At 44.6% G+C, this 140,945-nt stretch overlaps 6 protein-coding genes across 26 annotated transcripts; 3 read left to right on the top strand and 3 right to left on the bottom strand.

Moving 5' to 3' along the window:
• Window positions 1–16,381: 16,381 nt before the first annotated feature.
• Window positions 16,382–40,411, bottom strand: CELF1 (CUGBP Elav-like family member 1; the record flags this gene model as incomplete). 17 transcript variants are annotated; one of them, XM_079709120.1, is made up of 13 exons in its annotated part: window positions 16,382–16,509; window positions 16,953–17,096; window positions 19,895–20,080; window positions 20,812–20,925; window positions 21,613–21,741; window positions 23,204–23,279; window positions 25,724–25,885; window positions 26,209–26,288; window positions 26,834–26,968; window positions 29,457–29,505; window positions 29,875–29,957; window positions 31,676–31,863; window positions 40,326–40,411. In XM_079709120.1, the coding sequence occupies 13 exons, from the start codon at window positions 40,394–40,396 to the stop codon at window positions 16,382–16,384; spliced, it is 1,545 nt and encodes a 514-aa protein (XP_079565246.1). The 17 variants fall into 17 exon arrangements, with proteins under 17 accessions (XP_079565246.1, XP_079565255.1, XP_079565258.1 ...); XM_079709129.1 differs by having other exon boundaries at window positions 20,812–20,922; window positions 40,326–40,396; XM_079709132.1 differs by having other exon boundaries at window positions 23,204–23,267; window positions 40,326–40,396.
• Window positions 40,412–88,788: 48,377 nt separating this feature from the next.
• Window positions 88,789–92,990, top strand: PTPMT1 (protein tyrosine phosphatase mitochondrial 1). Of its 2 annotated transcripts, none has more exons than XM_079709309.1 (4): window positions 88,789–89,082; window positions 89,184–89,264; window positions 91,211–91,349; window positions 92,705–92,990. In XM_079709309.1, the coding sequence occupies exons 1-4, from the start codon at window positions 88,909–88,911 to the stop codon at window positions 92,875–92,877; spliced, it is 567 nt and encodes a 188-aa protein (XP_079565435.1). In that variant the 5' UTR covers window positions 88,789–88,908; the 3' UTR covers window positions 92,878–92,990. The 2 variants fall into 2 exon arrangements, with proteins under 2 accessions (XP_079565435.1, XP_079565434.1); XM_079709308.1 differs by having other exon boundaries at window positions 88,790–89,082; window positions 91,211–91,402.
• Window positions 92,991–93,404: 414 nt separating this feature from the next.
• On the bottom strand, window positions 93,405–98,373 carry KBTBD4 (kelch repeat and BTB domain containing 4; the record flags this gene model as incomplete). Of its 2 annotated transcripts, none has more annotated exons than XM_079707488.1 (4): window positions 93,405–95,009; window positions 95,457–95,563; window positions 96,800–97,420; window positions 98,319–98,373. In XM_079707488.1, the coding sequence occupies 4 exons, from the start codon at window positions 98,356–98,358 to the stop codon at window positions 94,149–94,151; spliced, it is 1,629 nt and encodes a 542-aa protein (XP_079563614.1). In that variant the 3' UTR covers window positions 93,405–94,148. The 2 variants fall into 2 exon arrangements, with proteins under 2 accessions (XP_079563614.1, XP_079563613.1); XM_079707487.1 differs by having other exon boundaries at window positions 98,340–98,358.
• Window positions 98,374–98,498: 125 nt separating this feature from the next.
• On the top strand, window positions 98,499–103,272 carry NDUFS3 (NADH:ubiquinone oxidoreductase core subunit S3). Its single transcript, XM_079707486.1, has 7 exons — window positions 98,499–98,592; window positions 98,701–98,766; window positions 99,912–100,009; window positions 100,339–100,488; window positions 101,387–101,512; window positions 101,645–101,764; window positions 103,021–103,272. The coding sequence occupies exons 1-7, from the start codon at window positions 98,520–98,522 to the stop codon at window positions 103,186–103,188; spliced, it is 801 nt and encodes a 266-aa protein (XP_079563612.1). The 5' UTR covers window positions 98,499–98,519; the 3' UTR covers window positions 103,189–103,272.
• Window positions 103,273–106,285: 3,013 nt separating this feature from the next.
• On the top strand, window positions 106,286–106,651 carry FAM180B (family with sequence similarity 180 member B; the record flags this gene model as incomplete). The annotated part of the gene is made up of 1 exon (XM_079708149.1): window positions 106,286–106,651. The coding sequence occupies one exon, from the start codon at window positions 106,286–106,288 to the stop codon at window positions 106,649–106,651; it is 366 nt and encodes a 121-aa protein (XP_079564275.1).
• Window positions 106,652–107,843: 1,192 nt separating this feature from the next.
• Window positions 107,844–138,335, bottom strand: C1QTNF4 (C1q and TNF related 4). 3 transcript variants are annotated; one of them, XM_079708176.1, is made up of 5 exons: window positions 138,325–138,335; window positions 135,838–135,885; window positions 134,852–134,919; window positions 132,834–132,909; window positions 107,844–108,952 (listed from the first exon to the last, which is right to left on the bottom strand). In XM_079708176.1, exons 4-5 carry the CDS (start codon window positions 132,895–132,897, stop codon window positions 107,973–107,975), a joined length of 1,044 nt encoding a protein of 347 aa, XP_079564302.1. In that variant the 5' UTR covers window positions 132,898–132,909; window positions 134,852–134,919; window positions 135,838–135,885; window positions 138,325–138,335; the 3' UTR covers window positions 107,844–107,972. The 3 variants fall into 3 exon arrangements, with proteins under 3 accessions (XP_079564302.1, XP_079564303.1, XP_079564304.1); XM_079708177.1 differs by lacking the exon at window positions 138,325–138,335 and adding an exon at window positions 136,799–136,853; XM_079708178.1 differs by lacking the exon at window positions 138,325–138,335 and adding an exon at window positions 136,178–136,260.
• Between the last annotated feature and the right edge of the window lie 2,610 nt (window positions 138,336–140,945).

Below are 140,945 nucleotides of genomic sequence, written 5' to 3'. Positions count from 1 at the left end.
TGTCATAAGAAGAGATCAGGACATAGACACACACAGGAGGAAAAAGAGGGTCATCAACAAGCCAAGGAGAGAGGCCTCAGAATGAAACCAACCCTTTTAACACCTTGATCTCTGACTTCTGGCCTCCAGAACTGTGAGAAAATAAATTTCTATTGTTTAAGCCCTCCAGTCTGTTGCACAGTGTTATGGTAGCCTGAACAAACGAATACACCCTGCAACCACAATCTACTTTCTATGGACTTGTCTATTCTGGACATTTCATATAAATGGAATCGTACAACATATGGCCTTTTGTGACTGGCTTCTTTCACTCAGCATAATGTTTTTAAGGTTCAATACTATTCATTGAATAGTATTCAATACACCATTTTGTTATCCATTCATTAGTCAATGGACATTTGGTTTGTTTCCCTTTTTGGTTATTATGAATAAGGATGCTATAAACATTCATGTACAAGTTTTCATGTGGACATATGTTTTCATATCTCTTGGGTATATACCTAGGAGTAGAATTGCTGGGTCATAGGTAACTCTGTGTTCAACTTGTGAGGAACTGCCAACCTGTTTGTCCCAGGGCCTTTGCCCCTCGTGGTCCCTACCCTGACATTCTGCCCAGTTAAGTCCTAGTTGGGGTGGATCAGCTTATTATTACACTCATAGAGAATTACATTCCATTCTGATACAAGATTTATCATATTCATTAATGAGGTTATTGGCTTAGTGTCTGTTTCCCCCACTCAGATGTGTGGGCAGGGACTTCATCTCATTCATCACTATGTCTCCAGAGCAAGACCTGGCACACAGTGGCCACTCAATAAATATGTTAAATTAATGGGGAGAAAAAGGGGAGAAGTGAAAGTTTAATTTTGAAATTTAAAGCAACCGCTCCAGGCTTACAGCCGATCTGCCCTGTCCGCCTCGTCCTGAGTAGAGGCAGAGATGACTCCTGTTTACTGTGAGCAAAATGGGTCCAGAGTGGGGCAATCTGGGAGTGGGGCGGGGGTGCATGCTCAGCATAGGTCGAGGGGATGGAGGAGGGGCCCTTGGGACTGGACAAGGATACCGGGATGCCCCAGGGGAAGTGCTCTTGAACCGGAACCACAGGAAGATGGGAAAGCGAGGGAGAGTCAGGGAGCCACTTGCACAGGAGAGTTGGCTGGGATCTTCCTCTCAGCTGGGAAGGTGGGTCCTGGGTTGAAGTTAACCTCCAGAGGGGAAGGAAGCTGGGCACACAGGGCAAGTGCTGAAGAGCCAGCAGATTCTCTCCCATTTGTTGACCAGATATAGTCCAGCCACGTGTTCGAGTCGAGTCTTTGACAGGAGGGAAGGGAGGTGGGCAGTTTGCCTCAGCATCCCAAAGGAATCTGGAACCACAGCCTTACGGGTACCTGGGAACGCGAATGATTGCAAAACTCAAAAACTTGACAGTTTCCTCTGCCCCAGAGTCAGCAATTTGCTGACCACCGCACACAGTTAGGTCGAGGTCATGTTCCTTTAGGGCAACGGTGTGGTCTTTGTACCACCAGCACCTGCACAGCCCCTGGCAAAGTGAGAGGAGACCAACAGAAGTGTAACAACTAACATTTCCTAAGCTGAGCATTTCTTCCAGTTTACAGATAACTGGGAGGCGCGCAGAGGTAAAGTGACCTGCCCAAGAGCACACTGCGACCTAGAGACAGAGCAGAGACTGAACCCAAGCAGTGTGACTCTAGTGGTCCTACTCTTAACCATGACACTGTCCCGGAAAAGAGGAGAAGGAGAAAAGTGAAGGGGAACTGGACAGCCGTCTTCAGGAATCACAGTGATTTTTATTTTTTTATTTTTTTATTTTTTTGCGGTTTGTGGGCCTCTCACTGTTGTGGCCTCTCCCGTTGCGGAGCACAGGCTCCGGACGCACAGGCCCAGCGGCCATGGCTCCCGGGCCCAGCCGCTCCGCGGCATGTGGGATCCTCCCAGACCGGGGCACGAACCCGTGTCCCCTGCATCGGCAGGCGGACTCTCAACCACTGCGCCACCAGGGAAGCCCAGGAATCACAGTGATTTTCATCGGACACACCCAAGCCCACGGGGAATGCTGTCCAAGGCTCTGGCCTGGGTGAGCAGGAGAAATGTATACAAAGAAGGCTAAGGAAAAGGTGAACAAAATCAAGCCCTGCTCACCAAAGCCCAGCAATGAAGGCTGACAAAAGGCCCCCGGAACCGGGAGGGCGAGTCACAAAATGAGTCTCTTCTGGGCCACTTAACCTCACAGGGTAATGGGACAGCAGGAGCCTGGGGGCTTGTTCCAAGTGACCGCTGTGTCAGGTACCAGCTACGCGGCCTGGTACACTTTAGATTCCCGTTTTAAAATCGAAAGTAGAAAATGAAGTTTGGGCCTGAAGCAGGGCTCACAATCCGGCGTGCAAGGGCTGATGATTTCCAAGTTGGTTGGCTACACTTGTTATCTGGGAGATTTCATATAAGAATCGGCATTTCCTGCTTCTGTTGAAGACTGGAAGCTCAAGCAATCCCCGGGCCCATGAGTCTGCATGTCAAAAAGTTAAATGGTTGGTGTCTGGCCTCAAGAGACCAAGAATGTCTCTCATTCGTCCACATTCCCCACCTCTTGCTATTCTTGCCTTGACACTGAGCCAATTGTCACTTGTCATCTTAGATTGGTCTCCTTTCGCAGGCTTGCATCACCTGCCTGGCCCCTGCAGGCCCCTGCATTTATAGCCCCTGCACAACAAATGTAACTGAAGGGGACAGTCCCAGGCCCCTTCTGTCACGATTAGCGGGATCCTTGGGACATCTGTCCCTCTCGACAAATTCGTTTTCCTAGTTGTAAATGGAGCTTTACCTTTCTGATAGTTTCTGTGAAAACCAAATGAGACGATAAAATAAGAACTTGCTTTGAAAACAAGATGTTGCACTAATGCCCCTCTAATGGAACTCCTGAACCTTTTTTTTTTTTTTTTTTTTTTTGCGGTACGCGGGCCTCTCACTGTTGTGGCCTCTCCCGTTGCGGAGCACAGGCTCTGGACGCGCAGGCCCAGCGGCCATGGCTCACGGGCCCAGCCGCTCCGCGGCATGCGGGATCTTCCCGGACCGGGGCACGAACCTGTGTCCCCTGCATCGGCAGGCGGACTCTCAACCACTGCGCTACCAGGGAAGTCCCCGAACCTTCCTTGAATTGGCTCTTACAGTTTATAATAGTGAAAAATCTAGAAATAACCTGTGTCCAATAGGACAGTCGAGAAACCATGAAATGCTATGTAGTCTCTAAAAGTGAAAATGGTAGATTCCAGTGTACATGTCCAGATGGAAGGGTGCCCGTGACAAAGTAACTGAAAAAAAATGCAAACATTCTGTACATTAAGGCATGATCTCATTTTTATTAGCAAACATCATTATATGTGTACATATTTTTGTATATAGAGAGAAATTCTGGAAGCGTACTCCCCCACCTGTTTGACAGTTATCAACGGGCTACGGGATGGGGAAACGCTCACTGCTAACTCTGATGTACTTAGGGCTGTTAGCGACTTGAATGAGCATGTCTGCCAAGGGTGGCAGTGTGCTAAACGCTGGAGACACTCTCTCACCTTCCCAGCCCTGCTGGGTGGGTGTTTTCATTTCCATTTGGCAGGTGAGGAATCTGAGGCTGAATCAGGTCACCTGCCCAAGGTCACACAGCTGGTATTATAATCAGATTAAGAGACTCCTAAACACAAGCTTTTCCCACCACACACTAAGTCCTCGTCTATAACATTATGCTTTGGGGAAAAAAAAAACCCTCAAACCTTAACTTGAAAAAAAAAAGTCATTGTGTCATGTAAGCCCCAGGCTCTGGGCACTGTCCACTTCAGGAATGACCAGGTTGGTGGCACTCTCAGGGCTGGAGTACCACACGTAGGTGCCCCTCCACCAATTTCCTCACGGGGCAGGAAGCTGTATTAGCAGAATTCTTGTAAAGTGGCTCTAACGGACTTGGCCATCATTTGTTTCACAGCCACGGAGGGCCTATAGAGAATTTGGGTACTGGCTGGTAGCTAGTAATCTATAAACAGGCGTGAAAATAAGTTATTCCCTTTCTTTCTGGAGTGGATGGAAATTTCTAAATAAAACTCGAATGTCATGTAGTTGGGGGAAAAAGCATGTCCGGAAGCTCTTGGACAAAAGCAACTGTCATCTTTTGATATTTATTTGTTCATTTACTCACTCATTAAATGTCTCCTTGATGCTTATTATCTACCAGCCCCTAAGGCTCCTGTGAAGAACAATACGTACATGGTTCCCGCCTTCATGAAGCTCCACTCTAAAGGTGGAATTTAAACCAGGGCCCCCAAGGTCCACCATTCACTCCCAGAGGAATATGCTCTGCAGGAGTCAGGGTGACCTGGGTTAAAATCCAACTCTCCTAGTATAGCTGTGACAGAGAAGAACTGCAGTGTCTCTGTCTCAGTCTCCATCTCCCTATGCTGCCAGTTGCTGGGTGCACTAGTACAGGGGCTACAACTCATAAATGGTAGCTGTTCTGTTTTCTTAAAAGGAAAGTAACTCTCCAGAGCAGTCCCAACCACCATAACCGACTGTGATGATGGAAATGTTCTTTGTCCTGCAGTCCAACATGATAGCCACTAGTCACATGTGGCTTCATGGTGAAACTGAGATGAAGTTTTTAATTTTAATTAGTAGCTACAGTGGCTAATGGGTAATCGTACTGGACAATGCAGGTAGGTCTAGAAGACTGCCAGACTCAGGGAGAGGCAGATGACACAGCAGGTAACAGGAGGGGCTGGGAGAAGTAGAAGGGACAGGGCGCTGCAGAAACACGGCTGGACTGCAAGGAGACGAGCTCAAAAGGGCTAGAAACGGCAGGAGCAGGTGGTCCGAGGCTACTGCTGTGAGCAGTTTTCAAGCATGGGGAGAAAAGAAGAAAATGCCTCAGGAGGTAAGGCTAAGTGAAGGCCAAACACAAAAGGCATGTACTGTATGACTGCATTTATATGACAAATCCAGAACAGGCAAAGCTACAGAGCAGAAGGATTAGTAGTTGCCAGGGGCTGGGAATGGGGATGAGGGGGGAAGGGGAGTGACTGCTAATGAGTATGGGGTTTCTTTCTAGGACGATGAAAATGATCTAAAATTAGGTTGTGGTGATGGTTGCACAACACTCAAAACCAGACCTGGATGCTTTAAGTAGGCAAATTGTATAGTGTGTGAATTATACCTCAATCAGACAGTATAAGAACACCCCAAACCTCAGGAGGCCTCAGGTCACTGGGACCCTGCATGGGGGGATGGGGTCACTGGGACCCTGCATGGGGGGATGGGGGTGTGGGGAGGGAAGCAGGGTCAAGGTCCTACAGACTTGGCTGCAGGAGTGTTGGGACAGCCGTTCCCGGCTGAAATGTGTTCATTTCCCCATCCCAAGATCTGACTTTGATTGAAAAGAACAACAGTCCTCTCAACAGCTGGAGCCTTTACCAGTAAAGAGAAAGCCAATGTATGCAAAAAAAAATTAAACACCAGATGGTGGCAGAGGGGGTTGGAAAGGACTCCCCAGAGAGAAGGAAAGAGCTTGAAAAAGGCAGAAGGTGCAAGAAAAAGCCGTCTATGGGGCTTCCCTGGTGGCACAGTGGTTGAGAGTCCACCTGCCGATGCAGGGGACACGGGTTCGTGCCCCGGTCCGGGAAGATCCCACATGCCGCGGAGCGGCTGGGCCCGTGAGCCATGGCCGCTGAGCCTGCGCGTCCGGAGCCTGTGCTCCGCAACGGGAGAGGCCACAACAGTGAGAGGCCTGCATACTGCAAAAAAAAAAAAAAAAAAAAAAAGCCATCTATGATCCCTCCTGGAAGGACAATGTTATCAGACATTAGTTTGACATTCCCAGAGGTGAAGGAACAAACCTGCTCTTTCATTTCCTTCCTGATGGCTTTTCTTCATCAGGGACTGAGATGCTCAGGTGAGCACAGCATGTAAAGTACCTGGGAGAGTTAGGGAGGCTGACTGAGAAAGCCAGTAAGCCGGGAACCAGGAGTGCGGCAATTAGGTGCCTAAGGAATCTATTCAAAAATAAAAGGTGACTGCATGTGGGTTTTTAGAAGAAATAGTTTAATTAAGACACAGATATATGATTATAAAGATGCATAAGTCTAAATTTTTTTTGAGGTTAAAAATAGTACCTTTGGGCTTCCCTGGTGGCGCAGTGGTTGAGAGTCTGCCTGCTAATGCAGGGGACGCAGGTTCGAGCCCTGGTCTGGGAGGATCCCACATGCCGCGGAGCAACTAGGCCAGTGAGCCACAACTACTGAGCCTGCGCATCTGGAGCCTGTGCTCCGCAACAGGAGAGGCCGTGACAGTGAGAGGCCCGCGCACCGCGATGAAGAGTGGCCCCCGCTTGCCGCAACTAGAGAAAGCCCTCGCACAGAAACGAAGACCCAACACAGCAAAAATAAATAAATTAATTAAAACGCCTACCCCCAACATTAAAAAAAAAAAAAGATTAAAAAAAAAAAAATAGTACCTTTGGCATAGTCCCTTTTTTGGGGTAAATTTTAAAGAGAAACAACGGCCTTTAAGTATGATGTTAAACTGGAAGATATTCAAATTGTACTTAACATTTTTTTTTTCTGGCCGCACCACACAGCATGTGGGATTTTAGCTCCCTGACCAGGGATCGAGCCTGTGTCGCCGGCACTGGAAGTGCACAGTCTTAACCGCTGGACCCCCAGGGAAGTCCTCATTCTATTTTTATATCAAGTTCTATCTCAGGAATACAGGAGTCCTAAGACGAAGATCTACCACCTCAATCGTGAGTTACAGAACATCTGTGCTAAGTGGGAGACAATCTCTGGTTCAACCACCCTCTACTCATAGAGGAAACAGGTACAGGAAGGGAGTCCATGGAGAAGCCCCTGACTCTCCACCCTGACCCAATTCCCCAAAGTGTGAAACAGATCTGAGAAGCCACCCCATGGAAATTTTATACATACTGATGGTCATGCAGCTTAATGTGTATTTTATTTTATTTTGGCTGCACCACTCAGTCTGCGGGATCTTAGTTCCCCAACCAGGGATCGAACCCGTGCCCCCTGCAGTGGAAGTGTGGAGTCTTAGCCACTGGACCATCAGGGAAGTCCTTTAATGTGTATTTTATTTTACATTTTTTAAATGTTTATTTATTTATCTTTGGCTGCGTTGGGTCTTCGTTGCTGTGCACAGGATTTCTCTAGGTGCAGTGAGCGGGGTCTACTCTTCGTTGTGGTGCGTGGGCTTCTCATTGCAGTGGCTTCTCTTGTTGCAGAACACGGGCTCTAGGCGTGTGGGCTTCACTAGTTGTGGCACGCGGGCTCAGTAGTTGTGGCACACGGGCCCAGTTGCTCCACGGCATGTGGGATCTTCCCAGACCAGGGCTTGAACCCGTGTACCCCTGCATTGGCAGGCGGATTCTTAACCACTGTGCCACCAGGGAAGCCCCAATGTGTATTTAAAAATAATGTGTATTTTACAATTAGGACACCAAACTTGTAACTTCACAAATACTAATGGTCAGAATGAGGTGAAATTTAAAAAGGTGGATTTCAAGTTGATTTAAAACATTAGGTGGTGATGGTTGTACAACACTGAATGTACTAAATGTCACTGAACTGTTTACTTAAAAATGGTTAAAATAGAAAATTGCTATATGTATTTTTACCACAATGCAAAAAAAAAAAAATTAAAATAAACACGAGGTAAAGAACAGCTTCGGTGGCAACAGATCTAGGAAAGAACTGTGTGGCAGGAGTGACGTTTAAGAAGCACTCCAGTCCTCACGGGAAGTGGCACCTTGCAGGAGCACCATGACACCAACAACTGGGAGCACTGAGCTACCCCTTTAGCACCGAGACAGTCACTCTGAGGGCAAAGCTGAAACGATGCACCACCGAGGGAGCCACAGAGTTGTAAGCTCCCTCAAAGGTCCCTTCCCTAGAGCCTAGAGGACAGCACGTAAACCGTGTGCGATGAGACTGTGTAGGTTAACTAAAGCACACTGATTTGCTTTTACAGAGTTACTTCTCCTTGGGAGTAAGTACTTAAGAGAAAGGGCTTGGAAGTCAGGCAGACCTGCTTTCACTCTCAGTGCACACCACTTTCCAGGAGCAACCCAATTTCTTCTTTTTAGTTTGATCCCAGTCTTATTTTTAAAATGTGTGTAGGAAAAAGACTTAATGAAATCTAATAGTAACTTTGGACACGGAAACAAGGTCGTGAGGGAAGGAGGTCTTGGTGTGCTGCCGCCATTTCTTCTGCCTTCAGTCTCCGCGCCTGGGATACAGCATCTGGAGGTTCACAACCTCTGTGGTCCATAGGAGCCACTAGGAGGAGAGTCCAGGGAAGAATTTGCCATTTTCAGTGGAAGACAAGTGGCGGTTACTGGCTATGATGACTTTGTACTTTGGATCTCGATTTACTGCACCTTTCTTTTTTTTTTTTGCGGTACGCGGGCCTCTCCCTTTGAGGAGCACAGGCTCCAGACGCGCAGGCTCAGTGGCCATGGCTCACGGGCCCAGCTGCCCTGCGGCATGTGGGATCTTCCCGGGCCGGGGCACGAACCCGTGTCCCCTGCATCGGCAGGTGGACTCTCAACCACTGCGCCACCAGGGAAGCCCTGCACCCTTATAGTAAGACACCAACTGCTTAAAAAATAATCCATGAGGGAATTCCCTGGCGGTCCAGTGGTTAGGACTCCGCGCTTTCACTGCCGAGGGCCTGGGGCTCAATCCCTGGTCCAGGGGCTAAGATCCCACAAGCCCTTGGGTGGGGGGGTGGGGATGGGGGGCGGGGAATCCATGAGACAGATATGAAGAGGAGCATTTTAAGAGGTGCACTCTCTTTGAAAAAAGGATCAAACTGTTGAACTCAATATACTAGATACGTTTGTAAATAAACTTACGGCATAAAAAAATAGTAACTTTGGCTATTTTTTTGGGGGGAGGTTGGGATTAATGTTTTTTAAACAACCCGTTTTTTTTTCAAATAAAGTATTTTTATTATTTTTTTTTATTTATTTGGCCATGCCATGCGGCATGCAGGTTATCTCAGCTCCCCGACCAGAGGGATCAAACCGTGCCCCCTGCAGTGGAAGCACGGAGTCTTAACCACTGGACCACCACGGGATTCCACAACCCAATTTCTTTTAACCTCAGCTTGCTCATCTGCTCAATGGGGATGAAAACCGTAGCTCCCTCCCAGGGGCGTTATAAAGACTAGAGCATATAATGTGTATCGAGTGTTTCCCACAGCACTAGGATGGTGGTGAACAGTCAATGAACATTAGCTAGGACAATTACTGCATAAACATTTCATGGGCTAGTACCCAGTACAACCCCCACTGGGAAACGCTACCCCAGACACACCCCACACAAGAGCGACTCTGATGAGAAGGTTGAGGCCTGGCCCACCCACAGGCCATTGCTGGTTGCATGCCCTTAGACAGGCACCAGCTTCACAAAGACTGGCCTCCCGGAGGACGAGGATGGCAGTGGCGGGTAAGGAGCAGACAAACTTATAATTCAGCCAGAGGGCCTGGGACTCCTGGCCCAGGGGCTGACTGAATCTGCAGTTCAGAGAGGTTTGAGGAGGCCCAAGTATGGGCCTCACTCAATGAGAGTGACCTAGAATTACTGAGTTGTAAACCCAAGAAATCTTAGAAATGCCCTTCTGTGACCCTGTTCTGAGGTCCAAATGAGGGGAGAGGAGCTGCAGCACTTTGGTCTGGAGCGCTGAAAACCTAGAGAGGAAGAGCCCCACGCTCTGGGCCTCAGTGCTGGCTGGCTGCCTCCCCAGGTGCAGGAACTCCACAGCAGGAAGGGACGTGCACTCACAGCCCTGGGCCAGCAGAAGAAATTCTGCTCTTTCGGGAGCCTGGGGTGGCCCCACTGCATGTTAACGGGTAATTCCGGGGCGCTCACCCCTTCTTCAGGAGTGCCGCCGACCCCTCCAGCCCCGGGCTGCCACCTACCCCAACAATCAGTAACTCTGAAGACAACGTCAGTTCTTCTCAAACAGTTTAATAGCAAATAAACAAAGGAAGGTACCACACTTGGCAGATACAAAATGACTTTTTGTCCGTGTGTCTGTGCAATTAAAACAGATTTAGGTTCCCCATTGGGACAAAAGGAAAAACACACAGAAAAGGAAGGAGATTCCTTTTAGACACATACTCCCTTGCTCGAAACTGGTAACAATTTTTTTTCTTTTTTAATCCACTACACAAACTCTGTGATCAGGTCAGAAAAGCGACAAGGGCTCTTCTTGCCTTTTTTTTTTTTAAAACCATTAAAGTAAAACTCATAATTTTCTACATAGTACAACACAAGTTCACACAAAAAAGACATTTTCTTTTGCAAATCAAAACAGGAAAGAAAGGAAAAGCTCAAACAAGGTAAAGAAAAAGCATTTCTACGGCTGAATCACGACTTTGAGTTGATTGAATCCCATTGTTGCTGCAGAACAGACTGTGCGTTTGGTCATAGTGGCAATTTTTTTCTCTTCACATTGTGAAATCACTTTACATTGTTTTCTAGTAGAAAAGGCAAAAAACTGTACAAAACCCCTAGTGTTAAATACAACGTTTGTACCAATAAAAAACTCACACAGGTTTGTCTCCAAAATGTAAAGTTTCTTTTTTTTTTTCTTTTTAAATTATTCACAAAAAGCAGCTGGAAATCAGAAAGGCAGCTGCCGCTCCAGGGTCTCAAATCCATTAAAACCACCACAGAACAATTAAAACAATCAGAGAGAGAAAAGGAAAAGGAAACAACGTCCAACGTTTGGCATTTGGTTTTATCCACAGGTTTTCCCAGAGCTCCTCTTGGAATTGAAAGCAAAATATATTGGCAAACATGGGTTCTGAATACACGGGAAGGGGAGCCTCAGCGCCTTCTGCCAACAGAGGCAGCTCTGTGCAGTCAGACTGTGGGGTGCACGGCAGTCTCGCTCAGGCTGGGGTTCCTGGCCTCTTTCCATCCAATCACCCCTTCGAAGAAATTAAGCAGCCTACCATACACTGGGTCTCCACCTGGCCGCCCTTTCCTTCTAGTAAGAGTGGCTTCAAGCATAATACTAGGCAACCCGCCAGGTCCCAGAGCAGAAACTCTGCCGAGATCCCTTCCTTTATCAACTCCAGCATGGATGATGCTAACAGTGCTTCTACCTTCCCACCCCCCTCCCCCCAGTCCCTCGGCTACCCCTCTCCATCCTTCCCTGGAAATCCTACTTCGCAGCTCTCTCACCCACCAGCAGCTTAGGCCTGGGTGGGATCTATCCCAAACTCCTCCCTCTGCAACCTCTTACCTCCACAGATCCATCGTGTGACCTCTCATCTCCTCTGACCTCTCCCTCTGCCCTTCACATTCTTACTCAAGTCCCTAAGACCCTGAGGCTGGATGGTGCCACAAGAGAGGAGGGCAAGTTCCCCTCAGGGAACCAAGGAACTGGCTTGCCTGGCACCCAGGGACAGTAGCTATTTGGCTCTTCACCCAATTAAAAAACAAAACAAAACAAAAACAAAAAAACAAAACCAAACCTGCCCTAACCCCCACCCCACTAGCTGAGCCAAGAGCCGAGCTGCAGTGAGGAGCCAGTGTGGGGTGGCTGGTGCCCAGGGCTGTAAACAGTGTGAAGACTGTAGTATTGTGCTTGTCACCTAGGAGAAGCGCTGCAGATGTACTGCCACTTCGGGCGCAGACGGCCTCCTGCGAGTGGCTAAGAGCGCCCTCCTTCTTCGGCGCTGAGGGTGCTCACTAGCCTCTCGCCCACCCACAGCCGCCTTCTGAGTTCTACCTCTGCCCCTGTGCCTCTCTGGACCCCCTTCCCACCCGCCTCTGAGCAGAGCAACCGGCCTCCTGAAGACCCCGCCGAGACCCGGAGGCCGTATGAGGTGACAGTCTAAGTGCACAGGCAAACGCTCTAAGGGCAATAGAGGAGAAAGTTGCCACTTCAAAATAAAAATAATACAATCTTGGAAAAAAAAAATTACCCCACATCAATTTAAAACAGCTTCTTTGAAACCCTTTTAAATCGGTCAGTTTCTGCACAAGCTATAGAAAACAGAGAGGTGAAGGTGATATATACGAAGGTGTGAAGAAACAGCAGGAAACATGCAAAACTTGTTTTTTCTGGGCATAATCTTAGTAGGAAAGGAAAAAATTCAAAACAAAAACACAAAAACAATACAAAAACAAAAAAATCAAAGCATCACATTTTGCTGTGGAGACTGCAGGAAGAAGCATGGAGGTGGGCACAGCAGGGCTGAGGGGAAGGGGCCAAAGGGATCTGCAGACTCCCGGCAGGGTTGCTCCAGGGAAGAACCACAAAAGAAAAAGGGCTGGCTGGGGCCCAAACTGCAGCCGGTGGTCAAAAAGGGTTCAGGTGTTTTCTGCAGTTGAGAACTCAGAAAAACAAAAATAGGAACACATGCGGTCTCCTCAAGCCCCACAAACTATATCAGCAAAATGTGCTCAGGAGCCTCAAAGGTTTTAGTGACATCTTTTATTTCATTGTTTACTTCAAAGTTGTCTTTAAAACTAAGCACACAGAGAAACAAAGCCTAGAAACAGACTGGCTGTGTGTTCACAGAAATACAAACACCACGCGGTATGTGCTAGTAGGGCTGCTCTGAAGACAATTACAAAGAATTGGAATCACAAAATCAAGTGGTTATCTTATGAAGTTCTAGAAAAATAGATTTTTTTATATTCAAATGCAAGTTTAAATATTTCCCCTTCAGCAGTCGTTCTAGCAAAACCAATTTGGCAGCACAAAAGAAAAAAAAAAGGAAAGAAAAAAGAAAAAACAAAGAAAGAAACAAACATAATAAAAATACACGTCAGCATCAAAGGTCAACACAAGGTCAAAGGTGAGAGTTCAAGCATCAGAGAAGCTGAAGAGACAGGGATTTGGACGATGTACTTGACGCCACATCGACATGCTTTAGGCACAACGATGAACAAACGGCAGGAATCTAGAAAAAAAAACAAACCAGAAAGAGGGAGACCCACTGAGTTACACAGAGCAATACATCCAAACAAAGAGAGAGAGAACAGGAACACTCACTGTTGTACAGCCCTGAAATGAGGAGGCGGGCGGGGTAGGGGCTGGGTAATGACAGGGAACTTTTGCACATGCTAACAATGGACACAGGGAAAAGTCAAAAAAGGACATGGAGGACACCAAGAAAACATCCAACTGCCAGAGACAGAGGGAACCTAAGGCTTGGATTTCCCCAGAAGCGCCCAAACACATCCGAAAAGGTCTCTCTGGTGGAGCAGAGCCTCAGCCTCTCCCTCAACTCCTGGTCAAGACTCAGGGAGAAAGTCAAAGCTGCAGGCTGGGCTGGGGAGAATTCTTTAGGGAAGAGGGCCAGGATTTCTCCTCAGTCCTATGGGGATGGCCCTTTGTTCCCAGAAATCCAAGCTCTTAACTTCCACGCAGGCCCTGGCCGCTCATGTTGGACCCAGGAGACAGTGTCTGGCTGCATTCAAGGCAAATCACTTTCATGATGAAACCCAAGTAAGAAACAGAACTACAGCAGAAAACACACTTATACGCGTGAGACCCCCACACAACAGAAAAGGGCTGCTTAAGACTTGACTGCGAGTCTCCACTCTCCGAGCTGACGCTTTCACACCATGAAACTTGTAGGGAAGCAGCTTCTTCACAAAACCATCTTTGGCCTAGGGAGAGAACTGTGCTCAAGGGCAGCACTGCTGTGGGAATTCGCTGGGCGGGGGACAAGAGAACAGAGGGAAGTGGCTGGGCTCACCAGCTGGCCGCTGTGGCAGCCCAGGGCCCTGCTGAGGTGCACGCTCCTTTTAGAAACAAGAACCCACAAGCAGGTATGAAACCTCAAAGTGTGGTATCAAAGTGGGCTAATTACACCTTTACCTTTCATGTCAATAGGGAAGGGGTTTCATAAGGTCCCGGAGCCCAGGGCAAATCCGTGTACAAATAATAGTGAACTGGGGGAGGGGAGAGAGAAAGGGAAGAAAGTGGGAAGAAGAGTGGAGTTCTGGGCTTTGGAAAACCCCACAGTGGCCAAGGAGGAAGACAGAACAGGTTAGCGATCACAGCACCGGCAGCACCCTGGGGAGCACAGCTCTCTCCTCCGCCAATTCACAGCATTAACTCCTTCCCCCTCTGGCAGATTAGCTGGGCTGCAAACGGCCACAGAAAGTCAGTAGTTTCAATCATACACAGCACCCTGTGTGTACAACAATCACATTCTGGATTCTACAAAATCCTGGCCTTTTCCAGAGATATAATTTAGGTAATAAATATTCTCCACCCCGGAGCTGTATAAAACTTCTATAAAAATAGAAACGACATTCTTGGTTCCAGCTGGTTGGGATTCAGAACAGCGCCTCCCCAACCTAGCATTTTTTTCTTTTTTTGTTGTCTTTTTTCTTTTTTATTTTTATTTTTTGCATTTATTTAAAAAATCCCATCATGACCCTGGAAGCCTTTGGAACAGTTTTATCCTTGAAACACAGGACACATTTCTCCCAATGCGTGGAATTCAAGTTTACGTGGTTCAGCTTAAGAAGTATGTTTCATCATGTTTCTTAGAGGACAACAGACCCAAGTTATCACTATGAGAAGGGAACAGCTGTCCCAGCTTCAATGGGATAATCCAATACCACCAACTACCTGCACAACAGCAAGACAGTCAATCCCTGTCTGTGGCCCAAATGGACAGCATGACAAGGAGAGAGCCCCCATCTGACTTAATAGCAAACCAACCCCTTTAATCTCACCTCTGCTGCTAGGGGTCAGGACTGATGTCTGTGAGGTTTAAGATCCCAGGGACCTGGCCCCTGGCCTTGGCTAAGATCGTATATTAACAGGGCCACCTCTGCCCAGGTACACATTCCCAACAGCTTGTCCCTTCTGGCTCTCCACTCCCGCAGCATTTCTGGGAGCAGAGGCAGAGTCCAGAGGCTGTGTGGGTCACAGGCAAGGGCTGCAGTGAGACCTGTGGGAGGCAGCAGGGAGCTAACTGTAAGCACAAGGACAAAAACGAACAAGGTGATGCTGAGGTAAATGAACACTAAATCCATATGGAGGTTGTAAACGTCCTGTTGTCTCCTCTGTCGACAAGAGCAGAAGGTGGGGCTGGAGCGGGCAGAAGAGGGGCCTGCCTCCGTTTTGACACTACATCTGGGACATCTCAACCAAGGAGGCAAACATGGATTTCTTAATCCTTTTAAGTACTGAGTGCTGGCCACTGGTAAACGCAGCACTGGCTTAAAGGGACCTTAGGATTCAGGTACACCAAGAAGCAGGCTCCTCCTCCCCCAGCTTGATGGCTTTTGATCACTCTGCTCAGGAGAGGTGCTCCCTTCAACTAGATGCTGTAAACCCTTCTTGGATCTACCCTCGTGAGAAACCTGTGGCCGGGGATGGAAGAGACATTCCTTGCTGTGGTCAACTATAAAGAAGAGACCAGACAGTGTCTTCCCCAGAGGGCTTCTTTAAAGGGACCTGGTAGAAATGGGCCACGGTCTAATAGTTTGGTGTTGAAATAAACTAAAAACGACCTCTTTGACCGGCTGCTGCTTCCTAACAGCCACCAGCCAGGAGGGCAGGGCCAATCCAACACCAACAGCTGGCTGGGAAAGCTGATAATGGGTGATATATCCCTGCTTTTTGCATATGTCAGGCTAATTTAACAGGTGCTTTATTTCCAGAGAATTGTTAGTCCCTTCTTAGGAAAGAGGGGCAGAAATCCCAGACAAGAATCTAAAAAATGGGTGGCAAGAACTCAGTATTTCCACAGAAGGCAGCTATGGAGGAGTTTTAGCCTCCAGCTCCCGGGGCTGCTGGGTGTCAAGTCACTGTCACTCTCCAAAGCCAACCCCACCTCCTCCACCCCCCAAAAGCTCTTGGATGTCAGTTCTCATTTCACCCACTCTCGTGCTCAGGAAGATTCTGGGGGTCAATTTTTTGTTTCGCTCAGTCCTCTCTCTTTGGGTAGTTTGGGGCAAATTCCGACCTTCTTCTTTAATGCTTCTCCACTCCCCCTCCCCTGCCCCAGGGCAGTTTGATGTTGGTCCTTCTCAACACACTGGTTACAAACACAGCAAACTTTTAAATAAAGAAAAAAAACTCAGGATATGGCACCTAAACTCCAAAGTAAAACACTGGAAACCAAAGCACAAACTTGTCCTCTGTACGAAGCGAAATTCCCACAGAAGGCAGTAGCCGAGTCTTCAGGGCAAGCTGTGCCTGCGAGAGTGGCAGGGATCAGGGTCCAGGGCTGTCAACACACAGCCTTAGGGCTTCGAATCATTAAGGGTGCTCCTCCCCCACTTACCAGAAGACCCTCTCACTCCAGTCTCAGAGGGGAGCACGCTCAGTAGGGCTTGCTGTCATTCTTCGAACGTTTGAGCTGCACTTTAAGCCGCTTCATGCCAATCTGAAAGCCGTTCATGGACTGGATGGCAGCTTGAGCCGAAACAGGATTGTCGTAACTTACAAAACCTGTGTGTCCAAGCAGAAGCCTAGGTGAGGGGCATAACGAGGCAGGAAGATTCTCAATCTTCCTTATGCAAGAGATACCTTATGAGCTTAGTCTCAAATCCCAATTTTTCTCAGCAGGGACAAGAATTCTTGAAATTATATCACATGAAATAAATCAGGTTCCTAACAGTGGCAGTTGACATCTACACAGTACCTTAAAGTTTTTTTGGCCAAGCCATTTTCCATACATTATTTTTACCTCTGGAGTGACAGTGTGGGTAGAAATCATCATTCCCACTACAGAAATGAAAAAACTGAGGCTCAAAACGAGGTAATGTAACCTGCCAAAGGCTAAGTTAAACTATAAACTCAAACTCAGCTCTTTCTGCTATCAGCCCCTTCTCTTTCTTTCTAGCTGGTAAAAATACTTAACCCTCCCGACACCAGAAGAAACACCAACATACCAAAACACTTGCTCAGGTTTGTCTGCTTGTCTATGAAAACCTTGGCAGACACGACATTCCCAAAGGGCATAAACATCTGCAGCAGGTCCTGGTCTCCGAACTCCTGGGGCAGGTGGTAGATGAACAGATTGGCTCCTTCTGGACCTTCAAAATCCCCATTGATTGAACAGGTCAGTGTCAAGCACACTCATCCCCTGCACCGACTCTCATTTCCACCTATGTTAAAACTCTCAGCATCCCAACAAACAGAAATTCACCTGGAGAACTAAACAGATTCTCTAAATACAAAGCAGGGAGCTGAAGGGCGATCACTGAAACAGGTTCCTGCCCTCTTTCCCGTTCACCATTCTCACGCTCTGTCTCATTGACAAAGGTCAGAATTCGACCTTGTGGGAGGATGGCGTGCTGGGACAGTAAGTAGGCAGATCTGCGTGTGGTGCAATAAAACCAGAGACTACAGGGTTGTAGAGGAACAATAGAAAAGGAGGTAGAGATTCTAAATAAAACAGGTTTCAAAATTGTGCCTAGAAACTATAGGGACAGCAAAGAGATTGGTAATTGCCAGAGGCAGGTGGCGCAGGGACCTACTACAAAGAGACATGAGGGAATTTCTAGGGGTGATAGAAATGTTCTACATCTGTGGTGGCAGTTACGTGCCACCATTTACCATTTACCATTGTGCCTCAGTAAAAACATATTTTTTAAATGTGCCTATGATAAACAACTAAGCTCAAAACTAGAATATGCTTTCCTCTTCAACCATTTACACTCAGTGATTTCCTGACCAAAGAAGAGGCCTTTTTTAAAAAAAAATTTTATTGCAGTATAGTTGATTTACAATGTTGTGTTAGTTTCTGCTGTATAGCAAAGTGAATCAGTTATATATATATATATATATATATATACACACACACACATATATCCACTCTTTTTTAGATTCTTTTCCCATATAGGTCATTACAGAGTACTGAGTAGAGTTCCCTGTGCTGTACAGTAGGTCCTTATTAGTTATCAATTTTATATATAGTCTGTATATGTCAATCACAATCTCCCAAATTATCCCTCCCCACCCCCTTTCCCCCTGGTAACCATAAAGTTTGTTTTCTACATCTATGACTCTTTCTGTTTTGTAAATAAGTTCATTTGTACCATTTTATTAGATTCCACGTATAAGTGATATCACATGATACTTGTCTTTCTCTGCCTCACTTACTTCACTTAGTATGATAATCTCTAGGTCCATCCATGTTGCTACAAATGGCATTATTTCATTCTTTTTTTATGGCTGAGTAATATCCCATTGTATATATGTAGCACATCTTCAAAAAAGTTTTATTACAATCGCAGTCCAGGCAGTCTCCAGCCACCCTGGCCTCCCTGCTGTTGTCAAACACATACAGAACACTGCTGCCTCAGGGTCTCTGCATTTGCTGTTCCTCTGCCCCATTACTCTTCTTCCTCTAGATACATGCATGGCTTGCTTCCTTCCTTCCTTCCTTCAGGTCTTTACTTAAACGTCAACTTAGAGAGACCTCCTTCTCTATATAAAATGCTATCTTTCTGGCACTTTCTGTTCCTCCTTCCTGCTCATCATTCTCCAGAGCACCATTTGGAACACCTCATGCTTCTGTTTACTGTCTATCTCCAGAGTTCCATCAGTTCCCCCACTACCACATCCTAGGGCACATAAATGTCCAATTCAGAGCCGGTAAGGATGCACTGCACCAAGGCTCCTTGCTGCTAAAGCAAGAGAGGATACTTGTCTTTTTCCTACATTAGTGCTTAAATCTTGCCAGCTCCTGGTTAAGAAAACCCAGTCATATATGAGCACAGAGATGTTGGCAGCACCTTCTATTCATACAAACCACTTTCAGGCCTCTTTCTGCTTAAAAAGCCTCTCCTGAATTAATACCATTTATGTCAAAGCACACACTTCCCACTCCATCAACCCCTGGGCCATAACTCTTCCTGTCTCATCACCCTTCAGTTTGTCCTCAGTTAGGAAAAGCATAGATCAGAAAGTGAGGAAAATGCCAAATGACAGAGCTAAAAGGGACACCTAGACAGAAGATATCCTCTGACAGATTTATAATCCACAGAGAAGACTTCCTAACAAAAACAGACTGCCAGTGCTCGCTTTGGCAATACATATACTAAAACTGGAATGATACAGACAAGATTAGCATGGCCCCTGGGCAAGGATGGCACGCAAATTCGTGAAGTGTTCCACATTTTTGTGAAGTAAGCCGGAAAGAGAGAAACAAATATCGTATATCAACACATATATGTGGAATCTAGAAAAATGGTACAGATGAACCTATCTGCAAAGCAGAAATAGAGACAAAATGTAGAGAACAAATGTGAGGACACGGTTGGGGGGGGGCGGGGCAGGGATGTGGCATGAAATGGGAGATTTGGATTGACATATGTACGCCGCTTGGTATGAAACAGATAACTAGTGAGGACCTGCTGTACAGCACGGGGAACTCTACTTGGTGCTCTGTGGTGACCTGGATGGGAGGGAAATCCACAAGGGAGGGGATATGTGTTTACATATGGCTGGTTCACTTCGCTGTGCAGCAGGAACTAGCACAACATTGTAAAGCAACTACACCCCAGTAAAAAACAAAAACAAACAAAAAAATAGACTGCAGACTGCCAAATGGTGTCAGACACAATAAAGCCAGTATGTTTCTTCATCTAAGAACTGCAGCCCCATCTCAGGAGAGAATACAGAGGTTCTGACCTGAGCCGCATCCAGAAAGCAGACCACAGTTTCTCACTCTACCCTTGACACTGCCAAAGAGAAGTGTTTAAAACAAAAAGAGAGAAGTGTTGGCCTGACCACCTACAGGGCTCTCCGGGGCTTTGCCCTGCTTTTCAGAGCTGGTCAGATGGAGCACCCACCCATGTCCCTGACTCCAGTTTCCCTTGGCACTCACCTTCTTTCTGGCTTCCAGCAGCACCAATACTCTGCTGTGTCAACAAGTTCTGGTTGTACAGAGTGGGGAGCGCCGCTGCAGCATATTGCTGGATTCCCGAGTAGGCCTGCGTGAGGGCCTCCATGGTGCTCCCAGTGCCATTAGAAAGGCCACTGCTGCCCAGCCCACCATTTAAAGCAGCCATCCCTTGGGGTGAGGGTGGGGGGAAGAGCAGGATTAACAGATTGGGAAGACTCAAGTGATGCCAAAGACAAATGCCAAAGTACACCCTTTCATCTCCTTAGCTTCTCCCTGAGGAGGAATATTCCTCTGACTGGTCAGATTTTAGGACACTCACCAGGCCTTGTGGCTAATGGGGACATTTAAAAATGCCACACCCAGGTGCGGCTCTCCCCAATATCTTCTTCCAAACTGCGAGAAGTGATACCACTTATACAACTTGCCCCATTTTTTTCTTTGGCTTTGCTGCCATTTTCTCACAAAGAGCTGGAATGTGGTAAAATAAGAGTCCCAGGACTGGAGACTAAAAGGGATACATATAGTCTATGACAAGATGTGGGCAAATCCTATCATCAAAATAGCTGCTAACATTTATTGAGCATGTACTAGTTGCCAGACACTGTACTAAGTAATGTGCTCAGCACTTTACCTATGTTCTCATTTAACTTAATAACGCTCAAAGTATTCTATTCCCACTTCATAGATGAGAAAATGACCTTAGAAAGGTGGTCTTAAGTTACAGGTAGTTAAGGGGCAGAGATGGGATTTAACTCGGGTCTGACTCAAACTCCCATGATCATTTCTAACTTCACTGGGCCACCCCAATCATTCATTCTAACGGCACCCCTACCGGAGTTGTTTAAAATGTGCTATCTGCACAAAGAATGGCTCCATGACATCCAGGGACTGGCCCTCACCTGCCAAAGAGCTGACGTTGAGGCCTGCTGTTGCTCCAGCTAGTGTCTGCAGGGCTCCAAGGGAGGCGATGGGATTGACAGAGCTGCTGCTGCTGGAGCTGGGTGAGGACCCTGCTGTCAGACATCCACGAGTTAAACTCAGACCAACACTTACCTTCTCAGGTCAACAGGAACCAAAGCACAAGTTATGTTACTCAAGTATTCTCTTTATAAAGAGGTTTTTCAGTTACTGATATTTCCCCCCAGCTACTGATTTTGATAACTGTCCCTGCACGACATAGAAGCAAGTGATGATTACAACAAACTAAAAACTACTAGATTTCTCTTAAGTCAGAAGATGATATTTGAGGGCTTCCCTAGTGGCGCAGCGGTTAAGAATCCGCCTGCCAGTTCAGAGGACATGGGTTTGAGCCCTGGTCCGGGAAGATCCCACATGCCACAGAGCAACTAAGCCCGTGCGCCACAACTACTGAGCCTGTGCTCTAGAGCCCGTGAGCCACAACTACTGAGCCCGCGTGCCACAACAAGAGAAGCCACCTTAATGAGAGGCCTATGCACCACAATGAAGAGTAGCCCCCGCTCACCGCAACTGGAGAAAGCTGGAGTGCAGCAACAAAGACCCAACATAGCCAAAAATTAATTAATTAATTAAAAAAAAAAAAAAGACATTTGAAAATTTACTGTTCATGATCTGACCCCTTTGGAAATGGGCGTTAACTACTCTCCAGAATGACATACTCCTCTCTTGGGATTCTGCCCAAGGCACACAAGGGCACACTGGCCCCTATTATACATGCTTACCTGAACTGGTGAGTACGCTGAGGGGACTGCTGGATGTAGTGAGAGCATTGGTACCACTTGGTGTGTTCTGAGCTGCACTAGCTGCAGCAGCTAGTGCAGCCAAATTCTGTAACTGCATTGCATTTAACCCTGCAACATCCAAAGCAAGAGATCAGCCAGCAGATAAGGGTGCCTCATATCCACTCCAGCAATGACCGTGCACACTGGCAGAAGGCTGGTCCCAAAGAGGAACTGTCCTAGATACAGGCAATACTACAAAGCTCCAAAAAGATTCAGATCTAACTCAACTCATTCAGAAACTGAACATTTCCTCAGATAACAGATGTCTAATCCAACAGCATGCCAGCCCAAGTGGATGGGCAATTAGGAAACCAGAAAAGAGGGGTGGATTCTGTGTTCTACCATGGAGCCCGGTATCTAAGAGAGCAATGCCAAACCCTGTGGCAGAGAACGAGTCTGCATCTGAGCCCCTCGCTCACACTTTACAGGGGATCTGTTCTCTGCAATGGAGGTGAAAACGCAGAAACGGTAGTAGAGATCCAGAAGGCAATGGAGGAGATGACAGGGGGATACACGTGAAAACAGCAATAGTAGAGAGAACAAAGAAAAAACCACCACCTGAATAGTCGATTAATTATCAGAAAAAGAAGAGAGAAAAAACACTGAGGAAAAGACTTCCAAGTAGAACCTAGGCAACACAGATAGAAGGAGAGCAAGAAATCTGAACTGCACTGACAATGTGTGGCAAGCTTTTTACTAGATAATGGAAAGGCAGATGGGTGAGGGTGGAGAATTAATGAGAATAAAAAGGCTACAACACAGATTTACAACCTAGCAACTTTTTGAAAACACAGCAAACTTTAAGTCCCTGGGACAAAAATGAACCACTGTCAAACTTTTCTCAATGGCACAATGCAGTTTTCCTAAGATCATCCCTTCCTCAGATGCACCTGCCTAGCCCTATCTCGCTGCAGCAGGGCAGAGGCAGGCAGCTCTGGAACGGTCCCCTCCCTGCCTCCTTAACTTTCCTGACAGCCCCTGGCTCAGGTTTGTCTGTGGAGCCTCCTTTTGTTATAAACTCAGGTATTTGCCAATTAAGTTATCTGTGCATGTTAACACCAAAAAAGGTAATTCACCTAAGAAATAACATGTGTAAGACACTAACTGCCTGGGTTCTAGCAGCTTCACGGAAAGCCATGCACATAGAAGCCATCTTAGACTTTTCCTCAGAGAGTCACTGAAAAAGTTACTTTATTGTGGAAATAAAGAATTCCTGCAATTTTCTCCTTATCAAAGTAGTTGCAGATAGTCTGCAGATGCTAACAGCTCTTTTCCATCTTCCTCCTTAATAGAGACTTAAGGGGGTAGGGAGCAGCAGACAACTGCAGAGCAATATGACATCAACAGCTAAAAGAGCCACCTTCTACAGACAAGGTAGTTGAATCCTAGGATGTTCATCTTATGTCAGGTTTATGTAATGGGTGGAAAAAAACTTTTTTTTCTGCACAAACGGTAGAAAACCCTCAGACTGTTGTCAGCCGGGTCTGTTGGCTTGGCTGCTGCTGCTCCTCCGCAGCAGTGAAACACTTACCTCCCATTGGGTGGAGGCTGCTCAGGGTGTTGAGGTTCCCAGAGGAGGCAGTCTGCTGAAGGAGCTGCAAATAAAGCTAGACATTACACCAAAAACAGAACAAGAGTGAGAGTGAGGGCTGGTTCTGCATCTGGGGTAACTCTACAGCACAGCAAAGCGAGAGTGCAGAGGCCCCCAGAGAAGAAAGTTGAAGACAAGAACCCAAGCCAACACAACAAAAACATAAGGCTTATGACAGCACAGGACAACACAACACAGCTAAAGCCCTGGCCCAGAAGACAGTTGTGTTTGTTGAGTACAAAGCCAAGCTCGAGTCCCTGGCAACAGAATGCAGCACAGCAGAGGACAGAGGTAGAGGAGAGAACTCAACTCAACTCAAGCAGCCATGTAGTCCACTTAGAGGAGTGTCTGCATATTAGTGACTGCCATTTCTAGCTCCTCTCCCAAATTCTCCTTTGTTAGGTCCACACATCCTATTTTGTAACTTGTTCCCACCTGGAGACCTAATTTCTGCTTCACACAACTATTTAAAATACCAAACCTAACCATTTCAGAGTATTTCTTGGAGTCATCCTTTACCAGCCACAATGAACCTGTGACTAGATCAATCTCTTCGTAACTAGAATGCTACACATTCATCTAGCCCCATTCATCTCACTGCTGCAGATGACCAAGTGAGTGCTGGATCAGTCCATATCCGTTCAGCGTACATTCTCTTTCAATGGTTGTTCCATAACAAATAAAACAAGAGGACCTGTCCATGAGCTTATGACCTCCATGACCTTACTCTGTACCTTAGCAAACTGCAACCCTCATCTAACCAACCTGCTGAAACCTTTTGTTCCATTCAAACCCAATCACTGTTCCTTATGAACAGCTGGTATTCTTGTTTCTGGATTCTTTATTCAATCTGTTATTCATTCCCATAAACATCTGACCTGGTTCCTCTGTCATCAGGAATCTCTCTATTCCAAATGTGTTTCAGCAAGTCCACAAACCTCCAGAGGCAGAATGAATAAATGTCCATACACAGAATTTTTACCAGCTTCTGAAAGGGGTCTGCTACCTCAAAGATTAAGAACTAATTGCTCTAGTTCTAAGTCCACATATTCCAGTACCTCATAATTAATGATGATATACTATCACTTTCACAGTCCATTAGCACTCACATGTCTTCATTTCTGTCTTCTTAAATACCTTGGGCAACGAGTTCAGTCCCAACTGGTGGACTGTGCATATTGTACTAGGCACTTCACTTCCTCCCTAAATGAGAAGAGCTCTTGGGGAGGGGATCATGTCTAACTGAAACGAAGAGACCACAGCTCTCAACATACACCATCATGTGCTTGCTAGATGTGGCAATGACAACAAAATGGGGGGGTCTTCCCTAAAAGAAGGCTCCAAAACGCTCCAAAAGCAAATGCGCATCATGGAGGTAATTTTCAAGGCATTATCATTTTGGCAGAAGACCTAAAATCTCTCTGAATTTTCTCAACTTACAAGCAATGTTCTAGCACCGAGAAACAATTTAATTTTTAGGAATATAACAACCATCTATACTTTTTGACTTCAGAGAATTACTAGTGAGGGTAAACTGGGATTTCTTCTAACATTTTAGAAACATGGAAACCAGAGGGCATCAAATTAGCCAAAACCTAGTACTGGGGGATAGAAAACATTGCCTTTCTTCTGTTTCCATATAAAATAATATTTTAAAGGATGAGGAGTGAATGACTATAATTACTTCTATGTGTATATTTCTAACTATCCATACTAATCTAGTAGTTTCACCATTTATTTTCCTTCCTTGGTAACTTCACAGATGACTTGTTCTTTCTGATTCAAAGATGAGACAGTTTTAAGTGTCTTGTGCTATCTGCAATTCTTTTAAGGGTTAAAGCAGTGATAATCCCCCGTAATATACATTGCAGATCTAATAAATCTAACCAATTGGAGTCTGCCCGTCTTTTGGATTCCATGACTCAAACTCAACAAGACAGAAATCAAAGGAAATCTATTTACTATTTAGTGAACTCAAATATACACCTGTAATACTCATTTAATAATGTCCACGTTAATCTCTTGATCTCTCAGTCAGCGGAAACATTTACTATCATATTCTACAGGGAAGGCTCAATAAGGATTTTAAGGATGCCCTCTACAATCTACTAGAAAGAGATATAGAGAAAGAATATTTGGTAGCTAAGATTTCCTCAGGAATTTTTTTTCTTGGGGGCAGGGACATATGAGATGTTTCTAAATTTTTTTATTAGAAAATTAGGATTTCACTGTAATTTGAGCAGAAGCTCAAGATATAACCAAAGATATGCGATGAGAGAGAGAGCATGTGCGTGCACGCAAGACTAACGTGACAAAGAACATTTCATTGCCTGAATTTTTATGTAAAATTCTGATATGCTGAAAGTTGTGACTGCCATTATGTATGTTAGCTAGGAACAGCAGAAGAAGAAACAGCTGGGAGCTTGCACAGCCTGCAGAAAGCAAACCACAAAGACTCACTGCTAAATACTGGGGTCCAAGAGTATTTAGACCAGCAAGGTTTCCCCACACAGATGCTGCGCTGATCTGCTGCATCTGCTGCTGGAGCTGCTGGGCCATTCTCTTCTGCTCTTTGTCCTTCTGTGTATCAGCAAATTTTACCACCATGGGGGAAGAGCAGCCCTATGAAAACACCAAAATCAAAGGGTCAAAATCCTCATTCTGGGTGAAGGGAAAAATCCTCCTTTCTAGTGACACGTCGGCTGCATTCTAATTCCATTCACTGTCAAATGATTCTCTTCGTGATAGGCACAAGTGGCAAGATATAATTCAGTTTAGTTCCAATATGCTAATTTTAAAGAAAGCACCAGTTTTTAAATTAAAGACGTCTGGCCTTCTTAACTTTTAGGGCAATCAAATGCTATACATGCTACTGGGCTTCGATTGTCAACTGTCCTACTGCTCTCGGTCCAAGGAACTTCCCCCTTTCATTCATCTGCCCCTACCTCCATGGTCTGTGCTTGGTGCATTGCCTTGATAGCTGTCTGTGCCATGGCTCTTGTTGTGAAGGTCACAAACGCACAACCTGGTAAGAGAAGAATCAATAACTCATCCATTCATTTGTTTAATTATTTATTTAATTATTTATCTGACTGACACTTACTGAGCACCTACTGTGTGCCCAAGTACCATGCTAGCAATACAGACATGGTTCCTGCCTTCAGGGGTTCATGATCCAGTGGAGAATACAGATATGTTATGACAGAGTGATAAGTGCTTTAATGAGAAACCAGGGATGCACACAGGGGAAAAAGTGCTTGAGGGATAAAGGAGGAATCATATTCTCTAGCTTCTCTTGTGAAAGAAGTGTTTCCGTTTTGGCATGGAGAACCTCTCCAAGGACTGAAGCAGAGACTTTTAATACATGACACTTAAGTGCAGAATGTAGACTCCTTGAGGGAATTGGGATCAACTGATAGTTGTGACAGGACCTAAATATACAACACCAAACCCAACCCTCTCCATCATGACAGTGCCATGTTGGCTAGAGATCACTGGTTTCCACTGATCCAATTAAAAAGAGACTCCAAATTTAGGATGAGTACTTTTAAAGGCTAAAAATGTACCCACCTCGGCTCAGGCCATCAGGTCCCCTCAATATCCGGCATTCTTCAATCTGTCCGAATGAAGAGAACATGACTCGGATGTCATTTTCAGTGCACTTCTTGGAAATCATACCAATAAACAGCTTCCTGTCTTCCACTGCTAAGACAGTAAAAAACAAAAGGCTTGAACATTACTACTACAAGAGGTAGTGCAGCACAGAGCTCTGTGCCTTTATACCAGATTTCACCGATTTTAAGATACACATTTTTCCCCCATAATTTAGCACCTACTCTTACAATCAATGGTATCTTAAAATTATAATTGGAACCATTTAGATGAAATATAGTAGCTTCATGATCTTGTGAAAGTTACTTAACCATTTTGTACCTGTTTCCTCATGTGATTAATAGAGATAACTGAGTTTACCTCAAAGGTAGCTGTAGGTATTAAATGCCAAGTACTCAGCATTTTGCCTAGCACTTAGCAAAGTTTGCTCTCATTAGCAATACTATTGTACCAAAGGACGAGGTTTCATACTTAATTGATATGACAAGAGAAACAGAACACACATCTCAGTGAATGTAACTGTCCACTTTCATTTTCTGGTTATTCTCTTGAGGACTAAGTTTTCCTTCCTAATTTGTTCAGTTCCCCATTTCACTCCAGTTCAAAAGAAATTATGTTGATCAAAGGCATTCCAGTTCACTCTAAAATGTTCTTGTAATATTTCCCTGTCAACTCTGACTTATTTGCCATACTTATTTTAAAGAAAAGGACAGACAATTTAGATGACAGGTTATTTACAGCACTGATTTACTACCTTGCACCATACACAAAAATTAACTCAAAATGCATTAATTCTGAGTAAGTAATGGATTAACTGAATATAAGACCTGAAACCATAAGGCTTGGTACGCTCCTTCGCATGGGTCTTGGCGATGATTTTTTTGGATTTGACACCAAAAGCAAAGGCAACAAAAGCAAAAAATAAACAAGTGGGGCTATATCAAACTAAAAAGCTTCTGCACAGCAAAAAAACAAACAAAAAATTGTCAACAACAAAAAAAGGCAACCTACTGAATAGGAGAAAGTATTTGCAAATCATGTGTCTGATAAGGAGTTAATATCTAAAATGTATAAAGAACTTGCAGAACTCAACAGTAAAAGAAAAACAACTTGATTAAAAAATGGGCAGTGGATCTAAAAAGACATTTTTCCAAAGAAGACATACAGATGACCAACAGGGACATAAAAGATGCTCAATATCACTAATCAATGCACTAATCATTTGCATTGTAGGGAAATGCAAATCAAAACCACGAGATATCATCTCACCTGTTAGGATGGTTATTATCAAAAAGACAAGAAAGAACAAGTGTTGGTGAGGATGTGGAGAAGAGGGAAGCCTTGGGCACTTGTTGGTGGGACTATATGGTGCAGCCACTGTGCAAAACAGTATAGAAGTTCTTCAAAACATTAAAATTACTACCATATGACCCAGCAAGTCCACTCCTGGATATTTATCTGATGAACACAAAAACACTTACTTGAAAAGACCTATGCACCCCCATGTTTACTGCAGCATTATTTACAACAGCAAAGACATAGAAGCAACCTAAGTATCCATCAACAGATGAATGGATAAAGAAAATGTGGTATTTTACACACACATGAATATTATTCAGCCATAAAAAAAGAATGAAATCTGGCCATATGTGACAACATGGATGGACCTTGAAGGCATTATGCTAAGTGAATTAAGTGAGAGACAGAGAAAGATAAACACTGTATTGCTCTCACTTAAATATGGACTCTTTTAAACAAACAAACAAACAAACAGACAGACAAACAACTGAACTCCGAGACAGAGAGAAAAGACCGGTGCTTGTCAGAGGCAAGGGAAAGAAGGTAGGCAAAAAAGGGTAAAGGGGGTCAAAAGGCACAAACTTCCAGTTTCAAAGTAAGTTAAGTCATGGGGACATAAGGTACAGTATGGTGACTACAGGTAATACAGTACTGTATGTTGTTGTTTTAAAAAATAAACTTAGTTATTCATTTATCTTAGGCTGTGTTGGGCCTTTGTCGCTGCACGCAGGTTTTCTCTAGTTGCGGCAAACGGGGGCTACTCTTCATTGCAGTGCGCGGGCTTCTCATTGCGGTGGCTTCTCTTGTTGAGGAGCACAGGCTCCAGGTGCGTGGGCTTTAGTAGTTGTGGCTCGAGGGCTCTAGAGCACAGGCTCAGTAGTTGGGGCGCACGGGCTTAACTGCCCTGTGTCATGTGGGATCTTCGCAGACCAGGGCTCGAACCCGTGTCTCCTGCATTAGCAGGCAGATTCTTAACCACTGTGCCACCAGGGAAGCCCCGTACTGCATGTTTAAAAGTTGCTAAGAAAGTAGATCTTAAAAGTTCTCATCACAAGAAAAAAAAATTTTTGTAACTATTTATGGCGACAGATGTTAACTAGGCTTACTATAGTGTCACTCTGCAATATATACAAACATTGAACCATTATTTTGTATAACTGAAACTACCATGTCAATTATATCTCAAAAGATTAATTAGAGCACAATAAAATCCAAATGCCATGAGAACAGCAAATACACAAGAAGAAACCTTATAAGGGGAGGGCTTTATATACTTGCTTACCATTGTTCTTCTCACTGTCGGCAGGCTTCATCTGTATAGGATGATGCATCTAAAAAGGAAAACACATGAATATTACTATTGAACACACCAAAGGAATTCAGAAACATAAATGAAGACTCTAAAGGAAATACCAAAACTGACCTTAAGAGTTGTCTCTGAACTCTCGCCTGCCTCATTATCTCCCCTCCACAAAATATCAAAATAGAATGTGAGTCAACAAGTCAAAATTCTCTTGGTTGAAAGAGAATTACTTTCAGCCTATCTTCTTTGAAACATTCCCTTTATGTCCTCCTTTACATCAATTCCTGTGGCAGTCACCCTTTTCCCCAAATGGTTTTCAGTGTGTGCCTGAAATGTATAAGTATGTTCCATATGTCAAAACCACCACAGTTCCACTTACTAGTAGGAGCTTTCTTACCCCTGGGAGGACCTTCATGTTGTGAAGAGCATTCTGAGCTTCTAATGCAGCTTTTCGGGTGTAAAATGTAACAAAACAGCACCCTGCAATAAACAACACTTCAGGAAATCAAACCAGTCCTTTGAAAGCAGATAATTCCTAGAGAACTCCCTCCTCCAGGTATATATTGAAAATTAAAAGAGAGGGCTGGGTTTATTAAAATTTGGGGGGTGGGGGTGGAGGGAGGGAGATACAGAAAACCTAGCAGTGGGGGGGGAAAAAGATTTTCTATCATTTTCTTCATTACTATAGTCTCCTGGTTTTATTAAAATTCTTCTTTAACTGCTCTTATAACTTCTTTGGGAAAGATGACTTTCCTTACAAAGGTCACAGCACCATGCCATTCAACCTGCCCTACCTGCAGCACCAGGTAGTGTGCTGGGCAAGAAGACTGAGCTACAAACCAGACAGACAGAGGTCTTGCACTCTTGCAGCCTGTAGTCTACAAATCTTTCTTTCTCAGAACAAGCCTTACACTGTGGCCAATTTCTACCATATGCCTCAAATATAATTATCATTTATTAAATTATAAAATGACTTAAGAGCAAGGACCTCAATATCTTTTTTTGGACTCCTGGTTTTCATCAAATATAATCACATGTCTAACAGCACATGGCACTTGACTGAGGAGATCTGGAGATTCTGTGCTCTGTATCTTTACTGGGGATCGGAGGGGGCAAGTATGTCTTGTCCATAGTCCATAGTCCCATAAGATATGGTACAGATTTCTTTCAAAATCACCCTGCAATTAAGATTTTAAATTACTGCATATTATACTGACAGTCATTTTCAGAGACTATAATACTTTATATTTTTGGTTAACAATGCCACAAAGAGAAAATAATTCTTCAGCTTCTAGGTCCTCTGCTATTAAGCTGGTTTCAAACATAAAATCATGCTTGCGAACATCTGCACTGTAGAACAGCTTTCACAGAAAATTACTCTGAAATGGGTCATTTGGGAAAACAAGTGTATGTCTATGTGGTATGGGGCAAAGCTAACACCACATCTACTATCAGGCCTATAAAACTTCCACTCTGCTGGGTATTTCTGGAAGCAGCTTGCCTTTCTTCTCCTGTTCGTTTTTTTTTTTTTTTTTTTTGCGGTACGCGGGCCTCTCACTGTCGTGGCCTCTCCCGTTGCGGAGCACAGGCTCCGGACGCGCAAGCTCAGCGGCCATGGCTCACGGGCCTAGCTGCTCCGCGGCATGTGGGATCTTCCCGGACCGGGGCACGAACCCGTGTCCCCTGCATCGGCAGGCAGACTCTCAACCACTGTGCCACCAGGGAAGTCCTCCTGTTCATTTTGTAGGCTATAACAGGTCACCTACAAACAAGTTGCTCCTAGTTGCTAAGGCATCCCAGAAGGCCTCTGTAACACTAACAGAAACCCACGGGTACCTGGACAGTCTTTCTCTTTCCACTTACTCTAGCCAAAATACTAAAGAAAACCTATGTGGTCGGTTTACTTCAACTTTATTTTTGTCATTCCACTCCCAAGAACAAATGAGAGACTCACATGAGTCTGTCTCTTGAACTTACAGATCTCAAAAAGGACTGCCCAAGATCCAATTTACAAATTATCCTCATGATGTCACCATAATTTTTTACTTTTAAGCCATTAAACGTGTTTGGACTCGGAGATATAGCTACAACAAAATGACAGGGTTTTTTTTCCCCCCCTATATGACCACAAGAGTATCTGGCAATGAGAGAGAACATGCACATGATTGAAAATACATATAAAAGTCAAAGCACTTTACCTTTGCTCTGAGGAGGGTTTTGGCTCCTATCTCTTAGGACGTTGATTTCATAGACAGCACCATACTGTTCAAACAGTTCCCTCAAGTCCTTCTCTGACCAGGTCCTTGGAACCTGGCCCACAAACATCTTGATAGCATCAAGATCCGGTTGGTCTGGGTGGTCCAGGGTGCCGTTCATTTTCTTTGAGCTGCGTAAAATAAAATAAAACTTCTATTATGTATTCATGTTGCTTCCTAGAGAATCTTCTTTTCCTTAAAGGTCTCAACTACTTCCTGATAAAGTAGGGGGAAAAATTCTACTTCCTTTCACTACTTCCATTCAATTTACCAGAGTTCCCTGGTCCTCCCTCACTACGCCACCCCTTCCATTAGATTCCCAAACTAAAGTCACCATTCTGACTAGGACACCCTGGGCTTTAACTAAGGAACTGCGTGTCAGTCATTCCTTGTCTAGCTAGAGAAGTCTCAGAAGAATTTAAGAAGTAAAGTTCCTAAAGCAAATTTTAATCATTTTTAAGCACAGCTAATAAAACTTTTTAAAATGTCCATAAAATCACAAAGAACTACTGCTTATGGATAAGATTCAGGATTCTCAATCTACACGATGATGGGTGAAAAGTTTTCTTTCAGTAGATGTTAGAGCAGAAGCACATGATTTCCAAGGCCTAAGCTAAGAACTGACTAGAATGTTAGCCTTTGGATGTTGCTGTCTCATGCATAATCCTGATGCTCTTGAGTGAGCCCCCAAATCAAAACAAAGCTTTGCCTCTTAAACTTTCACAAATGACTGTTATATAAACAAAAACAATGATGTCATCATTCTAGGGTTTTTTGTGTCTAAGTTATCCAAGTTACTGCTATTTCTCCAAGATTTTACCAGTTAATTCCCTTACCAACTGTAACCATTATAATGTCCACAAATTCCTCCAATCCCATCACATCAAACCTGTTAACACTCCTACTTAAATACCTTCATTCCTACCCCTGCCACTGCCAAGAACCATGGGGAACTCCTGCACTGTAAATGTTTCCACTCAGAATGAATCAAAGTCCTTCGCCTACCACCTTTCATGATCTTATTCTTAGCATGTATCCAAACCAATAACAACTTAAATTCCAAATAGTTAGCATGTTTAACTTTTGTTAGTGTTTGCTAAATCCAGACATCATATCATCATGTTCCAATGTGCCATGTTCTAATATTCAATCCCAAATAAAATGCCACTTTTCTTTAAAGGAAAAACAATAGTTTTTTCACCACTGCTATCCTTTGAATAGTATTTGAAGATCCTTGAGAATGCTGAATCCAGTAGTTCAACCTCCGTTAAATTCCTAAATCTCTTGTAACTGAGTACAGGGCTATTCTCATGTCACCTGTGCTGAATCTAGCACTAACTAAACATCAAAAGCTTTAAGACAAATGTCATACAGATCAACCCTTGCTGCTAAGTCTGTGAAGGTTCCTCATACTCTTTCAGGTTAACTAGTCAATTTCATCAGGACTCAAATAGTACTAAATTTCCAACTTCACTGTAGTATTTAACACATTTTAGCATAATCTGCCTCTGTCTACCTCTCCCAACAAGACTGAGAGCTCCTTGAAGGCAGAAACTGTTTTATTTCCTATTCATTCTTATAGCCACACCTGGTATGGTGGCCTGATTCAAAGTAATTACTCAGATGTGGGGTGGGAAGAACTTCTTGTTCTCAACAATTCCCCCATTTAAGCAACAAACCTTGATAAAAATGAATGCTGTGCACAGAGGGCTCACAAATTAAAGAGCAGATATTATCTCCTATGATTGTTTGACTGTCACAAGATGAACCTACTCTTTTTTCCTTTTTAAGTATTTTGGAATACACTGTTTTATTGGTTTTCCTTTATTAATTTAAAACCATGTATGGTAAGTTGTTGCACAAATACAATATAGCTGCTTCTAGAAGCTTAATCCCAACATTCTAACAGAAATCATTCTACCATGAATTTTTTTTAAAAAGTCCTATGACTAGTGAAAAAATGGGAGTTACTCCCTACAACCCATTCCCAACAACTTTAATTACCAGTTTTAATATTTTATTAAAATGTCGCTAAGTTTAATCAGATTTTTATTCTAGGGAGGGTTAACACAGAATCCAAATAAATGGTGCTTAGAATGTTTTGACTATAAAGGAAACAGACAGTTATTTCTGAAAAGAGGCAGGAGTTTATTAGTTTGTATTACATTGGAGGCAACCGCGCTCAATTTGTCCCTTCCTTCTGTATTCGTGTGCTGTTTCTAAACTAAATATATCACTGTTTAGTGCAAAAGCATAAACACAGTCAATATATGTGAATTGTGATTTACCCAAAAGTTCAGTGGAGACTCAGCATTCCAGACAAGTGCCTTTCCTTTCTCTCTTTACTCTCCAAATCCCTCTCCATTTCTTCACGTCCACCTACTCCATGAATCACCCTTTCCCGCCGTGTACACCAATTCAAGAGCCAGAAGAATCCCCCAAGGACCAGGGGCAATCTTCAAACTTAACCATTAGAAACTTTTACAGCAATCACACTGCATAATTTTACGTATGTTCAATCGAATATTAAAAAGATACGCAAAATGCAAGCTTACACCTCATTATTTTTTCTAAGAAATTATCGTATTGTATTTAACAAGTTGGGTGGCGGGAGGGACAGGACATGGTCCTTCACCAGTTTAAGAAGCACTTCTACAGCACAGCAAATGATCAGGCCAGGCTCAAGGTGCAGTGGACATCATGCAACTGGAGTTACGCACTGACTTATTTCTTCCTCCAGTTAATACTGAGCTCTTATTTATACAGGCCAAGCACTGTGTTAGATGTGGTATATATCAGTGAATAAGGAAAACATGGGGTATTTCTTTGGAGTACATGAAGACACAGTTAGTGCCAATATCAGCTAGAGATAAAAAAGAGAAAAGCAACCATATGTGTACCTATGTATATGTAATAAGCAGTCACAAACTTTCTCATAAACTGTTATTGTGTCTGAAGAGATGAGCAACAATGCTCTTCCATTCTGAACCTTCCACACATACTTCCAGTATGCATGCTGTCCTTAAAAGTAACCACTGCATAAAAGAGTCACCTGGGGACAAGACTCCCAGTGTGATATGCCAAGGATCCCACAACATCCGGGTATGGCATTCAGCCTACGTATCACTGGACACATTCTCAAATTTGTGCCTTACCTCCCCATTGATGGAGAGCTCCTCAGTCAGTGATCATAAATTATATACATTTATTATGTTCACTCAAGAACCAATGAATTCAGCAGCCCCTGGAGAAGTATCTATACTGTCCCTGTCATTCCTAAGGGACAAGTCTGTGGAAATTCTTATCTTCTGTGGAAGTACTGCCAGTACTTCAGTGAAGTATTAAACTGGGAGTAGGATGGAAGAGAGGAAAAGCATGGCCTGCAGCAGTGAGGGAAGAAGGGAGATGAGAAGGCAGCAAGTACTTTAGGGGAGAGGAATGACACCAACCCACTTCTTTTTATGTTTCTGACCCAGCAACTGGCAAATCATTAAGAATGAGAAACTATGAGGGATCAGGACCAGAGGCTGCCTTGTCTACCTGATTCTCGATGGAACAGGCCATAGGAAAATGAAACAACCAATTTGGAAGAGACAGGGGAGAGAAAACAAAGAGCTTTATTTTCAAAGCACACTTCCATTCAAAACTCTTAAACCCTCTCTTCTCTTTCTCCTTTCAAAACTTCCCAGCACCAGGCCCAGCTCAGAGGGCAGAGTTAATGTTCTATCCCACTTCTTTCCCATTCCTTGGCCCCAGATGACTAGACCAGGAGGTGGATCTTAACCCAACAAGCTGATTCACTGGCTGGCTGGAAACCTAAGACTGTGGCCTATGCTTAAAACAGAAAGATAGGCCTGGCTAATCAAGATCCTCTATAGCTGCAGTGAGCAAGACAATAGCCACTAGCCACACGTGACTATTCAAATTTAATTTTAAAAATCCAGTTTCTCGATTGCACTAGCCACATATGACCAGTGTCTACTGCATAGGACAGCAGAGACACAAGTTTTTTTTTCTTCTTTTTTTTCTAGCCACATGGCTTGTGGGGATCTTAGTTCCCCGACCAGGGACTGAACCCGGGCCCTCGGCAGTGAAAGCCCAGAGTCCTAACCACTGGACCAGCAGGGAATTCCCAGAAGAACATTTTTAACATCACAGAAAGTTCTATTGCACAGGACTGCTCTACAGAATCTAGAATGGGTTAACAGAAACAGGCAGTCAGCGGTGAAGTTGGAAGAGGAAAAGCTGCAACTCGGGACAGCACGAGTTAAGCTGACAAAGATGAAAGGGCAGTGGCAAGAGATAATAGGAGTCATGCTACAATATAGATGAAGCTTGAAAACATTATGCTAAGTGAAAGAAGCCAATCACAAAAGGCTACATATTGTGTGATTCTATTTATGTGAAATGAACAGGCAAATCTATAGACACAGAAAGTAGGTTAGTGGTTGCCTAGGAATGGGGATTAGGGGTAGGGAGAAAGGGAGGGAATGATTACTCATGGGTACAGGGTTTCTTTTGTGGGATGAAAACGCTCTGGGGGGATGTCAAGACAGCCTGGAAGGGCAATGGCAAAGCCAAGTCATGCTGCAACCAAAATTATCTGGTAGATGAAGAATAGAAGCAGCAGCACATGCAGACAGAGCAGAACGTGTGCCCTGGGTCAAAAAGATGGAGTTTCCGGGTCTTTCAGCTGTAGAGTTCCTGATTATATTATAGTCCAGTCCACCTGTGTCCTTACAAGAAAACCCTTTCATATATGCTAGCTTGAGTGGTATCTGTTCCTTGCAGTCAGACGGGTTGGCAAATACTACCTTCACATCTGGTTAAAAATCATTTCCAAAACCTTTAATAACTCAGTTTTTTCATTTCATTTCAACTCTCCCCTTCTCATTACTTGTTGACCTCCATTTGCTCATTATACAAACAGAAAATTTTCAAATACTTACCAACCCCTCCACCTCCCCAGCAGGCATAAATACTTGTTGCATCCCAATCTCCAGCCACCACCCACCCCTACCAGGTCCTCTGGCTCACAATGTGCCGTGGAAAAACTGGCACAGAAGAACATCAGAATGAAAAGGACCCAGAAACCCTGGCCTAAGTTACTTACCAGATGTTCTCTAGGGGAACAAGACTAGATGCATCTATGCTGGAAGGAAGGAAGGAATTTTAATTTGAATAAAGGGAGATCTTCCTGTTAGTTGAGGTGTTAGGTACTAGAAAAAGCTATCAATAAAAGATTTTTAAGTCACCATTCAACAACAGAACAGTAACAATCTGCTTGTGAAGGTTTTCAGCCTTCTTCCCTGAGGAAGAGAGAGAACGTCTGAAGACCATATCTCAGTAATCATCTCTAATTATTAAGAAAGAAAACCTCCTCATAGGGTTTATCATTCATTCAACTGTACTTCCTAAGCTCCTGCTGTGTATCAGATACTACAAACTATAGGGGCTATAAAAGTGGACTGAGCAATACCGGCCCTGTAGACAATGGCACTGAACAAGTGGAAGGACACAACTACAATATGCTACAAATGCTTTAACAGATTTATAAAAGTTCTGTGAAAAAAGTGGCTAATATGGTTTAATTTATTTGGGGCACGGTGTGTGTGTGCACAGGGATTTAAGCTGAATGGAGTAAGCAGCTGGAAAAAGTGCTATGTAGCATGGAGGTATGAAAGTCTCAGGGGTGATGAGGAAATGGTAAGGACTCAGAAGGGAGAGAAGAGTGAGATAACATTAGAAAGGTAGGAAAAGGACTTGAGAAAGTTGGCGGGGGGGGGGGAGTATAAAAACATTTTTTTAAAATTAGAGAAAATTGATGAGAATAAAGAGGTTGGAGAGACCCAGGAAATGGCTTTCCATGTTATACTGATAGGCCTGAACTTTATTCCAAGATTTTTAAACAAGGGGTGATTAGATTTGTCTTTTAAAAGACATCTGGCAATAATCGAGAGGATGAATAAAGTGGGGAAATATGCAGATCAGGAGGCTCTTGCACAAACCAGATCCTAAGATTAGGAACCATTCCCGCAATGTTGAGAAATTTGGGCGGCAGGACTCACCACAACTTGGAGATAATCGATAAAGGAGACGAGGAAAAGAAATTACTGACCACTCTTGGATTCTACTACAGACAGTGTGGGGAATTGTTTTTACATGGGGAGACCTCCAGATGGAGGTATCCAATGGGCAGTATTTAGAACAAAGTCATAGAACTCGAGGGACATCTGGGGGATAGATAAAGATCTGAGAATCAGAGAAGCACATCAGTGCCCCCTTAAGCAATGGGAAAGCTAAGAAGAAAAGGTCTGAGATACAATCCCTAGAGAACACCTATGACCTAGTGTGCAAGCAAAGTAAAAGGAACCAGTGGAAGCTGAAGAGTATTATTTATTACAAATAATAAGTATCTGTAATATCTATTATTATAAATAAGAAAGGGAACTAGGGATCAGGTCCCCTCAGCCCTTCCACAGCTCCTCCAGCAATTTTTCTCTGTTGTAAAGAAATTTTGGAATAGATACATTGCTAGATCATATTCCCAGGCAATATCACTTCAGAGAGAAAACTAATAATTATCAAGCTTACTGCTCAAGTAGTAAGAGTGAAAAGAAGGGCTGAGAGTCCAAGAAAGAGGTGGCAAGCCCACACTACTCTGTAGAACTTTCTTCTTCCCAACTCTGTGGGGTTTGGGTGTGTGGTGCCCATAGGAGTGGGCCAGAGGACTTGCAATAATGAGAAGCGTTGATGGTTAACTGCTTAGTGACACCTGAGGCAGCCAGGTCTAGGGGGCAAAAATAAAGAGGCTATCATTAAACTTGCATTTTAGGCCCAAGGTTGATACCAACTGTCCTCAGTCAAGTCAGGTATAGCTTCTCTCAACTGGGTTTCTCATCTGTAAAATAGGGGCAATAGTTTATGCCCAATTAACCTCACAAAGCTTTTGTGAAGCTGGATGACTAAAACAAATGCAAAAGCTCTTGGGAAAAAATAATACAACAGTGTACTCCCTGATTACTTGTATTCAGAATGAGCATTATATTCAGTCCATTAGTTCCCTAACTTAAGTGTACACAAAAACCACATGGGACATTGTTAAAATAGATTCTTGGGCCCATTCTAGCATGCGAATATCTGGGCATGGATCCAGAACCTGCATTTTTATACTCCAGGTGACTTTCACACAGTGGTCCATGATCCAGATTTCATGGGATACTGAATTAGGTCGATCTTGTAAAAGATGAGAAACAGGCTGAGGAAAAATGCTGTATCTAAGGACTGAACACTAGGCAGTTGCAATGCATAGAAAGAAAGTGTTACAATGAAAGATAATCTGAGCCACAAAGTCCTATTTCTAGGGACCATATATCTGGTACATGGGAATACTTTTATTATGTATTAAGTCTTTATGATGGGATTCATTGTGATTTCACCTGTAATCTACTGCTAAAGTTTTACTTTAGCAATAAATAGAACTCTCATAAAAAGACACATCTAAATTACCATTATTTTGGAGACTATAGAGAAGGCATAGGATCCATACCAAATCAGCAAGCCACCTAACCTTGAGCCCCCCCGCACAAACTATTCCACAAAGAACTGTTGAGAATCTGCTATTACAACACCTGTTACACCTAATCCCAGGGCAGACTGATTTGCACATGGAGGCCTAATCTCAAAGACTTGCACTACTGTTATCTAGGGAGTAGTCTACCATCTAATATTCTTCTTGGCTTTGAATAACCTAAGGCTCTTTTACTTAGGTTCCAAGGTACTATGAAGCCTGGTTAAAGAAACTGAAATCAAGAGTTAGAAGTGTGTTCTTTTCTACAAAGCCCAGAATTCAGGCCTCCTATAGGTATAACTCAGAGCCAGGTTGGCGTTTTAGCTGCATACAATGGCAGTGTCACTTCTTGAACAGCAGTACCGCAAACTGATTAGGTTTCTCATTTCCACATTCAAAATTTATTAAGGCAAATTCCCAATCAAGATTAATCCAGTTTGTCCCCCTTTGGGGGGGCCCATCTGATGTCCCCAGAATCATGTATTGTGTTGCATTTTCAGTTAGACTGGGGGGTGTGGAAGTCAAGGTTCAGGACTAGTTTACATGTCAATACAGCATTCTGTATATACTACTAAATACACCCTAGCTACCAGTCCTCTGTGATAGGAGTCTAAGAATTTGATCATTAAAAATAAACAAACATACAAATAAATAGCTTCCCAAAAGATTATCTGAAGTTGTATACCCAACCCAAAGTAATAAAACTATGGTTTAAAAAAATACCTTGTAATCTATCAGATGGGAAAACTACAGCTTAAAGGGACTGGAGCCAGCACACTTGAGCTGATGTTGCTGGTCATGTATCAAATGCATCCTTATGTACAAAACTTTTATAGCTAGAGGAAATCAGCAGTAATGAGAGAGAATCAGACTACAACAGAAAATAACAATAGTGTGGACTTTGGCTTCCTCACCCAATTTTTTCTTCCCTCTTTTAAGGAAAGGGACCAGTTTTATCAAATAACAAAGAAAACAGCCCAGTTCCTCTACTTATGATAAAAATGAGACAACAAAAATACTTACACGGGACTGGAATTCAAAGAGCAATGATCCACCATCATTTCTGGAAGGAAATCCAACTTAAACGCAGCCATCACCTCACTCTCCCCTTCAGAAGCCAATGTTATTAACTTGCTGCACTTGTCTGATCCACAAATACACACAGCTTTAGCTTCCTGGGCCCCACAAAAAACACAAAGTGGAAACAGGAGCTCAGGGAAACCAGCAATAAGTGCCACAGAAACAGGCAGGACTGGGGAAGGGGAAGGGAGTATTGGATTAAAAGGGGGATGTGACCATGTGAAGGGAGGCTCAGCCCAGCACACAATGAAAGTGCTGATGCGCCAGGCTTGTTTTGTGTGATTTTCCCTGGCGAAGCAGTACTAAGTGCACTGTCAGATAAATAGTGTCAGATCCATGAAGATAGCAGTGGCTAACAGAGCAGAAGAAACACAAGCTTGTTTCACATCTTCCAAACTCCTCCCTCAGAATCAGTTTTTGAGGACCCCCAAAGCCTGAAACTACCTGAAGCAAAAGAAAAGGGGGGGAAAAAAGTTCACTTCATGTGGTCTGAAAATGTTTTTAGAAAGAACTGGGTCGTTAGCCTTAGTTTGAGCTTATTTTCGACGTGCCAAAGACAGCAACGAACGCACTATTTGGGTGCCAAACTAAACTCAGAAGAGTCATTTAATGGTTCAGACCATCCATCAGAAGCAGGCCAGAGGCAAGCTGGCTGAAGAACTGGCCACCAGAAACATACTGCTCTTATACTACTACCTGCACTGGACCAGCCTTGCTTTCTTGATGGTCTTGAGAGCAAAGTATGCTACCTAATGCTTCCTCATCACAGTGAAAACTTTAAAAATTGCTGTTTCACTGACATTCATTTAGGTAGCACAGGGCAAAACTTCTTTACTAATTCTGAATCTTAATTTGCCAGAAAATTTAAAAAGTGAAAAAATGGAATAGTATATTCTGCCTCTTGATAAAGTACTAAGGAACACTGTTCTTTCAGTAGTTTGACCTTTCTAGAGAAACAAAAAACAAAAGAAAACTAAACAAAAGCCACCACAGTGATAATAATGAAAAAGAACTGGGGCCTACCAGGGACAAATACTCAAACACTTAAAGGAAGGAAACAGGAATGTAGACTAGTCTCTTCAGTGGCTGCCCTCTTTTAAACTGTTCCTAAAACCAAGATTAATGAATGTGCACATAAAAATTCTATTATGGGTGAGCAGCAGAGATGGATATATTTAGCAGTCAAGGCAGATGTGGTACTGCCATTCTCAATTTAGCTCCACATCCCTCCAAACAACAAATGGTGGCATTTCAATATTTAGGCAGTGACTCTAAAACTGTATCTCTGAAGGCTCCCAAATTTCACAAGCCTTCTTTCCATTTTTATCATTAGGGTTGCCTTACCTCAAAGACTTCACTCAAGCTCAGTTCACAATACAGGGAACTTTGAAAAAAAGAAGTTATGTTCAGCCTGTAAAGAGGTAAACAGATGAACTCCTAAACATACAGAATGACTTTAACAAAAAATAATGAAAGGCAGTAATGTCATGGCACAGGCCTAAATGTTCTAGTCTGTGTAACGATGGCTGACACCTGTCTGCATCTGACTGAGGAAGGTAGAAACTGTGTCTTCTGTCCAATATCCAGACATAACCACGCAAAATTTAGAACTAAAATAGCAGATAACTGCTTTTCTGTTTTTTTCAGAGACCCTGCCCATGTGATCTACTACTTTAGACACAGAAGTGACAGGAGCTCTCTTCCACCCTATTAAAAGAGGAAGCAAAAACAGGCTGCAAGTGAGAGGAGACTGTGCAACTGGCACACAGTACACAGTTCACCAAGCCCTGATTGCCAGACAAAAAGATGTTAACCCAAGCTGGGGCTGGCTGAGTTACTGGTTAGGCTAGTCCTTGTTTCTAAGTACACTGGAGTCGATCACAAGCCTCTTCCTAGAGAAAACTACCTAGACTAAGGAGCAACTTTGTGAGGCCAGTTAACAACCAAATTAGATTTTTTAGTTCAAGGATTCCTTTAAAAAGGAATCAAGTTTTCAGGAAGGCCACTGGTTGTTATGCTTTTATTATTCACTAAAAATACATGACTACTAATTACATCTCTATTTTAATCAGAATCACATCTGTAACAAGAGCACTGCTCAGTGTAGGAAAGATGTGCGCTCCTTACAGTAATCTTTACCAAGCCAAAGGTTGTAATGTTTTAAAATTCATTTTACGATTTATATGGCTGCACTGTTTTTAAAACCTACAAGATGGAAATGTTATTACATGAGGGAGGGCGATTCTCTTTAGGCAGGTCACAAGAATTATCTCAGTATAATTAAATTCAACATGCTTGTGTGAAAAGAAAGAACAGAAATTAATCACAAGTCACTCAATTTTAGAAAAGGGTTACAAAGTTAAGTGATGATAAAAAAAACAATTATGGAAATACAAAAAATGCAGCTGTTAGGCAGAAATTAAAAAGTTATTCACAGAAAACTGTCCATAAGTAGTTGTTTTTTAAAATTTCTTGCTCAGAAACACATTCCAGGCTTATAACCCAGGGTCCACTGCAAAAGAAGGCCTTAACTTTCCCTCAGTCTCTTTTTACCACATGTCTGTGAATTTACAGTCATGGTTTTCTCTTCTGTCCCTGGTTGGCTCAGTTTTCTTTGCCTTGAATATTCTACTTTTTTCTAAGGGAAACAATTTAAAGTCTAATTGTATGAGGGTAGGAGCAATCAGCCTGCTGCAACATTAATAACCCAAATCATTAAAAATGATCAGAGGATAAGGGAAACCCTCAAAAGAATAGCACACCCTGCATTTAGAATATCAGAAGGGGTGGGGTGAATTGGGAGATTGCGTATACATATATACATACATGTACATAGTGTATACATATATACGCTAATATGTATTAAATAGATAACTAATAAGAACCTGCTGTATAAAAAATAAATAAGGGGCTTCCCTGGTGGCGCAGTGGTTGAGAGTCCGCCTGCCGATGCAGGGGACATGGGTTCGTGCCCCGGTCCGGGAGGATCCCACATGCCGCGGAGCGGCTGGGCCCGTGAGCCATGGCCGCTGAGAGCCTGTGCGTCCGGAGCCTGTGCTCTGCAATGGGAGAGGCCACAACAGTGAGAGGCCCACATACCGCAAAAAAAAAATAATAATAATAAAAATAAAATTCAAAAATTCCAAAAAATAAAGAATATCAGAAGGGAATAAACAGTTTAAAAACTGGATTAGAAGAGAGAAATGCTAAAAATCACAGCATTTGTTTTGTTAAAAGAGTGAAAGAGCAAAGTAAAGCACAGGTGAGCAAAAAAGCCCAGGTGGTAGGTGCAAACGACAGGCTGTCTATCTTGATTGATGTAACCAGGGAATTCAGTGACAGGTGAAGGGATTTTATACTTCCATCTCAATAATCTAAATGTGTTTTAAAGGGCAAAAATCTGAAGTCTGGTTATATGAGCATAAAGGAAATTAGAGCCTACTACTAAATTAGAAAAGAGAGCCTATGTCATTAAAAATCCCCATCATTAGTCTATTTAAGGAAAAGTACAAAAACCTAGGGAAAAGTCATAAGGTTATCTAAGGCAGTTAAGTAGACTGGCTTCCCTCCCCCAACCCCCCCGCCCCGAGCTTCTGGCAGTTAAATGGTACATAAGGGATGTAGAAAAGAAGCAACCAATTGATACCACTTGAAAATAACCAACCAGAATAACTTAAAATTTAGCCTAAAACCTTTATGGACTTGAATTTCATTTCCAAAATTTAGTACTTCTAATGTAATTAGTGGGTCTCCTAAAACTCCCAAGCTAGTACCTTGCATATGCAAAAATATACTGACCTAAATTGCTAATTATCTCTGTGACATCTCACTTTGTGGGAGACTTTTTGCAAAAATGTGACAGTTAAATATAATTTAAAACAAAACAAAAAACCTTTGTTGAGTTTCCATGAGAATCTAGACAATGAAAAAATTCCTGAAAGCGGGGAGAGGGTTTTAAAGAAAAGAAGGAATAGAATTATTATTATTATTATTTTTAAAGTTCCATTTCTATTTGAAATCCCCCCATGTTTAAAACCTGGCAATAAATTAAAAACTTTGAAAAACACTGGTGCCCACCAAGGATCTCTGCGAGTTGGATTTTGTTCCTGGGCCTCCCGCCTGCATTTTTTGCTTTTTGGTCTTGTGTGCCCTGCTGGCTAGGCTCAACCACTTCTAGTAATTAAGGCCTGCTGATAGGAGGTGGGCAGAAAGCCCCCTTCCTCCTTCCCTAGGGCTTATGTTATTTCCAGATTGTGAGCAAATGCATCCAAATTCTGTGACAGGAGTTTCATTCTAGGTTATTAAGATACCTCCAAGAATTGTAAAGCGTATCTTCTCTGGATAAAGTTTCCAGTTAAAAAAAAAAACAAAAAAACTTCCATTCCAAATCTAAAACCACTGTAAGACAAAAAGCACTAAGTTTAGTAATCGTGTGCAAGTTGGTTTGCCTGTAAAATTATCATATATGGTATATGAGAAGATAGAACAAGGTTGAAGGGAAGAAAATTTACCTTTTTTGAACTCTAAGTTTTCCATTTCCTCTCCCTATCCTTAATCACTACTATCTTCTCCCCAGTCAGTGTCAAAGGACTAGCAGAAAGACATTCTTCCATGCTTAGTGCTCTCAGCAAAAGTGTTAATTAAGCTCAGAGCCTTCCTTGGAGCTTCTGGGACTAACTAACCCTGACCAAATAAACTGTCCTGTCAAATTGTGACCACCATTCAAATCAAGTCATATTTTCAGGTCCCAAACTAGTTCTGGAACTTAAGTGTAATTGTTAGTTGATAACAATATACTGTAAGCTTAAGCTTTATTTAGGCTCCAGTGCTGATTTAAAAATCAGTATGTTGAACAACTTCTGGTTCCAGGAGGGTAATATTATCTGTGTGAAATCCACTACGTTCCGTCCTCATCCTTGTTCTTGTTTACTTGGGATCTTCCAGCTATGAAGTGCAAAGGGGAAAGAAAGCTAGCTGGGCAGCTGCTGTGTGTAGATGTGCATACATACACATACATACACATACATACCCTCCCCTCCCCTCTCCCCTCTCCTTCTCCACCCTCTGTCCAGCCCCAGCTGTTAGAACTAGGCAGCAGCTAGTTCAAATGGGAGATAAGCCTGCCTTGGGAAACAGCTAAGGAGAAAGAGTTCGAAAAGAGCAAAAAAAAAAAAAAAAAAAAAAAAAAAATCTAGCTTCCTAGGAACAGGAAATTTATCCCATAATGTAGGAAAAAAGCCATCACCTTTCTGAAGGCAATTCTTTCACTTCTGCAAAACAGGCCTCATGCAAGAAGGTTAAAAAGAAAACCACAGAGCACACCCATCCAGCAGTTAGCCCATACCTGTAGCTTTCCACCTCCCTCTCTGGACTATTGTCTTCACTCTAAAAAACCAAGGAAAGAAAAATAAGTGGCCCATGCCTATACTTCTCATAATTCCAGATATGTAGCTTCCTTCCAAGGAAAAGCCCCTTTGTCACCAAGACTGAAGATAAAAAACAAACTCTCCCTCTCCCATTTTTAAAGTATACAATACCTTAATGATAAATTACATTTCACATCTCAAAGTTAATTTAAGAACACCATCAACTTAAAAATGGAGAACTAAAGTACTAAAAGGCTTAAGAAGAGGCTTACCACAAAATGTCACAACAAACAGCAAAACATTAACTAGGATTTATGAAGTTGAACTGTAGCACAGCTAGGTCACCAAAACAATAATTTTTTAGCATCTGCTTTTGGGTGGGAAACTACAATAAAGCTAAAGGTATAATCCTTTTAGCAATTAACGATGATATTGTTAATGTGAAGAGGCTATATTTCCCCAAACCAACCTTCCTGAAATAGGCTGGTGCCAGGCATAAAGCTCTTCAAAGCCAACCCCAAGTTCCTGCCTTGTAAATGCATATTGGTGGCCCCAGGACGGTGGTGAACCACTGAAACCAACAAAAAATCGGAAGATGGGGAAGTTAATTGAAGGTAAAAGCAAACAGAGGAACCATATAACCAGTCTGTTTCATTTTTAAATATTATTGAACAATCTTGCAAGATTGATTCTATAAAAGCTGCCCAAATTCCTACAAACTTCCATCTACAACTCCTGCCAACTGTACTTTCTGCCTGGCCCTGTCTACAGAGAACTGCTGAAAGTCACCAAGTCTACTCTGGAAAATTTAAGAATTCTCAAAGACAAAGCTAGAACCAGAACTCACTGTGAGACACTGCACTCTACCTACCCTCTGTGAACACAAAGACATTTCTTGACTGACATAAAATGGGTGCTTGAGTACTTAATCTGACTTTTCATATGGACCTAATTGGTCTTCAATTTTGCTAATGAAGTAATGACGCTCCCAACCATTTTAATGCAAAGTCTACACTAACAAAAAAAACTTCTACAAGCACTTTCTTGGACCTGCCTACATCATCAAGTTATTAAGTGGAAAGGAACTTACATTTTCTAAATTCACAACACCTCATTCAATCCTGTATCATTATAACCATTTAAGGTGGGGATTACTCTACGAATTTAGATGCTAAAATAATCTACATGAGGGATTCTAACTCCAGAGCCCATGGTCTATCTCTCCTGAGAAATGTGACCATCTAGGCAGTATAAACTTTTACTGAGACAGTGTGTCTTGAGAGGGCTCTGAAGTAGTTGTTACCTTGGAGGGTAGAGAACAAGTTAAATGTCTACTTGTTAGTTTTATTCTGGAAGATATAAAGGGTAAATAAAAGAACAAGGAGTCATGTCTCCCAATATGTTGCATGGAACAGTTGAGAAACACTGCTAGTGTGTGACCCTGTGAGACCAGACTCATACTGCATGCTAGCTGGGGAATCTCCAGGATACAAAGAGCAAAAGAGAGGCTTGGGGTTGTTAAGAAGGGCCATTATATTAAGTATGAAGGACACACATCGAAGTCCCAGAGAACACAGCAGCCCTATATATAGGGGGCTAAGGAACAACCTTAGTTGCATAGCCAAGAGAAAAAGGAAAGTGAATTATTTATTTAAAAAACAAACACATAAGTAGGATATTAATCACCCTACTAAGTCACCCAAAGACTTTTTAAAGAAAACTTAAGCACACAAAAAAAGGACACACCGTCTTCCTCCACACAGGCCCTAGGTCACTTGCAGAGGACAATGGGAAGACTAATACACAACACAGAAGATATTTTCTTTTTAAAAAAGTTTAATTTAGTTTTTTTTTTTAGCTGCATCGGGTCTTAGTTGCGGCATGTGGGATCTTTCATTGAGGCACGCGGGCTCAGTAGTAGTTGCCCTGCGGCATGTGGGATCTTAGTTCCTCAACCAGAGATCGAACTCGCGTCCCCTGAATTGGAAGGTGGATTCTTTTTCTTTTTTTTAAGTGAATGGTGTTTTGGTTTTTTTGAATTTATTTATTTTATTTTTGGCTGCACTGGGTCTTTCTTGCTGTGCATGGGCTTTTCTCTAGTTGCGGTGAGCAGGGGCTATTCTTCGTTGCAGTGCACAGGCTTCTCACTGCAGTGGCTTCTCTTGTTGCAGAGCACGGGCTCTAGAGCGCAGGCTCAGGAGTTCTGGCGCACAGGCTTAGTTGCTCCACGGCATGTGGGATCTTCCCAGACCAGGGCTCGAACCCGTGTCCCCTGCATTGGCAGGCGGATTCTTAACCACTGCACCACCAGGGAAGCCCCGGAAGGCAGATTTTTAACCACTGGGCCACCAGGGAAGTCCCAAGAAGGTATTTTCTTTAAAAGCTTTGTCATTCCAGTTTTAATTTTCCTAAATTTTGTTGCCTTGTCTGTAAGAAAACAGAAATGCTTTGGGAAGAGAGGAAAGCTAAATGGAAACTAAAAGCTTCAGGTTTGAGTTTTTTACATCTTTCATTTCTGTGGGGAACCAAACTAAATGCATTAAGATCTGTGAGGAAGCCTGAACTCCCTTTGTCCTGTACTTCCCTGGAGCTCCACAGAGTCTATTCCTATTAATCTTATCTTCATGTTCTTAATCACTGTGTGTGGAAGCATAAAGGCGGTTCCAAAGAGGGGTGAAAAGAGTTGGGGGGGAAAGGAGCACCAAAAAGTTAGGAGGGGTGGGGAGCAACGCAACAGACAAGGATGGAGGGAAACGAGCAGGACTGTCTGCTCCTGATATGTTTAGATGTTCCAAACATGACCTGCCATGATGTATTAAAATTGTACTTCGCAAGTCAATGGTACAGGGGACTCTGAAAGGCAAAGTACCTATGCCACAATAAATAATCTGGAAATAATTTATATTTGGTTTTGGAATATATCCTGGAACTTACATGTTTCAAGGATGTAAGAGTGAATGAACGGTATCATCTCTCAGGGCTGATAGGAAAGGTCTCAGATCTCCTACACACCTCCCTTAGTATAGGCAAGGTAATGAATCTTTCTTATTTTTCAGAGTTTTCTGCTGGCCTGTATCTTGAGTAAATAACAAAACACAGTCCTTTACAGGAAGATAGATGGTCACTGACTCAGTCACCATCAACAGCTCTTACATAGTATGCACTGAACCAAACTCCAGATACAGAGGCTGGTAACAGGCACAGTAATTCTCAGTGACCTACATAAGGCCTGAACCCATGACCCTAGCCTCATGAGCATGACTCACTAACTTACTAACAATTGTTAGTAAGTGCTCTCAATAATACCTGGATATAAAGCAGGGAGCTAAAGAAGAACTGAACTATCCAGATGAGAGGTTTTTGAAATGTTTTTAAATGCAGTGTTTTCCCCATAAACACAAAGGTGAAGCTGTTCAGGTTGAAGATAGAGCGGGGCAAGGCAGATCCTACCTGTTTGCCTCTCCTGGCCCTCAGGGTAACCATAGGTCTCCTGGGAAATTTGAAAACAGGCCTGGATAATTCAAAATAATAGATAATTTACTGATTTTATATCCAGCTTTTTTTTTTTTTTTTTGCAGTACGCGGGCCTCTCACTGTTGTGGCCTCTCCCGTTGCGGAGCACAGGCTCCGGACGCGCAGGCTCAGCGGCCATGGCTCACGGGCCCAGCCGCTCCGCGGCATGTGGGATCTTCCCGGACCGGGGCACGAACCCGTGTCCCCTGCATCGGCAGGCGGACTCTCAACCACTGCGCCACCAGGGAAGCCCTATATCCAGCTTTGAGATGAATAGTTTTTTGCAGATTTTTCTCTTCGAATCTAACAGGTTATCACAAATCAAGGAATTTAAGATGCCATCAATGGTAAATGCGTGCATCCTCAAATTGATGGTATATGGTATTTAAAATCTGCACACCTTATCACCGGAAAGTAGGGAGAAATGTCCAGTCATTTACAAGTGGCTACAATTATAAAAGCTAACATGTTTTGAGTACTGTAAGCCATGCGGTGTTTTCAGTCCTTTATATTTAATGCTCCTACCTATTTTATCTCCATTTACAGATGAGAAAAGACACAATGAAGTAACTCTCAAGATCACATAAATCCAGGCAATGAACGAGTTGGATGGAATGAATATAATGCCAGGCAGTTGGAACCTTGGTTGAAAGCCTGACAGATACACTGAAGCACACAGTAAACTCCCTTCTCCTAGCCACATCTTTCCCAGAGCATCTCCTTACACTGTAATAAGTTGCTCTACAATGAACAGTCTGGGTCCTGTAGAACATCAGGTTAAAAATTGTCTATAAGGAAGATCATGCACACAAACCACAGAAAAGACTGTTTAAAATGCTAAGCGCCATAAAGTTGAATCTGACCTTTTTTCTTAGGCAAATCTTGTAAGCAGGTAAATGTCCAAAGTCTCAACTGTCCTGAGAGAGATCTGATTAAAGGTAGTGAAAACTTCCTGCTGTTACTCAGTAGATGCGTGACTCTGATCAAGTTCATTAACATCTCTTAAGTGTCAATTTCCTCACCTGTAAAAGGGGACTTCACTATACACATTATCTCAAAAGGAACCAAATGCATGCCCAGAATACACTCAAGCCACTGTACAAATCTCTAACTGGAAGAGGAGACAAATAATAGGAATGACTTAGGAAAATCGTGCTTTTCAAAAATGTTTGGGGCTTCCCTGGTGGCGCAGTGGTTGAGAGTCCGCCTGCCGATGCAGGGGACGTGGGTCCGTGCCCCGATTCGGGAGGGTGCCACGTGCCCCGGAGTGGCTGGGCCCGTGAGCCATGGCCGCTGGGCCTGCACGTCCGGAGCCTGTGCTCCGCGATGGGGAGGCCACAGCAGTGAGAGGCCCGCATACCGCAAAAAAAAAAAAAAAAAAAAGTTTGTTACCTTGCAACGCCCTCACTTCTTTCTTTTTCCTCCTGTTATACGGCTGGCTCGATAAGAAGGTTGGGCTTACTGCTTTGGAAAACTGCATGTCCTCCCACCCCCATACCCTAGAAAGCCAAATAACCAGATAAAAGGATCAACTTTGGAAGCTATCCTAGCTAGCCAAGTTCTTCATGATGCAGAACTCCACCAGGGATTAGTGCTAAATCCAGCTGAGTTTGTCTGGATTAGCCACTCTACCTGTTTTCCCTAGGAACCTGCAGCCAGGGAATGGCAGCTGCCACCAGATTCCACAACTAATAGTGAGTAAAATCTACTCAAAGACTAGAGCATCAAATGAAATAAAATGTGTAAAAGTATTCAGCAACAAATAGGTGGACTCAAGGCTGAAACACTAACCACTAACTGTCCTGCTCATCTGTAAAATGGGGGTGATTAGGCGGATTAAACAGATACACTGAAACACACAGTAAATGCCCTTCTTCTATTCTTATCATTCCCAGAGCATCTCCTTCCACAGTAGTAAACTGTTCCATGTTAGACAGCCTGAGTCCTGTACATCAGGCTTAGCTCTGATTTGTCTTGGTCAGCAGGGATAAAACGTGACACTGCCTCTGTGGGGTATATAAAAACCACCCCCCCCATCTTCCGACACTTGCTCTGTGGCTACTATTTCCATGATTCACACTTAAGTTTGGGGCCTCTGATTCTTTACTGACTGAGTCATATACGTGTGTTCTCTCCCTGACCCTAGGAGAGAAGATTATAAACAGATCTCAACCTCATCTCCTTCGCCACTGGCCAGTATGCTCATCCTCTCTTTAGAGGCAACAATTTTTCCCCAGCTTTAAAAAAAAAAAAAAATTGTGGTTAAAAATACACAGGAACTTCCCTGGCGGCCCAGTGGGTAAGACTCCACACTTCCAATGTAGGGGGCACGGGTTCGATCCCTGATCAGGAAACTAAGATCCCACAAGCTGCACACAGTGCAGCCAAAAAAAGAGAGAAAAGTTTACTATCTAACCATTTGTGAGTGTACAGTTCAGTAGTGTTAACACTGTTATGCAAAATGACAACACTTTCTTCATGTGACAATTATAAGCATTTTCTTGTGAGCAGCCCATATTTAAGAATCAAGAGTCAGGGGGCTTCCCTGGTGGCGCAGTGGTTAAGAAGCCGCCTACCAATGCAAGGGACAGGGGTTCGAGCCCTGGTCTGGAAAGATCCCACACGCCATGGAAAAACTAAGCCCATGTGCTCCAGAGCCACAGTTGTGGCTAGTTGTGCAAGCCACAACTACTGAGCCCGCGTGCTGCAACTACTGAAGCCCGCATACCTACTAGAGAAAGCCCGCGTGCAGCAACAAAGACCCAACGCAGTCAAAAATAAATAAATTAAATAAATAAATCTATTTAAAAAATCAAGAGTCAGAACTGGCATAAAGCCTGACTTTGCCAATATCATCCTTATCTGTATATCACAAACAATAAATATAACACCTATCTGACAAAGCCAACATAATTTTTTTTTTTTTAAATTTTTGGCTGAGTTGGGTCTTCGTTGCTGGGCGTGGGCTTTCTCTAGTTGCCGCGAGTGGAGAGTTACTCTTCATTGCAGTGTGCAGGCTTCTCATTGCGGTGGCTTCTCTTGTTGTGGAGCCTGGGCTCTAGGCACGCGGGCTTGAGTAGTTGCGGCTCGCGGGCTCTAGAGAGCAGGCTCAGTACTTGTGGTGCACAGGCTTAGTAACTCCGTGGCACGTGGGATCTTCCCGGACCAGGGATCTAACCCGTGTCCCCTGCATTGGCAGGCGGATTCTTAACCACTGCACCACCAGGGAAGCCCCAACATAATTATTAAATCCTCTGAAACTGCTACAAAAAGTGGTTCACAAAGTTGAATTGTGGTGAGTTGGACTTTGTTCTTCTTCCTTTCCCTGATCTGCCATCTCCTGTTTAGTTATATGATCTTTCCATATGACTACGTACACAGCTAAACAAGAGTTCATCTCACCTAAGAGGCATTCCATTTTGGAGGTGCTCAGGTGAGGCAGACAGGGAATGCAAAATACATTTAAAAAAATCTCTTTTCCTACTTCCTCCCAAAATGCCTATACTTTCCAAGTAATTCTCAAATCCCCATTAAGTATTCCCTCTCTCCTCCCCATACAGCTCTCTATTGTGGGGGGAGGGGAGTAGGAATCTCATTCTGTCTTTAGCTCCTCCTGTTTCCTTGGCAGCACTGTCAGCCCTGGGCAACAAAATTGCTGGATGTAGCAGCAGCAATTTACATATGGTAGCTAAGCTAATGTGCAGCTTTCTCTGGGAAGAACTGCTAACTGTCCTATGTATCTTTCTAGTTTGAACCCAATGTTCCAGGCATATCAGTGTTAAATATTTGCCTAGCAGCTTCTACCTCCCAAAGACACAGGGAACCATGCACAGAAGTCAGAGGCAGCAAAGGTTCCCCACTGTGTGGCAGAAGTGGGGGCTCTAAAGATACAGAGGGCTACAAGGATTGAGACACTGACAAAGCTCCTAATCCACACCCAAGGGCTCAGTCATTCCAATTTCCCATAATATTCATGTATCATTTGCTAAAATTTGGCATGTTCAAAGACCACCAGTTCCGCCTTAGTTTCACTGCCCGGCCATAAGGCCAAATCTGTCTCATCTAGTGAGTCACTACTGCTCCTCTCTCCAAATGCATTTTGATTTCAGCCCACTTGTGCAGCTCATCAGGGCTGCACCATATGTTAGTACCATGTAGGCAGAATGTGACTAATTTTTTTTTCTAAAACACTGTCAGAGTTACTTTTAAAATTACCTTATAATCTTGATGTCTCTGAAGAGTCATTTCTATAATACATAACCTTCTGGAAATGACTTTATTCTCCTGAGTGCTCAAAGGAGATTCTTCAGCATTTTCATTCCCATTTTCCAGATGAGGGAACTAAAGTGAAGACACCGGACTAAGTGACCCAGGTTCCACAAGCAGCCAGTAAGATTTTTACTTTCTGGAGTCACAGCACTCTATTTGGTAAAATAAACCAGTCTATAATATGCTTTTTTGGAGGGGAACTCAAAATATTAGTTTGCTTTTATTTTTCTGAGGTGATTATTAAACTTTAGGCATAACAAGTACTTGGAATTTATAGGCTGATTTTGATGACTGGTCTCATGATATCCATCTGAGTAGTTTTAAGGGCAAAGGACTGAATGAGACATGGACCACAAATGTTCTTCTAAGGCAGAGATCATAAATGGGTGGAACTAACATTTTGAGAGTAAAAGAAATATATCTGGCTTGCAGATTCAGCTACCATCACCACGTCTCCTAAAAATTTTTTTAAAAGGAGGGGCTACTCTTCCTTACTCTAGGCAACATGCCTCTTCTCCAGCAATAATGGTTGCTGGTTTTGATAGTTCAACTTATCTCAGGACAGTCTCTGTAGGTCTTTCCTTTCAGGTCATATATTCATTCCAGTAACTGTTTGGGGTAATAGTTTTTTTTTTTGTTTTTTTTTTTTTGCGGTACGCGGGCCTCTCACTGTTGTGGCCTCTCCCGTTGCGGAGCACAGGCTCCGGACGCGCAGGCTCAGTGACCATGGCTCACGGGCCCAGCCACTCCACGGCATATGGGATCTTCCCGGACCAGGGCACGAACCCGTGTCCCCTGCATCGGCAGGTGGACTCTCAACCACTGCGCCACCAGGGAAGCCCTGGGGTAGTAGTTTGACTGCCACTGCATTAAGATCTTTCTATTCTGATAAACAACAAGGCACTACTGTATAGTACAGGGAACTATAATCAATATCCTGTGATAAACCATAATGGAAAAGAAGATGAAAAAGAATTTATATATGTATAAATGAATCACTTTGCTGTACAGCAGAAATTAACACAACGTTGTAAATCAACTATACTTTAATAAAATTAAAAAAAATCTTTCTAGTCTTCAATTGATAACAGCACTTGCAAAATATAAAAAATGATCTTAAATATCTTATCAGTATTGAAACCTGCACATGCCCTTTGAATCCAGCAATTCAGCAACTCCAGTTCTAGAAATACAGCCTTCAAATAAGCTTGCACCTGATGTACACAAAGGGGCATACATAAGAACATTGTTTATAATAGCAAAAACTGGAAACATATATGCATATCAGTTGGGTGCTGGTTAAATAAACTATAGTACAGAGACATAACAGAACACTCTGTAGCTAGTAAAGAGAAAAAGGCAGTTCCAATGTACCACTAAGGACTGATCAGGAGGATATATTTATATAAGAAAGGATTGGGAATTCCCTGGCGGTCCAGTGGTTAGGACTTAGCACTTTCACTGCCGGGGCCCGGGTTTGATGCCTGGTCAGGGAACTAAGATCCCTCAAGCATCGTGGAGCAGCCAAAAAAAAAAAGAAAGAAAGGGTTTACACATGGCTTGTACACAAATAGAATATCTCTGGAAGGATAAAGAAAAAATTGCTAACAAGGTTGCAGAAGTGGAATACTGACTGAATTGTCTACATATGGATATGTTAACTATTCTACAGAAATTTTTTTTTAAAGAAAACTCTTGAAATTATGAGGGACAAAGAAAAATCCCAATTCAAGCTCTGTTACAAAACAAGCACGTTGTTTTGTATTTTTTTTCCTGCTTTGCCAGAAACTTGTGTGTGGAAACAGGCAATGTCCAGGTTAACCAGCAGTATACCTACCACATGTGAGCTGAGTAAATATATTATACCATTTGAAATTATCCCAGCAACTCAACTGACGGCAAACGTTACAGCTGGACTATTTACACAGTTTGGAGGTATTTTCAATCACTCAGCTGTATATCTATGTGTACATTTCTTCAATCAACCTTTCCTGCCAGGCAGAGTGCAACATTAGCTGGATTCCAGTAAGGAAGGCAAAGGACAGGGTGAGATAATGTGTCAAAACAAGTTCTATAAATACAGCTTTTGGCCTAGTACCTCAAAAAGGAATCAAAACAGCTTCAAGCTTAAATAGAAAAATCCTACAGTCCTGCAATATCTTACTTGAAGGCTCTAGAGAACAGAAGAGGCCAAGGATCTGGAATCTTGTTTCTCACACCGTATCTTGTGTCCCCCTCCTTAATCTCAGTAGGAGGTTAAGACTGAATTGCAGGTTATCATTCCAGGTCAGCATATCCCCACCTCTTCCCTTATCTTACCCCCAACACTACCAAATACATCAATATCCTCTCACTGAGCTCACTCCAACTCTTAGGCTAACATGCCCAATATACACAACATACAACAGTTCTTCCACAGTACCTAACATCTAACTTCTATCATCTCCAAAATCTTTGACCAAGCAGCCAGGAACCCTGCCTGTACCATCTGCCCCAACCTCACCCTAAACACATGGGCACTCAGCAGGATGCTTCCATATGGTCTTGTCTCAGGAGGTTTGTCCTATTCTGTTGAAAAGCAGGAAACTCTACTCAATCTCTTTCTGTTCTTAAGGTCATAATTCTACAAAACCAGAAACCACTTCCTTCTGTAGAGACGCTTCCTGAGATAGTTAGGTTTTATGCCAGAAAATACAAAAATTACACCTTTGCTTCAGCCAATCAGGGCGCATGTTCAGCATGACTTGATTCATCCCAAAGGATGTGCAGTCCTAGGGCAAATTCTAAATATCTCTTTAATATTGTCACTTTAAAAAAAAGTGACTTCAATTACCATGCTTTCATCACTCTCAAATTGTGCTTCTAAAAGTGCTTCTCACATTTAAATACCCATTTATATGATCTCTGTCACCTCCTTCAAATCACTCCTAAAAAAAAATCCCACTGTTCCACAAAATTAAACTTGTCAGTGCTTTGATTTCATTTTTACAAAAACAAGCTCTCTGTAAAATGGGAGATCTATCCATCAAAAAACACACTTAGAGAACATCCAACTCTATACCTAGAAGCAGAGGGTACAAAAAAGGCCCAATCCCCATCCCTGTTCAGAAGACAAGATTTACACAAACAAAAAACATAGGACAGCATATACACAAGGGAAAGCACTTATGGTTAGAGAAAATCTGTCATCAATTTGAGAGAGACAAACACCTTAGAAGAACTGACTCTTCCCTGTCTAAATCAAACTTTTGTGCTATTTAATCACATTGTCTAAGATGGAATAACATTTTTGCTACCCTCCACTGAAATTACTGGCCCTACCAATAATTGTCCCATCATCATTTCTTTTAAACACATCTCCCTATTATCCTGTTACACTCACACAGATTACAGCTAGTGGATTAGGTAAAATCTGCCAGTCTTCCCTTCCCATGCTCCCCTGTGAAGGCCTCTCCTGAAGATGTGTAGCACAGGGACCAAGAGTTAAAGAAACTAAAATTAACTCTGCTTTCAATATCTTCAGTAAATAGTCTGGCACTAGCAGAGATAAATTAGTAATTTTGGGAATGCTTCACAGACTATTTGCCTTCCAGCTTTTTATCATCAAAAAATGAATTAGTTGACAGAGACCTGCAAAACCAAAGTCATATACTGTAGTCATTTTCAGAAGGAAATTCTAAAATGAAACCGGGTTAAACTGATTCATGATTCAAAAATCCCCAAATAAAATTCAGAATGTATTAATAAAATTAATAGTCAAATATTGACTATAAGCCTATAATACACCCTACACTCAGATTCCGGATTCACACAACTTTTTTTTTTTTTAATTTATTTTATTTTTGGCTGCATTGGGTCTTCGTTGTTGCACACAGGCTTTCTCTAGTTGTGGCGAGCGGGGGCTACTCTTTGTTGCGGTGCGCAGGCTTCTCATTGTGGTGGCTTGTCTTGTTGCGGAGCACGGGTTCCAGGCGCGCGGGCTTCAGCAGTTGTAGCACACGGGCTTGGTAGTTGTGGCTCGTGGGCTCTAGAGTGCAGGCTCAGTAGTTGTGGTACATGGGCTTAGTTGCTGCGTGGCATGTGGGCTCTTCCCGGACCAGGATTCGAACCCGTGACCCCTACATTGGCAGGTGGATTCTTAACCACTGCGCCACCAGGGAAGTTCCCACACCACTGCTTTTGAATCCCAGTTTTGAGCTTACTAGCCAGGTTTAGCTTTGGGTAAGTTGTTTAACTTCTTTATACCTGTTTTCTCATCTGCCAAATGGTTATGGTAACTGTATCTACTTTAGAAGATGTTTGTTAGAATTTTAAAACTCATGTATGTAAAAGCATTTAGAACAGTGCCTGGCACACAGAAACCACTCAATAAACTTTTGCTGTCATTATTATTCCAGGCACTAAGGTTGGTGCCTATGGTGGGAGAGGATTGTTTCTCTTCAAAAAGGAGTACCTAAGACTTTAATTTAATTTTTTTCTATTCTTCTCCAAATTCTTTTCCCATTAAGGTTATTACAGAATATTGAGCAGAGTTTCCTGTGCTATACAGTAGGTCCTTGCTGGTTATCTACTTTAAATACAGCAGTGTGTAGATGTCAATCCCAACAAAATGGAGTACCTAAGATTATACAGAAATATTTCCTATTAGAAGGAGAGGGAGGGGTGTAGATAAGAAGGCAATGACTGGCTGATAAATCTTCAACTGGGCCTGTTCTCGTCCAGTGTAAGTGTAACCTTCATTACGAAATACTGAACCACTTGTTCTAAGAGCACTTATTTATTTATAAACATTTATTTATTACCCTCCTGCGTCATATCAAAAAAGGATTTATGGAAGCTTTCAAAAAGCACACAATGAAAAAAATAACAACAAATGAGACCAGGAAAATTATAAATTTTTTTAAAGATCAAGAACAAAGGGAAAGCTGAAATAGAGATGTGCTAAAGCACAGTGTCCTTTATTGAGGTTGAGCAGTAAAATCAGAGCTGCCACTGATTTTAATCTCCAATGATAGCCCCTAAAGAGGGTGTATAGTGATTCATGGTATAAATGAGAAAACATTAGTAGAATGGCAAAATGAGACAGGCACTAAGAGTTGCCAAGGGGAAGCTGAAGCCCACTTAATGCCACACTCAACAGTATTTTATAAAGTCATCAAGTATGTAGGATCCATGAGAGACTCAGCACCAGGTCCTAGGCCCTACACAAACACATACACCTGAAGCCAACAATGGACAAGTCACAGAACAACAGACTCCTAAGTGATTCAAAGGGAGAATACATCAGTAAATGGTCACATGGAACCCTGCAACCATACCACACAGCCACAGAAGAAGCTGTCTCAGTGAATGTATTTCTCCAGCATTTTAAGTCCTTTACTCTCCTCATGGGCCACAGTTACAAATATGTGCAGAGAACTGTCTCATCCCTACTCAGCTGACAAGTTCTATTCCCAACTAAGCATGCTTATGACTCATGGGGGGGATGGGGGAGGGGAGTAAAAGGAAAGGGTAAAACAAAGAAACCAACTTGAATTTAGACCTAAGTTGATCAAGATCGAGCAATTCATTTCTGTCTAGTCAGAATATCTCATAACAAAGCCCGAGAGTACTCCTTAAATATGTAACAAATCCAATACTCTTCGGAAATAAACTGAAATCTGTCTGCATGTCATGTCCCCTACTATTCCTTAAATAGACATGACACCAAAAAACATTACAAGCCCTCTGGTAAGGCCAAACTTTACAAAGCACTCTGAATCTGTGCAAACAGCATAGGCCACTGCAAAGCCCAAAGCAACGGGGCATTTCCCACAGTTCCTTTCCCAGCAAAAGGCCAAGGGAAGAGGCTTAGCCCCTACTGTACCTTCTTCCAAAAAGATGTGTATGAGGTCATTTCTTAAGGGGGTAAACGTGTCTCAGCCTTTTCTACTCAAATCTTACATCAGGAAATTTGTGTGCCAGGAAAGGAATTCATTTCCACCCCTAAGAACTGGGCTTTGTGACAAGTGAAAAACAAAAGGGAAAAAACACTACTACTTCAATGAGAAAAGTTTCTAAGAGAACCCAGAGACCATTTCTGACACTATGTTTACCAGTTTGGCATCCTCTCCCTAAAATATATTTTGTTAAATAATACAAATCTTGTCTCCTCACCCCATCCCCAAGATTCTGAAACATTCTTTACCATTTATAATTGACAAAACAAAACAAAAAAGACAAACGGGTCACCTCTTCAACTTGAAAACCTCAGTCCTCCACAGCAATGTACACAGACAGACAGATGGACGCACGTAAGAACACAAATTGCAAGCCCTGGCTGAGCCCTGAGCAGGCCAGAGCCAGGATGGGCGCACAGGGCAGCCACGCGGCCGAGCTAGTGGGCTGCTCCTGCTGTTGCTGTACAAATATAGAAAGCTGAAAAGTGGAACAGCAGCTTCAGCAAAATAGGTCCTCCTCCCTGCTCAGAGAGGGAGGAGCAGGGACCTGAACAGCTTTATCCATACATGGTTGCTGAAAGGGGGCCATTAGTGAAAGCCCAATTATCTCACACACATGCACTGTGTTCACATGCTCCAGACAAAAAACAGAAACACACAGGCTGGTACTTGAAGAAAGGTTTGAGATTCTATTTTGGCCAAGGAACTTCCCGATAATTTCAGTCACTTACACCAAGAATCCCTCTGCCACAGCAAACAGGAAAGACACTGTGAGAACTTCAGCAGGCTGCACTCTTACCAGGCCAGCAGCATCCATGAGGCTTAATTTATCATTTAAATCCTGGGACTTAACATGCAAAAAAGGTTATTCCGCATGTGTGTGAAGGGTCCTAGACTTCACGGGCCCTTTGCTGCTTTCAGAATGAAGGTCTCATTCCAACTCTGACAGTTTTAGGTCTCTCTTTTTCTTTTCTTCTGATTTACAAGTTAAAATAAATTTGATACAACTTTTAAAATATATTTCCCAGGATGCTGGCTTATATAATCAGAAGTCAAATGTTTATGTTCTAAAAATTACTTTGCTTGGAACAATTCATTCAGATTCATCTCAATGTGAAATATATGAAAAGCTTAATTTCTGGCCAGAGTGAACTCTCCAAAGATAAGACATGCATGGTTTAAAAAAAAAAAAAGAAAAAAAAAAGGCAGGCAGGGAATCAAAAAAGGAAAGAAAATACGTGGCTGATGGGCTCAAATGATTCTGTACTTTAGTTCTCAATGAATCAACCAATACTTACTGTGCATTTGAGATCTTTGATTACAAAATACTTGCTAAGTCACCCAGTCGCGAAGGGGAGCTCCAGAGAGGAGAGCATTGCCTAGTTCCTTTCCATCACTGACATGTCTGGTGTATGTGTGTGCACAATCCTCCAGCTTATGGGACATAAATAAACATACTAGGTTGCACCCCAGCAAAACGCTTTCTCTAAAACTGAAAAAAAGAAAACTCTTCAAATTCTTAAAATTAATTGGTTCACCATAATTATTTACTTTAGTATATTTTATAGGCAAATTGACCATTTGAAATTTTCTTTTTACCTTTTGTAGGTAATGTAGTAATGATGAGCAAAGGATGCCAAATTATAGCAAAACTGATCTCTCAATCCCACCACCTAGATCTCATGGTGCAAGGCAGAGCCTTGTCCACACTCTGTTTGACGTGCTGAAAAAGAAGAGCACAGGGACTTCCCTTGTGGCTCAGTGGTTAAGAATCTGCCTGCCAATGCAGGGGACAGGGGTTCGAGCCCTAGTCCGGGAAGATCCCACATGCCACGGAGCAACTAAGCCCATGAGCCACAACTACTGAACCTGCTCTCTAAAGCCCGTGAGCCAGAACTACTGAGCCCGAGTGCCACACCTACTGAAGCCCACGTGCCTAGAGCCTGTGCTCCGCAACAAGAGAAGCCACTGAAATGAGAAGCCCACGCACCACAATGAAGAGGGTGGCCCCCGCTCGCCGCAACTAGAGAAAGCCGGTGCTCAGCAACGAAGACCCAATGCAGCCAAAAATTAATTAAATTTTTTTTTTTTTTTTAAAAGAGAAAAGAGGGATTCCCTGGTGGCGCAGTGGTTGAGAGTCCGCCTGCCGATGCAGCGGACACGGATTCGTGCCCCAGTGTGGGAGGATCCCACATGCTGCGGAGCGGCTGGGCCCGTGAGCCATGGCCACTGAGCCTGCGTGTCCAGAGCCTGTGCTCCGCAATGGGAGAGGCCACAACAGTGAGAGGCTCGCGTACCGCAAAAAAAAAAAAAAAAAAAAAGAGAGAAAAGAGCACAGCAGAATTCCAGCAGTAGAGGCATTTTCATGTCCCACAAAACACAGACATGCAAGTGTTCAACATTTTATTTAAAATCTCTTAACTGTGTTAGTGTCTTATACATTTTTTAAAATACATTTAATTTTTCTGAGCAGGCCTGTTATAGCAACTTTGATTTCCCAAAGTGTATTTTATTGTGGACTACTATGTTATTTTTTGGGTGAGATCACAGCTTTAATTACCCATTAAGATTACTTACGTAAAGATAAACAACACAATGCAAAACACCACAATTGTATACACCAAGGGTGGTTAAAGTATAACCACAAAATCAAAATGGCTATACACACCTATAGCATGGCCACTGGCAAGTCATTTCTTTCCTGTTACCTGCTTCCTCAAGTGAAAAATGGTATTGGACCAGATCAGGAGTCCACATTTAGGGTCCACAGACCTATAGAATTCACGGATATTTCATGGATCCCATAAACCCCACTATATTATGTGCAAAATTTTATATATATGTAAAATATATTTATGTACTTAATTTATGTTTATAGGGAAATGGGTCCATAGCTTTTTAACAGATTTTCAAAGGGGGTTCATGATCCAAAACAGGTTTAAGAACCAAAGACTAAACAATATATAGTTTGTTTCATCTCTAACATTCTGTCATCTCCTCTTGCACTTCCTAGTCCAATAAGAAGGGAGTCTTCATGACTAAACCTAGTCAAGAATAAACAAGTCACCCTGGCCAAGAAATTATTCAAAACAATATATCCCAATTCAAAAGAACCTGAATTGTTTTAGATGCAGACTAACATAATGCCTTTTAAAAAAAATTCTCAGACTTCCCTGGTGGTCCAGTGGGTAAGACTCCGAGCTCCCAATGCAGGGGCCCTGGGTTTGATCCCTGGTCAGGGAACTAGATCCCACATGCATGCCACAACTAAGAGTTCCCGTGCCGCAACTAAAGAGGCCACACGTGGCAATGAGGATCGCATGTGCCACAGCTAAGACCCGGCGCAGCCTAAATAAACAAATAAGTATTTCTCAAAAAAAGTTCTCAAGCTATTGTAAATCAACCATAACCTCAATTAAAAAAAAAAAAAGCCTCAGGAAAAAAAATTTTTTTTCCCAAGCAAATTTTACTACTACAGCTCATCTCAGGAGGCTTACAGGAGAGTGGAATTCTGTAGATGTGCTTAGGAACATCCCACTAGATACTTCCTCTCTTACCAGGTGTACTTGTTTTTTTAAGAAGCTAAGGCCTCCAGTTTCCTACTTCTAATTCTATCCTGTAGCACAGAAAGTAATAGGAGACAGGTAGAGAGGGAAAAAACTAGAGCATGGAAGATTGGAATAAAGAAGACCGATAATAGGCAAACAAAGAAGCTACCCATCCTGTCAGCAAGACGTGATATCTGAGAATATCCACTGCCTAATATCTCAATTTGTAAAAAGTGTATTAGATAAAACAAAAACCTAGCCTTCCTCTAAAACAATAAAGGAAAAAAAATGTGTCTGTTACTGAACCATTTAAGCCTAAAATTTTTAGGTTCTCATGGCAACCTAAGTCATCACACTGCACATACTGTATATAAAGTACATATTTAGAGGCTTAACTAGTAAACTCAAAATGTGACATATGTGCAATGTGGGCGACAACATTATTCTGGGAACTTTAAAATCTTCCAACTTTTATTTTGCAGCCTCAAAGATGATATAATACAGTCATCTATGCAGAAGGTGCAAGCTCAAGGAAGAGGTACAAAGAACATAAATAGAAGCAAAGAAATAAAAGACAAGAAAAATCAGGCTATCAGAAAGTTTCTGAACATGGCTCTCCCTCCCACTGTGAATCAACCTGTAAATGGAGACTTAAAAAACAAGATTGCTAGTGAGGACATATATCAAGATAGCATTTGGGACACACTTTAATGTGGGCCCAGTCAAAAGAGGACATGGTCACAGAGCAGACCATTTGGTAAAAATGGCACTGACTGCAAGGCAGCCAAAAGAGATTGGTGATTTCTTTCTCTCTCTTTTCTAGGAGCTCATGGAATATGGCTGTTTGGAATTAAGAAGCAATGTCAGAGCCAAAAGGATGGCTGTGGGGCATGGGAATTGGTTGGAAGATGGGGACCAGACTTTAAGAAGAAGGGTGAAAAAAGGGAGATGGCAGTCTTTCATGTCACATCATTTCTCACTAAGGAACCAAATAAAGATGTAACATCCAGTTTTCTCACCTACTAAATGACCTGTGGGAGGGATACCCCCACCTATCTGCCCATAGGAACTCCATGCATTTCTTTTTTTTTTTTTTTTTTTTTGCGGTACGCGAGCCTCTCACTGTCGTGGCCTCTCCCGCTGCGGAGCACAGGCTCCGGACGCGCAGGCTCAGCGGCCATGGCTCACGGGCCCAGCCACTCTGCGGCACGTGGGATCCCCCCAGACCAGGGCACGAACCCGTGCCCCCTGCATTGGCAGGCGGACTCCCAGCCACTGCGTCACCAGGGAAGCCCCATGAATTTCTTTTTAAAGACAAGAAGATGCTATGAATGCTACATACTTTAAAACCACATTTCCATGCCACTTTCGTTAGGGTTAAATCACTCCTACTTTTCAACAAGAAAACAGGTAAACAGTTTAGGTAAGGTACACAAACAGTATCTTACCAGGGCAGTTAAAAGATATGCCCATTTTTTCCTAACTCAAAGGTAAGAACTTCTAAAATGAGACAATGAATTTACATTACTGATTAACAGTTAAAAATTATACTACCACATGAAAAGGAGTGGTTACAAAAATAAATTATTTCTTTTTTTTAATATTTACTTATTTATTTTTGGCTGTGCTGGGTCTTCGTTGCTGCACACGGGCTTTCTCTAGTTGCGGCGAGCGGGGGCTACTCTTCATTGCGGTGCTCAGGCTTCTCATTGCAGTGGCTTCTCTTGTTGTGGAGCACGGGCTCTAGGTGCGAGGCTTCAGTAGTTGCAGCACTCTGGGCTCAACAGTTGTGGCTCGCGGGCTCTGGAGCACAGGCTCAGTAGCTGTGGTGCACGGGGTTAGTGGCTCTACGGCATGTGGGGATCTTCCTGGACCAGGGCTCGAACCCGAGTCTCCTGCATTGGCAGGAGGACTCTCAACCACTGCGCCACCAGGGAAGCCCAATTATTTCATTATTTTTATGAGGCTTAGCCTCTAAAAGCAAGAAAAGGAAAGGAAAATAGCACAGAATTTGGAGTGTGGACTCAAAGCCCAGCCCTGACCTACCACTTTATAGCTGGATGCCCCCAATAAGTTACTATCCTCCCTGAGGTTCCTAACCTCAAGTTTCCTTGTCTACAAAATGGTACGGATGAAACCATCTCTCTCTTCCTCTCTCTCATTCCCTCCCTTCCTTTCCTTTTCGTTTCTCTCTCTCACTCCCCACACCTCCCACCCAAAACGTGAAGTCTAACAGCTAGTTTCCGTCATTACACTGTAATTCAGCATACTTTCTTATCAAGAAAAACTGTATGATGAACTTTTAAGCAAAAATTCACTGGTCAAATTAAGAACCAGAATAATGACAAAAAATAATAAATATGTTTTGGAGTAAATGAGGGAAAAGGGCACCAGGCCACACCCGCTAATGACTAAAATATTTGATTACCTTAATTACCCTGGCTGCACAACAAGAAGTGCTGGTGGTCATGAAATTCCAGAATATTAAAAACTCAGCCACATTTTCATTATAGCATTCTCTACTGTGTTGAAGTCAAGACAGCAAAAGACTGCCAACAGCATTTTCACTTTAACTTTCCGGTAAGACAGAAAGAAAAATTAACATTGGAGCCAAATTCTCCATTTTTAAATATGGTAAATTCTTCGAGGAAAAAGTATCTGTGGTTATAAGAAACTGAAAACATTTCTGTATACCTTATTAGAAAATATGCATTTATGCTTTGCTTAAAAGGTATAAAAAAAAACACCTCATGAGGGCTTCCCTGGTGGCGCAGTGGTTGAGAGTCCGCCTGCCGATGCAGGGGATGCGGGTTCGTGCCCCGGTCCGGGAAGATCCCACATGCCGCAGAGCGGCTGGGCCTGTGAGCCATGGCCACTGAGCTTGCGCGTCCGGAGCCTGTGCTCCGCAACGGGAGAGGCCACAACAGTGAAAAGCCCGCATACCGCAAAAAAAAAAACAAAAAAAACCCTCAAGCTAATAATCTTAAATGTTTACCTGTTACTACCTTTCAAGCAGTTAGGAAAGAAGAAAAGTTTAATAAAAGCTGAAGCACTTACTGAAGGGACATTAAATGACTGGCATATTGAGCAACAATGACATCCAAGAAATGGACCTAAAAAAAAATTCTTTTTTGGTACGTGTAATTAATAATTACCAAAATAATGTTGGTTTTGAATCCAAAGCTCACTTCTGTGTAAATGAACCTACTCTAAACTATGACAAAAACAGTCACAAATGCACCGCAAAAAATACAAAATAGCTTGCCTATCTGGCTTTTGATTTTGTTTTTAAAATATTTTGAGGGCTTCCCTGGTGGCACAGTGGTTGAGAGTCCGCCTGCCGATGCAGGGGACGCGGGTTCGTGCCCCGGTCCGGGAAGATCCCACATGCCGCGGAGCGGCTGGGCCCGTGAGCCATGGCCGCTGAGCTTTTGAGGCTTTCTTTCTTTTTTTTTTTTTTTTTTGCGGTACAGGCCTCTCACTGTTGTGGCCTCTCCTGCTGCGAAGCACAGGCTCCGGACGCTCAGGCTCAGCGGCCATGGCTCACGGGCCCAGCCGCTCCGCGGCATGTGGGATCTTCCCGGACCGTGGGATCTTCCCGGACCGGGGCACGAACCCGCGTCCCCTGCATCGGCAGGCGGACTCTCAACCACTGCGCCACCAGGGAAGCTCTTTTTTTTTTTTTTTTTTTAAAGAAGATGTTGGGGGTAGGAGTTTATTAATTAATTAATTTATTTTTGCTGTGTTGGGTCTTCGTTCCTGTGTGAGGGCCTTCTCTAGTTGTGGCAAGCGGGGGCCACTCTTCATCGAGGTGCGCGGGCCTCTCACTATCGTGGCCTCTCTTGCTCCGGAGCACAAGCTCCAGACGCGCAGGCTCAGTAGTTGTGGCTCACGGGCCTAGTTGCTCCGCGGCATGTGGGATCCTCCCAGCCCAGGGCTCAAACCCGTATCCCCTGCATTAGCAGGCAGATTCTCAACCACTGTGCCACCAGGGAAGCCCCTTGAGGCCTCTTTTGATACTCTTTAGCTCACCATCATCTCATCTTATTAAGCACGCTATAAAATACTTTAAGCTGAATATAGCATTTATCATCTCTTTCCTCCCAGCTGTTAAAGGACTAGCTTGTTCCAAATATGGCATTATCTTTTCAAAGTTCTAGAGTTTAGGCATGACATAATTCTTTTAACGAATTATCTGTCTTGTCATGACTGACAAGCATGACTTAAACGGAGATAAACAGGCTAATGAAAAACATTCCGGTCTGATTTTCAATTGCTAATTTATAAGGGGAGAAAAACAAAGCTTATAGCTTTTAAATGGGAAAGCAATGTAAAACTACCTTCTCTTTGAAGTCAGGCAGTGGGGTTTTTGTTAACTAGATAGGTAACCCCCACCTGAGGGAAGGGGCAGAGAGCACCTGCCCAGGATGCTATAGAAGGGATTCCTCCACTGGATAGAAAATTCCCCTGCATGACCTCTAAGGTCTTTTCCTAACCTCAGAAACTGATACTTGGTTTTTGAAAAGTAGAGGCACGGCAAATGTGGTGTGGGCAGAACCGTCCACAGACAGCAGAACCGTCCTGGAAAATGAGAAGATCTGAGATGGAATCCTGCTTCTGCTTCTATGTGAACTTAAGTAACACATTTCACTTCCCTCATTTGCAAAATGAAAGGTTTAGAGAAGAAAATGAAGGTCCTAACATTCGGAGCCTATGGCTTCTTCCTATGCCTGCCTTGGCCACCCACCACCTTCCCACTACTGCACCTTACCACAATTAGGCAGCTTTTTAAAGCATCTAATTAATGGAACACAGAAACTTTAACTTTCTATTTCTGGCTTGTTGCAAATGTGCAACAGCGTTTTACCAAGGAGTAGTTAATGCCACACAGTTCTTGATATACTGGCTTTTCTTTGAACCCCAGTGACAGTTACACAGTGACAAGTTGTAAGCAAGGAGGTTGTTACCATGGGGACCCACGAGGATTCCTGGGGGTGGATCCAGCAGGCTTTTTTTTCTTTTGGTCAGAGCATTTTTTAAATTTTTGGCTGCGTTGGGTCTTTGTTGCTGTGCGCGGGCTTTCTCTAGTTGCGGCGAGTGGGGGCTACTCTTCGTTGCGGTGCACGGGCTTCTCATTGCGGTGGCTTCTCTTGTTGCAGAGCACGGGCTCTAGGCGCCCGGGCTTCAGGAGTTGTGGTTCTAGGGCACAGGCTCAGCAGTTGTGGCGCATGGGTTTAGTTGCTCCGCGGCATGTGGGATCTTCGCAGACCAGGGCTCGAACCCGTGTCCCCTGCATTGGCAGGAGGATTCTTAACCACTGCGCCACCAGGGAAGCCCGGTCAGAGCATTTTTTGATGGTCTGGATCTAGCAATCCAGAAAGCCTGATCTAATTTTTCTTCAGCAAGCTGCCTTCAAGAAATATAGCAGGTCCAAAAGGTTATTTTTAAGTAGTTTCCCAATCCCAGCACCACAATCTATAACCCACATTAGTTCAGTAGTTTGCAAGCTTAAAAAAAAAAAAAAAAAAAAAAAAAAGGACTTGTAAATGCATCATCCGGAGGCTATTAAACAAAAATGGCATATGATAAAAACAGTAATGATATAATAAACCTGGTGTCTTTCCATGATTATTTCCCATATAGTATACAATTCTGAAGAAATATTAACTGTTTTAGTGACTCTCTTGCAAGAGTTAAATATATTCAAGTTTTAATCTCCCTATTCATAAAAACAATTAAATACAGCTCAATAAAGTTTCAGTGACTTATGTATGCTTCCGTATCTTTCCAGATCATGATACAGCATAAATTATATTCAGTATTTTCCTATCAAGACTTCAAAGTTCTCCAAAGCAAGTTTCTACTCAAGAAATTTCAGCTTCCCTACATGATTATGTCAGAAACATATCACACAAAATAATTATAATAAATAAAACTGACTATAAATCACACTGATTAGACCAGAACAGAGTTTAAATTGCAAGTCTTGCCTCCAAAATTGCTGTGTATGGACAAAGGGGATGTAATTCAGGGAGATGAACTGTCACTCCCAGCTAAATGTGTGCTGGCGCTCAGCTCCCCTGAGACCCATTCTGTTAGAAGATACCTTAAGAAAACAGATCATTTACAAGTCTAATCTGTGGATCTGGTTTGTTCAGAGAAGTGGAACAGTCAGAATTCAAAAGAAAACATTCCTCTATGTCTTACTTAGCCCAGAGCAAAGTTACACCAGACAAATTAACATTAATAAATAAAAACAGAACTTGATTTCATAGTAATAATCTAAAACTTCAGCTTTCCTAGGCCTGATCCACAATAACTTGAGAGCTAGAAAGCAGGTGGAACAAAGCTCAAGAAGTGTCTCTGTGCTCATAAAAATCTTTCCCTGATCTCAAACTAATAATTACTGAAAACTCTAAATATAAATGCCACTAAGATAAAACGTGTTGAAACCGAATTCATAACCATACTATAAAAGTAAAAGACAAATCACAAATTCACAAGTCTAAAAAGAAAAAAAAAAAAAGGACCTAAGGAGACAAGATATACTGTCAGCTAAAGGTAAACAACAGGCATCAAGATATTCCACAAAGGGACTTCCCTGGTGGCACAGTGGTTAAAAATCCGCCTGCCAACGCAGGGGATACAGGTTCGAGCCCTGGTCCGGGCAACTAAACCCATGCACCACAACAACTGAGCCTGCGCTCTAGAGCCCGCGAGCCACAGCTACTGAAGCTCATGCACCTAGAACCTGTGCTCCACAACAAGAGAAGCCACTGCAATGAGAAGCCCTCGCGGCAACTAGAGAAAGCCCACGTGAAGCAACGAAGACCCAACACAGCCAAAAATAAACAGACAGACAGATAAATAGACAGATAAGATTTTTAAAAAAAGAGAGAGAGAGAAACTTCTTCCAATGCAGGGGCTGCGTGTTCTATTCCTAACTCTGGTCAGGGAGCTAAGATCCCACATGCCTCACGGACAAAAAACCAAAAGAGAAGCAATATTGTAACAAATTCAATAAAAACTTTAAAATTGGTCCACATCAAAAAAAAAGATATTCCATAGAAATATTGTATCTGGTTTTCATATATTTACTCACCTAAGCTTTCCTGTAGCAGGTCCCAAAGGGTTATTTTTAAGTAGTTTCCCAATCCCATCACCACAATCTATAACCCAAATTAGTTCAGTAAAGAAGTTTGCAAGCTTAAAAAAAAAAAAAAAAAATTGGAGTTGTAAATGTATGCAGACGTTATTAAACAAAAATGACATATGATAAAAATCATAATGATATAATAAATATGGTGTCTTTTCATGATTATTTCCCATAAACTTTAAATAGGAAGTGCAGAGGACAAGCCCAGAGCATAGTTTTGTCACTTTAGTTTAATATTAGACAGTCTAAGAGACTCAGGGCACAGGACATTAGAAGAGGCCAACTCTTGGGTGCTTTATTTGTTTTTACTACTGGTTTACGATTTCCTTGATTTTATTTTTAAATGCATGTCTTGGCCCAGAAAAGCAAGAGAGCATAGACTGCCAGTAGTATCAGATTCTCCTTTTCTTATTTTCTGGAGCTACAGAAAACAGAGCCAGAATCAGGGTTGTCTAGGAGCCTTCTGATTTTGTCCAGGCAATATACAATATGAGGTTTTAAAATACATGAAGGCTTTTACAGTACAAATCTTAGCCAACTTAATGTCTTTCAATGGAAAGCTGCTTACATTTTATTCCCCAGAAAACTCCTTGGAGCTTTAAAGTACTGATTATTTTCAAAAGACAATGATTTGAAGAAATGGATTCACAGAATTTCAATTTTAAAAGTTTTCTTCCTATTCCTAGTCCTTAGTACTGAACTGTCTCAAAACATAAAATTAAGTGCCATTCAACATATAGTACTCAAGAAATATTTATCAATTACTTACTTTGTGCAAGGGCCCCATACCAGTAAACACTATGGACTGTAAAAACATATAACTTCTTCCATGAACAGCCCTTGGTTCAATACTATATACACACTACAGTACAGTACAAAGGCATAACACTGTTTAGGTTTATTTTCTCAACAATTTGACCTCCCATGTAAAATAACGACTTCCAGCTTTTTCTACCGTGCAAATCTATTCCTTCCTAGTAGTATACAAATCCACATTTCTTTTTAATTCCTGTTTTAACATTACAGAGAAATTTTACATTTCTCTGGAATAAAGTCTTTCAACTTAACAGAAACCAAATGATCACAGGAAGAAAAAAAAATCAAATTAGAAGCATTAAACTGTCCTTCTCAGAGCTTCCCTCTCTCCCTCATTAACATTTCTCAAAGAGAAAAACACCACTGTGATGCTCCTATTACAGATCATTCATGAAGTTACTAACTGAGCTGAGACCAGACAGACTCCATCAACTGGGCACACAGCCATTCACCATTACCCTTTGTTTAAAGTCTCAACTGCCGTTCAACCCACATTATTGTGTTCCACTCAAGTCCATCAACTTTTTTTAAAGAGGAAACAATCAGGAAACAAGCAAATGTGCTACTTTAGAAATAAAGAAAGGACCTAATTCACATGCCTCACAAAATTCTTTAAAAATGATGGCTCGCTTTAAATTTCCTACCTGAAATAGTATTATTACTTTATTATCAGTCTTACATGCCTAAAAAGAACTAGTTGTACACAGATAATCATTAGAAACTTGTTTTAAAAAAACCCCAACCCTCAATCTTGAGCTGGCAAAGCACCAGAGAGAAGCACTCTGTGCACCAAAAGGGAGAACACAGATGAATGTCTACACTACAGATGGAGAAGCCAAAACCCCAAGCAGCCTAAGCCTGAGGGTGAGGAGGCTGCTGGGGGAAAAGGGCAATCTTCCAAAGAGCCATGATCCCAGACTTGACTATTCTAAAATTCAAATCAATTTAAGCAACGTTGGGCAGAGTTCTGCACTAAGCATTTTATTAAAAGCTCTTTTGGTTGTAATTAAGAGAACTTCCTCCAAACTAGCTTAAGCAAAAAAAAAAAAAAAAAAAAGGCATCAATTGAAAAGATACTGGAGTATCTCATAGAACCCAAAGGCAGAAAGTACAACAGGGCCACACCTGCAAAGCCTTTCTGCACCCAGGCTTCTATTCTGCATGTGCTTCTAGTCTGCCTCTCTCCAGAGCTACATTTCTCATCAATGCTTCTTTCTGGATAAATGTACTTAATTCTCCTTCCCTGCAGACTGGCCTTCACTGCTTCCGCATGTATTAAGCCTGAACTTGGCTGTGCCCCAGCATCTGAGTCTATATGTTTCAAGTTCTCTGAATAGAGGTGATCTGTTTGTTCCCTAAAGACACGATTCTCAGTTCTAATCTCAAATTCCTAGAAGAAACTGATGTGCCCAGCTTGGGCCATGGCCCACCGAACTGTTACAAGAAGGGCTAGATCACAGAGTATAATTAGGGTAGGGACTGCATGCCTGACTCCTTAAAAGATACATAATACACTAAATAAGCAATAAGGCAATCTCCATCCTCAAAAAAACCTTAAAATCTCACTGAAATGAAAAAAAATCATTAATACTAAATAACATCCTATGATACAGTATTAGAATGAATGGACATGAAAAGCTTCATGACAAAGATTAGCTAGGCACTAAATGGTAAACAGAAATTGAACCATGAGCAGGGAAGGGCTGAAGAACACAAAATGCAATGCCTGCTCCTCTTGCTTTGGCCATAAATCTAAGAATTATGGACCTAAGGAATACATAGTCTTTTTACCACATAAACAGCTTCCAGTGAAATACCTAGTTGGAAGCCTGCTATAAGGTTTAAAATGACTATATAACCACAAAGCAGTACTGTTTCCATGTGCAGGAATAACCAACTCGCTGATGAACGTCAGTCATACATTTTCAAGGTGCTTGTCACCACCACCCTGACTTCCTTTCACTCCCTGGACCCCCTAAGACTCTTGATCAGACAGCAGCGTTCAGAATCAGGCAGGCAGCCAGCAGGGATAGCAAAGGTGTTTCTCCCTGGTAATATCCCACCCAACCTAGCATGGTTAAGTTAGCAACATCATGCAGACAACTCATGCAAGAGAGAAACACCAGCTAAGCTATGTAATAGTAGTGGGGCGGGGGGTGGGGTGGGGGGACTGGAGCAGAAAAGAATGTTTCCCACACACAAAAGCTACAAGCACAAAAAAACTGGGAAAAGCCTACAGTAAATTATCTGTACAAAACAGAAACTAGCAAAAACTGAACAGATGTCCAAATAATACTGGGTTAAAAAAGACAGTCTACTCACAGTAGACAATTAGTTACCCCACATTATCACCAAAATATCACACATTCCCACAGTCTCTGCAAGAGCCTGCTTCAATCTCACAGGAAGCAAAAAGGTAAAAAGAACAATGAGAAAAGTGGTGACAGTTTCTAATTTAGTGATTCCTTTGCTGAAAAGTAGCAATGTTATGTAAATGAAAACTACTGACCTATCAAAATTAAAAGTATAACACTATAAAATTAAACGGCTTTAGAACCAAAAATCTTCATTTTGTATAATCCCCAAACTAAAGACATTTCCCAATTTGGGAACATAATTTCAATGGAGTTTCAACATGGGGGGGGGGGGGCGGCGGCGGGAGCGATTTTAACTCCATTTTGTCAAAGCTGAACATAGCTATGGAAGTCAGAAAGTTAGTGAACAGTTCTTTCTAAAGCTACACTCCTAACCTATGAACACATCCCAAAAGTGGCATATTAAAATCAATTAAGTGAGATCGCACTGCAGCCTCTAAACCAGAACTCACCATTCCTCTTCATATTTGCTGCCAAATTTTCTAAGTGGAGGAACAGAAAAATCAAAACGTTACAATCCGTAAGCTGTTCTGAAAGTGAGTCCATTCCTTGTAAAGCGGGGAAAAGGTTGGCTGACTGAGGGTCACATCAGAACTTCACAAAGCTCTATGAGTTAAAATGCTTTAAATCGTTTATTAAGATATTTTATAATCACAGTCTCCCCTAACTAGGCTTTCTTATCTCTTGAGCACAAAGTCTAATTTTAATGTAACTTTTATGAATTTCATGTTCTCTGTATAAAAATTTAAAAACAATGGCAAATATGAAGAAAAACAAGTTGCTCACGTCCCAAGGCTCAGAGAAAATATTGGTATTTATCCTTCTAGCCTGTGAGATAACGTTTTTAGAAGAATTAAAGATTTCCTTAGCAGAAAGAATGTGTTAATAAGTCAATGTGCAGTTTATGATGAATATAAAACGTTCTTGAAATTTTTTACAGGTCTGGAACTCAAAGAAGTTAAAAATAAACAAATTTATGCTCGTGGCTTCCATAGCATAGCAGAGGTTAAAAAAGTAACTACAGGGTTTCCCTGTTGGCGCAGTGGTTGAGAGTCCGCCTGCCGATTCAGGGGACACAGGTTCGTGCCCCGGTCCAGGAAGATCCCACATGCCGCGGAGCGGCTGGGCCCGTGAGCCATGGCCGCTGAGCCTGCGCGTCCGGAGCCTGTGCTCCGCAACGGGAGAGGCGACAACAGTGAGAGGCCCGCGTACCGCAAAAAAAAAGTAACTACAGAGCACAGGAATTCCCTGGCGGTCCAGTGGTTAGGACTTGGCGCTTTCACTGCAGCAGGCCCTGGTTCGATCCCTGGTTGGGGAGTTAAAATCCCGCAAGCTGCGTGGTGCGGCCAAAAGAAACCAAAACAAAACAAAAAGAACCCTACAGAACAGCTATGCTGATTAATTCTGTAAGGAAACCAGTACTTCAAGGAGATTCTAAAGCCAATTTCATGACGAGGACAAGTTACAATTACAAAGATCTCATCAAGAAAACTGTCTTTATCAAATTACAAAGCTCAGATAAAGATTCTTGATACAATATAGTTTACAAAGCAAATAGGTAAAACTGATTAACTCTTTCATCTACTTTACAACTCTAAATATTAGAGCCCACCCTCTCTCCAAGCCTAAAACTAGTTACCTATAACTAGGAAGAGACCCAGGTGTCCCTACAGCAAATCCAGTAATATATTCATCTGTATTTTTCAGTTTCCTATGAACACAGAAGACTCCCTATCAACAAACTCCCACGTGAAGTGTAGACAGTGAAGATTAATCTAGGAAACCACATTACCTGAGCATTCCACAGGGAACAACGAGCTTAAAGGTTCTATGGGAAAGGACACTCTTCATAGCAAAACAATTCAGATGGGGCTTCCCTGGTGGCGCAGTGGTTGCGAGTCCGCCTGCCGATGCAGGGGACACGGGTTCGTGCCCCGGTCCGGGAGGATCCCACATGCCGCGGAGCGGCTGGGCCCGTGAGCCATGGCCGCTGAGCCTGCGCGTCCGGAGCCTGTGCTCCACAACGGGAGAGGCCACAGCAGTGAGAGGCCCGCGTACCACAAAATAAAAACAAAAACAAAAACAATTCAGATGCAAGAACTGGACTTCAGGAAACAATCTTATCCCTAAGCCACAATGGACAAAGGAAAACGCAAAACAAAATACACCTAAAAGGGGAAAGGAAAGGAACACTGACAGTAGCTACTGTCTATGTATGGCACTGCTACTCATTTTAACAGTGTCTCTTATTTGGTTGAACTGCATTACTGACCCATGAGATAAGTAGCAGGCCCATTTTTACAGATGAAAAAAGGAAATAGCATTATCAACACTGTACCAGGCACTATTCACTGCCTAGCTTAAGTTATCTCAATTAATTCTCACATTACATTCCAAGTTGGTTATCTCCATTTTAAAGATGGAAAAAAAGACTCAGAAATGTTAAGGTCACTCAGTGATATTACCAATTTTTAAGCCCAAAGGTTGGAGCTGTCAAACTTACCCTCCCAAGCAATGCTTATAAACCCCAGTCAAGTCACATCATTCTTTCAAACCACAGGTTTCAAACCAATTTTAAGAACTTGAAAATCCTAGAATCAACTCTCAATTATGGGAAGACTAATTCTGTAGGTTCTGTTCAAAATTTCTTGTTTTGGAATATAGCCAATATTTAATAATAACTATAAATGGGGTATAACCTTTAAAAAATTGTGCATCACTATGTTGTACACCTGAAATTTATATAATTTTGTGAATCAACTATACCCCAATAAAGAAATTAGCATAAAATATTTTCTTGTTTCTATTTTACTTGCTCTTTGACCATTTCAAAATGCCATAGCACAGTGTGCAGGTAAATACAGGATTATATTAATGGCAACCAACTAGCAGAATCTGTATAAGTTCCACTCACAAAGCGTACATAGAAAGTTAATTCTTGTTTCAAACGTATAGTGAGGGGCTTCCCTGGTGGCGCAGTGGTTGAGAGTCCGCCTGCCGATGCAGGGGACACGGGTTCGTGTCCCGGTCCGAGAAGATCCCACATGCCACGGAGCGGCTAGGCCCGTGAGCCACGGCCGCTGAGCCTGCGCGTCTGGAGCCTGTGCTCCGCCATGGGAGAGGCCACAACAGTGAGAGGCCCGTGTACCACAAAAAAAAAAAAAAAAAAAAGGTATAGTGAAATACTTGAACTTTCATGATACATTCTACTTTTAATTACCATAAATAATCAAGAATCAAGGAATAATTCTGGACAAAAGAATGGTTCACGTTGTTTGAAAAAGAGGTATACAGGGACTTCCCTGGTGGCGCAGTGGTTAAGAATCCGCCTGCCAATGCAGGGGACACGGGTTCGATCCCTGATCCAGGAAGATCTCACATGCCGCAGAGCAACTACACCCGTGAGCCACAACTACTGAAGCCCCTGCATGCCACAACGAGAGAAGCTACCTCACCACAACGAGAAGCCCATGCAACCGCAACAAAGAGTAGCTCCCACTCGCTGCAACTAGAGAAAGCCTGCATGCAGCAACAAAGACCCAACGTAGCCAAAAAAAGAAAAAAAAAAAAGAGAGGTATATAAGTCCTCCCTAACACTAAAATAAAATCCCATGTGCTAAGTACTGTGAGGCCTGTAATACAGTAAATCCCCTACGTACGAACCTTCAAGTTGCGAACTTTCAAAGATGCGAACGTGCCCCTGTATGCCAGCTGTTGTACTCTACCACTGTACTCTTCAAGGTGTTGTACTGAAAGATTAAAAATGTTTTTTGTGTTTGTTTTTTATGCATTGTGTGAAAAGTATTATAAACCTATTACAGTACAGTACTGTATAGCCAATTGTGTTAGCTGGGTACCTAGGCTAACTTTGTTAGACTTAGGACCAAACTGGACTTACGAATGTGCTCTCAGAATGGAACTCGTTCGTATGTAGGGAATTTACTAAACTTCTTTGGGACAAGAGGGTTAACCAAATTAAACTTTCAGTTCATCCCATGTCCCAAGGATTAATATTAAACTCCCTTTATTACTTACTGGGGAGGAGGAAAATGGGAGTTGGAGGCTAGGTCCAAAAAGCAAAGAAAAGTAGACAATCAAGCAGCTCAAAATCAGTTATAAACTTCCAAAAAATTAAGTAAAAGCTCACCTTAAGAAGAAAGCCTTGAGGCGCTTCCCTGGTGGTGCAGTGGTTGAGAATCTGCCTGCCAATGCAGGGGACACGGGTTCAATCCCTGGTCCGGGAAGATCCCACATGCCCGAAGCAACCAGGCCCATGTGCTACAACTACTGAACCTGTGCTCTAGAGCCTGTGAGCCACAACTACTGAGCCCGTGTGCCGCAACTACTGAAGTCCACGTGCCTAGAGCCTGTGCTCCCCAAGGGAAGCCCACACACAACGAAGAGTAGCCTCCGCTCATCGCAACTAGAGAAAGCCCACGTGCAGCAATAAAGACCCAACACAGCCAAAAGTAAATAAATAAAATAAATAAATTTATAAAAAAAAAAAGAGAAGAAAGCCTTTCATGCACGAGAATACTCTGAATATACTGAAACAAACTGGGAGGCTTATGATAACCTTCAAAATGCTCTTACCCTCAAAGTATTCGTTATTAATTCTAAGCAGGCCATTAAATGCCAGGTTTATAAACTTTATACAATATGGAATACCTGGATATCATTCCACCCCTCTAACAAAAAATATATTAATTATACAGCAAAAGCTGTATAATACTCATATATTAATTATACAGCAAAAGCAGAAACTTGCCTATACCTTCTCTTTATGTGACACTTCTGTACATAATCCGTATTTTGAAAATGACTAGAAATTATCATTAGATTAGAAATCAGAAATGATGCTGTTAACCGTGATCTGCGTTACTGTTACATACTTTTAAGCACACTGATACGTTTGAATTTTTCCAGAGATTTGAGCATGTCAGTGGACATCCCCCAGTAATTGGCAATCCACATGAAGGGCATGAATTCTAACCAATTCAAAAGCCTTTATGGAGCACCAAGAGAGGGCAAGATACCAAGATGAAAGAGTCATCCCTGACCTCAATAAGGAGAGGAATTCAACCACAAAAAGGAACGAAGTCCTGATACATGCTACACGTGGACAAACCTATGCCAGACACAAAAGGACAAATATTATGATTCCAATTACATGAAATATCCAGAATTCACAGGGACAGACAGCAGACCAGAGGTTACCAGGGGCTAGGAGGAGGGAGCAATGGATGGTTATTACTTAATGGTTTCAGAGTTTCTGTTTGGGGTGAAGAAAACTTCAATTTTCCAAACAGAGGAGTGGTGATGACTGCACAACACTGTGAACGTACTTAATGCCACTGAATTGTACTCTTGAAAACGGTTAAAATGGGGGAGTTCCCTGGTGGCCTCATGGTTAGGATTCCAGGCTTTCACTGTCGTGGCCCAGGTTCAATCCCTGGTTGGGGGAACTGAGATCCTGCAAGCCGAGCAGCATGGCATGGCCAAAAAAAAAAAAAAAAAAAGTGGGGGGGTTAAAATGACCTTAACCTAAAACTATAAAACTCCTAGAAGCTTAACAGGGTATAAGCTTCAGGGCACTGGACTAAGCAGTGGTTTCTTGGATAAGGCACCAAAAGCACAGGCACCAAAAGCAAAAACAGACAAATGAGACTCCATCAAACTTAAAATTCTGTACATCAAAGGACACAACAGAGTGAAACGGCATGGGAGAAACTATGTGTAAATCATATATATCTATTAAAGGGTTAATATTCAGAATCTATAAAGAACTACAACTCAACAAGAACAACAACAACAAAAATCTAATTTTTAAAAATGGGCAAAGGGGGCTTCCCTGGTGGCACAGTGGTTAAGAATCCGCCTGCCAATGCAGGGGTCACGGGTTCGAGCCCTGGTCCAGGAAGATCCCACATGCCGCGGAGCAACTAAGCTCGTGCGCCACAACTACTGAGCCTGTGCTCTAGAGCCTGCGAGCCACAGCTATTGAGCCCACGTGCCACAATTACTGAAGCCCGTACGCCTAGAGCCGTGCTCCGCAACAAGAGAAGCCACTGCAATGAGAAGCCCGCGCATTGCAACGAAGAGTAGCCCCTGCTCACCGCAACTAGAAAGCCCGCGCACAGCAACAAAGACCCAATGCAGCCCCACAAAAAAAAAAAAGAAAAAAAAATTAAAAATGGGCAAAAGACTTCTATAGGCATTTCTGCAAAGTTGACATACAAATGGCCATCAAGCATATGAAAAAATGTTCAACATCGTTAGTCAGAGAAATGCAGATCAAAACCACAAGAGATCACCTCACACCCATTAGGACCGTTACTATTAAAGAAGAATAAAAATAAAAATAAAAATAAAAAATAAAGAAGAAGAAAAGGGAATTCCACGGTGATCCAGTGGTTAGGACTCTGAGCTTCCACTGCAGGGGGTATGGGTTCGATCCCTGGTTGGGGAACAAAGATCCTGCATGTCACGTGGCACGGCCAAAAAAAAAAAAAGAAGAAACAAAACGAATGTTGGTGAGGATGCAGAGATATTAGAATCCTTGTGCACTTGTTGGTGGTATTGTGAAATAGTGGGATCATTATGGAAAACAGTATGGAGGAGGTTCCTCAAAAAATTAAAAACAGAACCACCATATGATCCATCAATTCACTTCTGAATATTATCCAAAAGAACTGAAAGAAGGGGGACCTCCTTGGTGGTCCAGCAGTTAAGACTCCACACTCCCAATGTAGAGGGGCCCGGGTTTGATCCCTGGTCAGGGAACTAGATCTCACATGCATGCCGCAATTAAAGATCCGCACACTGCAACTAAGACCTGGAGCAGCCTAATTAAATAAATACTAAAAGAAAAAAAAGAAAGAAGAATTGAAAGAAGGGTCTCAAAGAGATATCTGCACACCCATATTCATAGCAGCACTAGTCACAATGGCCAAAAGGTACAAACAACTTGTGTTCATCAACAGATAAATGGATAAACAAAATGTGGCATATACATACAATAGAATATTATTCAGCCTTTGAAAGGAAAGAAATCCTGTCACATGCTACAACATGGATGAACCTTAAAGATACAGTAAGTGAAATGAGCCAGTCACAAAAAGCCAAATACTGTTGTGAATCCACTCATACCTAAAAGTAGTCAAATTCATAGAAGCAGTAAGTAGAATGGTAGTTATAAGAGGCTGGGGTGGGAGGAGGGAGAAAATGAGAGTTGTTTAATGGGTACAGAGTTTCAGATTTAGAAGATGAAAAGGTTCTGGAGATCTGTTTCCCATTAATATGAATGCACTTAATGCTACAAAACTGTACACTCAAAAATAATTAAGATGCTAAATTTTAGGTTATGTGTTTTTTACATTTAAAAAATGTAAATATTAAAAAATGGTTAAAATGGAAAATTGTTATATATATTTTACCACAATTTTTTAAAATTAATTAAGCAATATACCAAAAACTGTTGAAGTGCATGGTATGTGAATTATATCTCAATAAAGCTGTTAAAAAAAAATGTTAAAAAAAAAAGGCAGAGGGGCTTCCCTGGTGGCGCAGTGGTTGAGAGTCCGCCTGCCAATGCAGGGGACATGGGTTCGTGCCCCGGTCCGGGAAGATCCCACATGCCACGGAGCGGCTGGGCCCGTGAGCCATGGCCGCTGAACCTGTGCGTCCGGAGCCTGTGCTCCGCAATGGGAGAGGCCACAACAGTGAGAGGCCCGCATACCGGAGGAAAAAAAAAAAAAAGGCAGAGGACACAGAGTTTCACCAAATCCAGTGAGCTTCACTCACTGGTTTACAGAAAACAGAGCAATTTGTTGGAAGTACCCAAAGCCTTGAGCAGAGGAGCCTATGCTCTTACTTCTTCCAACTTCTTCACCCTGGCCTCCAGGTGACAGCTCTTCTCTTTCCCTTTCCAAGGCACACCACCACCACCTTGTAACTTCCCAGTTCCTTATTACATCTGGCCTCACAGGAAAATTAAGTTAAAGAAGCTGCAGTGGCAGTCACAGGAGGGGGCATGGAATTCACGACTCACACTCCACGTTTTTAGCAGCAGAGCCCAAATATTAAATAAATTAAAAAAAAATCACACAGTAGACGTACAATAAACGTTAGGTCTCTGCCCTTCCTCTCCTCTTCTTCAAGCCCAGCATGTTTAAAACAGCAAATTCTCTGCTCCCATGCTGGGATATCCACTGGCCTAACTCATATGTTAGGAGCTTAAACACAGGGCATCATTTAAAATGTGGTTGTCAATGCCTATCACCTACTACTAAACTTAAAAACATATCATAAAACTGTAACTAGGATAAGCATATTTTGTTAAAATAATAAACATTTCTACAGCATATAAAAAGGATAATAAGATAAAGACCACAAATATTAACAATCACCTCTGAGTGGTGGGACTAAAGGTGAGTTTCTCTCTTTCTTCTGGCTTATCTGCATTTTTAATAATGAATTTGTAACTTCTGTAATAACAAAAATAACAGGAAATCTTCAGAAAAATAAATCATTCTGGCTCAAAATTTCACTACCTCTTATACTACAGACACTTTCACACATTACTGCACTGAAGCTGAATTGGCACCATGTGAAACAGACACGATTTCCTCCATTTTGCAGATGAGAATGAGCTGAGGCTCAAAACAGTGACTTGGTCAAGGTTTTATAGCTAGTAACAGACCAAGGATTACAATTCAGGCCTTCAACTCCAAGCCTGGGGCCTTTTCCATTCCATCACATCTTAAAGGGCAATTTGCATTATTGTTCATGATATTGTATTAAAAAAAAAACCAAAAAAAAAACCCTATGTTGAAACTGTTTTAAGAGCACCTGCTACATAATCTTGGGCAAATGACCTCGGGAGCCTCAGTTTCCTCATCTGAAAAGTGAAGTGGTTGGAAAAGATATTCTATCTCACCAGCTAATCTAGCCTCACCAGCTAATGGATTTTAAGTCTAGATACAATCTGAGGAGAAAATAACCCCGCGGGCAAAAATGAATGGTTGGAGAGAAGTTGAGGCCTATGCTCTGGGCCAAGGGCCATTCTTAATGGAAACAGGTGGTGGACAGTCAAGACGAAAGAACCGCTGGGGAAACCATAAACTTCCAGGTTAAAACAACAGCTGAAAGCTCCTGCTTCGCTTTCCTAACAGCAATGCTTCAATCCTGGCTAACTCATGATTAGAAACCACATACTGCAAGTAAAGCTAGAAGAATATAAAGACACGGGGGGAGGGGAGGGATCTGTAGCAATAGTTTATGCACGCTATGGTAACTGGATGATTTTCCAAGTGGACTCATTAATGTTAAAACAGAAAAAAACCCTTGGTGATTCTCAGAGACGACTCTTCCTCAGCGAGAATTTAAGGAGAAACTGAAAACTGCGTACCACTCTGAGAGATGCCACACTTGTGGAAAAGAGCCAACCCAACACTTGTGGAAAAGGTGAAAGAATGAAATTAAAACCTCTTCGATCTACAGATTATCAAAGAAAGCGAAGAGACCTTTCTTAAGGGTGAAGTTCCTGTAAACAATTCATCGGGTACCTGTTACCTCTTACACTGCAGACATTATAAAGCACTCCACACCATCGGACACTATTATACAGCCTTCTGCCTCGAAGGTAATAAAACTACAGCATTAACTTCGCTGGCGAGAAAAAGATTCCATTTTGCTAAAGCAGGCTCCGACCAAAATCGCACCACCTTCCCCTCAACTACGGGGATGAGCCTAAACCAAGGAGAAGCTGCTCAGAGCCAGTGCAACCGTCTGAGAGAATTAAAACAACATCCTGCTCCGAGGACCACAACCAAGACACCAGCGGCTTTAAATCCAAAACCAGGTCCTTAGCGAAGAAAGCTCCTCACCGTGCTCTCCGCGCTCCCGGGTGCGAGAATCCAGCCCCGCTACTAGGCCATAACGGGTGAGCACCTGACGTGGGGGGGAGGGCGAGCCAAGGCCCTAGCGGATGTGGGACGAGGAAAGGGGGGCTCTCGAAGCTCCCGAGGAGAAGCGCAGCCCTCCTGAGGCGGGGGTCCTGGGGACCCCCTCCAAGGGTAAGCACCAAGAACACGTGGGGCGACAGGAGCACAGAAGGGGTGTCCGGGGCAGGCAGCCTGTGTCTGGCACGGAGGCCGGAAAAAGGAGGACGGAGCTATCCCTGGGCAGGGAACGGAGCCCTCAGAGCCCGGAGAATGAAGGCAAAGGGCGCGGAGAGAGGAGCAAGGCCACGAGGAGGGCGGGTCTCCCTGGGCGCGGGGGCACGCGCCAGGCCGGCGCGACGGGACGCGGGTAGCTGAGGACCCCGACACAAGGCAGGAGATCGCTGACCTGCCTCCGAGGCGCGGGGAACCAGGAACGGGCGCGCCCAGAGGGCCCTGTGACCCACAGCAGCCCGGAGCGGACCCGCCCCGCGGCGCCTCCCTCCTGCCCCTTTCCCTCCCTCGCTCCCTCCCTCCCACCCGCGGCCCGTTATCCCGCGGCCGCCGCACTCACCAGCGGCTGCACCTGAGCCCGCCGCTGCCTCAGCTGCTGCCTTCGCCTTCGCAGCCGCCGCCGCCGCCTCCTCACTGCTGAGGCCGAGTCCCGGGGGAGCCTCCGCGTCCCGCCGCCGCTGCCGCTGCCGCTGCCGCCCGAGCAGAACACCCCAAAATGGCGGCACTTCCGGCACCTACCACAGGCGGGGAGGGCCGACGAGGAGGGGGAGGGCGGCTTGAGGGAACGTACCACCGTGGTGCGGCCGGCAGCGCCGATCCGAGCGGAGCAATGCTCAGGGGCGGGTCGAGCGCCCGGCGCTGCAGCGCCCCCTCGGGCTGGGGAGTGAAGAAGCAGCTCCGCAGGAGCCCCCGGGGCCTCGGGCGGAAACCTCAGCTCAAGGAGCGGCAAGGGCACAACTCTTTGTCTCGGAGCTCTGCTGGAGGAAGACCCCCGACCTGAGACCCTGAAGTTCTCGGCTCTCCACAGGAGCTCTGGATGAACTAGTGGGCAAGGACCTCTACTTGGCACTGAATATGCGCATAATAAAATATTTGATGAATGAATGAATGAGTGAATGGGATGGTGCTTGGCCAGCGCTGGGCACATGACACACCCTCCTTTCTACCCCAGCAGATAAGCAACAGTATCCAGGCCTTCCTTCTCTGCTGAGATGTGGAATGTGAGTGTATTGCAAGCTTTCAGAGTTAGGGGAATGCTTTCTAGCAGCATGATCACCTATGTGAACTAACAACCTTGCAAAAATCCTTGCAGCGCCCGGAAGCTCATAAGGGTTCTGTTAAGAGACTGATATTCCAGCCCTAACCTGCTTCTCCCCCGAATTAAAAAAAAAAAAAAAATTCAATAACCGAGGTTAGGTCCCTGAAGACCTCCTTCAGAGTGACCCAGGAATCCCAGGATCTAGGTGGAATGCAAACAGTACAGTAGTTCATTCGTTCGTTCGTTCGTTTAAAAGGTCATTTATTCCACAAGTTCTACACCTTGTGGGACAGTAAAATGCAGACAGAGAAAGCAAACTTAGTTCAGGGACCTTTTGGCCCCAAACATGCAAATAACTCATAGGTTTGCAAATGATTTCTCTGTAACATCTGGCTTCTCAGAGCAAATAATTCTTCTACCCACAAATACTGATTATACCCAACCCTACCACAAAAAAATAAGTGGACTCCCAAGCAGAAGCCTCAAAGGCTTTCCCATGTGTTGGAAGCACCTCTTTCCCCTGTCGGGCGGGAAAAAAACTAACCACAGTGTTTCTGGTACCATATAAATCTGAACAATTAGCCCCTAAATTGTACACTATCATATTCCTTAGTTGTACTGTGTAGTTTATCATTTTATATACATTTGTAATGCTGATATATGCTCTTGTTCTTGTTAATAGTTTTATGTGTAATTTACTGAAAACATCTTACATTTATAGACCATTATAGCTTATAGAATGTTGTCACATACATTACCACAATTAATTTTATATTTGTCTCCCAGCTGCTGTAGACTGTACAAACCTTTTAAGCAGAGAATCTGTCCCGTTCTTTTTGTGCCATAGAATCATCCAGATATCCATGTGGTTCACCTCCTCACCTCCTTCAGGTCTTGACTTAAATGTCACCTTCTTAGTTGGGCCTTCCCTGACCACCCTATCTAAAATTACACACACATACACCTGTGTTTCCAGTCCCCCTTTGCCACTTTGTTTCTATCCAAAGCACTTATCACCATCTAACATAGTATATTTTGTACTTCGTATTTTACATATTTTATTTGTAGTCTTCCCACACCAGAAGGTAAACTCTATGGGGATAGGGATCTTGTCTGTTTTATATCCTCCGGGCCTAAAATAATGCCATGTAGGTGCTCAATAAATACTGGGGTTTTTTTGAATTTGATTTCCATATATTGTGAAATGATTACCACAATAAGTTTAATTAACATCCATTATCTCATACAGATACTTTTTTCCTTGTGATGAGAATCTCAAGATCTACTCTGTTAACAACTTTCAAATATATCGTAAAGCTAAGTTAACTATCGTCATCATGTCGTACATTACATCCCTAGTACTTATTTATCTTATAACAATAAGTTTGTATCTTTTGACTACCTTCATCCAACTCCCCAATTCATCAATAAATATTGTTGAATTAATGAATAGACATATCTTGGTGCTGAGTATGAAAAAAGAGAATGAATTGTTTAGCATCCAGAAACTTCCTGCAACCTACCATGAGCTAAATGAGAGTGGGGACCACACCTGTCTTGTTATCCTCTTGTCTCTCCAATGCTTTTCACAGTGTCCAGCTCAACAGATATTTCTCAAAGGGCGACCAGTAACTTTCCCCATTTTACCTGCCCCTTGACTTAGGGCCACTCCTTGCAGGGCGCTAGTGTCATTCTTGCATCTAGTTACCAAGGAAGGCCAGAGTCCATTACCCCAGAGTCGGGTGGAAGAACAATTACATGAAGAACACAGGTTCTTCTAACTTCAAAGGGCTTCCCAATATAGACAAAACACTAAACAGTCCAAATACAAAAAAGCCTGATGTGAGATATAAATGAGTATGAAAAGCTTCCTGCTTCATTTTTTGCCTTCCAAATTGATTAAGATTTGTTTTTAAAAATGTTAACAAGGGTTCAGGGAAGCAAGCCTTTTCCAAGTGCTGGTGGGAGTAAAATTCAGATAGTCTGTTTGGAGGAATTTGAAAGTTTACATATCTTTCTAGGAGCTTTTCTTAAGAAAAATCATCAGGATAAGAGCAGAGATGTACTAGTACTTCCCTGGCGGTCCAGTGGTTAAGACTTGGATGCTCCCAATGCAGGGGCATGGGTTCCAACCCTGATCGGGGAAATAAGATCCCACACACCACACCATGCAGCAAAAAAAAAAAAAAAAAAAAAAAAAAAAAGCAGAGATGTACTGATGTATTATGGATCATAACACTGTTGGAATAGCATAAAATCTTATACAAAAGTATATACTTGATATACTTTATCAAATATATCGTATACTTGATAAAGTATATGATATAGCCATAGCCTAGAATATTATATATATTTTCAAATAATGATACAGAAAAATATTTAATTGTGGGCAAATGTTCATGACACATGCTTAGTGAATAAAGCAGGTAACAAATTAACAGGTACAGAACGATCCCATTTTTGTTAGAGAATGTGTTCGTTGAAAGAGACAAAACCCAAAAAGAATATTTATTAAAATATTAACCGTGCATCCTCATCATCACTCGGTATTATCAGTTCTTTAATTTTAGTCATTCTGGTAGAAGTGGAGTGATACTTTACTGTGGTTTAAATTTCCGTTTCCAGACTTCCCTGGTGGCGCAGTGGTCTTAGATAGATATCCAAGAAAAATGAAAATATAAATTCACACAAAAACTTGTATATGAATGTTCACAGGGACATTATTCAAGATAACCAAAAAGTGGAAACAACCCAAATGCCTATCAACTGATAAACGGAGAAACAAAATGTGGTATATCCATACAAAGAAATGTTACTTGGCAATAAAAAGAAATACAGTACTGATATTGCTATACCATGGGTGAATCTTGTAAACGTTATGCTAAGTGAAAGAAGCCAGACACAAAGGACACATATGATTCCATTTATTTGAATGATTATATGATTCCATATTATATGATTCCATTTATTTGAAATGTCCAAAACAGGCAAATCTATAGAAACAGAAAGTAAATTAATGGGTACCTAGGCCTGGTGGGTTGAGGGAAAATGGAGAGTGACTACTAATTGGTATGGGGTTTCTTTGGAGGATATGAAAATATTCTAAAACTGATTGTGATGATGGCTGCACAACTCTGCAAATATACTAAAAACCATTGAACTGTACACTATAAATGGGTGAATTGTATGGTATGTGAATTATATCTCAATAAAGCTGTTATAAAAAAATTTTAATGGTACACATGGAAAAGAAAACTGGAAGAAAAAACAAATGTATTTGAGGTGGTAGGATTATGCTACTTTCCTGTATTTTCCAGTTGTTATGAATATGTATTACTTTATAAGGAGATAAACCTTTTTAAAAAGCACAAGATGCACGTTTCAGAGTACTAGTTAAATATAAATAATCAGCATTACAAGTATTCCTCTCGCCTATTTGCAGGTTATGGGTTTTATATTTAAGTTTATCATAATATGTTTAATATCAATATATTTTCATAAATAGTGTAGATAACATATATATATATATTTCACTATACACACACACACACACACACACACACACATACTGATTGCAGTTTGTGCAGGAGGAGGCAGCCATGAATTCAGGCAGATGGGGGATGGGTTGGGAAGGAAGGGCCAGATGAACCCAGGTCCCCTGTTTGTCCAGGATCAGGGCCTCTCCAACAAGCCTCTCTACTTAAAAGCTCAAAGTCCCTTCCACTCTCCCCTTCAGGGCTCCCCCTACCAGGGTGTCTCCTTGTCATGTCTCCCCTTTGGTGGGTCACACCCTCACCTGGGATAACAGTCCCCTCCCTCTGGCCGGTAGTTGGGGAAGGTGTCACAGGCCCACTGGCCATTGGCCAGGGCCCCGCCTCCCTCGATCGGGGTCACAGTTTCACACGCAGGGGTCAGAGACCTCCTCACCTGGAGTCACAGCCCCCTCCCGAGGGAGGGGGGGTCAATGGCACAGGCAGCGGTTACAGTTTCACACGCGGCAGACTCACAACCTTGGACCGAGGACGCGCCCTCCCTCGTCAGGGGTCCCAGTTTCCCGCCCGGGAAGCCCTGGTCCCTCCCCCGAGGCCAGCGGCCCCTCCTCCCGAGACATGGTGCCGGTCCCACGGGGCCCAGGCTCTCCCGAAGTGTCCCTGGGGGCCGGGCCCGAGGTCTCGGTGCTCAAGAGGCCCGCGCCGGCCGTGTCGCCTTCGCTGGAGGCCGCGGAAGACTCGCAGTCCTTGGCCTCGTCGCTCTTCTGGCCCTCCTCGCGGCCGCCCCCGCGAGCCCGGGAGTGGGCAGGTCGTCGCTGCGCCGGGCCGGGTAGGGCAGGATGGCGGCCGGCACGTTGCTGGAAGCCGGCCTGGCCCGGGTGCTCTTCTACCCGACGCTGCTGTACACACTGTTCCGCGGGAAGATGCCGGGCCCGGCGCACCGCGACTGGTACAACCGTATCGACAACACGGTGCTGCTGGGCGCGCTGCCGCTGCGGAACATGACTCGTCGGGTGAGCCGGGCCGGGAGGCCGGGCTGCGCCTGGGCTGGGAGCTAGGCGAGCGCCGCCCGGGCCTCGGCGGCCCTTTCTGAGCCCCTTCTTTGCCTCGGCAGCTGGTACAGGACGAGAACGTGCGAGGGCTGATCACCATGAACGAGGAGTATGAGACGAGGTTCCTGTGCAACTCCCCAAAGGTGAGGCGCCGGGGCCCGTGGGCAGAACTGGGGCCGAGGCGCCCCGCCGGCCTCGCCCACCACCCAGGGCCTGGCGAGCCGGAGGAGGTTGGGGGAGGGGGTGCTGTAGGTGACCTTGCCGCAGAGGCAGGCGTCCCAGGCTTTTTTGCCTCCTCAGGAGGAGGATCTGGTCCTCTAAGCTTAAATGGCTGCGGCTGGGGGTAGAAATTAATTGTGAAATAAAAACTGATGTGAAAGGCATTTAAAAGTAGAGTTGACAAACTTTGATTATTCCTTTGTGCACAAATGTATTCTTAATTTCGGTAACTCAAATCAGTAACCAGGACTGAAAGGCAACTTTTCTATGCCTTACTTTCATTCATTTGACACTTACTCAGCACGAAGTATGGATCAGACACTGTTAGATATTCAAGATGAAGGCCCTATAAACTGTAAAAAGAAAAGCTACGGCCAATCCCCTGTAAATTTATCATAAAACAACCCATTGCAAAAACTGCATAGGGTTCATTTGGTTTTGATTTGAGGGAATTTTATATATATGTTAGAGATGATAGTGGAACTCCCAAGAACTGCCATAAATAAAGTTCAGGCCTAAAACATAATTTTCATTAGATGTGAATGCTTATTTGTGGAGCTCTTCATAATGGTTATTAGATGTTGCCCTATCTTTATAGTGTTTGACTTCTATTAGCACTGCACAATTATCTTTCTTGTTTACTGTACTGATAGAGCCTAATGAACATGCAGTTTTTTCAACTGTAGATTTTTTTGAAATCTTGAAAAAATTGTGACTCACATTTAAAATATATTGATCAGTGATGGTATACATTTTTAAAGAATGGGTAACAGTTCCTTGGATTTCCCACAGTATTTTGCCACAAGACCTCAGGAGTTATTAGCCAAAATGGTGAATGTTCCTTAACGTGGTCCGTCCTGTGGAGCAAGTCACAGAAAGTGCTCGTCTCTGGGTGTGAGGCAATTGACATTTGTGAGCAGCTATCTTATCCCACTAGCCTAGAGAAATCTCCAAGGCAGTGGTTCTCACATTTTAATATGCCTAAGAATTACCTGGCAGTCTTGTTAAACTAGCAGATTCCTAGGTACAACCCCCAGAGATTCTGACTCAGGAACTTTAGGGTGGGATCCCAGGAATCTGAACATTTAGCAAGCTCCCTAGGTGTTTCTGATGTAATTGATGTATAAGCCCCATGCTGCCAGATTTTGCTGTTTTTTATTAATTTCATGAGCTGTATAAAATATTGACCCTAGTTCAGAGTCATACGTTTCTGGTTTGCTAAAGTGATTAATATCAAGAGTAGCTGCAGCCTACCTGAAGTCTTAAGGCAAAATAAAAAATAAAGTTGCCCAGTTTGCCCGAGGCCTTATTTCTCCTGTTTATTCTTTTCTTCCTTCTAAGTGATAATATTTCACTAACAAAAGTAGGTGCATTATTTTAATTTTAAAATAACTCTATTTTCTACCACATACCCTCTCAAAAAAAGTGGTAAAAAAGAGGAGGCTTATGGACAAACAGAAAGTTCTTGCAAAACGTAGTAGTCCAGCCTTGCAGCTGGATCATGCAAAAATAGTTACACAGCTTTTGTAGATGAATTTTATACAGCTCGTATTTTGTAGCTAAAGATTCAAATACTTTAGCTTTGGTACTAAAGCTACTAATGGTACTTTAAGAACACTTTAAATCTTGGACATAATCCTAACTCAGTAGCATTGCTGTTGTGTGCTGAAAGACCAGCCATGTAGGTCAGCCATTTTAAAGACATTTCTGAAAAGAAGTTTCTTTTTAGGCAAACAGTAAACAGTATATTCACATTGTTGTAAACCGTGAAGCTTCCTTGTTGTTTTGCTGCCTCTTGGGAGCCCATCTTCCTACCATTCACATCAGGCTTTTTTCATTTTCTTTTCTATGCTGGTGGACCTCGTTCCAGGAGTGGAAGAATGTAGGAGTCGAGCAGCTGCGGCTCAGCACGATAGACATGACTGGAGTCCCAACCTTGGCTAACCTCTGGAAAGGAGTCCAGTTTGCTCTCAAGTACCAGTCGCTAGGCCAGTCTGTCTACGTGCATTGTAAGGCTGGGCGTTCCAGAAGTGCCACTATGGTGGCAGCATATCTGATTCAGGTAGAAAAGGTCTTTCTGGACCGGTCCCCTTTACAGCAGATCTCCAGTCTACTGGCAGACCTTGCTAGGAGTCATGTTCCCAATTTCAGGCTGTTGGGAGGTGGAAAGCACCTGAACTTTGCAGACAGGCTGATCTCTGGCTTTGTCACCGGCCAGCTGTGTGACCTTAGGCAAAAGTGGCTTCCCCTCTCCATTGCTCAATTTCCTCAAACTAAATGTGTTGTGAGGCTTGAATGAGAAAGTATGTCAAGCACTGACTTAGAACAAGCACTCAAAAAATGGAGTTGCAAAGGATGCTAATACCAGCAAAAGCCTAGAAACACTTGTTATAAACATGTCAGGAAATCTAGTTCTGTAGATAATAGTGCTGGTCACTTACAGCTCTATACGACTCACTTTTCTTTAAGTATTTCAGAGTAAAGTTCTGGACATTAATTTCTAGAAACAGTGGCTCCAACAGAATTTTGCCTATCAGTTTGTTATGATCGGCAGGTGGGTTGCTTTTAAAAACTTTTAGAAGCCAGTACTCTAGTTCATCCTTTCCTTTTACAAACCCCCGGCTCATTTTTGTTACCTGTGAGGCCCCTGCAGAGCATTTACTAAGTAATATAGATAGTTTAAGGAAAAAAAGAAATGTAAAGATAAACAGCCTGGCCTTGTGTTACTGTGGACCGGTGAATATATGATTTAACAATACTAAAGCTTTGGTCATTAGGACTCTGTTTTGCTGGAAACTGGGTGTCAGGAGATATTTTGGGCAGTGAGAACTGAACCAGCAGGCTAAAAATCTATACTTTCTTGGTTCTATTGAGTTCTAAACCAGTAAGTATCCTGAGGACACAAAGATAGCCAGCCCTCCTAGTTAAATTTTAAAAGTACTCTTTTCTAGACATGGTGACAAGTTGCATAAAAACATCGACTGTGTACTCTTTCCAGGAAACTCTTGTAACCAACAGCCTAGCTCAGAGAGGACGTCTAGTAGGCCTAGGCCCGCTTGAATTTAGGATCTCAGCTTCATGTGTTCAACCTTCTATTTCCAGGGTTTGGCAGAATAAAAATCAGATAGAAAGACTGATTTGTGTCCCCCCTTACCTCCCCCAGCCTATTGCATCGAATTGTGGGACTTTGATTGAAGGGGTTAAAGTGCTCTCCCACTTATAATATGCGGGGCATGGCTTTTAACTCCCCGCAAAGTGGAATTTTTAAAAAAATGAAATTCTGAGAGCCCTTTAGCACTTATTATTGGGTCAGGGACACCTTAACACCTGGTCCTTTCTTTGATTTCCCAACCCTGCACTTCAGGTGTACAACTGGACTCCAGAGGAGGCCGTAAGAGCCATCACCAATATCCGGTCACACATCTACATCAGACCTGGCCAGCTGGAAGTTCTCAAAGAGTTCCACAAGGTGATCACTGCAGGAGCAGCAAAGAATGGGACTTGTCACACATCACAGATGTGAAGTACATGGATTAGAAAGAACTCAGGACAACCCTGGCTTGCTACAGAATGAAAATGTTTAACAGGACCAAAGGGGCATAAGCCCAAACTTGACATAATAGAAATGTGCTAAGTAATGGTTAATTTCACTCCCTGTGTCTTGTTTCATTTTCTTGAAATAACACTGTTGTGTGACTAGGAAGATTTAGTGTGGCTTCTATTCGTGGGGCCTGGGGATATGGGACAGGGATAAGGGTTTATTTCCAAAGGTCAAAGAAATCTGTCGTGCACCTGATGTTGTGCCTAATGATATTTACCCCCACAACTCAAAGACATTTAACACTAGGAAAAGAGAAGAGAAATACTCAGCTATGGCTCTTTGCCACTGTAAGAATCCTAATTCACTGGCCCTATGGGGCTCTCCTCACTTGGAGCAGTCATCCTGTATGCAGACAAGGAAGTATGGGATTCAATCAGTATTGTGACTGACTTAGAAATGTGCAGGTATGTAATTAGTTTCCCTTAGGAAGTCACCCCTTCAGAATTCAAAACAGACACACATATCCCTTCAAAAACTTTTATTTGTATGAAATAAGCAAGTTCCTAGCTCTTGGCTTAGCTTAGAGTTTTTAAAAGAGTAGAGACATATATTTGAGTTTGAAAAAAGTTTCTGCGATTAATCAGAAATAATCCTTTCTACTTCTTTCTGGCTTACTCCTTGGAATAAGTCAAAAATAAAACCAAAATATACATTTCTTGACAGATAGATGAAAAACAATAGACGAACGTCCTGAATTCTAGGGTAGACTCTTGCTGGTGAAGGACACCTTCAGCTTAGTCCATTCTCCCAACCAAAGCCTGAAGGAGAACTCTAACACCTAATTCTTCGTGGAAAAATGACCAATTAGCCACTTAACAGGCTACGGAAAAAAAGGAAGACTGGGCATCTTTCCTTCTGTCCCGGGATCAGGGGTGCTTCTATGTAACACTGATCAGGTGAAGAGGGGAGGCTGTGCCTAAGGGCGGAGAAGAGGCTTGCCCTACGTGCTCTGCAGGGAGGCACAGGATTACAAGGGGATGGCGAACAGGCTGGCCTACTCTCAGTTCAAGCAGCCAGCTGAGAAGCAGCAGTCTAAAAAGCCCCAAACGGAACACCCTTATGAGTTCAAGGGCTGAGGCGCTGCCTTTCTAACATATGCCAAAAAAATAACATAGTACCTGAATGGGGGCCTCTGGGACTTTGAGTTTGGATGGGTAGGTGCTGGAGAAAGGGAGGGCAAAAGTCAGCTGCTCTTCCCCTCACAGCTTTAGGCCAAAACAAACTGCAAATTGGTAAGCAGCACCTTAACGCCTGTAGTGACAGTTATAGTCGAAGTGGCAGGATCAAGCTTGTAGGTGCTGGCATCCCCCTTTTTATATCGGTCCCGAAAAACATAGATGCTCCCGTTACAGCTGGCGATCTTCCAGAGGGATGGGGCAGAGCTCCAGGCCTCAGGAAGGCAAAGCCGGGTAAAGCTGTCTAGCAGGGGATTGTAGCACACCAGGGAGTCCCCTTCAGCCACGATGAACACCAGGTCCTTATGCACAGCTGCGTGCATGCGGCCAGCGAAGGGCAGCACATAGGGTTTCACGTGACACTTGTCTGTCTCTGTGTCAAAGCACTGGATGAGTCGGGACGGTTTGGTAAAGAAGTCCAGGTCATTCTCCTCCCCCCCTAGTAAGTAGATGATCCCGTTGAGGTTGGCACCAGCGGCCCCTGACACAGCCACCTCTAACTGGGTTGTCTCAGTCCAGACGTTATCACCTACCCGATAATAGATAACTGCATTGGAGAGGGTATCCTGCAGTGTCTTGCCACCCAGTGAATATATGGCATCTTTCCCGGGCACAGACACCAGGGTGTGCTGGAGTCGGTCACGGGGCAAAGGCGCACACCATTCCCAGTCCACGGTGGCATTGTTGCACTTCCACATGCGCCGTGGGATGGACCCTCCCACCACGTACAAGTCTCCGCCATGCTTGCAGGCTGCAGTGATCTGGTGGCACAAGCTGTTTTGGCCACTTACACTGATGGAGTCATCTTCTGCACAATGTAAGGACAGAGCCAACGAGTGGGTACGAGATGACTCTTTCCCGATCAGGTAAATGTGTACATTCTCCCCAATTTCCTGTTGGTGAAATTAAAGGTATAAATCGTATCTATCGGTTCTAGGCTAAGGCTCACTTGAGACACATATCCTTAAGGTCCTAGGCCACACACTTGTACCTTGCTCTAACCTACTCTGCTCTACTTACTGTGTGTCATCCTGACTCTCCTCTAATCACTTCCAGGCATCTTATGCTGGAACAGAAAACCTGTTACACTCATTCCAGCCTTTTTTATGATTATCATGAGCTGGTACTTCGGATTATTAATGTAATGATGAGAGTAGTTCTCTCAAGGAGCTTTGGAGCCCAGAGCCTGGTGGCTTCTGGTCTCACACACACATCCTCCTCCCCAGCTCTTATCAGTTTCAAGCCAGAGACTTATTTACCAGCATCAAAGAGGCCAGGCCCATAAATGGCTGGAATGCATGGATATCATGGTGTCCCAACCCTAAAGATATCTGCCTTACCTTCAAGCTAGTCCTGAGTGACTCTGAAAAAGCCTCTCTTTCTTCTTTATTAAAATTGATCCAGGCTTCTATTGCCTCTGTTGGGTTCTGGGAACATGGAACTCCATCTGTAAAAACCAGAGGAAAGGTATGGTCAATGGCAATCTGACAATCCAAAAGGGAAATTTAGAACAAGTGGCTTTAAAAACGTGAACATCTTTGTCAGACTACCACCACGTATGTATATGTATGTGTATGAGAAATTAACATAAAATTGCCTTGTTTCTTTTTTGTTTTTTTGGGCAGCATCATGTGGCATGCGGGATTCTAGTTCCCCGACCAGGGATCTAACCCGTGCCCCCTGCAGTGGAAGCGTGGAATACTAACCACTGGACTGCCAGGGAATTCCCCAAAATTGCCTTGTTTCTTTTTTTAAAATAAATTTATTTATTTATTTATTTTTGGCTGCATTGGGTCTTCGTTGCTGCATGCGGGCTTTCTCTAGTTGCGGCGAGCAGGGGCTACTCTTTGTTGCAGTGTGCAGGCTTCTCATTGCAGTGGCTTCTCTTTTGCAGAGCACGGGCTCTAGGCGCACAGGCTTCAGTAGTTGTTGCACGCGGGCTCAGCAGTTGTGGTTCGTAGGCCCTAGAACGTAGGCTCAGTAGTTGTGGCGCACAGGCTTAGTTGCTCCGCGGCATGTAGGATCTTCCCGGACCAGGGCTCGAACCTGTCTCCCCTGCATTGGCAGGCGGATTCTTAACCACTGCGCCACCAGGGAAGTCCCTGCCTTGTTTCTTTTAATCAAAATGGATGATTTGATATTCTCCTACTTGCCATGGAAGCAATCTACTAGGCTACAAAACTCAAACTTGAAGTATGGTTATACCTCACTTGTGGACTCAGGACTGTTACCTAAAAGTTGGCAAATCACTTGAGAAGCTTCTTATTTAGGTATCTTGACTCACTGTCAATTTACTTATGTAACTAGTCCCACAAATACATGCAAAGTACAGAATGGATGAGACCACTTATGCACAAGAGAGATTAGAATATAAATGCAGATAGCTCCTCACTACCTTTTGTGGCTAAGTGCTGCTTTTTCTTTTTCTTTTCAATCCAATATTTGTATATACTGTGAAATGTTGCTTTGTTTTCCTAGCCTCTTTGTCTGGAAGGGACTCTGTCTCTGATATCAGCTACTAAATCTCAACTCACTCTCTCTCTGAAGGTATCTAAATTCTTATCAAGAATAATAATGTAAGCTAACACCAGGAAGCCTGAGGGTACCCTTCTCCTAAACTAGAACGTTCACTGAACATCATACCGGTGTAGCTGGGTATGATGTTCCCCCTCTCTCAACTTACCAGAGATGATATCAGTGAGTAGATGGTGGGGTAAGTGGAGAAATTCCTCTGTGCTCTGCAGCTGGGCCAGGTGGGCCTTGGCACAGTGCTTGGCAGCAGTGTAGAGCTCAGGATCACTGTGTCGATCTGCCAGCCACATCACCTGAAGACAGTTGCCCACCTGCACTGTGCGGGCCAAAAACCGAGAACACTCCTCAAAGAGAGATGTCAGCTGATACATGTCTGACACCTCATAAATTTCCTGCAGCTCCTCAGCTCGAAGTTTCACAGTCCCATGGTAGATGTAATCAACCAGGAGCTGGAAAACAGACTCGCTGACATCCTGCAGCACAATTACCCGGTTGTGGGCCTCCTTCAGGTTGGAAGTGAACATGGACCGGAAGAAGCAACTCTGAGCTGAGAGGACCAATCGGTGCAGCTGAAACTCCCGGCCTTCCACTGAAATGGTGACATCAGCAAAGAGCTCTTCCTCCAAACACAGTTTCATGATGCCTTGAGCCACACGGCCTGAGTGTGACCTGTCTTTGAAAGTGTAGTTCACAAAGTAGTTCTCATCCATGGATGCTCCAGGCTCCTCTGGTGATTCCATGGTAGTAGCCAACTTCTCTCTCTGCCAGCTGTCTGCAAAACACCACCACCCTGAATAATTTAAGTAATCCATAGCCACAGTCTATGAATCCAATTGTCCAATGCAGGGAGGGAGAAGGGAAAAGTGAGCGCACAGTCGGCCCAGATTAGCCTTAGTCCTGGCCCTGTTAATGACATCTCTATGTTCTCCTTCAACCAAAGCTGGACTCACTCTCTTGCAGTGACATCACATTCCTAATGAAATAAAAATTTCATACTCTGGGTGTTTCCCTGAGAAAACACGGAATACTCCTTTCCTTTATGTAACAAAAGGCCTGGTATTTAGGTCAACACATGAAAGCGAGGGATAGGAGAAAGCCTATGATTTTAAAAGCCTGGGAAAAAGCCTTACTAACCAAATAACTATTAGCATAAAACTTGTGAGGCTCGGGGCAGCAGAACCTGACAAAAAGATCCCCATGTCCTTGTGGCCAGGCCCCTCTTTCCCCGCGCAGGGAATCCAGACCGTACAATCTGAGGTTTGTCCTGGGACATCTCTCAGATGCACATTTGCTCTTTTCTGAGCCTCTCCCCGGCACTTCCCTGCTCGTCCTAATGACTGCCCAAGGCTTCCTCCCAGAACTCGAGACGGAGCCCAGCCGTCCTAGCACGGGGCCCGAGGAAGCCCGTCGCCACGTGCAGTGTTCCCGCTCCACCTGGAGGCGCCTGGGAAACGGTCGCTAGGGAAACCATTCTTCTCTCCCCCTCCCCCTAGCCTTGCCCGCCGGCCCTCATCAAAAGCTTAGCTCAGGGAGCGGGGGAGGGGTGTGGAATGTGGAACCCAGACCTCTCGCCCCTTCTTCTCTCACCAGTCTGGTTCCTTAGGATCCTTGCCTTCTCTCCAGCCTCTGTCACACCAAGCTAGGGCACGTTCACCTCACGATTTCCCCACCTGCTGGCTTCGCTTTCTCACCTGCCTTCCCTCCTTTCATCCCGAAGCCCGAAACCCGGAATCCGGAACCCGGAACCTCTGCTTCCGACCCCGCGTCCGCCCGGAAGAAGATCTGTTGCACACTTCCGTTTCCGGTCCGTGCCCTTGGGGCTCCGTGTCCTATAGGTCTGCCCTCGGCTACCTGGAGTGCATCCGGGGAACATGGCGGCGGCGGCGGCGGCAGCGGCTCGGGGGTGTTGGCTGGGGCTCGTGGGGTCCGCTAAGCTGTCCAGAGGTGAGCAGTGGACAGCCGGCTGAGGCCCGGGGCAGGAACGGCTACACGCCCAGCGCAGGGAGTTCCTCAGACCTCACCCTGCGCTTCGGTGTCTATCTTCCCATGCAGTGGCCTGGAGACCCTTGGTGCTGTTGCTGCCGGTGAGGAGGGAAAGCGTTGCGGCAGACACGCGCCGTGAGTATGTGCGGGTCCGGCCCTTCTCGGGACTACAGGCGGGGCCCCGTTCATTCCCTTTGTCAGATGTTTGCCCCTGTCCTGGGCTGCCCTCCCCTGCGTTTCCGGGCAAGTCTCTGTTTGTCCTTAGAGAGCTGACTCCAATGGTCCTCACTCTGCAGGCAGAATCGGGCCCTCCCTGTGCCCTTAGGCTTCTCTGTTATGGTCCTGTTGCCCCTTGTCCATTTCCATGATTCCCTTTTTCTCTGATTAAACTGTCGGCTCTTTGAAAGCAGGAAACATAAACTTTGGGCCTCTGAGTCTTGTTATAATAGTAGCCCACGTTACTTGAATGCTTATTGTGTGCCAGGCACCTTGCTAAGCGATTAATGAATGATTATAGTCTTCACAACAATCTTATGAGGTAGACAGTATTATGCTCTTCTACTGTAGAGCAGGAAATAGTCCAGAGGAGTAACTTGCCCAGGATCACAGCACTAGTAAGTGACAAAGTAGGCCTGCCTGCTGCCAAAAGCAGAGAAAACTTAACGGTTACTCTGCAGCCTATGATGTGTGGTTGCCCAGTGATTTAGTGTTGTACGAATGAGTGTACGGAGATAAGTTACAGTCAACATAATACAAGTGGGAGTCAGAAACCTGACATTTCCCCCTTTCTGGGCCTCAGTTTCCTCATCTATGTCCAAAAAAAAAAAAAAGGTTTCAACTACATAATCTGTGATGGCTCTTCAGCCCTGAAGTTCTTAGCTGGAGAACCTGCTATGAGCCAGATGCTAAGGAGATAAAGAGAAGCAAAAGTTCTGGTTCTCATGCTTAAAGAGCTTCTAGTGTGGTAAGAGAGCTGAGACATATGCTGCTTTAGCAGAAATGCAGGCATTGTGAAGGAAGAACCATGGAGTAGTTTTGAGAAGAGTCAAACACCCCAGCTGCAGTAATAAGGTGAGTCTTTGTGGACTGTGTAGGTGGCATTTTCCCTATGTTTTCATCACTTCCTGTTCCATGGAAGAGGAAGCTTCCACTTCACCTTTCTCAAGGTTCTGCAGGGAGTCCTGACTGGGAAACAGCACCCCTTACAAGCTCAAGAGACTGAATGCAGGGCTGGCTGCTGCCTTCTACTTTCCTTTCTTAAATATGCCTTCTCTTTCCAGCCACTGTCAGACCACAGAATGATGTGGCCCACAAGCAGCTCTCAGCTTTTGGAGAGTATGTGGCTGAAATCCTGCCCAAGTATGTCCAACAAGTTCAGGTAATATTCACTACTGTTGTTCGGGTTTGGGTCAAGAAAGAACCATGTTGAGACTTCCTTGTCGGTCCAGTGGCTGGGACTCTGCACTTTCGATCCCTGGTTGGGGAACTAAGATCCCACGTGCCACGTGGCATGGCCAAAAACAAAAAACAGTAAAAGAAAGAACTGTGTTCTCAGGGCATGTGGAAGTGGGCAGCCTGGAATCAAACCACAGACTCCTCCATCCCAACTCGGTCTTTGTTCTCTGCCTTAAACCAGGAGACTCCAGCTGAAGTTAGCTGCTCCCTTTGTAGCTTTGTTCCTTCTCCTCTCCTGTTCCGTGTCTGCAGGTGTCCTGCTTCAATGAGTTAGAGATCTGTATCCATCCTGATGGAGTCATCCCAGTGCTGACTTTCCTCAGGGATCACACCAATGCACAATTCAAATCCTTGGCTGACTTGACAGCGGTGGATATCCCCACCCGGCAGAACCGTTTTGAGGTCAGTCAGGAGATTTGAGGTTTGGAGAGTAAAGGAGGGAAAGGGGACAGAACAGTTTTAGGGTGATAGCTACCTTTGGGAACCATAGCCTCCTTAGTTTCTGTTCAGGTCAAACAATACAACACAGCAGTTAAACCAGGGCCTCGGAATCAGGCAGACCTTGAGTTTGAATTGTAGCTTTGCCATTAGTAGGCTGTGTGGCTTCAAACATTTTGTTTGATTTTTCTGGCTTTAGTTTTCTTATGTGCAAAGTAAGTACAAAAAAAGCGTAAAACCACCCTAGCTGATAGGGTGGTTGTGAGGATTAAATGAGATAGTACGGGTAGGCTGCTAGCACACAATAAGTTCTCAATACATATAGCTATTGTTATTGTTAGTATGGTCATCTACTTTTTGCCAGATCCTGGGATAGAGAGAGAAATAACACCCAATATCTGCCCTCCAGGAGTCCCCCACACTCTAATGAGGAAGAAGGACACATAAAACAGTTTACTGTAATAATATAATTCATGGGATGTTATAAGAACACAGGAGAGGCACTTAGCCCTGTCTAGGAGGCTTTTATGAAGGGAGAGAGAGAGTTTGTGCTGAATCTTAATGGATAACTAGGAGACCAGGAATTAGCCCAGTGAGGGAGGGCAGGTCGGGAGGCATCCAGTTGCATGAGCAAAGACAAGCATCCTGACAGGCTGAGCTATAGTGTGGCTTAGGCCTTTGGAAGTCGTTGCGAGTATAAGAGCATCTTGAGGTTTTGAACTTCGGGACAGAAGGCAGGTTCACAGGGTGGAACTTTAACCCACCCTGTATCCTCATCATTATGCTCCCACTCGGGGACTTCTGTCCCAGACCCCTCAGCCTGTGGTCCTCTTGGTCCTCCAGCTCCCTCCATTCTCCCTAGATTGTTTACAACTTGCTCTCTCTGCGTTTCAACTCCCGGATCCGTGTGAAGACCTATACAGATGAGCTGACACCCGTTGAGTCTTCTGTGTCTGTGTACAAGGCAGCCAACTGGTATGAGAGGGAGGTGAGTTACTGGACGTGGTGGACCCACCTCTGGGCCGGAGTTGCAGAACTGATTGAAATTACTGGATACAGTGCAGCCCCTCACCCTGTGTTGGCTGTGATGGCTGGTTGCCTGAGTGCCTCTTTTTTCTAGATTTGGGACATGTTTGGAGTCTTCTTTGCTAACCACCCTGACCTAAGAAGGATCCTAACAGACTATGGTTTTGAGGGACATCCTTTCCGGAAAGATTTCCCTCTGTCTGGCTATGTTGAGGTAGGAGCCTTGGAACTGGGCAGCAGTCTGGGCAGGGAGGACCTGGTAGAGATCCTGCTCAGGAATTATGGCCATTGGATTGTGGTGGCTTAAGAGCATCAGTACTGGATTCCATCCTAGCTCCACTCTGACACAGTTTTCTCATCTGCAAAATAGGAACAATAATAGTACTTAACAATAGTAGATTTGCAGAAAACGAATTGATGTATGTTTAAAAGGGGAGTATTGTAAATGTTCAGTTGATGTTAGCCATATTTTAATGGTCATTTTAATGACCAAGGCAGACTTGAGGACACAGTTTGTCACCAAGATCTGAAAGTGGAGTATCTTTTCACCCTGCCCTGGATCTCTGAGAAGGCAAGACACTACATGTTCAGCCCTTGAGAATGGCCAGAGGCAAGACCAGTAACAATTGCCTGTAAGAGCCTTATAAAGGATTTCAGTGCTTTACTTTACCATTGCAACATGTTGCAGGTTATTAGCAGGAAGATGGTTTATTGTATACACACACACGTGATTTTGTAGCAAAGTAACTTTTTAGAAATGTTGGGATAGTGGCAATCCAGCCCATCACTTCATACCCAAATGCTCCTGTTTTCTTAGTGTTTAGCATGGTCCCATTCCCAGCACCCAGTTGTCTTTACCTTATCCAGCTGATCGTCCAATAACAAGAAAAGCCATGCCACATTTATTGCCTTGCATCTTGGCAGTGATAATGCCAAGGCCGCAGGGCCTGAACTTGAGTGCTTGCCAGCTTAGGTTTATTGTTTCCAGCCACTGACTTGCTCCCTCATCGTGGGCAAATGCTTACCGTCAATTTATAAGAGTGTGTTGAGGGAATTCCCTGGCGGTCCAGTGGTTAGGACTCCACGCTTTCACTGCCACAGGCCCACGTTCATTCCCTGGTTGGGGAACTAAGATCCTGCAAGCCACACAGTGCAGAAAAAAAAAAAAAAAATGTGTGGATGGGTGAGCAAAGTCAGTTCTGGTGGAAAAGGGAGCTCAGAGCTCATGATGTGGGGATGGTGGGCAGGGGGGCCTGCCTGGGTGATGGCAGGGCATGAGATAGAGGCCATTTTAGACTGTTTGGGTTGTGATCTGATGGGTAACACAGATGAGGATGGAGACTTACAGAGGCTGGGACAGGAGTCAAGGACAGAGAAGTAAAGGGGCTGAGGAAGGCTTTGGGAAAGTGGGCCTCTAGTGGCTGTAGCAAGGTCTTCCTCAGTGCTCAAGCCTGCCTTTCTCTTCTGCAGTTACGCTATGACGATGAGGTGAAGCGGGTGGTGGCCGAGCCGGTGGAGTTGGCCCAAGAGTTCCGCAAGTTTGATCTGAACAGCCCCTGGGAGACTTTCCCTGCCTATCGCCAGCCCCCTGAGAGTCTCAGGCTTGAAGCTGGAGACAAGAACCCCGAAACCAAGTAGTTTCAGGGAAGGCATGTGTATCCTAGAAAGCGCCATATCTATCATTGAGTGTCCCTGTAAATAAAATCCTACTTAGATTCACCACTTCCTGTGTGCTTTTTGCGAAACGCGGGCCTCTCACTGTTGTGGCCTCTCCCGTTGCGGAGCACAGGCTCTGGATGCTCAGGCTCAGCGGCCGTGGCTCACGGGCCCAGCCGCTCCGCGGCATGTGGGATCTTCCCAGACCGGGGCACAAACCCATGTCCCCTGCATCGGCAGGCAGACCCTCAACCACTGCGCCACCAGGGAAGCCCTTCCTGTGTGCTTTTCATGAGAAGTGAGGCTTTGACTCAGGAGAGCGGGGAGGTGCAGGCAGGGGTTTTGCCAACTCCCTTAGAGAGACTCTTCCAAACCGGGAGTCTATTTTAATGGGACTAAATAGTGCAGTTGCAGACACGGTGACCGGCAGGCCTGGATATACTTCTGAGAGAGAGATTCTGGAGCTGAAATTGAAAGTTCTCACAATCCACAGGGCTCAGGATGGGTGTGGCAGGGCCTCTCCTGAGAATTGGAGGGGTCTTAACTGCTGGAGAAAGCCCCTTGTCACAGCATACTGTCTGGTGGCAGCTGATGGATCCAGGGGCCTGGGTGGAAATAGGGCAACCTCCACCCACCCTCATCCTCATCCTGTGCAAACAATCACAGGGTTCCATGGGCCAACAGTCAGAGCCAAGAAGAGCTTCAGCTCATTTTGAACCCTGTGTCCTGCTCCCTGCAAGCTGACAGCCCATCATGCTTGGGCTGAGGGAATCTTCCTGCACTCTGGCCTGAGCTGAGAATGCTGTAAGCAAGCAAAGGGGGTCCCAGTCTGGGGCAAAAGACAATCAGGAGCTGCAGATCTGTCTGCCAGGAAGCAGCACTCCGCACCCGGCCAGTGTGCAGTCTGTTCAGCCCCTGGCTGCATGCCTGAGGTGGAAGTGTTTCTCTGCCTGTCAGTGGGCCGCTCAGCCAGCACACCAGGCAGTTGGAAGACCAGGCTTTGCAGCTGTTGCTCTTGGCTACTGAGGGGCTCCCAGGAGGCTGGGCCGGACTGGGCTGGGCTGGACTGGGTGTCAGGGGCTGGACTCAGCTGCAGAATGTTTTGGGGGTGACGACAGATAGTAGTGTAACTGCCTGGGCTCTTGCCTACCTTTTTTTTTTTTAATTAAAAAAAAATTTATTTATTTTTGGCTGTGTTGGGTTTCCGTTGCTGCGCGCGGGCCTTCTCTAGTTGCAGCGCGTGGGCTTTCTCCAGTTGCGACGTGCAGGCTTTCTCTAGTTGCGGCGAGCGGGGGCTACTCTTTGTTGCAGCGCGCGGGCTTATTGCAGTGGCTTCTCTTGTTGCGGAGCACGGGCTCTAGGCGTGCGGGCTTCAGTAGTTGTGGCACGTGGGCTCAGTAGTTGTGGTGCACGGGCTTAGTTGCTCCGCAGCATGTGGGATCTTCCCAGACCAGGGCCCGAACCTGTGTCCCCTGCATTGGCAGGCGGATTCTTAACCGCTGCGCCACCAGGGAAGCCCCCCTCTCGCCTACCTTTTGGGAGGGCTAAGTCACAGCTGTTTGCTACCAAACACCTTCTTCCTATTAACTAAGCATCCCGCCCATCTGGGCAGGAATAGGCTAAGGGCCCGACAAGCCAGGAGCCAGGCTCTTACTGCCAGCAACCACAGATTCCACATTTCTGTGGGGTGGAAAGGGCCCCTAGGAAGCCAGAGCCAGCCCCTCCCTTCCGTTAAGCACGGAAGAATGACACGCAAAGCAGGGAACGGCTAGAGCCTGCAGTGGAAAGTTGGAGCCCTGGTGTGTGGCAGGCGGACAGAGGTGCAGAGAGCAGCCGGGGAGAATAAGACTCAGAGGACGTGGTGGGCCACGGCTGGGACGATGCAGTTCCTGGCTTGGTTAATGGTAGCCATTTGCTTCCTCCCTGGGGTGACTACAACCCAGCACCGTACAGGTACCGGGGCCTTAGGGTGGGGTGGACAGGAGCCAAGGAAGGCTGCTGGCTGACAGCAGTTACACCTGGTCCTATCTGAGCCTAGCAGGGCTTAGGAACTGAGAGCATGATGGGTAGCAGGCTGACCTGTGCTGTGGGGTGGGGGAGGGAAAGGTGTGGGCCCCACCCAGAACCAGAATGGTCCGGGTGAAGTGAGGGGAGATAGCCCTAGGTGCTCTCAATGGGCCTGGGGCTTATTCTGGCTGGTGTGCAAAGGAGGACCTCTTAGCCTGCTCTGGGCTTAGGACAATCATTCCAAGGGTTAGGCTGCACCCCAGAAGAGGGGTGAAGGAAGCTGCAACAGACATCCTGCCTTGCCTGGCCTCCCTGCCTTGCACACGGTCACTTACCGAGGAGCAGGAAAGAAACAGGTTCTTCTCAACGGGGTCCTCGAACTTTGGGGAGGGTCACTGGCACTGTTTTAGGTCACACTCCCTAGATGATTATAGGGAGGGGAAATGGGAAGTGAAGTGTCTTGTGACCCGTTGGCATGGAGCTCTTGGACAAGTGAACTGTAGAAGTTCAAGGAGGAGTCCCGGACATTTGCCAAGACAGTATCTGGGTTTGGGATGATGCTTTTGGGATCACAAGGCCTATGCCTTGTGAATGAGAGAGTGAATGTCAATGTGCATATGTGTGTAGGGGGAGGTGGACATGGGATGGCATTCCTGTTCTTTTGTAGATAGAAGAACCTCTAGGCACCCCTACCAGGCAGCTTGAGGGGACTCCTGGGAGGCTGGGGTGTTCAGGGTGGAGCTTGGCAGGGCCCTGACTCCTCTCTGCTGCCCCAGGGCAGCCCATGGACAGCACCAACGTGGGAGGTGGCCTGCAGGAGCCAGAGGCCCCGGAAGTGATGTTTGAGGTCTTTCCTCCAGCCTGGGACATGGGGGTGGGAGTGTCCAGATGTCCCTAAGCTCAGGGTTGGGAAGGGGGATGCCTCAAGCTGGGGCTGCTGGGGGAGGGGAGCCAACCCAGCATGGGTCCTACTGCCTGCTTATGCCCCCCCCGGCCCCGCTCCCTAGGCCCCAGCCCACCCCTTACATGGCTCCCCTTGCAGCTGCTCTGGTCTGGGCTGGAGCTGGATATCATGGGGCAGCTGCACATCCAGGACGAGGAACTGGCATCCACGCGTCCAGGCCGCCGGCTCAGTCTCCTCCTGCAGCACCATGTGCCCAGTGACTTGGAGGGTGCTGAGCAGCGGCTGCAGCAGTTCCAGGACCTGCGGAAGGGACCCCCTCTTAGCCCTTGGGACTTTCAACATCTGCTCCTCACAGGCCTGTCCTGTGTCTACCGGCTCCCTGTGGCTAGTGAGGCTGAGGAGAGAGGTCGCTGGGCCCAGGTCTTCACCCTCCTGGCACAGGAAACACTCTGGGACCTGTGCAAGGGCTTCTGCCCCCAGGGCCAGCCCCCTTCTCTGGGGCCCTTGGCCTCTACCCTTGACCCCTTCCCCTAACCCTCCCCTTCTGCCTCTCATCCCCACCCCAGGCCCCTCCACCCCGCCCCCTACCTGAGCCAGACCCATCTTGGCCAGGGGCCTCCATCTGGCACCTGGTTCTTCCCACTGTGTTCGGGCCTCTGGGCTCGGCTTGTACCCCGGACCCCAGCTTACCCCTCCCCCATCTTCTTCCCTGGGCCCAGGCTCTGGGTCCCAGGCAGCAGGCACAGACCTAAGGGCAGGACTTGCAGGCAGTGTGTGTGAGGCGGGGGGCGGGGGGTGTAGGGGTCAGGGTTGAGAAGTGTGTTTAAGAGATGCTGAACGGGAAGCTCCCAAGTAAGGCCAGGTCAGACCCTCCAACTCCTACCCTGGCAGTCCCATGAGAGGCAGAATCTACAGGAAACTCCTAAGTGCTCAGTGCCCAGTCCTAATGTAGATAACTCTTTTAAACCCAGCCAAGGCTCTGGGGGTCCCTAAGCCTCCAAGTACCCCGTGTGGGCTAGGAGAATAGACTGGACACTTTTAGGTCAGTCTCTTGGAGGAATGGAGGGAAGTGGTGGAGGAACATTATCTTCTGCGGGGCAGGGAAGTGAGAAGTGTTTTTGGGTCCATATCGACAAGGCTCAGAGGAGGGAGTAAGGCTGGAAGGGGACTGAGGCTGGCTGGTGTAGTCCTGATCCTGTGTAGCTCATCCCATAAAATGTTCTGTTCTAGCCTCCTGCAGCCCTGTGTCCTTGTGTGTCAGAGTAAGCTGTTTAACCCGTGCCTTGGGCAAACCACCCTCCCCATCCCGGGAGGGCAGGAATCAGGGCAACCAGATATCAACTGCTCGTCCCATGCGCACGCCCTACTGGGAAAAGGAATGTACCGTTTCCTTGAATCCCGTAGCCCCAGTGAAGCAGCGGGGTGAAGTCCCTTGTCACAAAAAATGACCAGATGGGCCCTAAAAGTAACGTCGTAGGTCAACGGGGAGGAATTACAGGGACTGACTGGAAAGGGACATGAAGGGGAGGCCCACAACGGGGTTAGGCAAGTCGGGTTCAATCAAATTCCCACCTCCTCGCCCTCCCAAGGCCTGACCGAATGCTGCCCTCTGCTCTCCGACCCCCACCCGGGGCCAGCTGTAGTCAGTCCCTCCCGCCCCACCCGAGACAAAAGCGTCGCAGTCAAGACAAAGCGCAGAACCCTGGCAGACAGGCGCCAGCGCAGGCCCACTTTATTCGCAGAGTCCAGCCACGCTGGGCGGGCCGTCATGCTCGCGCCGGCGGGACATTCGGGCCGAAGTCCCGGCTTGGCATGCACGCCCCGGGCCGCCCGGGGCTCCTCTCCGGGTCGTGGCTCAGAGCTCCGGAGGCCGGAGGCCGGGCGGGCCGGCGGGGATAAGGTCGGGGTACACCAGGAAGCCGGAGAAGGTGATGTACTTGCCGTGGTTGCTGTAGGCGCCGTAGCCGTCGTGGTCGTGGCTGAGCAGCCAGACGGCGTCGCCGCGCCGCAGCGCCAGCATCACGCTCTGGCTCTGCATCTCGCGACGCCGCGACGCGCCGTCGTCGTAAATCATGGCCTGCACCTCGTCGCGGTTCTTCATCAGCTTCACCGACAGCGTCTTGCGCGGCAGCTTGCCCAGCGTGAAGGAGAAGAAGTAGGCGCCGGGCAGGCGGCAGCGGAACACGCCGGCCGCCGCGTCGAAGTCGCCGCCGATGTTGACGAGCTCAGTGTCGAAGGCTAGAGGCCGGTGCCGCGGCCCCGGGCCCGCGTCCGAGCCCACCAGGCTGCGCGTGCGCGCCGCCGAGAAGGCCGAGCGCGGCTCCGGGGGCGCGGGCGGCCCGCGCGCAGGCGCGTCGGCGTCGGCGTACACCAGGTAGCCACTGAAGGTGGCGCCCGGTGCCCCGAGCGCGTACTGCTGGGCGCCGTGCAGCCGCAGCCACACCGTGTCGCCGTAGTCGAGCTGCAGCATGGCGCTCTGGCTGGCTGCGTGCCGCGCGGCGGTTCGCCGCTGCTCGTCGAAGGCCAGTGCCTGCACCTCGTCGCGGTTGCGCACCAGCATCACCGACAGGCTCTTGTGCGGGGCCTTGCCAGCCGTGAAGGAGAAGAAGTAGGCGCCGGGCACGCGGCAGCGGAACTGACCTGTGGCCGCGTCGAAGTCGCCCCCGATGTTCACGTACACCTTGTCAAAGGTCACCGCCATCTCCGACGTGCCCTCCAGGGGGGTGGTGCGTGCTGCCGAGAAGGCCGAGCGCAGTTCTGTCGAGCCCGGAGCCGGGCCCAGGGCCCAGCAGGCGGCCGGGCCCAGCATGCCCAGCAGGAGCGGCAGCATGGCGCCTGGGAGGGGAGGCACAAAGGGAAGGAGACAAGGGTTGGGCAGGGGCGGCCTGGAGACGGGTTCCCTTCACAGACCCGCCCTTGACCCACAACTAGGACTCCTAGTTTCCTACACACTTGGACTAGGTCAGTGGTTCTTAAAACTTCATGGGGCCTCAGTGTCACCTGGAGACCCTGTTAAAACACACATTGTTGGCTCCCACCTCCACCTCATCTAGTATGAGGCCCGAGAATTTGCATTTCTAACAAGTTCCCAGGTAATGCAGAGATGCTGCTAGTCTAGGAGCCACACTTTGGGGACCATTAGATTAGGCCAGTTTTTTTTTTTTTTTTTTTTTTTTTTTTCCTCTCCTTTTTTTGTAACCACCGAACTCCTTTTTCAAGTGAAAGCTCACAGACATATACCATAGATGCAAGCAGAAATGCTCTGGTCAGAGGTCCTATAGCCCTGTCTGCTGGGCTTACACATCCCCTCCTTGACACCCAGGGGCCCTGGAAACGCAGAAGGTGGTCAGGGGGTCTCTGAGTTTCCTTCAGCCTCCGATTTGCTGCATTTTCCTGTGTCTATTCTATGGTCCTTACTTAGCCTGCCCCTCTCTCAGGCACTGGCTCGCTATACTGATATCCTCCATGGTGGCTGCTGGTTAAGCCCCCATTTTGGCAGGAAAGGAAATAGCCGCTCCCTGACCCATTTCCTGCCCTCTGACCCAGTCAAGGGTCAGCTCCCACACTGGACCTCTGGACTCTCCAGGGGCCCTTCTTGCACTAAAGAGGCCAGAACAGATGGGCTTTGAGGTAGTTCCCTCCCCCTGTAAAATCAGTGTAAGAGAAAGAGACTCCTTCCTCTGGGCTTGTGGGCTGGTCACTGAGGGGAAAGAGAGAGCCAGGGGCTGCTGGGGATAGAGTGGGAGAGCAACAGTTCCAGCACGGCTTTGGCAAGTCTGTGAGGTCAGCAGCTTGGTTCCTCAGTAGTAGTGGTGGAGTGGAGAGGACTGACAGCTAAACCTGGGCCCAGGTCCTGGCTCTACCCGTTACACGCTGTGAAACCTTAGGCAAGTTCCTTAATTTCTCTGGGCATGGCTCCCTCTGTGTAATTGGGGAGGAGACCTGCCTCACAAGCTTACTGTGAGGATGCTCTGAGAAGGCAGGTGTGAACACCTTCGTTGGATGGCAGTGCAATCAATATTTTGAGAAAATCAATCTGATCAAGTTCTTTTCTTTAATTAAATTTTAAATTTTATATTGGAGTATAGTTGAAGATCAAGTTCTTGACATAAGGGGTTAGGGTTCAGTAATTCCTACCCTTGGAAACTTGGTAAAGGCACTACTTAACTCAGAGGACTAACTCTCCAAGGGTAGGATTACATAATGCTTCCTAGTAGGGCATAGGCTTTGGGGATTGAATACCCTGAGGGCCTGAAGTGGAGGCAAAGCAGAAAAGAAAATGAGCTGGTAACAGCCTAGGCCGTGGGTCTCTATGGGAAATGCCCGGGGAGTGTGTGTATCTTTGTGTTTCTTAGAGACACCAGGGACCTGCCAAGAAGGGTTGCCAGGTGCAGCTGTGATGTGCTGCACACAACAAGGACGTTCACCTGAGGGTAGGTGGGTGCTGGAGTCCAACCCACATTTTACTTGCCCAACTGTGTGGAACTGCTGCCCCTGGGGGAAAGTGTGCCTTTTTCTAATTCTCATAGTAAGACCCCCAAGTCCCTAGCCCAGCTGAACATTCTCTCCTTACACAGGAAGTACCTTTTCTCATTCTTACAAAGGTGCCCCACGGGCTAGCCAGTACCCTTGGTGAGGGCAGACGCAGGGAGGGGGGGCATGTGCAGTAGTGAAGATTACATGTCACAGTATTCAGTGCAATCCCTTTCACAGAGCTCTTTGGCCACGTCTGGTGTCACAGCCAACCTGCGAGACAGGTAGGCCTTCTCCTGTTTTATAGGGGAGAAATCCAAGGCCCAAAAAGGGGAAGCATTTTGGCCCAAGGCCACTCATGGAGCACTGAGGCAAGCCTTGAGGTCTATTTGACTCCAAATTCAGTGTGCTTTCCTCTCCACCACCTTTCCATTCTGAACACAGCTATTTCCAGCCAACCTGTCATCTGCCTCAGTTTCACCTTTCGCAAAAATAGAAGTGGAATGAGTCTTGAGATCTAGGGTGAAGGGGAAAGAAAGCAAAACCAACCAAAAAAATATTCTTAACGTTTTTGTCTTCTGGGAACATCTCAACTCTTCCTGACACTGCTGCTCTCCTAGCAGGTCTTGCCCCAGGAGCACCTGCCCACTCGACCCTCAGTAATCTTCCTGCCAAGCCTGGTGCACCCTGCCAGTGCCAGAGGGTCCTCCTGTGTGTCCACTACCCAGCCTCCATTTCACCCACCACTGCCCATTTCTCAGATCTGTGGGTCCCCATCCTTCCCTAAACCCCCTTCCCGGAGCAGGTCAGAGGTAGCGGGTGTCAGGTGGGCATCACAGCTCCAGGGAAGGAAATGGCTGTTCCTAGCTCCATCCAGGTGAGGCTCAAAATAATCATCCTCAAAGAGAAAAAACTAGGACACATGCGCTGGACAGACCCAGAACCCTGGAACCGAGGGTGGAGGTGCAGCCATGTCAGGCTAAGGGGATTCTAGAGACCCCTCCCTACCAAACCTCAATTCCAATCACCCCCTCCCTCAAGCTCTGCCCAAACCTCCCTCCCCACCTACCTTGAAAACCCCTCAGGCTCCCAAGAAGATAAGTCCCCCTTTCACAGACGAAGCCAATTAATCCTTTCTCATTAAAAAAACCAAAAAACAAAAAAACCCCCCAAAACCAAAACCCTCGGAAAACGGTACCCCAGACCCTCTCTCCCCCAGACCTTCCTTTATCCATCCCTTCGGAGTAAAAGCCCTTGAGGCTCTTTCATGAAAAAAAGCTCCCAGGTCCTCCTTTCAGGGAAAAAGGACCCAATTCCCCGGCCCCCGCTTCCAGTCAAGGAGAAAGCCTGGCTCCCTGCGCCCCAGAGCAGCTCTCACCTGGCTGGGGGCGGCGGTCGGTCGGCTTCTCTCCGAGCCCGCGATCCGGCTCCGGGCTCCGGGCTCTGGGCTCCGGGCGGGCGCTGGGCTGCGCACTGACCGCCCGCGCTGCGGCGGGGCCGGGCCTGGCGGGGACGGCGGCGGCGGGCGGGGCGCTGGGACCCCGGGGTGGGCTCGGGGTGGCGGGGCAGCGAGGGAAAAAGGGCTGCTGAAGAGCGAGGCTCCGGGGCCGCGCGAGGCGAGGCGGGGTAGGGGCGGGTAGGGGGAGAGGCGGGAGGGGAAGCGAGAGGGAGGGGCGCACCGAGGCCGGGGAGCCGAGCGGCAGGGCCCAGGGGCACCGCACGAAGAAGGCAGCGCGAGCACCGGGCTCTTCCTCCTCCGTGACCTCCCTAAAGCTTCATCCTCTGGGTCTGGAGAGCAGGCACCATTAATCCAAGTTAGCAGATGGGGAAACTGAGGCAGAGCCCAAACTAGCGGTGGCTCAGAGCACTCTACAGACCAGCCTTCTCCCTGGTTTGAGGAGAGGGGACTGGAGCAGGGCGCAGAGACTGGACTAGCCTCTGGACTGCAAGGACAGTGGAAGGTGAGAGTTTGGCTGGGACAGATGTCCAAGCTGAGTGGCACCGGGGGAGGGGGTCTGAGGGAAGAGAAGGATAAATGGATCAATGCTGCCAGTAAAGGAAGGGCTTACAGTGACCTAACCGTCATCTCACCTCCAAATCGGAAAATGCCTATGGTTGATAAGGAAGGAAGGAGGAAGACAAAACCCCCAGACATCAGAGGGTCAGCCTGTGCCCCCGGGGAGGGGGTGAGGAAGGAGGGGAGTCCTTGGGACAGAATTGAGTGTTGGCAGAAAGGCTGCTTCCACAGCTTCCGCAAGGAGGGAGAGGGCTGAGAAGGCAATGGGAGGGCTCCAAGGGCCTGTTTGCAGAGGGACACTGACACCCTGCCTAGCTGGGCCGCGGTGGCAGGACCCAGCAGGACACCAGGGCTGGGAACAGCTGTCTTCCCACCGCAGCACTCACCGAGGCCCTTCCATGGCTTCCACTCTGGGCTCTGGCACCACCAGGGAGGCTGCGGTCCTCTCCTGACAGCTGTGCAGGGGACGACCTGCCTGGCACTCAGTAGATGCTGACCAAATGGATGGCTTTTGAAGAGCCCCACTCTTCAGCTGCCAGAGCAGGACCCCTCTGCCTACCCCCCCACCCCCGATTGACTCAGGGGGCCTGAGCTCTAGTCCTGGCTCTGCCACAGACCCTCTGTGTGGTTTCTGAGAAGCCTGGTGCCCCGTGAAATCCCCTGTCCCCTGGAGCTCTCCTTCTGGAACTCTCAAAACTTACACGACCCCAGTTAATCTAACATGGGTTAGTCCTCCTGAAGGTGTTGATGGTGATGATGAGCTCATTAAGTGTTCTCCAGGGTGCTGAGGGAATGATAAAATGAATAGATACGTGCCTTAATAGAAAGGGATGGGTGGAGGCGTTTCGGCCTGGGCATGGGGGCATTTGGGGACAGAGGGTGAAGCACCTGTCTAGCCCTTCAGGACCATCTTTTGCCTCCTTCACCAGCCTGTAAAGGCCTAGGTGGGGTGTGGGGGGAGGCCTAGGAGGGCTGGGGAAGGCAGGAAGCCAATCTGCGGCAGCCACAAGCCTTCTTCTGGACAAGGAGATCGGGGTTGCCATGTTGAAGGTGCACTTTGAAGGTGTGATTCCAACAGTGGGAGGAATGGGAAGAAGGCAGGACTCTCAAGGCAGAACAGTTAAATGCCAGTGGGGGTCCGTCTCAGGCTGAAAGCCATCTGACGCTTTCCCTGGGTCCACAAAAGCATTTCAGCAGAGAAATGAAATGTTCATTTCTCTGGAGACAGGTGGCTGAGGCAGATGACAGCAGGGTTTTTGCTTCAAGGGATGGGACAAGGTGGAGGCCACTGGCAAAGGCATACAGAGCAGGAGGATGCCATGTACTGGTGGGCATCTAGGGCAGGCTGGGGGTGCACCGGAATGAAGTTAGGAGGCAGCAGGGTTCAGAGAAGAGCCCTAGGGCTAGGCTGTAGCTCCTGTCTGCTCCTACCACAACACAGTGTTAATTTTCATAGCAAGTTCCTTTCATTGGGTGTAGCAGATGCTACCAGTGTCCCCAATCAAGCCCCCAGACCTACTCGGAGGTCATCTGCAGACAGTTTCTGAACTTGCTCCCTCTGTCTCTCCTGTGGCATTCCCAGCTTTGGACGTTGAGTGTGGGGCAGGCTGGAAGTGGGGAGTTAACGCCCCCAGAGTAACCCTCCACCAAGGAGGGCCCAGAGTTAGTGGATAAATCCTCTAGCTTTCAGTCCCTCTGAAAGTGGGACAATTTCCAATTCCCAGGCCTGTTCCAGTCTCAGAGACTCCAGCAGAATGGAACCTAAGTTGTCCATGGGGAAAGCTTGCTTATCCCTGTATGCTTTGCTTGCCTTCCTCTCTTGCTTGTCTCACTCCCCCACCCTCTCACCCTGCTTCTGGGGTCACCTCCTAAATAAACTACTTGTATCCAAATCTGTCTCAGGGTCGCCTTTTGGGGGGAACCTGAACTGAGACAATGAACGCTAACTGTGTTAAGTGCTTTTTCATTTCGCCCGTTATCTTATTTAATTTCTATTTATTTGTTTATTTTTAAATTTATTTTTGGCCGCACTGTGAGGCATGCGGGATCTTAGTTCTCAGGGATCGAACCCGTCCCCCTGCAGTGGAAGCATGGAGTCTTAACCACTAGACTGCCAGGGAAGTCTCCTTATTTAATTTCTTAACATCCCCTGAAGTAGATGTCACTAACCCAATTTTACAAATGAGGAATAGAGAGGTTAATGCAGAGGTAGGATTCAAAGCCAGGTCTGTCTGGCTCCAAAGCCCGGTCCTTAACCACATGCTCTGTGGCCTCCCGAATTCTCTGATCCTCTCTGGCTTTATTTTTCGTCTGTAAAATGAGGAATGGGCACTTGAGCTTGAAGAGAGGCAATGTAGCCATTGTCTCCAGCAGCTGGGCCTGGTCAGTGAGATGTAAGCAGAAGTTATTAGGAGGGGCTTCCCTGGCGGTCCAGTGGTTAAGACTCTGCGCGTCCATGCAGGGGGCGTGGGTTCGATCCCTGGTTGGGGAGCTAAGATCCAGCATGCCGCGCAGCATGGCCAAAGGAAAAAAAAAAACTAAAAAAAAAAAAATGATGGTGAGGATTTTACATAGTGCTGATAAAGGAGTAAGGGAACGGGATCCAGTCTAAGGTAAGAGTGTGAGCAAAGGTGTGGAGGTAGCATAGATCGGCCTGTATGTGGCTCAGTTGAAGAGGGAGGGGTTTGTGAAGGAGGCCTGGCAGGTGAGGTGTTGTAGGGCTTAAATGCTGAGCTAAGGAACTTGGTTTATCCTGCAGCAGGGGGTTAGGGCTCAGAGCAGTATTTAAGATTACTCCTGGGCTTCCCTGGTGGTGCAGTGGTTGAGAGTCCGCCTGCCGATGCAGGGGACACGGGTTCGTGCCCCGGTCCGGGAGGATCCCACATGCCGCGGAGCGGCTGGGCCCGTGAGCCATGGCCGCTGAGCCTGCGCGTCTGGAGCCTGTGCTCCGCAACGGGAGAGACCACAGCAGTGAGAGGCCCGTGTACAGCAAAAAAAAAAAAAAAGATTACTCCTACAACAGAGTGAAAGGCAGCATGAAACCATGCACAGAGCCCTTCTACGTGTGGGACAGAAGAGGTGAGGAGAGGCAGGGAGATCTCTAAGGAAGAGAAAGGGAAGAGACAGATGGAAGAGAGACTAAGAAGAGCTGCAGAGACTGACAGAGAGAGTGCGCGCGCACCAGCTCACAATTTAATTAGCTTCCTGGCTTGCCAGGGGCTTACAGGGGAATTAGCAGAGCTCAGAGTCTAGGGACCTTGCTCGGAGTTGAAGGGAAGCTAATAAGAAGGACAACAACAAGCCCCAGAGAGAAATGAAAGAGGAGGAATCGTCAGCCAAGCAGAGATGCCGGCAGGAGAAGCAGATGTCAGGGCGCTGAGTCCCTGCCTTCCTTAGAGGTTTCAGCTTTCCAGGGGAGTAGACATTGAGAGCTCCTGGACTGGGCTCCTGGCCCCACTGCCCCTGGTTCCAATCCCTCTGAGCACCTGGTAAACAACGCAGAATGGGGGCAGTTGGGAGTGGCTGTGAGGATCAAGTTCCCCTCTGTTGGCCCTTTTCCCAGAAGGGAACCCCCAGGTCCCTTCTGCAGATGGGGAGGTTGAGGCCAGAAATGCGGAGGTGGCCTGCTCCTGACCAGATGTGGCAAATTGCATCTTCCAAAGACAGCGTGATAGCATCTCCCATCCCACCCTGCTCTTCTTATACCATGCCACTCCCCTCTAAGAGGAAGACCTAGGTTGGGCGTGAAAGGTGATGCTGCTTCTGCCTGGCGCTCTCTCTTGAAACTCACACTTGGAATCCAGCCATCATGATGTGAGAAAGCCCAGGCCACATGGAAAGGCCATGTGCAGATGTTGTGGCCAACAGCCCCAGTCGGGACCAGTTATCTAATTTTTAAGGTCCAGTGCAAAATGAAAAGGTAGGGCCCCTTGTTCAAAAATTAAGAATTTAGAGGGTCACAACATCATTAAACCATGCATAGAGCCCTTCTAAGTGTGGGACCTTGTGTAGCTGTACAAGTTGCATCCTGTGAAGCTGGCCCTGACCGCAGCTGAGATTCCAGCATCCACTGTTTGCAGTATGAGTGAGGAAGCCTTCAAGATGACTCTGGGCCCAGTCACTGTCTGACTGCAACTGTACGAAGGACTCTGAACGAGAACTACCTGGCTGAACCCAGTGTATGTCCAGACCCACTAGGGACAGAATTGATTGTTATTGTTTTAAACCAGAAACTTTTGGGTTACTGCAGCAATAGATAGTTGGAATACTGGGGGAAACAGAACGTGTCAAAACTGGACTGAAGATGCAGTACAGTTACTGAGTTTCCCCCCCAATCCAGGCTCATTCCCTGAGCTACTGTTGCTGGTCCTCCTTGACCCATGTTGGCAGAGGAGGCAACAGGTAACTCCAGACCCTACCTATGGACCTCTCACTATGGAAGACGGTGGAGCCATTTTGAATCCTCTGTTTCTTGCAGTTAAAAGCACTCCAACTTTTACAAGTTATTTCCCCTCTCTGGGTCTTGGTTTCTTCGGATGTATATTGAGAGGACTTCATCATCTAGGCCCTCTGGAGGGAAAATACAGAGGACTTGGTGACTAGAATGAGAGGGGGGAGTGAAGGAACTGGAAGAGTCAGAAGGTGTTTACTCCACCTCTTGCACTGGGATCTGGGGGGGACGGGGAAGGAAGAATGTTCAGTCTGGGTCAGATGATGACTGGTTCCACTTTGGGCATTTAGATCACACTAGATTTGGGGGATGGAAAACTGGGTGGGGGGACCTACATAGTGTCATCAATTAGGTAGAGAATATAATTATGCAGGAAAAGATAGGATAAACACCAAAATGCAGGAAAAGACTGGATAAACACCAAAATATTGTTATTTATGGTAGGTTCAGGGATGACATTTATTTTCTCTGTAAAATGTTTTCTATTTCCCAAACTTTCTACAATGAATATTTATTCCTTTCATGTGAAAAGTAATTTGAAATATCAATAAAAACTTTAATTTCTTTCAAATGTATGTAAATACATATTGGAATTAGAATATTATAAAAGTGGGAGCTTAAATTAGAGGAGAAAAGATACGATTTAATAAACTGTATGGCAACAACTAGGTAGCCATCTAGAAAACTTTAAGTTGGATCCATACATCATACCTGATACCAAAACAAGTTCCAAATGGATCACATATTTAAATGTAAGAATGAAACCAAAAAAGTACTAAAAGAAATCAAGTGATATTAAAAAAAATTTCAGAGTAAAGAAGTTTGAAGTATGACATAAAATCCAGAATTCATTAAAAAAAATTGGTGGATACTTTTTACTACAGCTTAAAAGAAAAACATATTAACATGGCAAAAGTGCCAGAAACGAAGTCAAAAGACAAACTACAAACTGGAAAATATATTTGTAATTCATATCACAAAGAGCTCTAAGAAAAAGACAACTGAGTAGAAAAGTGGGTAAGGAATATAAGCAGTTAATTAAAAAAATACAAATAACTGTTAGAATAAGACAATTACAGTAAGATGCCATCATGTTTTTTTTACCTCTCAGGTTATCAAAGATCTATAGATTTATAACACACTCTATTGATGAGGAGGTGGAGAAACATTCATACCCTGTTAGTGGGAGGGTCAACTGGTACCGTTGGACAATTGGACAATATCTACCAAGTTTTAAAATGTGCATGCCCTTCAACTCCATGATTCCACTTCCTGAAAAGCTGTTCTTCAGATATATGCCCACATGTCTGAAATGACATGTTATTCATTGCAGCATGGTTTGTAATAGCAATAGAGGACCCATCCAATAAATTCTGATACATAGAATACTACCTACCCTTTACAGAAGAATGAGGAGTCATTTTGTATATTGATATGAAATAATCTCTAAGATTTACTGTTAAGTGAAAAAAAAACAAGGTGTACATTTGTTTTGAGGGAATTGGTATGTAGCCGAAATAAAGCCCAGCCAAGCTGTAGCCATCTGAAGCCTCTCAAAGATGTTTTATGCACTCCTCAAATCACTGATTATAGCAGGTTCATTCTAAATGTACCTTTTCTATTCCACCTCACAATTCACTCCCCTGTCTAATACATTATTATTCTACTCTTGGCTTTCTACATGAGAGTCTTTTACCGCCTTTATGTGTTAGCTTGAATATCACCATATGAGAGGATATTTCCTAACAACTGGCTATGACCCAGTTCTAGTCCCATCTCCCCTAAAAAAAAAAAAGCAAAAAACTTGACATTTTCTATTTATTATGGCATTTATCATTCTAACATATTTTTTAGCTATCCACTCTAGAATATGACCTCCATAAATATTTGTTGAAAGAATGTTGGTTAGTCTTCTGCTCTATAATCCTCCTATGTATTCTTTGAAAAATTTATTTTGCCACTGTAGTGTAAGATCTAAACTTCCATACAGACTAGACTACTCATCAGGCTTCTTTTTCCATAAGTCCACTCCAACTGTACTTGGCCCTCAAAGTCATGGCTTCTTTTTTTTTTTTTTTTTTTTGCGGTACGCGGGCCTCTCACTGTTGTGGCCTCTCCCATTGGGGAGCACAGGCTCCGGATGCGCAGGCTCAGCGGCCATGGCTCACGGGCCCAGCCGCTCCGTGGCATGTGGGATCTTCCCGGACTGGGGCACGAACCCGTGTCCCCTGCATCGGCAGGGGGACTCTCAACCACTGCGCCACCAGGGAAGCCCCCATAGCTTCTTATAGATGGAGAAAAGAAAGTTTCATGGAAGGAAATAAGTTTACCTCCTTTGCTTTCCCAATAAGCTGACCTCTTTCCTCCTCTGACTCTTTTATTTATTTATTTATTTTTGGCTGTGTTAGGTCTTAGTTGCGGCACGTGGGATCTTTCGCTGCGGCGTGCAGGCTCTTTGTTGCGGTGCACGGGCTTCTCTGTAGTTGTGGCACGTAGGCTCCAGAGCGCACAGGCTCAGCAGTTGCGGCCTGGGGGTTTAGTTGCCCGGCAGCACATGGGATCTTAGTTCCCGACCAGGGATCGAACTCCCGTCCCCTGCATTGGAAGGCAGATTCTTAGCCACTGGACCACCAGGGAAGTCCCCCTCCTCTGCCTCTTAAATTCCCTACAATTAATTTTTTAATCCAGAGTTCCATTTTTCCATTGATGCTTTCTTGAAAGAGTTCCCTTGAGTTTACACTTAAACAAGAAGAGGAGTTTAGGACCAATCCATTACAACATATTGGAAGATCTGTTAAATGTTATACATTTTATATTCAAAACTTACTTGAGAATTGCTTTAAGTTCAGGGCACCATGCTGTAAGAGTTATGTCTATACTGTTAGTATAATAATTATTTTTGTAATTCTAATGTAAATAGTAATACTTTATTAGGCAAGAGAGGTCCTTATGACCATTTCGGAGTATGCACTGGGTCCACATCTTTGAAATTTAAGTAATGAATCAAACAGGTTCATGAATTATGAAATAAATATTGATTTGATTACAAAAAAACCAAGGTGTACAGTATGCTACCATTTCTATTTTTTTTAAAAAGTATGCATTTGCTTTTATGTGCATAGAATACCTCTGAGAGAATCTTCTAGAAACCATTAACAACAGTTGCCTCCTGGGAAGAGCAATGGTTATAGGAGAAAGACACACTTTCCACTGTTTTACCCTTTTGCACCTAAAATTAAAAAAGGCAGGGAGGGACTTCCCCGGTGGTGCAGTGGTTAAGAATCTGCCTGCCAATGCAGGGGACACGGGTTCGAGCCCTGGTCCGGGAAGGTCCCACATGCCATGGAGCAACTATACCCATGTGCCACAACTACTGAGCCTGTGCTCTAGAGCCCATGAGCCACAACTACGGAAGCCCGTGTGCCCTAGAGCCTGTGCTCCGCAACAAGAGAAGCCATCGCAATGAGAAGCCTGCTCGCAGCAACAAAGACCCAACACAGTCAAAAATAAATAAATAAATTTATTTTTAAAAAGGCAGGGAGAACCAGTATCTTTTTGAGCAGCTGCTTGGTTCCTGCTGGCTTCTATTCAACCTGAGGTCGGCTGAAAGCCCTCAGCCTTTTTCACAAGCACCGTCAAGCCAAACTTCTTTCATCCTGTGCTGGTGCAGCTGATGTTTTAAAATACGTATAAATGCAGGTCTTTCCACTTCTTTTAAATTCATCCTGTGGGTTTCAGCCCACTGTTTCAAGGTATTTTACAATCTTGATTCTGACATCCAAATATTAGCTTTTCCATCCAATAGTGGTGCCATCTGCACTGTGAGCGTGGCAGACATGATCAACTACTGAGCTGACCAAATGCAGAATCTAGAAGCATGAAATTTAAGACTTCTCCCCGGATTTACATCAACTGAATAACCAACTTGCGGGGAGGGGCACAGTGGTTAAATGGGCTAGAAATCCACCCGACTGGGCAATCTTGGAGGTCACTGTTTTCCTGGCTGTCTCCTCAGTTGGGAGGCACCTGATGTCTAACTGGAAACGGGGTATGCTATGTCCAAGGAAATTTTCCTAGTGGCCTTCCAAATAAATAATAACAAACTATATTATTGTTGACATTATTATTTACTCTTATCTTGTTTTTAGTGAAGGTACCAATTCTTTTTCTAGGTGTTCTCAAACCCACAGTTTAATATGATATTCTAGAATAAATCTGGAAATTCACCTGAAGTATACCCACCTGGAGTTTCCAGAATCTACCTCTTCCTCTTTTATAACACCGGGACATTTGCAGCCATCGGGCATTGGGGCCCCTTTCCTTTTGTCCACAGCTTTATCAGCTACATTGGCAAGGGTTCCAGAATCTTCTCTGCAAAGGTTTAACACCTTGGGATTTGCAACTCATTTTAAATGGCCGGGTGCTTAGGTTTACTTCTCTTCTCTCCCTTTGGAGTTTCAATGTCCTCTATCTGAAGTTTTGCTTGACTCATTCCAGTTTAGAAATGCTTTTCTTCGATGGAGAGTGAGGAGAATCGGGGTTGAGTATTCTGCTTTCCGACAACTGCTAACCTGGCACCTTTTCCCCAAGTGGAACCCTATCCTGTCTTTATTCCTCTTGCTCTGAACATAACCAACAACGTCTTTTACTGTCTGCACTTTTTCCGAGTCTCATTTTATCAAGGACTTCAACTTTCTTCTCTTTTTTTTTTTTTTTTTTTTTTTTGTGATACGCGGGCCTCTCACTGTTGTGGCCTCTCCCGTTGCGGAGCACAGGCTCCGGATGCGCAGGCTTAGCAGCCATGGCTCACGGGCCCAGCCGCTCCGCGGCATATGGGATCCTCCCAGACCGGGGCACGAACCCGTATCCCCTGCATCGGCAGGCGGACTCTCAACCACTGCGCCACCAGGGAGGCCCAACTTTCTTCTCTTATACCTGCCTTTTCATTTGTGAGCCTGTCAGGGAGCTCTCTGTACAGCCACGCTGGTTTCTTCAGCTCTACCCCTTTTCCTGTCCAAGGATTTTCTGCAAATGGGCTGCCCTCATTTTCTATTTCAGAGCCTCCTGTCTCACGTTCCACATTCCCATCTAAGTCTCTAAACGTGCGATAGTAACTCTAATCTCTTCAAGTTATTTTTCTAGGACTATTTATTCGCTCACCCACTCATTCCATGGCCAACATGCCCTTCCTTCTTGATTCGACTTTGCCCTGTGGTTCCTGTGCCACTGACAGCTCCAGGCAGTTCTTCCCCACGGTCAGAGCTAAGGTCGGGGGAGCTGCTCCCTGGCAGTCATGTCTGTCCACTGAAAGAGGAACCGGTCGCTGATGCATGTGAAGCTGTGTGGGACTGTGGCTGCCAGGGCAGGGTGGGGGCAGTCACCCAGCCTGGGGCCGCCCGCCCTCAGAACTCGGCTGGGCATGTGGAAGTGGACTCCCGCGGGGCTGTGGTTTCCAAGCGCTCACCTGTCGGTTTCACCCAAAGGCTTCCCCCGCCCACACACCCTGGGCCGGCAGTGCACCGCGGCGGAGAGCAGAAAGCACACAGGATTCGGAGTCGAGCACATCCAGGTCTGAATTCCAGCTCTGCCCCTGCCCGGCAAGTTGTTTAAATCTCTGTGCTTCCATTTTTCTCACTTGAAACATGGGGATATTATGTGGTTGATGGGGTGATTGTGCATAGGTTTCAGGACCCATCAACCCCTGTGCTCACCTCAGGTTCACGGTTTTCACAGGTTATGTTCTTGGCGGACTGTGCTGCTTTCTTTCCCTTCCTGGTCTAGCTGTTTCTTTTGGACATGCTGCAGTGTATGTCTATGCCTGGTGAACCTTCCTTTGATGAGCCATGCCCCTGCAGCCCCAAGTAGAGTAGACCCTTGAATCTGTTTGGTTGAGTCTGCAGATATGGAGGGCCAACTGTATATGGTTCCAGTGGAGCTGACCCTGGATCCTGACACCTTCAGGCTGGACCTGACTCAGGTCTGGCCAGTAGAGTGCTCCATCCCCCAGACACACCAAATGGAATGGTTTACAGATGGATGTGTTTCAAGCCAGAGTCCTCCAGGGGACTGTTGCTGGAACTTCCCTAAGAGACATTTACTCATTCTCTGAAATTCCAAGGTCTAAAAAGCCATTGAGTGAAGATGCCATTTGTCATCTTGTTGCCAAGTGGAGTGAGCCTGTCTGAGAGGGAAACCAGGCAGAGGTGGGCCCAAGGGATGGGGTGAGTGGGAGTCCTGACGCCTTTGTTTGAACCACCAGATTAACAACTGACCATTTCTGTTGCTTGAGCCAATAAATTCCTTTTCTTAATTAAGCCAGTTTGTTGGGTTTCTGAGTATGCAACCATGATATACAACTTGACCCTTTCATTGTTATAAAATCAAATTCTCTCTCATCAAGTTGCATTTTTTTTTTTTCCTTTTTTGGTACGCGGGTCTCTCACTGTTGTGGCCTCTCCCATTGCAGAGCACAGGCTCCGGACGCGCAGGCTCAGCGGCCATGGCTCACGGGCCCAGCCGCTCCGTGGCATGTGGGATCTTCCCGGACCAGGGCACAAACCTGTGTCCCCTGCATCGGCAGGTGGACTCTCAACCACCGCGACACCAGGGAAGCCCCAAGTTGCATTTTTACCTCCTTGTTTAAATCTGTTCCCCTATTTTTATGTAGAAAAACAGAACTCAGTACGTGTGCATGACATATTAGAAATTCCCCAGACTTGCACACCCAGTTCTGAATCCTGGCTCCGTCATTTATCAGTCTTGGGCAAATCGGTTAACCCTTCTGAACTTCACTTTTCTATAAAAAAAAATGGGATTATATTTTGTTTATATGGCCGTTTTATGGGTTGGAGCTAATGGATATATGGGCAGGTCCTGTAGGAGGCCACCAATAAATATTCTATTATTAGGTGGTAAGTACATTTATGTTATCTCAATAGCTTTCACTCTGCACAGTTGTCTATAGATGCACTACTTTCCAGGTGACATCTTTTTTTTTTTTTTTTTTTTTTTTGCGGTACACGGGCCTCTCACTGTTGTGGCCTCTCCCGTTGCGGAGCACAGGCTCCGGACGCGCAGGCCCAGCGGCCATGGCTCACGGGCCCAGCCGCTCCGCGGCACGTGGGATCTTCCCGGACCGGGGCACGAACCCGTGTCCCCTGAATCGGCAGGCGGACTCTCAACCACCGCGCCACCAGGGAAGCCCAGGTGACATCTCTTAACCACCAGGGTTTCCAGGTTTATCATGGCCGGGACCAAGGAGAGGGTAAGAACTTTTGGGAAAAGAGGGAAGATGAGGAGGTGGACAGGAATTTCAAAGCTCAAATGGAGGAGAGATGGAATTAGCCTTTTAAAAAACATTTGCAACTGCAGAACTTTACACCCACTTTCTATTTATAAATATCCTTGTCTCTCGGCTTGGCTCCTTCTGCACAGGCTCCAGCAGAAGATAACAAAGAGCAGCTGCTAATGAGGTAAAATATGCAGAGCAGAGGAGGCTGTAGGAGGAGAACTGGGACTGCATGACTTAAGGTGCATGGATTTAAGGATGTTAGAGCAAGAAGTCTTAAGAAACTTAGGTCAGAAAGTATTTTATCGGGCTTCCCTGGTGGCGCAGTGGTTGAGTCCCCCTGCTGATGCAGGGGACACGGGTTCGTGCCCTGGTCCAGGAAGATCCCACATGCTGCGGAGCGGCTGGGCCCATGAGCCATGGCCGCTGAGCCTGCGCGTCCGGAGCCTGTGCTCCCCAACGGGAGAGGCCCCAACAGTGAGAGGCCCGCGTACCGCAAAAAAAAAAAAAAAAGAAGAAAGTATTTTATCCCCTGTAGGAAGCTTGTATAGGCAGAGAAAAGTTGTAGCCATCCTCCATAACCAGATCATACCACACAGCTCCAGCTTTATCTACTGCCTACTGTCCTGCGCTGGTGGCAGGAAGACAAGATAGAAGCCTGCTGCAACAGCTGAGCAGAGATGATGCACCAAGGCATTGGGGACGGAGGGAGGATGACAAATTCAAGAGGCATTTCTGAGAATCTAGCAGTGACTTCTTAGAATAGTGAAGGGTAGAGAGGATTCAGTCATCTCCAGGGTTTTAGCTTGGGAAACAGGGTGATCATGAGGTGTTTAATAAAATTTGAGAATGCAAGCACCACTGCAGGCTTGGGGAGAAGGGTTGCAATGTAATTGAATTTGAGGATCCTGAACAAACATTTATTGAGAACTATGTGTTAGGTATTGTTCCAGGTGCTCAGTATATGGCAGAAATACAGCTTTGAAGAAATGTTAGGACTGTCATTAGAGATGCAATTCCACTTCCCTCAACTCTTGGCCTTTACTAGTTCCATGACTTTGCCCATATTATCTATATTTATAAAGTATCCCCTTACCTTCTAATTCTTAAATAACCATAACGGCTACCACATTCCAAATATCTGCTGTGACCCTGCACTCAATTTAGTGGCCCAATAAGAGAAGTATTACCCTCACTTTAGAGATGAGGAGCCTGAGGCTTAATACGATCAAATAACTAGTCCAAGGTCGCATGGCTGCTAAGTGACAGGGCTGGAAATTGTTCCCATTCCAGCATCCTGCCTCCCAGTACCCTGTCCTTAGAAAACCAGCTCAAGTGCTACTCCTTCATGAAGGCTTCCCTGAGTTCCCCTAACTGGATGTCAGCTTTTCTTCTTGTGGATCCCAGGGAGCTTGGTTTTAACTTCTGGCACATCCTGCCTGTCCAACACCCATCACAGCACGTGTCTGGGAGACTCAGTGAGACCCCTTTCAGTGTACCAGGCTTTGCTTTCTTACACATGGTTCCATTTAATCCTCCCAACATTCTTAGTTTTTATGTTCTCGCCAGACTGCGTCCCTTCCTCAGCTCCCAGTAATGCCATGGAGGACGCAGAGATTTATTGCAGCCTCCACTGCCCACAACCCAGGGCTTTGCACGCAGTAACTGAGGGTTGTATTTATAAACTCTAAATGTGGGCCCCTCAGGGGAGGAAGGGCATGAAATGCTGAATTCCAGGAGGAGGTGAGCAGTCTGAAGTGAGGTACGGCTCTGTTGTTTCCATTTTCACCCTCCTTTTTTGTTTCCAGCCAAAGGACACTCTCACCAGTCTCTGCGATGCCAGGAGGGCAGGGGTGCAGACAGGATAGAAAGCGACTAGGCGCACTTCTGTTTCTTGTCCTTATCTCACCTTTGGCTCCTCAGTTTGGAAATAAACTGCAAAGCCTAATAGATTTTTCCATGGAAATGTGGCATTACCAGGGAACAGTCCATTCTTCTGGCTGCCTTAGTGAGTTAAAAACTGGTGCTAGAAAAGGTTCTCTCAGCAATGGGTTTGGGAGGGGGCATGGTTTGTATCATTATTTGCTCTCCCTCTTGGGAAGTTGGCAAGTCTTCAAGAGCTCCTTCAGGTCACATTTTTGTTTCTCCCCCTTTTCCTTGACACGCTCCAAAGCACTTCTCCAGCCATATTTTGGAGTGGTACTAATCTGAATCTATTTGAAAACATTCTTTTTCAGGGTGGCAGTAAATCGGCTCTGGAACAACTGTGGTTTTAATACAAAATCTGGCTAATTGGTCCCAGACAGATTTGGGGCCCCGACTGCAGAGGAATCCACTTACGAGAGCGAGGCAAATGGACTTTTCAACATTTCATCTCACGGCCATGGAATTATGGCAGTGTGTGTGGAAGACTTGCCTCCCAAGACAGCCTGGGGAGGCAGCAAACAGATGAGGAAGCTGACTCATATGGACAAAACTGGTTGGAGGGGAAACACTTTTTTTTTTTTTTTGCGGTACGCGGGCCTCTCACTGTTGTGGCCTCTCCCCCCTGCGGAGCACAGGCTCCAGACACGCAGGCCCAGTGGCCATGGCTCACGGGCCCAGCAGCTCCGCGGCATGTGGGATCTTCCCGGACCGGGGCACGAACCCACGTCTCCTGCATCAGCAGGCGGACTCTCAACCACTGCACCACCAGGGAAGCCCATGGGAAACACTTTTAGTTGCTTTAGAAAATTGATTGCTGTTACTCTCTAAGATATTCTCCTGAAAAAAAAGGTTGTTTTTGTGGTTTTTTTGTTTTGTTTTGTTTTTTGGTCGGTGGCAAAAGAACCTTTCATTTGCAACTTTCCCTCTAGGACAAAAATCAGAGTTCAAGATTCTAATTCTCTCAAGTCTGAAGAGGTAAGACGAGGGATCAGTGGAGGTGGAAAACATAAAATGTGACATCCTTAAACAAGCCTGAAAAAATCTCTCCATGGGAGATAAAACACACAACTTTGTCTGTATTTAAAAACAAAAAAAACTCCATGGGAATTCCCTGGCAGTCCAGTGGTTAGGACTTCGCATTTCCACTGCACGGGGCAAGGGTCTGATCCCTAGTCAGAGAACTAAGATCCTGCAAGCCACATGGCATGGCCAAAAGAACCAAACCACCCCCCCCAAAAAAACAAAAAAATCTCCAAAGATACAAATTACTATGGCACTTAGGGCGGCAGCCTGAATGAACCCATCCAATATGCAAGGATGTTCTAGAAGAATCCATTGAGGGAATTTCCAGGTGGTCCAGTGGTTATGCTTTCATTGCTGACAGTTCAGGTTCAATCCCTGGTTGGGGAACTAAGGTCCCACATGTCGCAGGGCAGGGCCATAAAAAAAGAATCCATTGAGGAGCTGACACATAAATCACTTTCAAAAAATGTTAACCTCCAAATGTAGTAGGAGTTGCAATACATTGGACTGATGGTGCTCCTAGGAAAAAATCCTTCCCGTACAGTAACTTAGCTTTCCATCCGCATAAATCATAATAGTATAGAGAAGTAATGGTGATCATCTCTATTTTCAGTTGCTTCACCTACTTATCATTCTGCAGAGGCAAAAAGTGAAGTGTATCTTTCCTGACTGAAGACCATTCTACTTTATTCTGCGGGAGGCTTGTTCTTTGGTTCACTGATCTGACTAAAATGCAGGGCCTTTGTCCTCAGACGGATCACTTATCATTGGTTCACTGGCTACTTTATTCTCAGCATTTCACTGCTTCTGTGAAGCAGTAAACATGCCTTGGAATTTGAAAGACTCAGGTTTGAACTCTCCTCTAAAACCTACTAGCTGTATAATTTTGAATGAGTTACTTAATCTGAGTCTCATTTTCTTTATTTCTAAAGTGGGTATACCTACTCTACCAAAGATTACGAGAACTAAAGCTTATACAACAGGCGTGGCAGTCATTCCTCCCTACTGTTCTCTCTTCTTGCTCCCCCTTACCTGCCATAGTGCCTTCAACTGACCTGACTTCATGCACTGCTACTTCACCGGCTAGTTTTCCTATAAAGCCCAGTGAGGCTGTTTTGGTGGGCCTGTTTTAAAGGGCCAAATATAATTTTTTTTCACAGATTTTCAGATCAGAGAGAAGTAATGCCACTGCTGTGTAAGCCTTGAACTTGGTGTTGGATGTAGTTTGTTTTGTCAGTTTAGTTTGCAGTATAATTACGAGACTTAGGGGAGAAGTTTGAAGGCAAAGGTCTCATCTGGTTGGGAGGACTAAGAGAGACTTCACAAAGAGATGGCACTAGAACTGAATTTTACCATAAAAGAAAAATTTCAATGGGGAGAGGGAAAGGAGGACATTTCTCAAGTAGGAAATCATAGGCAAGGTAGGGTCTGTTTAGCTGGGATATAGGACTATGTTTAAAGTTTCTTTCATCCTAAGGTTGCCTGTATACACTGATACTTTTACAAGCACCCCAAAGTTCCAGGACACCCCACATTCTTTTCTTCAGTCAAGCTTCAATGACCAGCAGAGTCCCCAGAGGGAATATTTCCTGGCAACTTAGCTCAGTACTGCCAAAGCAAACCACCTGCCCAGTTTCACAAGTGCAGCTTACTAGATAATCCTTATCTAGGTTTACATGATTTACATATATAATGAGTCAGTTCAGTATTTCTTGCATGTGTATCTTAAGAGTACCTACTACCTACCTGCATTTACTAGCCCCTGAATAAATTTCAGACTCTGAGTATGTTAACGGCTTATAAAATTTTTTGGAGGACCACGGATATAGCACTCTTATGGGACTTATAGCTTGGATGCAGTTAGATTGATCAGCCAGTACTCTGAATCAATGCCAGGCCTTGGTGAAATTTTTCCACAGCCCGACTTTCATAGGCAAAACCAAAGCCTTGGCGCCCGCTGGTGGCAGACTGGTTCTCACAGTCAGACAAGCTTCTCAACTAGGCAGGCGTAGTAGCGTGTATGAGAACAGAAGCCACAGGATTATAAACATGGCACATTTTCCTAGATCATCTTTACTTGAAGATTTTTTTGGGGAAAAAAAGTAGGTAATGCAAAACATTTTTATATTAAAACAAATGCAGATAATATTGAATATAAAATTTACATTCCTTTTTAAAACAAAGAGACATCAAAGACATTTCAAGGTAAGCTACTCAGGAGCTTCAGGCTACATTCCTAAACCCCGGGGGAGGGAGGAGACCCTGCACGCCCACTCTAATATTGTGGGAGCTGCAGCTTTGATACGGAAGTAGCAAATTCTTCTGAGAAAGAGCAAATTTAGTGCTTGTTCATTTGGCAACAACCCAGTGGATTTAAGTAAGTGAAACCAAATGCTTTCTCATTTTAGAGCATTTTAACCTGCTTTTAAAAGGCCTGAGTAAATAAGATCTTTATGTTTGAGTGGAAATTTATGCCCTTCTAAAATTATTTTTTCCCCCTCCTATGAATGCTACCATGCCTAACTGAGGGTATGACATGCGAGGTGGTCAATATCCTAAGAATCTTGTGGACTTAACGTCTGCATTACCAGACGTGAAGTTACAAGTATACCTTCCAAGTGTGTCATTAGGAATGAAAAACAAACTACTCACCTTCTGCAATAACAAAAAGCAAACAAAATAACAAACAGAAGCACAAAAGATTATATACAATTAGAACTGTATAATGATGTAATTTAGGGATTGGCAAAGACTTAGCTCTTAGAGAAGGGGACTAATGCCGCAGTATTTGCTTTTCATATTTTATATGATAATAAGAATTTCTTTTGGGAAAAAAAAAGCCATTATGCTTCCTTTTCAAATCTTGCTTATTCTAATTGTCCTTTTTTGTTGTTGTTGGCAACACAATTTATTGCTTTGCAATAATAGACTGAAGGCATGGATGCCTCATGCAGAGATTTTCTAGGGTAGATTAGCAGTGTATTGTCCTTTCTTTGAAGTATGAGAGACAGGGTTAATTAAATGTGCTTAGAAGAATATACTGGGAGACAGATTCTGGTGGATGCTGCTGAGTTTTTAAGGTCTACTAAAAAAAAGGTTAACTTTTAACCTCCCATATCATTTGCCTTATTAATTTTCTTAAGTTTCACAGAATTATTTCTCTTTCTTCACAGGACTGTACTCTTCACTTTACAAAGCCTTAAATTAAGACTCAAATTGCATGACAACCTGCCTGTACCTTTAGGTAAATGCAACTTCTTTCTTTAAGTAAAATAATCTGGAGTAAAAATGTTTCAGGATAATTAAAGGGGGAACATCAGTGGTAAATTATGTTGTGCTGGAAAAAAGAACAAAAAAAGGCAGACACCAAACACCTCCATTTTCCCAAGATTAAATGATTATTAAAAAAGCGTGCCACACTGTTTAGAAATCAACATTCTCTCCCATAATTCTGTGCATCTGGGACTATAGAAATGTCACTGTCCCTGCCCCACATCTTCAAATTAACATTCTCAGGTCATAACAATAAGTCTTCCCAAAGGGGACCTTCCGGAAAAACAAGCTATTTCCTCGGCTCATATTTCCCTGGAAAAAAACAAAAAAAAACAAAAACAAATAAAGTCTAGTGTGAAAATGAGGTCAGCCAGTCCAAATCAGCAGAGACAACTGGACATATTTCTGAGAAACATGACTAAAATGACCAGGATAAAACCGGGACTATCACTACAGAGTAGCAATTTGTATTCTCTGACTTAAGCTGAGCTTTTGTGGAATCAACTATAATTCTGAAACACCGATAAAGCCAAGTATTTCTTACCTATTTAGACAGAATTCCCAGTTTGGATTCTGGCTCTGCCACTTGCTAGCTAGCTGGATTATCAAGTCAATTCATATAAAGTGTTGGGAACAGTCCTATCACACAGGTAAGTGCCAGCTTTTGGTTGTTTGTTTTTTGACTGCGTGGCACGTGGGATCTTAGTTCCCTGACCAGGGACTGAACCTGCGTCCCCTGCAGTGGAAGTGTGGAGTCTTAACCACTGGACCGCCACAGGGAAGTCCCTGTGCCAGCTTTTATTTGTTTTGAATGGAATGGTAGATCTCTAGGGAGTACTTATAAAATCTTATAATTAAAGTAGTAATGTTGTGAGTTTAAATGAGTACACTCTGAAGTTAGACAGCCTGCATGTAGATCCTGCTCTCCCAAACACTGGCTGTGTGACCTTGGGGTACGTAGTTGGCATTATTTAACCATTCAAAGTCCCCGTTTCTTTATATGTGAGGTGGGATGATAAAGAACGGTACCTATCCTCACACGGCTGTTCTGACGGTTACGTGAGCTGATACATGAAAAACTCTTAGCATAATGCCTCATATACAGTAAGTGCTCAGTTAAGATTTGCTGTTGTCTTAAGCATTTAAAGGACTAACCGTTCCCTAGGTAAGGTGTCTGATACCCTAATAATAATTTTCTATTTGCTTTCTTCCTATAGCAGGGGGCTGGTTAGGAAGTGGGGAAAGAAGGGCCACCTTTCCTTTTAAATGGGGACCACAAAAGGAGACTGTAACACCGAGAATGTAAAACTCAGAATGAAACCCAGAATGTTCATGTTAGGTCTGTCTGGCAACCATCCAAGTGTCCTGGCCCGGGTTCACAGAAGGGCCTGCTGGGCATGCTGAGCAAAAGCCCCCCCCAACCCCAGCAGCACTTAGGCCTTTGCATTCAGAGTTCAGGCTGGGAAGCCTGAGCCCTGTGAACAAAGGCCTTTCTCGTATGTGTCACCAGTGCTATAATATAATGCAACAAAGAGCTTCCTCATACAATTTCTTCTACAATCCTTTAAAAAGTGCTTCCCATTCAAAAACAACTTTCAACTGATGGCCATTTTAGTGATTCCATGTTAAAGTTAGCCCACAGCCATTTATCATTTTGGTTCCTAATAAAGCTCTACCTAGATTCATCAAGAATTTTTGGTTGGAGATGACCTACACCTCACAATTGGAGTCTGGACAAAATCATCCACTAACATGACTCTAGAAGTAAGAGATCAGCCCTTTCAACAACATTGTGACAAATAATGTCATAAATAAATAACTTTTTATTTCTCAGCTTCTCTAAATACTGTAGGAAAACACCTGAATATATTAGGAGATTCTGAAAAGTTACAAAAAGGTGAGGTTGGAAGAAATAATCTGAAATCAAGGGCATCATTTTAACAACCAGGATAACTGTCTACCCAGACCTTATTTGTAATTTGAATGTGATCACTCAAATGGCTTCCAGATCACATCTAGGAATTCTTTATTCTTCACTACCTCTCCTGATTTCCAAGCAGCACATTTTATTACTATGCCAGAGTGACATATGGAACACTGAAAAGGGTACATTAATTGATAACTAAAGGATAACCTACAAGAATTAACCTGGGATTCCAGAGACATTTAAGAAAACAAACAAAAACAAAACAAAATAAAATACGAGGAGGGGAGAGGGAGGGAGGGAGGGAAAGAGGGAGGGAGAGAGAGAATGAGAGAGAAGTACCTCTTTTTGTAGCATGCACCAGCAATCTATCCAAGAAGAATATACTGGGGAGTAGGGAGGGCATCCACCAGCAAGCCTGAAATAGAATACAAGGTTAGCTACTGAAGTCAACATTTATAAAACATTCTCTCAAGAGCTCAGTAAATCTTTGTCAAAATATTCTTCCTGGAAAGTTCCCTGAAAAGCAATTTTAGTTCTGAAGAAACAAATTCTATTGGAGCAGGGGAAAGACTGAGCATCCAAAACGGATCGCCCTCCCTTACATTTAGGTTTTGAATCAACATAACATAAACAGAAACTTCATCCAGTTATGTACTTTCTAAAACACCTAGGTTTAAATTTGTGGACAAATGAAATCCTAGAACATAGTAATTATATGATTAAAAAGCAGGGAAAGGGAATTTAAAAACTAAGTAGTATTCAAAAGACTCCAAACATGACAATGGACAGTGGTGTGAAATGGTGGTGACTACATGCTCTTACTCAGGTATAACCCCTTATCACTTCCTCTCTCAAAAACTGCAAATAATAATAGTAACAACAACAAAGACAACAACAACACACTTAACTAATCCTTCAAGCCTGCTCTGGGCTGAAATGTGGCAGCTGCTCCACAAATCACAAAACAAACTCCACACAGCTATCAATTTGATATCTTGTTTGAAAACAATGACATGTATAATGGCATATTGTGGCAGGTACTCCAGAGGAACAGAGTTTTGAAATAAATCAAGAGGCAAAACTTCTGGGACTTCCCTGGCAGTCCAGTGGTTAAGAATCTGTGCTTCTGGGCTTCCCCGGTGGCACAGTGGTTAAGAATCCACCTGCCAATGCAGGGGTCACGGGTTCGAGCCCTGGTCCAGGAAGATTCCACATGCTGCGGAGCAACTAAGCCCGTGCACCACAACTACTGAGCCTGCGCTCTCGAGCCCGTGAGCCACAGCTACTGAGCCCGCGTGCTGCAACTACTGAAGCCCGTGTGCCTAGAGCCCGTGCTCTGCAACAAGAGAAGCCACCGCAATGAGAAGCCCGCACACAGCAACAAAGACCCAACACAGCCGAAAATAAAATAAATTTTAAAAAAACAACAAAAAACACCATTCACTTTATAGCAGTACACCATATATACTCAATAAATATTTGTTAATCAATAAACATTAAAAAAAAAAGAAAAACGAATCCACGCTTCCACTGCAGGGCTTGCGGGTTTGATCCCTGGTTGGGGAATTGAGATCCTGCAAGCCGTGCAGCATGGCTAAAAAAAATTTTTTTTAATTAAAAAAAAAACAGAGGCAAAACTTCTGTCCAACCTGGTAGAGTCAGATGGCACCTAGAAGCTGGAAATCAGTGGTGTTCAACACTACACCCACCCCTTCCCCAGCCAGTACATGAAAGGTCAAGAAACTTTCCATTTTCAACCAAATTTCCTACTTTTCTTACTTGAAAACTCACTTTCTCCATGAAGCCCTGAGGAAAAACAGGTACAGATTGTCATTCAATCCCTGAGATACCTTTTGTAACTTTCGAAAGAGAGGATAAGGACTTAAAATAAAGGAGGGACTGCCCTGGCGGTCCAGTGGTTAAGACTCTGCGCTACCAATGCAGGGAGCATGGGTTCGATCCCTGGTCAGGGAGCTAAGATCCTGCATGCCGCACCTCGTGGCTAAAAATAAATTAAAAAGTTCTTTTTTTTTTTAAAAAAAAAAGGGAAAGTAGAGTAATTTGGTAATTTTCCCACCCTTTTCAGAAAAGAACCTAGACTACTGGCAAGCACACGTTATTTATAAATGCTTGAGAAATATTATTTGTGCCCTTCTCTATTCCAAAAGAGGATATGAAGTGGCTGCTTATAATACAAATTGATGGGACTGCTGGTACATGGGGCAGACAGAGAAAAAAGTTAGGAAATCTATCAACAGCATCAACTGTACTATCCACCCCAAATTTCTACCAGGACTGCCCTACCTGTCAGGCATACAGGCAGCCAACTACTAAGATAAGAAACGCAAGGCACTTACCCACAGTTGTTGACAGCCATAAGATTAGAGACAAGCACAAAGGGATACGTCAACATACTGGCAAAAAACTGTAAAAGAGTAAAAAGACAGCTAAGTTACTAAGTCCTTCCTAGTCTCCTTTATTCTTCTCCCTTAGTCTTAGTGCCACTGTGGTCAAATACTCCAACACTGGTTTTGCTTTCTCAGTATCCCAGGAGAGACTAAATTACACATTTTTGAGCCTGCAGATGTTTCCTCCTCTTACCATACCACTACATGCAACCTTTTAACCAAAGACCAGAAGGCTTCTCTTATTCTGTGATTGAGCCCTCATTCAAATAAAACTGAACTTCATCATTTAAAAGTAAATACAACTAAATACAATAAGCATTTCAAAATAGCCCTGAAGAAAACAAGACAACATGAACATCCTTCCAAAGACAATGGAAACTACTTCAAAAGTCAACTACTGGAAGACTCCACATGATTCAAGAGGGTGAAGTTTCCAATATAGGTTCAGCATGATACAGCGAGAAGCAGGGGCAGATCTGTGATGAGAAATGCCCACTTACCCCCTCTGAAAGCCCAACAGCACCAAACTATGTAGGCTTGTTATTACTGTTACTGTGATGCAGGGACTCTGGGTTATTCTTACCTCTGAAAAATATTAATAAATTTGAGAGACTTTCCTGTGAGACAGCTGGTTGCTTTAAAGCAGTGACGACAAAGAAATTGAAAAGAAAAGAGAAGGGAAGAGAAGAAAAGAAAACTACTCCTAAAAAGGGACTTCCCTGGTGGTCCAGTGGCTAAAACTCCACGCTCCCAATACAAGGGGCCTGGATTCGATCCCTGGTTAGGAAACGAGATCCCACATGCCACAACTAAAGATCCTGCATGCTGCAATGAAGATCCCACGTGCCACAACTAAGACTCGGCACAGCCAAATAAATAAATATTAAACAAACAAACCTACTCCTAAAAGGCTAAAAGGATTTTTAAAAACTTACTCCTGTGACAGCTTGGGAATAACTCTTCATTTCATTCATGGTGGAAACCTAGACCAGGAAGAAAACCTTTATTAGAACGAGTAAGAAAATTAAGCTGATATAACAGCTAATTGTCCCCAACCATATTAATATATTCTATCTCTGCATTATTAGTTTCTTTGACAACTTGAAAATTAATTTAGAGGATGAAAACATAAAACATTATGAGCATAAAAAGGCAGTGGTCAAAATGATCAACTTGATTCAACATTAACAGACAAGTTCATATTAGACTAGGATGGCTTAGGAACAAATGTAATAGCCTCAGGATTTCAAAAACAACAGAAATGAGATTGGTAACCTTTTCCGATGTCCTAGAAATATTGATACAATCCCTGGAAACAACACTGACGGTCGGTCTACTAAGGGACAAGTCACTCCCTCCATATACACCTAGCTGTGTACCAGATGCTGTGGGGAAGATCAGTCTCAGTACTCAAGAAACCAAGCACGTGGATTTTTAGTCTTACCCCTGGCCTGGGTGTGTCCCAGTTCCCACCATGCTTTGGGGCTAACTGTGTTCAAAGAGGTATACAACTGCTGAGACTAGAGAAACACTGCTTTTAGGGAAGGCTGATTCTCACCCCCCACCCCGCCCCCAGGCTAACGTTTCTAGAAAGCCCAATACAGGAGTCCCCTTAACACTTCAGATTAGATGAAACACCTGCATACACTATAGAACTATCCTGCTTCATGGTGTCCCCTAACATTAGGCATCAATAAAGAAGTGATCTCCTTGCAGCATGGAGAAAGGTAGACTCTTAGGCTCACTCTGCCACACCCTAGGGACTTTCTAGGTGCACCTCTCTACAGTAAACACTATAGGTCATTCCATTAGCCTTTAAAATTTTGACTACTAATATATAGCTATATAATGATGAGTCTGGCACATAACCAACTGCCATCTTACTTTAGAGCTAACCTAGCTGCCAGGTGGATACAATGAAGTCAGCACCAGCACATCTCATCAAGGGCACAACCTACCCCACTGTCCAGTGCATAAGTATTGACGAGGTAGGCCAGTGAGTTACAGAGCCACAAAGAAATGATGTCACCCAGGAGGCGAGGAATAAGACCGCTACATGAAGAAACAATGAAAATAAGCACCAAGAAATGTGATCAGCAAAAAGATAATTCACTCAATATAAACACTTCTCAAAGAATTAATTTCAAAACACTCTAGAGAACTGAAAAGACACTGAATACGAGAACCTAACCAATTCATTCTAGTTAATATAACTGTTCTTGAGGCTAATCTCTAATGACTTTTATTCTCATTTAAAAAATGCAGGTCGGCTGTACCCCTCTAAGATATGGCCAATGGTTCACCTTACTATTAATAACTATAAGCAGGGCGGCAAAAAATGTGCCTATTTCGGAGAAGAGACTTAAATATGATTATTGCTAAACTACTTGATATTCAAATTTGGCAGGGCAAAAGATGAGAAAAATTACAAAATGAATGGCCCAAACACAGATACAGGTGAAAGGCATCAAAAAACATGCTTCCAGGGCTTCCCTGGTGGCGCAGTGGTTGAGAGTCCGCCTGCCGATGCAGGGGACACGGGTTCATGCCCCAGTCTGGGAGGATCGCACATGCCGCGGAGCGGCTGGGCCCGTGAGCCATGGCCGCTGAGCCTGCGCGTCCGGAGCCTGTGCTCCGCAACGGGAGAGGCCACAACAGTGAGAGGCCCGCGTACCGCAAACAAACAAACAAAAAAACATGCTTCCAGGGCCTAGTTAACCGAGGTGAGGCAGTGTGGAAGAGTGGGACAAACATTACCTCACAGACTGAAGACCAGCGTTTAAATGCCACTTCTACCACTTATCAGCTATGTGACGGGCAGCAAATGAACTTCCCAGAGCATCAGTTTTTTTTAAATCTCTAAAATGAGAATAATAATAGCTGTCTTGCCTATTTCCCAGAGTATTTATGATACTCAAGCATAAAATCAACTATGCGGAAACACTCTGAAAATTAAAAAGGACCATTTAGTTAATAATGCGGTTTTTGTTGTTAGCAGAAGAACAAGAGTAGTAGCCTAAGTTCTTCCAAAGTAAATTCAAGGGAACGAATACAGTGCAGAAACGTATGCTCTCAGGATAAGGAAGATACATGTTAGATAACTTTCCATTTTTCAAAAACGAACTTTCCTCATTTTATCAACTATATAGTAATTGAGAACTCACTGTAAGGGTAGAAACTTCAATGAATTTATTTGTTAAAAAAAAAACAAACACCTAATTTCAAACATTTTAGATGTGCAGAGCAGAAGTTTGGGATCTCTACAAGAGAATTTAAGTCAGATGGGCCTAAATGGAGTTTAACATGAATTAAACCCAGAGAGTACATTTTCTCTGAGGTTTACACAAGGAGTCATGTCCTCGTCCTCATTAAAGCGTTCTACTCACACAAAAATAACAAGCACAAATCAGTAATTTACTCACGCAAAAAATCCTAGGATGCCCTCTTCCCGATAGATAGTTGCTATGGAGTCACAAAGTCCACTAGGTTCAGAAGAAAGAAACATAAAATACATTAAGATTATTTTGGAGCTATTAAAAAAAAATGTTCAATTACTACTTTTGACAAGGTGAAACTTATACCTCCACCCCTGCTCCCTTTTCTACCACCCTCACTCTGCAAAGACAGTTGAATTTAGAGATAGAAGTGAAGATATTAATACCTAAGAGTGTAGTCACATGCAGTCAGGGTGAATTCTGGCTTCAGTGGTCCTGCAACTTACTCTGAGATCCCGGGTAGGCTCCTAAACCTGTCTGGGCCTTTTTCTTCTATTTTACTGTTTTTTTGTGTGTGTAGATCAAATGACATAAGATATATGAATTTGTTTTGTAAGTTCTAAGGCATCATAAAAATGTGAAGTATTATTATTCTAATACTTTGGCTTCAATAGATCTCCTTGAATACTTGAAAACAGAAACACTTACCAGTACTTGGATTCTCTGCCAATGAATTGTACCATAGATCTCAGAGTGATCACTATAGAACACAGAGAAAAGATTTTTAAGCTGCATCAAGATAAATTTTAATAGCCCTGGGGGAAAAAAAAAAAGGTTTTCCCATCTAAAGACACTTTGCTATCTGGATAAATTGGATAAAAGCCAAAACAAGCAAACAAAAAACACACAGGCAAGGCACTTTAGTGAACTCCCATGTCAACCTATCTAAGTAGTCAGGAGAGATAGTGATATAAAAGAAAGATAAAAAATCAGATTTCAGTTATCAACTGCAAACATACCATGGAAGGGATGTGTGATGAGAGTAGCAGCAGAACGAGCCATCATCTCTCGAGTTGTCTAGAAACAATCAACACACACTTGTGAAATCTAAATAAATGACACTCAAATTCCTGAGAGGAGTCGTGTGGGTGGACACTGCAGAATAAGAGAGTGAGGGACAGAGCGCTCCTGCCCTTCCTGGAGTCAGGAGGAGCAGCCTGAATGGGATGCAGTACAATACACTAGCATTCTAGCACAGCTTTCGCTCAGGGTTTTCAATACTGTTATAGTTACTTCTCAAAATTTCTCTGCAAAGCAGGTTTCTGTTATCTTCTCAAATTTACAGATGAGAAAAACAAAAGCAAAGAAACAGGGAAAAGGACTTCCCTGGAGGTCCAGTGGCTAAGACTCCACGCTTCCAGTGCATGGGGTGCAGGTTCGATCCCTGGTCGGGAACTAAGATCCCACATGCTGCATGGTGCGGCCAAAAAAAAGAAACAGGGAAAGTCACGAGCAAACAGTAACCTAGCTGGAATAAAACTATGAGGCTTGGGGCTTCCCTGGTGGCACAGTGGTTAAGAATCCACCTGCCAATGCAGGGGACACAGGTTCGAGCCCTAGTCTGGGAAGATCCCACAAGCCGTGGAGCAACTAAACCCGTGCACCACAACTACTGAGCTTGCGCTCTACAGCCTGCGAGCCACAACTGCAGAGCCCACATGCCACAACTACTGAAGCCTGAGCGCCTAGAGCCCATGCTCCACAACAAGAGAAGCCACCGCAATAAGAAGCCTGTGCAGCACAACGAAGAGTAGCCCCCGCTCGCTGCAACTAGAGAAAGCCCGCGCGCAGCAACGAAGACCCAACGCACCCAAAAATAAATAAATAAAAATATAAATTAAAACAAACAACTATAAGGCCTCTATTTAGACTATTAAGTTGCTCTCTCATTGTGAGTGATTTCAGAGACTATGATACTCTGATATCTACACTAGCCAAATGTCAGGCTCTATTTAATATGTACCAAGGTCTCAAGGAGAACACAACGACATTCATCTGTTTTTCGACCACAGCTCCGTAATTTTGCAGTATCTTAGAGCTCTATATTTACCCTAGCTTATCTTTCTTGTCCAGGACTCTGTAAAGAGGTTAGTAAAAAATTCATTCACAATACTTGGAGGTAGGCTGTAAATATAGCAGGTCCATCGTTCGTTTTTGCATTTAAACATTATCTTCATTTAGTTAAGAGATCTCTCACCCCTACTCTAATGGTAGTTCTAAGAGCCTTACGATGAACTAACTAAAGTTAAGAAAATATAAAACACATATTAATACATGCATCTCTACTTTTAAATAAAATCACTTCATGAAAATTTACAAAAAACAAATTGACTCATCTGACATCTTGGCCTATAGTGATGTTTGTTCAGTGATATATACTTTAGAAGGCAGCTCTCAATGAAAAATTGTGACGTCTCTATAGACAATTAGATAATGTAAAGACTAGAAATAAAAGAGTATTATTAAGTCAGGCATGCAACAAACTCCAATGGTAGAAGACAGGAGTGGGAAATGGACGATAAGGACGTCTCAAAGTCAGAATAATGTTGTAAAAACATTTCTGGATATATAATATCCAACACACAAAGGCCCTGGCCACTATTTTAATACTTTTGGGCCAGAGATTTCCAACTCTATTATAAGAGGTTTCAGTACCTCTTGAATTTTAAAGATGACTGGGCAAATTATGTTTCCTTGAAATTCCAAACAGCAAGCAATGTTTTTTTCTCTCTTTATGTTCTACATGCAGTAAAGCCCATACTAAATTG

Source organism: Hyperoodon ampullatus (assembly GCF_949752795.1).
Source record: "Hyperoodon ampullatus genome assembly, chromosome: 7".
NCBI classification, from domain to species: Eukaryota; Metazoa; Chordata; class Mammalia; order Artiodactyla; family Ziphiidae; genus Hyperoodon; species Hyperoodon ampullatus.
This window is presented reverse-complemented; position numbering and strand designations above follow the sequence as displayed.

Bases quoted from the DNA above. Each gene is read 5' to 3' on its own strand.
- PTPMT1 (XM_079709308.1), top strand. From the start codon at position 88,909: ATGGCGGCCGGCACGTTGCTGGAAGCCGGCCTGGCCCGGGTGCTCTTC. The intron at 89,265-91,210 runs GTGAGGCGCCGG...ACCTCGTTCCAG, and splicing joins TCCTGTGCAACTCCCCAAAG to GAGTGGAAGAATGTAGGAGT. The intron at 91,403-92,704 runs GTAGAAAAGGTC...CCTGCACTTCAG, and splicing joins TGGCAGCATATCTGATTCAG to GTGTACAACTGGACTCCAGA.
- NDUFS3 (XM_079707486.1), top strand. From the start codon at position 98,520: ATGGCGGCGGCGGCGGCGGCAGCGGCTCGGGGGTGTTGGCTGGGGCTC. The intron at 100,010-100,338 runs GTAATATTCACT...CCGTGTCTGCAG, and splicing joins AGTATGTCCAACAAGTTCAG to GTGTCCTGCTTCAATGAGTT. The intron at 100,489-101,386 runs GTCAGTCAGGAG...CATTCTCCCTAG, and splicing joins CCCGGCAGAACCGTTTTGAG to ATTGTTTACAACTTGCTCTC.
- C1QTNF4 (XM_079708176.1), bottom strand. From the start codon at position 132,897: ATGCCCTCCCTACTCCCCAGTATATTCTTCTTGGATAGATTGCTGGTG. The intron at 108,953-132,833 runs GTACTTCTCTCT...CTCCCCTCCCAG, and splicing joins GGTGCATGCTACAAAAAGAG to GCGCCATGCTGCCGCTCCTG.